This window comes from Eumetopias jubatus, unplaced genomic scaffold, assembly GCF_037043125.1.
Source record: "Eumetopias jubatus isolate StellerSeaLion01/CBP00866 unplaced genomic scaffold, mEumJub1_p1.0 scaffold_15, whole genome shotgun sequence".
Taxonomy (NCBI): domain Eukaryota; kingdom Metazoa; phylum Chordata; class Mammalia; order Carnivora; family Otariidae; genus Eumetopias; species Eumetopias jubatus.
Window position 1 is genome coordinate 41,728,136 of NW_028274821.1, and position 144,179 is coordinate 41,872,314.

The 144,179-nt window shown below is 39.5% G+C and overlaps 2 protein-coding genes, 1 long non-coding RNA gene, 1 other non-coding gene and 1 pseudogene across 9 annotated transcripts; 3 read left to right on the plus strand and 2 right to left on the minus strand.

The window, feature by feature from the left end:
- Positions 1 to 28,468: 28,468 nt before the first annotated feature.
- SNAPC3 (small nuclear RNA activating complex polypeptide 3) lies at positions 28,469 to 75,699 on the plus strand. 3 transcript variants are annotated; one of them, XR_015766872.1, is made up of 10 exons: positions 28,469 to 28,799; positions 29,525 to 29,602; positions 44,699 to 44,783; positions 52,784 to 52,888; positions 54,960 to 55,109; positions 63,229 to 63,311; positions 64,644 to 64,808; positions 68,001 to 68,108; positions 69,283 to 70,904; positions 71,142 to 75,699. XR_015766872.1 is itself a non-coding variant. In XM_028107263.2 (9 exons), exons 1-9 carry the CDS (start codon positions 28,483 to 28,485, stop codon positions 69,428 to 69,430), a joined length of 1,239 nt encoding a protein of 412 aa, XP_027963064.1. In that variant the 5' UTR covers positions 28,469 to 28,482; the 3' UTR covers positions 69,431 to 75,699. The 3 variants fall into 3 exon arrangements, 2 of the variants coding, with proteins under 2 accessions (XP_027963064.1, XP_027963066.1); XM_028107263.2 differs by having other exon boundaries at positions 69,283 to 75,699; XM_028107265.2 differs by lacking the exon at positions 54,960 to 55,109 and having other exon boundaries at positions 69,283 to 75,699.
- LOC114212396 (uncharacterized) lies at positions 43,418 to 71,357 on the minus strand. 3 transcript variants are annotated; one of them, XR_003609959.2, is made up of 3 exons: positions 65,631 to 66,888; positions 58,769 to 59,078; positions 43,418 to 44,232 (listed from the first exon to the last, which is right to left on the minus strand). It is a non-coding gene; the product is annotated as an uncharacterized LOC114212396 (long non-coding RNA). The 3 variants fall into 3 exon arrangements; XR_015766874.1 differs by lacking the exon at positions 43,418 to 44,232 and adding an exon at positions 46,164 to 46,329; XR_015766873.1 differs by lacking the exon at positions 43,418 to 44,232 and adding an exon at positions 67,894 to 71,357 and having other exon boundaries at positions 58,690 to 59,078; positions 65,631 to 65,835.
- PSIP1 (PC4 and SRSF1 interacting protein 1) lies at positions 73,309 to 113,119 on the minus strand. Of its 2 annotated transcripts, XM_028107253.2 has the most exons (16): positions 113,038 to 113,119; positions 112,292 to 112,505; positions 108,895 to 108,971; positions 97,032 to 97,170; positions 94,697 to 94,801; positions 93,731 to 93,793; positions 88,533 to 88,629; positions 87,516 to 87,591; positions 81,853 to 82,081; positions 80,887 to 81,005; positions 78,141 to 78,196; positions 77,467 to 77,537; positions 77,154 to 77,255; positions 76,826 to 77,039; positions 75,691 to 75,802; positions 73,309 to 74,888 (listed from the first exon to the last, which is right to left on the minus strand). In XM_028107253.2, the coding sequence occupies exons 2-16, from the start codon at positions 112,361 to 112,363 to the stop codon at positions 74,828 to 74,830; spliced, it is 1,593 nt and encodes a 530-aa protein (XP_027963054.1). In that variant the 5' UTR covers positions 112,364 to 112,505; positions 113,038 to 113,119; the 3' UTR covers positions 73,309 to 74,827. The 2 variants fall into 2 exon arrangements, with proteins under 2 accessions (XP_027963054.1, XP_027963055.1); XM_028107254.2 differs by lacking the exons at positions 73,309 to 74,888; positions 75,691 to 75,802; positions 76,826 to 77,039; ... (1 more) ...; positions 77,467 to 77,537; positions 78,141 to 78,196 and adding an exon at positions 79,400 to 79,501.
- On the plus strand, positions 112,362 to 113,377 carry LOC148162382 (uncharacterized; annotated as a pseudogene).
- An 18,499-nt stretch (positions 113,378 to 131,876) lies between these two features.
- LOC114212466 (small nucleolar RNA U13) lies at positions 131,877 to 131,980 on the plus strand. The gene has a single exon (XR_003609973.1). It is a non-coding gene; the product is annotated as a small nucleolar RNA U13 (small nucleolar RNA).
- The last annotated feature ends 12,199 nt before the right edge of the window (positions 131,981 to 144,179 follow it).

Below are 144,179 nucleotides of genomic sequence, written 5' to 3' on the forward strand. Positions count from 1 at the left end.
AATAAATAAATATTAAGGAAAAAAAGGCAGTAGGAGTGGACACCTGCCTTAGTCACTTTGGGCTGCTATACCAAAATACCATAAAATGAATTGCTTATCAGCAATAGAAATGTATTTCTCACAGTTCTGGAGGCTGGAAGACTGAGATCATGGTTTCAGCATGGTTGAGTTCTGGTGAGAACCCGCTTTTGGGTTGCAGATGGCTGGCTTCTTGTATCTCACATGGTGAAAAAGAGGAAACAAGGTCTCATGATTCTGTATAAGGACACTAGCCCCATACATGAGCGCTCCACCCTCAGGGCTTCATCTAAGCCTAATTACCTCCCAAAGACCTCTCCACTTAATACCATCACATTGGAGAGCAGAATTTCAATATAAGCATTCATTCCATAGCAGCATCCTTGTTCATAACCTTAAAGGGAAAGCATTCAGTACTATAAAGTTAAAGTTAGTGATAATTGTAAATGTTCTTTATCAGATGAAGGGAATTTCCTTCTTTTTGTAGCTAGCTGAAACTTGTCAAAAACGGATGTTGAATTCTGTGATATGCTTTTTCTGTATGAATTGAGATGCTATAACTTTTTCCCCTTTATTCTGTTAATGCAATAAATTATATTGATTGATTTTTGAATGTTCAACCAACCAACCTTCCATTTCTACATAAGCTTCACATGGTAATGATGTATTTTCCTCTTATGTATGTTTCTTGATTCAATTTCCCCATATTTAGTTGAGGTTTTTGTTCTCTTCATGAGAGATATTGGTCTGTAGGTTTGGCTTCTTATAATGATCTTGTCAGGCTTTGTTCCCAGGGTTTAGTTGGCCTCATAAAACAATTGTTATGGAGACATATCTTATGACTCAACATAAAGTCTATCTTGGTGAACATTCCATGTACATTTGAATGTGTACTTTGTAGTTGTTGGGTTATTGTTCTCTAAATATCAATTAGGTCATTGACTAATAGGCTAATTGACAAGTTGGTTGATAGCACTGTTCAAATCTTCTATGATTTTTTAAAGCTTTTTATTTAGACTCTAGTTAGTTAATATTAGCTTCAGGTGTATAATATAGTGATTCAACACTTACATACAACTCCTGGTGCTCATCACAGCAAGTGCCCTCCTTAATCCCCATCACCTATTTCACCCATCTCCCCCACCTCCCTCCAGTAACCATCAGTTTGTTCTCTATAGTTAAGAATCTGTTTCTTGGTTTGTCTCTTTCTCTCTTTTCTTTTTTTCCATTCCTCATTTTGCTTTGTTTCTTAAATTACACATATGAGTAAAATCATATGGTATTTGTCTTTCTCTGACTGACTTATTTCTATTAGCATAATACTCTCTAGCTCTATTCACGTCATTGCAAATGGCAAGATTTCATTCTTTTTGATGGCTGAGTAATATTCCATTATATATATACATACCACCTCTTTTTTATCCATTCATCAGTCAATGGACACTTGGGGCTGTTTCCATAATATGGCTATTGTAGATAACGCTGCTATAAACATCAGGGTGCATGTATGTCTTTGAGTTAGTGTTTTTGTATTCTTTTGTATATTTTGTATTCTACCTAGTAGTGCAATTGCTGGACCATAGGGAAGTTCTATTTTTAACTTTTTGAAGGAACTCCATACTGTTTTCCAGAGTGGCTGCACCAGTTTGCATTCCCACCAACAGTGCAGAACGGTTCCCCCTTCTCCACATCCTCGCCAATGCCTGTTATTTCTTGCGTTGTTGATTTTAGCCATTCTGACAGGTGTGAGGTGCTATTTCACTGTTATTTCCCTGATGATGGGTAATGTTGAGCATCTTTTCCGTGTCTGTTGTCCATCTGGATGTCTTCTTTGGAAAAATATCTGTTCATGTCTTCTGCCCATTTTTAAATTGGATTATTTAGTATCTGGGTGTTGAGTTTTATACATTCTTTATAGATTTTAAATACTAACCCTTTATCAGATATGTCATTTGCAAATATCTTCTCCCATTTCATAGGTTGCCTTTTAGCTTTGTTGATTGTTTCCTTCACCTTGTGGAAGCTTTTTATTTTGATTAAGTCCCAATAGCTTATTTTTGCTTTTCTTTTCTTTGCCTCAGGAGACATAGCTAGAAAGAAGTTGCTATGGCTGATATCAAAGAGGTTACTGCCTGTGTTGTCTTCTAGCATTTTTATGGTCTTTCATCCATTTTGAATTTATTTTTGTGAATGGTGTAAAAAAATGGTAGAGTTTCATTTTTTTGCATGTTGCTGTCCTGTTTTCCCAACACCATTTATTGAAGAGACATTCTTTTTCCTGTTTGATATTCTTTCTGCTTTGTTGAAGATTAATTGACCATATTATTGAGGGTTCATTTCTGGGTTTTCTATTCTGTTCTATTGGTCTATGTGTATATTTCTGTGCTGGTACTATACTGTTTTGATTACTACAGCTTTGTAATATAACTTGGAGTCCAGAATTGTGATACTGTGATGCCTCCAGCTTTGTTTTTCTTTTTCAAGATTGCTTTGGCTATTCAGGATCTTTTGTGGTTCCATACAAATTTTAGGATTGTTTGTTTAACTCTGAAAAATGCTGGTGGTGTTTTGATAGGGATTGCATTAAATGTGTAGATTACTTTGGGTAGTACAGACATTTTAACAATATTTATTCTTCCAATCCAAGAGCATGGAATGTCTTTCCATTTCTTTGTGTGTGTTATCTTCAATTTCTTTCATCAGTGTTTTAAAGTTTTCAGAGTACAGGTCTTTCACCTCTTTGGTTAAGTTTATTTCTAGCGGGGCGCCTGGGTGGCTCAGTCGTTAAGCGTCTGCTTCGGCTCAGGTCATGGTCCCGGAGTCCTGGGATCGAGCCCCGCATCGGGCTCCCTGCTCGGCGGGAAGCCTGCTTCTCCCTCTCCCACTCCCCCTGCTTGTGTTCCCTCTCTTGCTGTGACTCTCTCTGTCAAATAAATAAATAAAATCTTTAAAAAAAAAAAAGTTTATTTCTAGCTATCTTCTTATTTTTGGTGCAATTGTAAATGGGATTTTTTCTTGATTTCTTTTTATGCTGCTTCATTATTAGTGTACAGAAAGGCAACAGATTTCTGAACGTTGATTTTGTATCCTGTGACATAACTGAATTCGTTTATCAGTTCTAGTAGTTTTTTGGTGGAGTCTTTCAGGTTTTCTATGTAGAGTATCATTTCATCTGCAAGTAATGAAAGTTTGGTTTCTTCCTTGCTGATTTGGATGCCTTTTATTTCATTTTTTTGTCTGATTGCTGTGGCTAGGACTTCCAGTTCTATGTTGAATAAAAGTGGTGACCGTGTACATCCCTGTCTTGTTCCTGACCATAGAGGAAAAGCTCTCAGTTTTTCCTATTTTTTTTAAAGATTTTATTTATTTATTTGACAGAGAGAGACACAGTGAGAGAGGGAACACAAGCAGGGGGAGTGGGAGAGGGAGAAGCAGGCTTCCTGCTGAGCAGGGAGCCCAATGCAGGTCTCGATCCCAGAACCCTGGGATCATGACCTGAGCTAAAGGCAGTCGCTTAACCGACTGAGCCAACCAGGTGCCCCCAACCTTAGAATTGTTTATGGTGGAAGGGAAAGTATAGAACGAGTTACTCCTCCAGACTGTAAGTTATGTAATAACACATAAATGCTGCATATTATTACCAGCAGAAGTTAATGCTATATTTACATTTAGGGGTTTGTTTATTTGTTTGTTTATTAAATATAACATCTTTTAATAGCAAAACTAAAACAAATTCAGGAGGAAGACAAAGAAGAGAAAGCATAGCTTGCTACTAGTTCCAAGTTGTCACCCCAATGATTAGACTCCCATTCAACATGAGCAGCCATATAGGACAGTGACTGAGTAAGAAATGGGTTGTAGAATCAGGCAAATCTGAATTCAACTCCTACCCTCACTACTAGCTCCCTGGGTAACTTTGTGTAAGATAGGAATTTTCTCTAGACTTTAGTTTTGTTGCTGTTGTTGTCATTGTTGTTTTTAAAGATTTATATATTTGAGAGAGCGCACACATGAGCTTGCGGGTGGGAGGGGCAAAGGGAGAGGAAGAGAATCTCAAGCGGACTCCCTGGTGAGTACAGAGGCTGACACAGGGTTTGATCTCATGACCCTGAGATCATGACCCAAGGCAAACTCAAGAGTCCATCAGTCGCTTAACCCACTGAGCCACCACTGAGGTGCCCCTAGACTTTACTTTTAATATCTCTAAAAGAGAGATTAAAAATAGTGTCAACAAGCCCTCTTGTTCAACTATAGACCCCAGCAGTTATTTCTTACCATACTTTCTTGAGACATTGAGGAAGATGTTTTATAATACTGGAATATTCCAACTCCCAGGCCAGAAAAGCCCTGATAGCAACAGAATACCTAGAAGACCACACCCACACCCCTTTCCCTGCCCATCATGTGCTAAACACATACCAACCGCCACCTGTGATCACTTGCTTTCTGCCTGCTCTCTTGCACACACCTCCCTAAACAGCTTCCTATAAGGACCCTAGGTGTTCATCTTGCCAGTGGAGAGGTCAGTTGTTAAGGCTTGAGCCTGCCACCTCCCCTGGCTGTCAGCACCCAATACCAATCTCTCCCTTTCTCTTTCCAAACCTTCATCTCTTGAGTTACTGGCTTCTCTTGCAATGAGTTTATCCGAGGGTATTTGGCAATGGTGTTGGCAAACCCAGCCAGGAGCTATGCTTTTGATTTTTCCAGCCCCCTTGGACTTCCCCTGGACAGAACAGTTGGCCGCAGCAGCACACCAGGAATAACCCATTTATTTCCTGAGTTAGTGGCTATGATAGATCGTTGGGTAACAAAAGTACCTAGTTCCTAGGGTTGTCTAGAAGACTAAATGTACCAAATATAGTGCTTGGGACTTAAAAGCACTTGATAAATGATTGTTTCTGCTCCCGATAAATTAATTTAGTTTATGTGGAACTTAGTTCGATTCCTTATTTTTTACCCCCACCTACCTGACAGAGAGAGACACAGTGAGAGAGGGAACACAAGCAGGGGGAGTGGGAGAGGGAGAAGCAGGCTTCCTGCTGAGCAGGGAGCCCAATGCAGGTCTTGATCCCAGGACCCTGGGATCATGACCTGAGCCAAAGGCAGTCGCTTAACCGACTGAGCCAAACCTACCAAACAAAAGCCCCACTCATACAAGGGTGTGTGTGTGTGTGTGTGTTGGGAAGTTGTAGAGTTGTATAAGATTTTGTTCTATTGGCCTCACTCTGTTGATAGTGATGCTATCTGCTAGGAAAGCCTGGGAATTCACCATTGCCCATACTACTTGTGGTGACCCCCAGCAGATATTTCCCTATCAGAGCCAATATTGTGGCTGGACTGGCCCTGGTGGTTCCTACTGTGATTGCAAGATGCATCTAAGCAAAAATCCATGAGGAAACTTTGAGAAACAAGATGTATTACGAATCTGAGAGGGTACATGGTGTGTCTGAAGGCCACAGTGAGGTCACAGGTAGCAAGACAGGGGAAGGGGGGCAAGCAAAGATCTGGGGCTCTGCCTTTATTAAGGTGGAAGGTGAGGTGCCCATAGTTTTGAGATTCACTCTACTGGCGAATTTAAAACATGAGAGCTGGGGTGCCTGGGTGGCTCAGTTGTTAAGCATCTGCCTTCGGCTCAGGTCATGATCCCGTGGTCCTGGGATCGAGCCCCACATCAGGCTCCCTGCTCCAAGGGAAGCCTGCTTCTCCCTCTCCCACTCCCCCTGCTTGTGTTCCCTCTCTCACTATGTCTCTCTCTGTCAATAAATAAATAAAATCTTTTAAAAGAAATAAAAAATAAAACATAAGAGCAGAAAGTAGGGTGCAGGAAGGGAGACGCTGGGTCCCTTGAGTGGTCAGTTATCTGGGTTACCCACGGCTTTCTTTTTATTTATTTATTTATCTTTATTTTTAAAGATTTTATTTATTTATCTGTTTATTTATTTATTCATTTGACAGAGTTAGAGAGAGACAGCACAAGTAAGCAGAGCGGCAGGAAGACGGAGAGGGAGAAGCATCTCGATCCCAGGACCCCAGGATCATGACCTGAGCTGAAAGCAGATGCTTAACTGTCTGAACCACCCAGGCGCCCCTACCCAGGGTTTTCTCACAGGAAACTTCATGGGTGGGGCCGACAGAGTTTCTTCCCTAGTTGTTTTGCTCATAGCTGTGACAGAGCTAGAAATATGCTTATTCTAGAGCGATGTCTTTGGAATGGATGCCTCAGCAGTCAAAAGCATAAAGTCAGGCACTTACATTATGATCATAAAGCTTAATGTCAGGCACTTAGAATACAGATTTCATGGGGCGCCTGGGTGGCTCAGTTGGTTGAGCGACTGCCTTTGGCTCGGGTCGTGATCCCGGGGTCCTGGGATAGAGCCCCGCATCGGGCTCCCTGCTCGGCGGGAAGCCTGCTTCTCCCTCTCCCACTCCCCCTGCTTGTGTTCCCTCTCTCGCTGTCTCTCTCTCTCTCTCTCTCTGTCAATTAAATAAATAAAATTAAAAATTAAAAAAAAAAAAGAATACAGATTTCGTCAGAGAAAACTAACACTATAAAACTGAATATTAGAGGAACAGAAAAGCGACCACTTTCTGGAAGGTAGGACGTGTGGAGAAGTGAATCCGAGGCGATATTCGAGAGGATAGATGGCGGGGGAGGGGTCTCCGCCGACCGCTTCTGGCAAGTGCTAGAGCCGCGGAGCACAAAATCGGAACTTTTAGAAGTCGGCTCCGCTGAGGGACGTTGCTCCAGTGGCTAAGCGGGGGGTGGAACCCTCGCGGGACAGTGTGGTCTCAGGATCTTCGGGGTCACAGAAAGACCGGGGGTGCCTGAGTGCGCCAGAGATCCCAGGTATCGGAGCAGGGAAGCCGGCTGCAGAGACGGAGCCGAGGCGCGGGCTCTCAGCTCGGGGTTGCCATAAACTGTGATCTGCGGCCCAGTCGGGCCACTGCTCCTGCAGCAGGGACCCAACAAGCGGCAGAGCCGGGGAGACTCCCCTTCCTTCCCGGGAAGGAGCGGCGCGGGAGCGCACCGCAGGGATTTGCTGGGTTTGGAGACTCCACACAGGGTCGGGTGCCAGAGATAGCAATGCTCGGTCACAGGCCGGGTGAGCATGGAGTGCATCCGGAGACCGGGGACACAAGAGTGACTGCTTTTCTCTGCGGGCGCACTGAGGAGCGGGGCCCCGAGTTCTCAGCTCCTCCGGGTGGAGATTGGGAGGACACCATTTTTGCCCTGGTCCTCCAAGGATGTACCGAGAGCTTGCAGGGAACAAAAGTTCCTGAGATCAAACCCGAGCAGCTTGCTTAGCCCGGACCGACAAGGGCGGTGCAATTCCGCCTCGGCAAAGACATTTGGAAACCACAGCAACAGGCCCCTCCCCCAGAAGATCAGCAAGAACAGCCAGCAAGCCAAGACCAAGTTTACCGATCAAGGAGAACGGGAGAACTCCAGCGCTAGGGGAATACTGCACATAGAATTCATGGCTTTTTTTTGCCATGATTCATTAGTTCATCAAAGTTAATTTTTGTTAACTGTTTTTTTTTAAATTTTTCTTTTTCCCTTTTTCAACCAACATCTTATCAATCTCTTTTTTTAAAAAAAAACATTTTTTATTTTTCATTTTTAGAGTCATATTTTATCCCTTCATAGTAGTTACCCTTATTTTTGGCATATATATATATATATATAAGTTGTTCTCTCTTTAAAATTTTGAGATACAGTTTCTTCTAACAGATCAAAATATACCCTAAATCACTAGTGTATGGCTCTGTTCTAGTCTCCTGCCTGATCACATTCTCTCCCTTTTTTCTTTTTTTTTCCTTAAATCTTCTTCTTTCTTTTTTCAAACAACTTCTTATCTTATCAAGTCCTTTATAAAATCTTTTATAATTTTCATCTTTACAGTCATCTTCCATCCTTTCATTGTATCAACCCTTATTTTGTACATATATGTCTTTCTTCCTTTAAAATTGTAGGAGGCACTTTTTTCTAACAGACCAAAATACACCCAAAATCTCGTGTGTGGTACTGATCTATGCACTAGCCTGATCATATTTGATCATATTCTGCTTTTTTTGTATTGTTCTGTTTTTGTTTTTATCTTTTTTTCTTTTTTTTCTCTTTCTTTTTTTTTCTTTCCCTTTCTTTTCCCCTGGTTTCAGGTCTTTTCTGATTTGTATACAGTATATTTGCTGGGGACGTTGTAAACCTGTTAGCATTTTGTTCTCTCATTCATCTATTCTCCTCTGGACAAAATGACAAGATGAAAAAAATCACCTCAGCAAAAAGAACAAGAGGTAGTACCGTCAGCCAGGGACCCACTCAATACGGACATTAGTACGATGTCGGACCTAGAGTTCAGAATCATGACTTTAAAGATACTAGCTGGGCTTGAAAAAAGCGTGGAAGTTATTAGAGAAACCCTTTCTGGAGAAATAAAAGAACTAAAATCTAACCAAGTTGAAATCAAAAAGGTTATTGATGAGGTGCAATCAAAAATGGGGGCACTAACTGCTAGGATAAATGAGGCAGAAGAGAGAATCAGTGATGTAGAAGACCAAATGATGGAAAATAAAGAGGATGAGAAAAAGAGAGAGAAACAACTACAGGATCACGAGGGCAGAATTCGAGAGATAAGTGATATGATAAGACGAAACAACATTAGAATAATTGGGATCCCAGAAGAAGAAGAAAGAGAGAGAGGGGCAGAAGGCATATGGAGCAAATAATAGCAGAGAACTTCCCTAATGTGGGGAAGGAAACAGGCGTCAAAATCCAGGAGGCACAGAGAACCCCTTTCAAAATCAATAATAATAGGTCAACACCCCGACATCTAATAGTAAAACTTACGAGTCTCAGAGACAAAGAGAAAATCCTGAAAGCAGCTCGGGAGAAGAGATATGTAACCTACAATGGTAAAAATATTAGATTGGCAACAGACCTATCCACAGAGACCTGGCAGGCCAGAAAGGACTGGCAAGATATCTTCAGAGCACTAAACGAGAAAAATATGCGGCCAAGAATACTATATCCAGCTAGGCTGTCATTGAAAATAGAAGGAGAGATAAAAAGTTTCCAGAACAAACAAAAACTAAAGGAATTTGCAAACACGAAACCAGCCCTCCAAGAAATATTGAAAGGGGTCCTCTAAGCAAAGGGAGAGCCTAAAAGCAGCAAAGATCAGAAAGGAACACAGACAACATACAGTAACAGTCACCTTACAGGCCATACAATGGCACTAAATTCATACCTTTCGATAGTTACCCTGAATGTAAATGGGCTAAATGCCCCAATCAAAAGACACAGGCTATCAGATTGGATTAAAAAACAAGATCCATCAATATGCTGTCTGCAAGAGACTCATTTTAGACCCAAAGACACCCCCAGATTGAAAGTGAGGGGGTGGAAAACCATTTACCATGCTAATGGACACCAAAAGAAAGCTGGGGTGGCAATCCTTATATCAGACAAACTAGATTTTAAAACAAAGACTGTAATAAGAGATGAGGAAGGACACTATATCCTACTTAAAGGGTCTATCCAACAAGAAGATCTAACAATTGTAAATATCTATGCCCCGAACATGGGAGCAGCCAATTATATAAGGCAATTAATAACAAAAGCAAAGAAACACATTGACAACAATACAATAATTGTGGGGGACTTTAACACCCCCCTCACTGAAATGGACAGATCATCTAAGCAAAAGATCAACAAGGAAATAAAGACTTTAAATGACACACTGGACCAAATGGACTTCACAGACATATTCGGAACATTCCATCCCAAAGCAACGGAATACACATTCTTCTCTAGTGCCCATGGAACATTCTCCAGAATGGATCACATCCTAGGTCACAAATCAGGTCTCAACCGGTACCAAAAGATTGGGATCATTCCCTGCATATTTTCAGACCACAATGCTTTGAAACTAGAACTCAATCACAAGAGGAAAATCGGAAAGAACTCAAATACATGGAGGCTAAAGAGCATCCTACTAAAGAATGAATGGATCAACCAGGAAATTAAAGAAGAATTAAAAAAATTCATGGAAACCAATGAAAATGAAAACACAACTGTTCAAAATCTTTGGGATACAGCAAAGGCAGTCCTGAGAGGAAAGCATATAGCAATACAAGCCTTTCTCAAGAAACAAGAAAGGTCTCAAATACACAACCTAACCCTACACCTAAAGGAGCTGGAGAAAGAACAGCAAATAAAGCCTAAACCCAGCAGGAGAAGAGAAATAATAAAGATCAGAGCAGAAATCAATGAACTAGAAACCAAAAGAACAGTAGAACAGATCAACAAAACTAGGAGCTGGTTCTTTGAAAGAATGAACAAGATTGATAAACCCCTGGCCAGACTGATCAAAAAGAAAAGAGAAATGACCCAAATCAACAAAATCATGAATGAAAGAGGAGAGATCACAACCAACACCAAAGAAATACAAAGAATTACAAGAACATATTATGAGCAACCCTATGCCAGCAAATTAGATAACCTGGAAGAAATGGGGGCATTCCTAGAGATGTATCAACTACCAAAATTGAACCAGGAAGAAATAGAAAACCTGAACAGACCTATAACCACTAAGGAAATTGAAGCAGTCATCAAAAATCTCCCAAGAAACAAAAGCCCAGGGCCAGATGGCTTCCCAGGGGAATTCTATCAGACATTTAAAGAAGAATTAATACCTATTCTCCTGAAACTGTTCCAAAAAATAGAAATGGAAGGAAAACTTCCAAATTCATTTTATGAGGCCACCATTACCTTGATCCCAAAACCAGACAAAGACCCCATCAAAAAGGAGAATTACAGACCAATATCCTTGATGAACATGGATGCAAAAATTCTCACCAAAATACTAGCCAATAGGATCCAACAGTACATTAAAAGGATTATTCACCACGACCAAGTGGGATTTATCCCTGGGCTGCAAGGCTGGTTCAACATCCACAAATCAATCAACGTGATACAATACATTAACAAAAGAAAGAACAAGAATTATATGATCCTCTCAATAGATGCAGAAAAAGCATTTGACAAAGTACAGCATCCTTTCTTGATCAAAACTCTTCAGAGTATAGGGATAGAGGGTACATACCTCAATATCATAAAAGCCATCTATGAAAAACCTACAGCGAATATCATTCTCAATGGGGAAAAGCTGAGAGCTTTTCCCCTAAGGTCAGGAATGCGGCAGGGATGTCCACTCTCACCACTGCTATTCAACATAGTATTAGAAGTCCTAGCCACAGCAACCAGACAACAAAAAGAAATCAAAGGCATCCAAATCGGCAAAGAGGAAGTCAAACTCTCACTCTTTGCAGATGATATGATACTGTATGTGGAAAACCCAAAAGACTCCACCCCAAAACTGCTAGGAACTCATACAGGAATTCAGTCAAGTAGCAGGCTATAAAATCAATGCACAGAAATCAGTGGCATTCCTATACACCAACAACAAGACAGAAGAGAGACAAATCAAGGAGTCGATCCCATTTACAATTGCACCCAAAACCATAAGATACCTAGGAATAAATTTAACCAAAGAGGCAAAGGATGTGTACTCAGAAAACTATAAAGTACTCAGGAAAGAAATTGAAGAAGACACAAAGAAATGGAAAAACGTTCCATGCTCATGGATTGGGAGAACCAACATTGTGAAGATGTCAATGCTACCTAGAGCAATCTACACATTCAATGCAATCCCCATCAAAATACCATCCACTTTTTTCAAAGAAATGAAACAAATAATCCTAAAATTTGTATGGAACCAGAAGAGACCCCAAATAGCCAGAGGAATATTGAAAAAGAAAAGCAAAGCTGGCGGCATCACAATTCCGGACTTCCAGCTCTATTACAAAGCTGTCATCATCAAGACAGTATGGTACTGGCACAAAAACAGACACCTAGATCAATGGAACAGAATCGAGAGCCCAGAAATGGACCCTCAACTCTATGGTCAACTTATCTTTGACAAAGCAGGAAAGAATGTCCAATGGACAAAACACAGTCTCTTCAACAAACGGTGCTGGGAAAATTGGACAGCCACATGCAGAAGAATGAAACTGGACCATTTCCTTACACCACACACAAAAATAGACTCCAAATGGTTGAAAGACCTAAACGTGAGACTGGAGTCCATCCAAATCCTAAAGGAGAACACAGGTAGCAACCTCTTCGACCTCAGCCGCAGCAACTTGTTCCTAGAAACATCGCCAAAGGCACGGGAAGCCAGGGCAAAAATGAACTATTGGGATTTCATCAAGATAAAAAGCTTTTGCACAGCAAAAGAAACAGTCCACAAAACCAAACGACAACCGACAGAATGGGAGAAAATATTTGCAAATGACATATCAGATAAAGGGCTAGTATCCAAAATCTATAAAGAACTTATCAAACTCAACACCCAAAGAACAAATGATCCAATCAAGAAATGGGCAGAAGACATGAACAGACATTTTTCCAAAGAAGACATCCAAATGGCCAACAAGCACATGAAAAAGTGCTCAACATCGCTCAGCATCAGGGAAATCCAAATCAAAACCTCAATGAGATACCACCTCACACCAGTCAGAATGGCTAAAATTAACAAGTCAGGGAACGACAGATGTTGGCGGGGATGCGGAGAAAGGGGAACCCTCCTACACTGTTGGTGGGAATGCAAGCTGGTGCAACCACTCTGGAAAACAGTATGGAGGTTCCTCAAACAGTTGAAATTAGAGCTACCATTCGATCCAGCAATTGCACTACTGGGTATTTACCCCAAAGATACAAATGTAGGGACCCGAAGGGGTATGTGCACCCCAAAGTTTATAGCAGCAATGTCCACAATAGCCAAACTGTGGAAAGAGCCAAGATGTCCATCGACAGATGAATGGATAAAGAAGAGGTGGTATATATACACAATGGAATATTATGCAGCCATCAAAAGGAATGAGATCTTGCCATTTGCAACGACATGGATAGAACTGGAGGGTGTTATGCTTAGTGCAATAAGTCAATCAGAGAAAGACATGTATCATATGACCTCACTGATATGAGGAATTCTTAATCTCGGGAACAAACTGAGTGTTACTGGAGTGGTTGGGGGTGGGAGGGATGGGGTGGCTGGGTGATAGACATTGGGGAGGGTATTGCTACGGTGAGCGCTGTGAATTGTGCAAGACTGTTGAATCACAGATCTGTACTTCTGAAACAAATAACGCAACATATTTTAAGAAAAAAGAAAAAGAAGAAGATAGCAGGAGAGGAAGAATGAAGGGGAGTAAGTCAGAGGGGGAGACGAACCAGGAGAGATGATGGACTCTGAAAAACAAACTGAGGTTTCTAGAGGGGAGGAGGGTAGGGGGATGGGTTAGCCTGGTGATGGGTATTAAAGAGGGCACATTCTGCATGGAGCACTGGGTGTTATGAACAAACAATGAATCATGGAACACTACATCAAAAACAAATGATGTAATATATGGTGATTAACATAACAATAAAAAAATTTTAAAAACCTGAATATTAGATACACTCCACTCTTAAAAAATTCCTTCAATCAATTTCAGAGGCCTTGAGCCCCAGCCTTCGACTCTGTTACTGAGCCCTTACTTCACTCTTTCATCAATCCCTCCACCTCCAAATTTTCTGTTCTTTTTCTAGTTCACAGAAGTTTAAACCACACTTTCTACCCTTAAAAGTCTTTCCCAATACAAAAACCACTTTTCTCCCAACAGGATTTCTTTTCTCTGCTGTTGATGTAGTTAACTTTTTTCATACCCAGTTACATTTGGTTTACATTTTGGAATTCTAAATAAGAATTTCAATTTGAAAAATGATATTCACTACTAAAAATAGGGGAGAAAGATTTAAAGTAACTTTTATGGGCCAATCCTAAAAAGTAAAGAAGGCAACGTGTCTTATTTCTGAGAAACTGTTGCGTGAACCAGACTAACAGCCATGTTAGACAAATTGGCGACGGCTCTGTGACCTGAAACCTTCTGGAGCACAGGTCCCGCCCTCCACATTCTTTCTTTTTGTTTAACTACACCCTTAAGTACACCTTTGGGGCATAGCATCCTTGACTCACTCTGGAGATAGCAGTTCTTACAGGAGATGGGTTTTGGAGATCTACTCATCTTGCAGCCGCCCAAGACCTGCATTTGTATGTAAGTGCCCTTCATAAACCATTTCTTGTCAGCCCTTTTCTTCAGTCTTCCAACTCCTTTGGCCTTTGAAGGTCATTTGCATATACCTCCCTTTCAAGAAACAACTGTGTAGGTAAGTTCAAAGTTTCCTGAGAATGCCAGACCACACCGATTTGGTATTCAGTTCTCCGTTGAATCATACATCATGTGAAAAAAATTAGCAAAGGAATAAAGAAGAAGGTCAAGAATAATACCATAATCTTTAAAGAGGCCAACAAAATGTGGAACCATAGCTACAGAGCTAATTGAAGTTCTGTAAAGCAAAAGTGATTTGTAATGGCCTCAAAGGCTATGAAATCAGAGGCATGACATTTTTAGAACAATGAAAGGGCCTCCATTGTAAGCTAATTTAATCTCCTCACTTTATAGGTGAGCAAACTAAGCCACCACTTAATTAATAACACAGCTGAGCTCAGAGTTGAGGTTTCCTGACTCCAAGTGCATTCTATAGTCCATGACATCATGGCTGCCTTATAGTCTATATCAATACAGGCCTCCGGGCACATGTGATGAGACCTAAGAGAATCTAGAAGTTGCTATGAAGAGGGAAAAATGAGCGTTGGGTCTGAGAACACTTTGTTCAAGTTACTATGTGCTCTGCTATAGTCTGAATGTTTGTGTACCCCCATATATTGGAAACGGCCCCCCAAAGTGATGGTATTAGGAGGGGGAGCCCTGGGAAGGACTAGGTCCTGACAGCAAAGCCCTTATGAATGGGATTAGTGCCCTTATGAAAGAGACCTCAGAGGGAAAGTTTTCTCGCCGTGTGAAGTTAACAGTGAAAAGATGACTATCTAGGAAGTGGACTCTCAATAGATACCTAATCTGGTCCCGTGATCTTGGACTTCCCAGCCTTTGGAGCTGTGAGAAATAAATGCTTATGGTTTAAAAGTCACCCATTCTGTGATATTTTTAAAGAGTTTTATTTATTTATTTGAGAGAGGGAGGGAGAGCACAGAGGGAGAGGGAGAAGCAGGCTCCCCACTGAGCAGAAAGCCCAATGTGGGACTCGATCCCAGGACCCTGAGATCGTGACGTGAGCCGAAGTCAGATGCTTAAGTGACTGAGCCACCCAGGCATCCCTTTGTGGTATTTTGTTATGTCAGCTCAAACAAACTAAGGCAATTTATCTTCCTTGGCCTAAGTTAATTCATCTATAAAAAGAGGACTAATTCTTCCCTCAAGTGGCTATTTTGAGGATATTTTTAAATGTAATAATGCATATGAGATCACTGTCTCTATGTTTGGGACACAGGGGGCACAAATGAACACTAGTATCCTCCCTTTTCTTAGTCACACTAGCATGCAAGTTGGATTCAAGGCCAAATAACATGAACAAAAAATCCCAACAAGACCCCATAGTTGAGAGACAATGAAATACGTAAGCACTTTCGTTATTACACTTTGTTGGGATCAAGATAGGCTGGACCTGTCCTTCATAGTGTCAGTTGGCTGATGAGTGAAGAGAAATGCCTAGGTAACTCTGTTCTGAGAGCTGCATGGAGCAATGGTGCATGCCAGGCCCAGCCTGGTTTCTAGTCTGTACATCCTTCTTACCGGCTTCCCACTCATGTGCCAAGGGCAGGCTCAGTCCTCTAGTTCTAGTTCCCAGAACCAATCTTGACCTGGGGCTAGATGTGCTCAGATGACTCCAACTCCATATTTGGCTACCAGTCTAATTCTGACCTATTGCTCAAGTCTTGATGGCTGGACTTCTGTGTGTGCTCCTATTGGATTCCTGGCCCTACTGACCTGATTTCTATTTGTCCCTGGACTCTTTATCATTTTGCTGTACACACCTGATAGAAAGCCCACTACCTTGTCACCTTGGCTGCTCTTGCAGCCAAAAATTACAATGGCTGCCTAAAACATCATGGTTTCCCAAAAGGCCATGTCTATGTTACCATGCCATCATCTTGTCCTTAAGCTACGTCTAAATGATCCAAGGAAAGGGAGCGGTAACCTAACAGGTTCTTGCCTGCAAACTCTGAGAACTTAGAGACAGAATATGGTAGGAGCTGAGTCACCCTTGGCAATGTTTAGGAGAAAAGCCCACAAGCTCTTCCTGTTTCTGAAGGACCAACCCTGTGACTACCCTTCCTGAGACTTGCCCTTTTAGCTTTGCCTTCTCTTGGGAGCTTGCACAATGAATCTAATTTCTGCTTAAGTGATAGAAGATCAGCTTCTGATGCTTGCTTCCATTTGAGCTTTATCCAGTACACATCTCAGCTGTTTACTATTCATCTGAATGCAGTGTGTTCCGCTGTGAGCCCAGGACTTCTCCTTCAGTCAACTGTCCCAGCCAGGCCAACTCTTAAAGCATAAAAATACACACTAGTATTTCACACTGATATTTGCCCCAGCTTCTCCATAGGATCATAATTTTTGGGAACTTACTTTAGTAATAGCAATTTCTTTGGTCATATTCATTTATTCATCCACTCATCCATCCATCCATCCCTCTGTATGGAGCATCTACTGCACACAAGGCACTGTCCATGGTTCTGGGGTTACAAAAATATTGGGGCACCTGAGTGACTCAGTCGATTGAGCCTCCCACTCTTGATGTCAGCTCAGATCTTGATCTGAGAGTCTTGAGTTCAAGCCCCACCTTGGGCTCCACGCTGGGTGTGGAGCCTACTTACAAAATATAGATATAGATATCTATATTTATCTATAGCATTCTTGTTTTTCAACATCATAGACCAGTGAAGGTAACTGCCATACCAATAAATAATCTCAGGACAAAGGGCTAAGGACTATAATGGAGGTATAAACATGGGCAGTGAAAACACCAAGTTGGGAACGAATGTCTATCTTCATGAAAGGGGTCAGAAAGTCTTCACAGAGTAGCTAATGTTTAAAATGAGTATTAGAGAAAGAACAAATTCACCAAGAGAAGAAGGGTAGTACTGCTTTAAGATAACACTGTAAGAATGACAAATTTGTTAACCATTTAACTTTGCAATCCCGTTTTGGGGATTTACCCTACAGAAATATATGTGCCTGTAACAAATGACTTACATATAAGATTAACAATTGCAGCATTGTTTGTAAGAGTTTGAGATTAAAAGCAATCCACATGTTAATTAATGAGCACTGCTTAAATAAATATGGTATAGCCACTTGGTGGAAGACTATGAAGCTGTAAAAAAGAATGAAGAAGCTCTCTATTTATGAAAGCTCTCTGATATGAGAGATCTTTTTCTTTAAGATTTTTTTATTTATCTGAGGGAGACCACGAGCAGGGAGAGGGGCAGAGGGAGAAGGGGAGGGAGAAGCAAACTCCCCGCTGAACACAGAGCCTGACGCAGGGCTCGATCCCAGGACCCTGAGATCATGACCTGAGCAAAAGGCCGCCACTTAACTGAGTCACCCAGGCACCCCTAATATGAGAGATTTCTAAGATACAGTGTTAAGTTAAAAAAAAAAAAAGAGCAACATTTAGTTTAATACTGTTTTTTGTTTTAAATGGGGTAAAAGAAAAATACACATTCATATTCACATTTATATGAAAAAGCTGTACACATAATATACATCTGATAAAAGTGGTTACTATTGGGTCTGGGGACAGTGGAAGGGGTGAGAATGAGACTTTTCATTGAACACTTTTTTTTTAAGTAAAATATTGTCTATTAAAAATGTGAATAATCTGGGGCACCTGGGTGGCTGATCGTAAGTGTCTGCCTTCGGCTCAGGTCATGATCCCGGGGTCCTGGGATCGAGCCCCGCATCGGGCTCCCCATTCGGCAGGAAGCCTGCTTCTCCCTCCCCCACTCCCCCTGCTTGTGTTCCCTCTCTCGCTGTGTCTCTGTCAAATAAATAAATAAAATTTTTTAAAAAATAAATAAATAAAATAAAAAATCTTTTAAAAAATGTGAATAATTTTTCAAAGAATACACTACAGGGAAACACTGAAGTTGGATATAGGGCTCAGAAGTCTACTTTTTTTTTTTTTTTTTTAACTGCTCCATGAGTCAGAAACTTTCTGGCAAAAGGAAATCAAAAGAGAATGTCTTATTTCATCTCCCTCTTATGTGGGTAGTAATACTCTAACAGCAATTACATAATATGAGAATAGGTACCTTTAAAAACACAAACATGTGTGGCGACTTATGGCTGGTGAGAAAGCAAAACATTGTTGGCAGGGAGGCCTACCATCTAGATTTGGAAGCAGAATTTTGATTCCTTCTTAGGTGGGTGTATTCATTCAGTTTAAACAACATTCCTTCTGCCTTATTCCTGAAAGGATGTTAAGGCTTTCCATTTAAAACACTGGGAGGGCGCCTGGGTGGCTCAGTTGGTTAAGCGACTGCCTTCAGCTCAGGTCATGATCCTGGAGTCCCGGGATCGAGTCCCACATCGGGCTCCCTGCTCAGCAGGGAGTCTGCTTCTCCCTCTGACCCTCTTCCCTCTCGTGCTCTCTATCTCTCAGTCTCTCTCAAATAAATAAATAAAATCTTAAAAAAAAAAAAAAAACACTGGGAAAATAAAACTGTATACGCTAAAGTCATCTCCCAATTAAAAAAAAAAAATCCACTGAAATTTTGGGCTTTAGAAGCCTCCCTTGTGGAGAGGGGAGGGTACAAGGCTAAAAAGTCTTTACCTACTCCAGGCAATGGGCTAGTGAATGTCATCCCGCAGGCTTTTTTTTTTTTTTAAGATTATATTTGTTTATTTTTGAGAGAGAGAGGAAGAAGGAGCACGAGTCGGGGGGGAAGGGGCAGAGGGAGAAGCAGATTCCCTGCTGAGCAGGGAGCCCATACAAGACTCTGAGGCAGACGCTTAACCGACTGAGCCAGGTCCTGCCTTGAACAGGCTTTTTATATATTTTTTCCATCCTTTCAAGCCTCGGGGCACCCCTCTTTAAAAGACGAACAATAGGGACGCCTGGGTGGCTCAGTTGGTTAAGTGCCTGGCTTCGGCTCAGGTCATGACCCCAGGGTCCTGGGATTGAGTCCCACATCAGACTCCTTGCTCAGAGGGGAGCCTGCTTCTCCCTCTGCCTGCCGCTCCCCCTGCTTGTGCGCGCTTTCTCCCCGGCAAATAAATAAATAAAATCTTAAAAAATAAAAAAATAAAGAAAAATAAAAGAAGAACAATAATTCCCTCTTAGGCATTTCATACCACCTGATTATTATAAAGTTCATTCGGACACTCAAATGAAAGAAGATATAATTAAGTAAAATCAGTGTCATTCAAATTAGAGTCTCCCCTAACATTTACCATTACCTGGTAATGAGAGTTTAGTTCTCCCAATTTAATAGTTTCAAAAACCTTTGTTTTCAGTGCCCTAAGGGATGATCAAGATTTGAGGGGATTGGGTCATTCTACCAAAATTCAGGAGAATCTTGGCTGTGGTAGGACAGCTGTCGTTTTGCCTGCCCATTGCTGACTGCATTTCTTTGGGAAATTATTCTTCTCCAGTCCACTTGCCAGCTCTGATTTGGATTTCGGTGGAGCTGTCATTCACAGTATCTAATCATGTGGCCACAGGGTGACATACATCTGGGCCAAACATAGTAGCTCATTCCTCTAGCCTCAGTCATTGGCTCCAAGGAATGGGACACTCTGTGGTGGGCATGTATTCCAAGCTGGATTAATCACCCTCTTGGGTTGTTGCTATGGAGCTAGATGAGAGGGGGCCTCACCTCTCAGATCACAAAAACTGGAAAGATATAAATATGGCAGCCAGCAGCCATATGAACAGTATGTGAATATTATAAAATTTGGAAAGCTACTCAATTTTTTAAAGTCATTTGGGTTGTTGCCATTATGTGTGATTAAGAAATGTTTAGCGCTATGATTTTGCTTTGCAATTAAAAAAAAAAAATCGTGGGGGTTTTGCCTGGGTGGCTCAGTCGGTTAGATGCCTGGCTCTTAGTTCCAGCTCAGGTCGTGGTCTCAGGGTCCTGGGATCCAACCCAGCATCAGGCTCTGCACCCAGCAGGGAGTCTGCTTGGGATTCTCTCTCTCTCTCCCTCTTCCTCTGCCCCTCCCCCTTCAAATGAATGAATAAATCTTAAAAAAAAATCATGGGGATGTATAAAAATATCAAATCACTATGATGTATACCTGAAACTAATAGGATATTGTATGTCAATTATACTTCAGTTAAACACACACAAACACACACACAAAAGAAACAAGCTGATTAAACTTTTGAGGTGGTAAAGTATACAGGACACCTTATAGAGTTTGGATAGAGCAGTACAGATTGGAGTGGGAAAGACTTCACAGGACTAAAGCACTTCAGTTGAATCTTACATGATCTGGATGAACAGAGGAATGGTGACCACATTTTGTGCAGCAAAGGCAGCAAGCAAGAAGATGGACCTAACAAGAGCAAGGAGTGCATGTCAGTAGTAGTGAGGTGGGCCAAAATACCTGAGCTGTATCCCAGAGTCTCAAGACTAAGGGAGGAGAAGGAGCAGCGCTGAGTTGAGGTAAGGGGTACTGGAAAAGGAGCCTCTTCCAGCCTGAGCTAGAGAAGGTGGCAAGGAGCAGGGCGGGGGTGAGGTACCTATCTCAGACTTACATGCACTGGACACTACTACATTCCTTTATTTATTTATTTATTTATTTATTTATAAAACATTTTATTTATTTATTTGAGAGAGAGAATGAGAGAGAGAGAGAGAGCACATGAGCGGGGGGAGGGTCAGAGAGAGGGAGAAGCAGCGTCACAGGGAACCCGATGCGGGGCTCCATCCCAGGACTCCGGGATCATGACCTGAGCTGAAGGCAGGTGCTTAACCGACTGAGCCACCCAGGCGCCCCCATAATTACATTCCTAACTGCCTGCTCTCTACATAAACAAACTCTGTGTGACCTTACACCCCCAGCAGCCCATCACCATGGCCACAACCGGTTAGAACAGAAATAGAGAAAGGACAGGGCTATCTGGATGCTGACCAATGGCCTAGCATGAGCTGGTGTGCAGGGCTTTTCCCCAAAAGGGAAACCTGGGCCAATCCTCTCATCTCACCTTCTCCCTCTGGCTTTTGCTTTCTCTCTCTCAGGAGAGGCAGAGAAAAGTTTCTTATAACTCCAGGGGCTGATGTGAAATTTTATGAAGTAGACTGGAGGCCAGGTGTAGGTTTGCCAGATAAAATAAAGAACAGTTAAATCTGAATTTCAGATTAACCATAACAACAACCATTTTTTAGGTTAAGTATGTCCCAGGCAGTGTATGAGACATATTTATACTAAAAAGCTAAAATAACCCACTGAGCCACCTAGGCGCCCCTTCTTCTTCAAGTATCTATTTCTCCTTTCTTTCTTTCTTTTTCTTTCTTTCTTTCTTTCTTTCTTTCTTTCTTTCTTTCTTTCTTTCTTTCTTTCTTTCTTTCTTCCTTCCTTCCTTCCTTCCTTCCTTCCTTCCTTCCTTCCTTCCTTCCTTCCTTCTTTCTTTCTTTCTTTCTTTCTTTCTTTCTTTCTTTTTCTTCTTTCTGTTTCTTTCTTTCTTTTTCTTTCTTTCTTTCTTTCTTTTTCTTCTTTCTTCTTTCTTTCTTTCTTTCTTTCTTCTTTCTTCTTTCTTTCTTTCTTTCTTTCTTTCTTTCTTTCTTTCTTTTCTTTTCTTTCTTTCTTTCGAAAGAAATTGAGAACAGAGATGGGGGTGGGTGGGGGAAAGGAGCAGAGGCAGAGGGAGGAGCAGACTCCTTGCTGAGCCAGGAGCCCGATGTGGGGCTCCATCCCAGGACCCCAAGATCGTGATCTGAGCCAAAGGCAGACACTTAACAGACTGAGCCACCCAGGCACCCCATGTGGTTTTCTTTTTAATGGGGGCAAAGCAGTGTAGATCTGTCTTTTTCTGCCCTAAGCGGGAAGGCGGTCCAGCTGTCTCTGATGCTGGGAGCACCTGCCCCATGCTGCTGGTGGGTCTTTGGTCCTCTCTCCGCTGGAGCCCCACTAAGCCATTGGAGAGCACTTATAGTTCCTTCCTGGGAATCTTAGCTGCCCCATCTTCCCTGACCAGACATATAGTGTCCTAGGAGTGAGGGATAGGCTTCCATCACCAAGGAGTCAGGCTGTAACTCTATTGGACTTTATTCTTTATCCTCCTTCATACCAGGGAGAGCCTTCCAGACGAGGTCTTCAAAAAGAAAGCATCTGATGTATATGTCTCCTCTCTCTGTCCTTCTTCAAACCCTCTCCAGCTAAGATAGCCTCTCTTTGAAGTCCCAGATTAGGTGCCCCCATGCCCCTCCCACTCCCTCAGAAAACCCCTGCCCTCCCTTTCGGAGGACATTCCTCCCCTCAGGCTTTTGTGCCCACTTGCAAACTTGAGCAAGTGAGAGGTTGCACTTTGCTTACTCACAGCTGATTTCTGGGAGGGTAAGGATCATCCCCAGTGTTTGATGTACTTGACGTCCTTAGAAATGTACCTAAAAAGCCATGCACACCTCTCTAAGGTGAGTAGTTTTTTCTCAGCTACAATGTCTAATCACATACAAGGGAAGGATATTCTTCCTCAAAATCGTACTTCTTTGGCAAGTTGCAAGAGTAATTGTGTTGAGAAGAATAGCTTCTTTTTAAAATTTTGTTTTACTTATTTGACACAGAGAGAGCATGCACACAAGTAAGCGGGGAGGGAGTGGCAGGCAGAGGGAGAGGGAGAAGCAGGCTCCCCGAGGGATCCCAGGACCCTGGGATCATGACCTGAGCTGAAAGAAGACGCTTAACCAACTGAGCCACCCAGGCTCTCTGAGGAAAAAAAAGAAAAAAACAAAACGGTTTATTTTCCGTGGGTCTAGCTCACATGACCAGAGGTGTATATGGCTCTCTTTACTATCCTAGGGGATAGTGCCGGCTCTAAGTAGATTCTTCTTTATTATCTATCTCCTGCCTTATAACCTAGCTAGAAGGTGAAGGTTCTCCGAACAATTTAGCAGTCTACAGAGAGAGGCAGTGAGAACCACCTGATACAGAGGAAAGCAATGGAGAAGTGCACAGTAAAAGCCAAAAAGCCATGAGAGAAAATGTAGTGCTGATTCCTAGTATCAGATCCTATGTTTTGGACTTCCATAAAACCTCTACATGTATTTCTAAAAATAAGTACAGCAACCACCTTCATCTAGAAAAGGGGTCAGCAACTTTCTGTAAAGGACCAGATGGTAAAGATTTCAGGCTCTGCAGGCCATACAGCCTCTGGCAACCACTCAACTCTGCTATAGTAAGGTAAAAGCAGCCACAGGCTATGTGAAAATGAATAAGCATGACCATGTTCCAATAAAACTTTATTTACAAAACCCAATCACAATACCAGTCTCTGGTTTAAAAAAAAAAAAAAAAAAGCAAAGCCAGGGCTCCTTGGAGAAATGGCTCATTCTAGACACTGGGCAGGGAATCCTTGAGTCAGGAGTATCTTGTAGTGCCAGAGGGTAAGGAAGTGCTCAGAAAACAAGAAGACAAGGAACCTGTTGGAAGGGGACCCAGGAGACACAACATGAAAGAGCTTCCCATGGCCAAAGCAAGAACAGTTTGAGCAACAGAGCAAGTCAGTACTTTTGACTATACTTTCAGGGATCATTTCTATAGTTCGTAAAATGTAGGTTTTATTGTTATTCATGTATGGTGAAGGCTAACAGAGCAGGAGACAAGTGGGAATGGAAGACAATGTTGCACACAGTTCCTAAGAGGTGGGGCAAGCCACCCCACAGGGGCCGCACAAGCAAGCACCAGTGCAGACTGGGAGCCAGAGCGAGCAGGGGGGAAATATGGGCAGGAGCCTTTATTGTGGAGTATGGAAGGGGGAAGAGAGGGAAAAAATGTTTTCATCCAAGATGAAGGCAGAATCTTGTGTCAGAGAGTATTTCCATGATCTGATCCCACACATCTAGCCTTCAATCATTTTATACCATTTCCAGGATCTACTCCCCTTACATGAGTGAATGTGTCTTATAGAGGAACTAAGGTAACTTAAGCAGATAGAAGAATATGGTTGCAGAATCTTAGGATGATGCCAGTCTCAAGTCACGGGAATCAGATAATGCCCAAGTTCCCTCCAACAAAAATGGCCGCTTCTGGGCCATCTGCCTTTGGCTTGGGTCATGATCCCGGGGTCCTGGGATGGAGCCCCGCGTTGGGCTCCTTGCTCAGTGGGGAGCCTGCTTCTCCCTCTCCCACTCCCCCTGCTTGGACTTTGTGTGTGTCAGGTGAATAAATGGAACCTTTAAAAATATTTTTTTAAAAATGGCCACTTCTCCCAAATCTCTTCCTCACATCACAGAACATTTTCTGACTATATTTTTTTACCAATGGACTTTCTTACTCTCTTTGTTCACTCACAAGAAATAGTACAGGTATTCTAAAGCAATTAGTTGGGGGCAATTTAGAGAATAAAAAGAAAATCATTATGCAAATATATATTAACAGTCATTCAACCTTGAAAAGCATTGTTGCTTCAATGAAAGGGGATGCTAGATTCATGTTTTCCGCCTCAGTTGTTAACATTCCTTGTAATTAATGTCAGGCCTCTGAATGGTGATCTTATTCCTCACTAAATGGTTATTATTCTACCAACTGCCTTTATGACTAAGAGCCCTCCAGCTATCTTTCCCAGTCACATCATTCCCTCTCTGTCCTTCCACTACTACTTTCTTTGGTGGAGAGAAACCCCCACGTGGTCCCCTGGCTTCAGGAAAGCCATTTTCCACCTGAACACACAATCAGTGGAAGCAGAGAATCCAGGAACAGTAAGTACCAAGCAAAAGATTTTCTCTTCTTTGTATTATCTTTCTTTCTTTCTTTTTTTAAGATTTCATTTATTTGAGAGAGAGAGAGCAAGAACGAGAGCCAGAGAGCACAAGTGGGGTGAAGGGCAGGGGGAAAAGCAGACTCCCTGCCAAGCTGGGAGTCCAATGTGGGGCTTGATCCCGATCCCGGGACTCCGGAATCATGACCTGAGCTGAAAGCAGATGCTTAACCTACTGAGCCACCCAGGCACCCCTCTTCTTTGTATTTTCAAAGAGGAGTCCCCAGCCCTTTTGTGTAAAAGAGCTGGCTAGTGATTTTCCTAAAGCCTCGCAATGTCTAAAGTGTTAAGGGTGAGGACTAAGCTTCTGCCTCTACCCCTTCTCACTAGAAATGCCACATGCTTGGCTGTGGCCTTTCTTTGAATCTGGTGGGAATCCCTGCCCCACAGAGCCTGAAGGAAAGAAAGATCAAGCACTTTGTGATTGTCATTTAAATTTAGAATTGAGGTATTCTCCCCTGCCAATTGTGGCTCAAATGTAAATGTAAACAACTGAAAAATCAATTGGCTTAGTATAAGATCACAAGCAGTGTAGCTTTGGTAATTCATCGAGAGATTTATGCTCAATTGAGGTAATGGGTTGCAAAGGCGTATTTTTTTAGAGACACAATTTTTATGACAGTTGAGTTCTTTGGGGGAGGCTCTGCATTTAGGCAGACAGTGGAGTTCAGGGGGAAAAATGCCTATTCTCAAATGCCTTCAGCTCAAAATACTTTTTGTTCTGCAGTGGCTACTATGGACCCCATCAGCCTTATTCCAACGAGAGGCTGCTTGCTGATAATAAGACTCAACTGAGTGCTATGTTGTGATTGCTGCTGGTGCTCACCACTAACCCTTTCCCCACTAATCTTTGGAATCCACACCCCTCAAGCTGCTATTCCCAGTACCACACCTTACAGTTTCAAGAACCACCTTTCTCTGACATGCGTATTCTGGTCCTGCCCCTACCCACTGCTGCTCAGGAACCACTGTGGTCTCCACTCCTGAAGCCCATGTTGCTAAATCCCCAAATGTAGGTTAGAATTCTTTCACCTGAAGTATGACCTCATTCTCCGGAGAGAGAGCGCCCCCTGTTGAGAGGTTTGGACCAAGTCATTGGGTTGCAAGACTCCAACTCATGGGGCAACTGGGTGGCTCAGTTGGTTAAGCCAGGCTATGATCTCAGGGTGCTGGGATCGAGTTGGCTGTCCGCTCAGAGGGGAGTTTGCTTCCCCCGCACCTGCCGCCCCATGCGCCCCGTACCCCCTTGTCCCCCACCCCCCTCCACGCTCATGCTCACTCTCTCTCAAACTAAAAAAAAAAAAAAAAAAAAAAGAGAATCCAACTCAAACTAGCTTAAAACAAAAACAATCACTGGCTTACATGATGGCAAGTGGGGGGGGGGCGGTGTGGTTAGATGGCCTTAGCCACAATATTCTAATTCACATGACTTCTCTCCTCTCCACTTTCTGACTTTGCTTCTTTAAACTCTTGGCCTTCCTTCTTTTAACTCTTCCTTTGGCTGATACAGGCTATTTGGGGGCACATCCTTAGGTCCTCAGAATAGAAGAGTTTCTTAGTTTATAAATCCCCAGAGGATTCGGCTTGGTTCTAATTGAATCCACTTACTCATCCTTGAACCAATCCCTGTGGGAGGGATTCTTTGATTGGCAGCCCCAGGAGGACCAAAAGGAGTAGGGGTCGTTTCTAAGAAACAGGAATCTTGGCAGACAAAAATAGCAGATGTTTCCCTCAACAATATATTGATAAATACCAGAACTCTTATAAAAAGACACATAACCTAAAAATTGTCAAAGGTGGGGTGCCTGGGTGGCTCAGTCGGTGGAGAGTCTGCCTTCAGCTCCTGGGATCAAGCCCACATCAGGCTCCCGGCTCAGCGGAGAGCCTGCTTCTCCCTCTCCCTCTGCTACTCCCCCTACTTGTATGCTCTCTATCAAATAAATAAAATCTTAAAAAAAATTGGCAAAGGACTTGGATAGACATTTCTCCAAAGATATACAAATGGTCAATAAGTCAAGATGCTCAATATCATTAGGTGTGATATGCAAATCAAAACCACAAGATACTACTTCACACCCACTAAGATGGCTATAATCAGATAATAACAAAGATGTGGAGAAATCTGAATGAATCCTCATACGATTTTTGGTGGGAGTGTAAAATGGGGCAGCCACTGTGTAAAACAGGCAATTCTTCACATGGCTTAACATAGTTAACATATATATATGTATATATATGAAAGAGATGAAAATATGTCTGCACAAAAAAACTTATACATGAACATTCATAGTAGCATTACTTATAGTAGCCAAAAATTAGACAACTTTTTGATGAATGGGTGAACAAAATGTGGTATACCACACAGTGCAGTATTATTCAGCCATAAAAAGAAATGACGTAGATACAGGCAAAATACGGATAAACCCTGAAGACATTATGCTAAGTGAAAGAAGCTAATCACAAAAGACCACATAAACATGCCATTTATACTAAATGCCCAGAATCTGTAAATCTATAGAGACAAAGATTGGTGGTTGGGTAGGGCTGGAGGAGTTGAGTGGATTCAGGCGATAACTTAAATAGAGTTTCTTTTTGGAGTGGTTAAGATATTCTCAAATCGATTATGGTGATGTTGCACAACTCTGTAAATATACTAAAAACCATTGAATGAGCGCTTTATATGGGTTAAGTATATGATGTGTGAATAATATACCAATAAATAGCCAACCAGTGTTCCTTCTATATGTCCTGCTCCCTCCTTTGGGGTCTCTGAGCCTTGGGGAAAGCTCCATCTGAAGCTAGACAGACAGTTCCAATCCTGCTTCTATTTCCTTAAGAGTTAACTCCTTCCTCGATAGTACCATGGGCATGATGATCCCTGCCTGGGAAGGTTATGATTTTTAAAATATACACTAGGGTTAATAATGTACAGTATCTGATACACAGCTGACGCTCAATAAACACTACTGTGAATGTGTACAGCAATGCATATGTATATACACAAGAACATGGGGGCTGTTGGGGAGATACTTTCCTATCCGTGGTCTCAGCCCTCGCTGCCCATGTCTCTCAAGCTCTGGGACACTGAGGCATCGGCGCAGCGCACGAACCCCGGTGCCAAGGAAAAGTCCCGCATCCCGGGCCGAGCAACGGCAATGAACGGGCTCGAAAGGTGTCCAGAGGCCGCCCTACCGAGCAGAGAGCGATGCCACGTAATCGTGGGGGAACCGGAACGCAAAAACACAGGTTAGGTGACCCGGGACTGAGAGCCCAACCAACCACTCGCCGCCTCGCCGCGAGCGGAGAACAATGCGCTCAGGCCGGCGCGCGGAAGCTCGCGGTGCCGCTCCCGGAGGCGTGCCGGGCCCGGGGCCTGCTGGGAAATGCAGTGTCTGAAGCTCTCCCACTCTACCCCACTGCTTTTCGGAGCAAGCCCAGTGCAACTACAAGTCCCATCATGCCCCGCGAGGTCTTGATCGCCCGGCTTTTGCAGGGAAAGGAGTGGGGCGAACATGGCTGAAGGCAGCCGGGGCGGCCCAACGTGCCGCGGGATGGACGGCGCGCAGGACCCGGTCTCCAGCAGTGGGAACTGCAACTTTCCAGAGTACGAGCTTCCCGAGCTAAACACGCGCGCTTTCCATGTGGGCGCTTTCGGGGAGCTGTGGCGTGGCCGGTTGCGCCGGGAAGGGGACTTGTCGCTGAAGGAGCCACAGGCATCCGCGTTGCCTGGGAGCCAAGGGGTCGCCGACTGGGGCCAGGAGGATGCTGCGGTGGCCCGGGATCTGGGCTGCAGCTTGGAGGCAGCAGCAGAGCTGCGGACGGTGTGCGGGTGAGTGCGGGGCCGAGGGGCTCTTGCTGTTTCGAGCTAACCTGGGTGCAGCCTTGCTCCTGCGCTCCCCTGGGATTCATCCTTGGGAGTGCCTGTGGTTTACTCCCAGGGGTAGGAGGACCGGTCTTCCAAAGCTTTCAACCTGCTCGAGCTTTCCTGGAATCCCGGGAGAAGTCCCGTGATCGGAATGCATAATTTCGGCGAGTTGGAGTGAAGGGGACGAGAAAGCTGCATGAAAGATTAATTTTTATATTGGTTAATTTTTTTAAGTGCTTGTTAATGTTGAAAAGCAGTCATGTGTAGCTGCCATTGACAAGACACTTTGACAATGGAGGAGCCTTAGTAATGATGAGGCTGGAAGGAGATTTAAGGAGAGGAGTGTTAAAACCTTTGATTAATTGTGGTTCTTTTCGGAGGACCTCCAAGTATGCTGTTACCGAAAATTTCCCCCAAAGTGCCTTTTATGGGGTGAAAATATTTTTTAAAAAAACTTTTAACGATTCCTTTCTCCGTTTAACAATATGGGCCACCATACATCAATCGGCCATGTATCCTTTTCTCTGTAGGAAAACCGCACTGATGTCATTGTCTTGAATTCGGGCCTCCTGTGAATCCCGCCTGCTGGATTTTATCTGACTTAATTGCTTAATGATGTATTTAGGACACAACCCTGACTTGCTGTGATCAAGATGGGTGATTGCTTTTCCTTTGTGTTTATGTTTTAGCCTTGATAAACTGAAGTGCCTTGAGGAGGGTGAGGATCCAGATGTCGTCCCAGAGAATACCGACCTAGTGACTTTGGGGTATGGAAGACTTTACTTTTATTATGTGGTACTTATTTAAATGTTTTTCCAACATTATATTGGAAAAATACTTATTGTTAACACCCCACCCCCTAAATACAACCATTAACATTCGGCTGAATTTGCTTTAGCTCTGTGTGTTTGAGATACCTGCTGCAAGTCTTTTTCTGTTGCTGAACCATTCAGTAAGTTTCAGACATCGTAATTTAGACCTGAATACATCAGCATATAGCTCCCCTAAGGATCATTCTCCTTCGTAATCAGAGGAGTATGATTGCACCTAGGAAAATTAGCAGTAAATGCATAACCTCTGGGGCGCCTGGGTGGCTTAGTCGTTAAGCGTCTGCCTTCGGCTCAGGTCATGATTCCAGGGTCCTGGGATCAAGTCCCACATCCGGCTTCCTGCTCAGCAGGGAGTCCGCCTCTCCCTCTGCCTGCCGTGTTCTTTCTCTCCTCTCTCTCTGACAAATAAATAAACAAAATCTTTAAAAAACATACCCCTAATGTCCGGTCTGTATTCAGATTTATTTTTTTGTTTATTTTTATTTTTTAATTTTTTAAAGATTTTATTTATTTATCTGACAGAGAGACAGCGAGAGAGGGAACACAAGCAAGGGGGAGTGGGAGAGGGAGAAGCAGGCTTCCCAGTGAGCAGGGAGCCCGATACGGGGCTCGATCCCAGGACCCTGGGATCCTGACCTGAGCCGAAGGCAGACGCTTGAGGACTGAGCCACCCAGGCGCCCCTTGTGTTTATTTTTAAATAAGTGTGTTTACAAAGGTACAATTAATCTGCTTAGATTCCAGTGCAAGCTGAATACTGATAGTGTCTTTCAAACTGTTTTCTTTTGTTTTCAACTTTTAATTTTTGACAGTCAGTCATATTTTTGTGAAATAGGATACCAATGAATTACTAGGAAAATAGGATTAAAAGACAAATGCAATAATAAAAGTCCTTTATTTTAGAACAGAGGTTATTATTGGTTTTTTTTTTGAAGATTAAAAAGACTTTATTAAAGATAATCCCCCCCAAACTTCCAGATTTCCAGGATGCTTTTTATTTTTTCATTTTTTGAAGTATACCAGTGTCTTGATTTTTTTTTTTTTTTTTTTTTTTTGGAGAGCATTCGTGCAGGGGTGGGTGGGGTGCAAAGGGAGAGGGAGAGAGAGAATCCTAAGCAGTCTCCACACTCAGGACGGAGAGCTGGAGCTCGATCTCACGACCCTGAGGTTCTGACCTGAACTGAAATCAAGAGTTGGCTGCTCAACTGACTGAACCACCCAGGTGCCCCTTGAATTTGTTTCTATTGAAGTATAGTTGACATAAAATGCTTCATTAGTTTCAGGTGTATGGCATAGTGATCTGACAGCTCTATATGTTCAGTGCTTACCGCAAGTGTAGCTACCATCTGTCACCACACAAGGCTATTGATAATACCAGTCACGTTACCATTGACTGTATTCCCTATGTTGTCCCATTATCCCCAGGACTGACTTATTCCACAACTGGAAACCTATACCTGTCACTCTCCTTTACCCATTTTGCCTCTCTCCCCACCTTTCCTGGCAGCCATCAGTTTGTTCTCTGTATTTATGGGGCTGTTCTTTGCTTTTTGGTATGCTTGTTTTCCTTTTTTAAATTCCACATATCAGTGAAATTATACAGTATTTGTCTTCCTCTGTCTGATTATTTCCCTTAGCATAATACCTTCTAGGTCCATTCATGTTACTGCAGTGGGCAAGATCTCATTCTTTTTTATGGCTGAGTAATACTCCATTACACACACCACATCTTTATCCATTCGTCTATCCATGGACACCTGAGTTGCTTCCGTATCTTGGCTACTGTAAATAATGCCCTAGTAAACCTAGGGATGCATTTATCTTTTGGAATTAGTGTTTTTGTTTTCTTTGGGTTTTTTGTTTTCCTAGTCGTGGAATTACTGGATCATACGGTATTTATAGTTTTATATTTCTCAAGAACCTTCATACTGTTTTCTACAGTGGCTGCACCAATTTAATTCCTACCAAGCGTGCTCAAGGATTCCTTTTTCTTTATATCTTCGCCAACACTTGTTATTTCTTGTCTTTTTGATTCTAGCCATTCTGACTAATTTGAGATATTTCTTGGTGGTTTTGATTGGCATTTCCCTGATGATTAGTGATGTTGATCTTTTCATGTCTGGCCGTCTGTATGTCTTCTTTGGAGAAATGTCTATTCAGGCCCTCTGGTATAGTCCCAATAGTTTATTTTGTGTGTGGTTTTTTAAAAAAGATGTTATTTTATTTATTTGTCAGAGAGAGAACGTGCACAGGCAGGGAGAGCGGCAGGCAGAGGGAGAAGCAGGCTCCCCACTGAGCCGGGAGCCCGATGTGGGACTCGATCCTAGGACCCTGGGATCATGCCCTGAGCTGAAGGCAGATGCTTAACCAACTGAGCCACCCAGGCGTCCCATCCCTTGCCTGAGGAGATGTCTTGAAAAATATCACTAAGACTGATGTCTAAGAGATTATTGCCTATGTTTCCTTCTAGGCATTTTATGTTTCAGGTCTCACGTTTAGGTGTTTAATCCATTATTGAGTCTATTTTTTGTGTGTGGTGTGAAATAGTGGTTCAGTTTCATTTCTTTGAATGTAGCTGTCCAGTTTTCCCAACACCATTTGTTGAAGAGACTGGCTTTTCCCCATTGTATATTCTTGCCTCCTTCATAGAGTAATTGTGTAAGTGTGGGTTTATTTCTGGGCTTGATCTATGTGTCTGGTTTTGTGCCAGTATGATATTCTTTGATTACTACAGCTTTGTAGTATATCTTGAAATCTGGGATTGTGATACATCCATCTTTGTTCTTTCTCAAGATGGCTGTGACTCTTCCGGGTCTTTTGTGGTTTCATACAAATTTTTATATTATTCTAGTTCTGTGAAAAATGCTGTTAGTATTTTGATAGGGATTTCCTTGAATCTGTAAGTTGTTTTGGATAGTATGGATATTTTACCAATATTCTTCCAATCCATGAGCATGCGGTATCTGTCCATTTGTGTTGTCTTCAGTTTCTTTAACAGTGTTTATAGTTTTCAGAGTACGGGTCTTTCACCTCCTTGGTTGAGTTTATTCCTTAGTATTTTATTCTTCTGGTGCAATTGTAAATGGAATTGCTTTTTAAAAAAATTTTTCTTTATGCTACTTTGTTATTAGTGTATAGAGATGCAATCAATTTCTGTACATTAATTTTGTGTTGTGCAACTTTATTACCTCCAATTACATTTTATTATTAAATTCAATAGTAAAATTACTATTCATATTCATACTACTACTTCATATTGCTGTGACTGTTTCTAAATGTTTACTCTCATTGTCTGTACTGATTGAATAACAAATAGCTCTCAGATCAGTGTTGGTCTGCCAGTCACACTTTGAGAAACACTATGCTGTGATAGTAGTGTAGAGAAGATGTGTAATGGTGACATTTATAATTTCTAGTTTATTTATTTTATTTTTTTTTTAAAGATTTTATTTATTTATTTGAGAGAGAGAGAATGAGAGATAGAGAGCACGAGAGGGAAGAGGGTCAGAGGGAGAAGCAGACTCCCTGCCGAGCAGGGAGCCCGATGCGGGACTCGATCCCGGGACTCCAGGATCATGACCTGAGCTGAAGGCAGTCGCTTAACCAACTGAGCCACCCAGGCGCCCTATAATTTCTAGTTTATAGCCCACTTACTTCACACCACCTCATCTTTTTAAATCCTTGATCCTACCCTTTGTATTGTTCCCTTTGAAAATTTAGGCATTTCAATTCCACCTTGGTTGCTTATTTATTTATTTATTTTTATTAAAAAAAATTTTTTTTTATATCCACCTTGGTTCCTTTTATAATAGCTGCCAAATTTGTTTTCCTTATCCCCACTGCTTATGTTTACATTAGTGATACTTGGAGCACCATGAACACCTCCCATCTCTCCTAGGTCCGGTTTTTTCCTCTTCTGATTTATTCATCTCTGCTACCACCTGAGCATGCTCATTTTTTTTTTTAAAGATTTTATTTATTTATTTGAGAGAGAGAGAATGAGAGAGAGCACGAGAGGGAAGAGGGTCAGAGGGAGAAGCAGACTCCCTGCTGAGCAGGGAGCCCGATGCGGACTCGATCCCGGGACTCCAGGATCATGACCTGAGCCGAAGGCAGTCGCTTAACCAACTGAGCCACCCAGGCGCCCCTCCGGATTTATTTTCAACCACTTTCTCTTTCAGATGGCTCAGGAGGCCCCTCTCCCATCTAAAACACCATTATTTGAGGCCATAAGATTCCTTTCCTCATTACTACAACCTATCTCTTCCCTTAGGAAATATATTCACTTACAATGTCCAGAACTCAAATTGTAATATTTCTAAAGTTTTTGAAGGCTCATTGAGAGTCAAGACCCCTTCATCTTTGTATTGCCCTTAAGCCTATTGCACTGTTTTGTTTCCCTTGGTGCTCTTTAACTACCATTGATTGATGGGTTGGATATTTCTAAAATGCACATCTGGTTGTGTCTCTCTTAAAACCTTTCACTGGCGCTTAGACAAGTCCTGAGTTACTTGGTGGTTCACAGGGGCCTCTATAGAATGGATCTTACAGATCTTTTCAGTTCTATGTCTGCAATGCTTCAGCCACACTACAGTTTTCAGTTTCTGGAATGTGCGCTCACTCCAGGTCTTTGCCTAGAACTCTCACGCCTCCTTATACTTCTGGGTCTTGCTGACTTCCACTCATCCTTCCAGGACTGAAGGACTATGGACTCCCATTTAGGCCCCTTTTATGCTCATGTAGCTCCCTGTACTTCCCTTTTGAAATACTCATCACGCTTATGATATACTTGTTTAATTTTCTGTCTTCCTAGCTAGACTTAAAAGTTCCATGAGCTATGTTTGTCATACACACTGTTGTATCCCCAGTTCCTGGAACTTTGGCACATAATAGGAAGTCAGTAGATATTCGTAGAGTGAGTAGAATTAAGTGAAACTTTCATAAACTTGAGAAAGTAGTTTTTAGCAATTCACTGAAAAAAGATTATTATTTTTTTTAAAGATTTCCTTATTTATTTTTGAGGGGAGGGGCAGGAGGAGAGGGAGAGAGAATCTTAAGCAGACTCCCCACTGAGCGCGTGGAGCCTGTCGTGGGGCTCGGTCCCAGGACCCTGAGATCAAGACCTGAGCCAAAACCAAGAGTTGGACACTTAACCAACTGCGCCACCTAGGTGCCTCGAGATTGATAATTATAAACAAAGCAAACTTTTTTGCTGTAGTTAATAAAATACCAGTTGGCTTATAATGACTTTTTGGGCACTTATAATGATTTTTTTTTAATTTTATTTATTTGAGAGAGAGAGAATGAGAGATAGCACGAGAGGGAAGAGGGTCAGAGGGAGAAGCAGACTCCCTGCCGAGCAGGGAGCCCGATGTGGGACTCGATCCCGGGACTCCAGGATCATGACCTGAGCCGAAGGCAGTCGCTTAACCAGCTGAGCCACCCAGGTGCCCACTTATAATGATTTTAATAAGCCATGTTGAATAGTAATTTTCAGGCCACTTTACACATTGTTTCACCTGGCTGTTTTCTATTACTAGATCAACTGAATCTCCTTGGTTGTCTTCTAGTCCCTTCCATAGGAAATGTGGAAGGAAGTTTATATATGATTTAATGTAAAAGGAGTCAGTACGGCATTATTCTGCTGGGATTATTTAGATGTACTTTGAAACTATTACATTTCAAACATAACTAACATTGATCTTAACAGTACTGCAGGTAAATTAGACTTGTGCCAAGTGCTAAAATCTGTATCTGTGCTTTCTCTAAACCTTCCTTTCTTCTCTCCACCATTAACTTAAAACTAAAAAGAAAATCTAAATACATGACCCCTTTATTATGCCATAAAATGAATACACTTCTAGCACTCCCCCCCCCCCCCACATCTAATAAAGGAGCTGCTGGGCTCATTTCGTGCCTGTAAGGTGAACAAAAAGCACTTGAAAGAGGTTGATTCTCCTCTGATACATGCTGCTGTCTTTGGTCCATACCAAGCTAAATACTTGTCCTCAGCATTTCTGAAATTTTTTAATTGCTTGAAGACTGTAATTCCTAGGAAGAGGAGCAATAATTGCTACTACATGGGTACTACTGAAACTTATCTGTCATCCCAAAAGCTTCAGCAACATTAGTTTGTTTATTTGTTTGTTTTTTTAAGATTTTATTTATTTGAGAGAGAGCGAGAGAGCAGGAGGAAGGTGGGGAGGGAGAAGCAGGCTCCCTGCTCAAGGAGCCGACATGGGGCTCGATTCCAGGACCCTGGGATCATGACCCGAGTTGAAGGCAGACGCTTAACCGACTGAGCCACCCAGGTGCCCCAGCAATATTGGTTTGTTTGTTTTTTTTTTTTCAAAGATTTTTATTCATCCATTTGACAGAGATATAGTGAGAGAGGGAACACAACCAGGGGGAACAGGAGAGGGAGAAGCAGGCCTCCCGCTGAGCAGGGAGCCTGATGCGGGGCTCGATCCCAGGACCCCGGGGTCATGACCTGAGCCGAAGGCAGACGCGCAACGACTGAGCCACCCAGGCGCCCCAGCAACATTAGTTTTAATACAATAGCAATTTTGTTTAGTCTGCCCATTCCTCTCACTTCGCTGGCCAACAAAGCACTGCTCAGTGCACCATTTAAAGGGTATAAAAAAAACTTCAGAGTCCTGCAAGAGAAGGAGAACCACAGAAGTGAAGGACTCAACCCTCCCTACCACCAAAACAAAAACACTCTAGTTTACCTGGGCTTTGTTAGGATGACAGAAAAGAGTACCATTAAACTAGGAATCTTATAAACCCTCTTCCACCACAAATATCACAAAATGAGTAAGTAGAAATAAAATCTATAGGGAATTTATTGCAGAAAATCAGGAAACAACTGTTTATACAAATCAACTGAGGAAATCGCTCTCCTTCTCCCAGTAAATAACTAGGAAACAAGAAAACTAAGCCTGCATTCCAAATAAAATTCAATATACTAAAACAAGCATTTGAGGATAGAAAAACACTTTGGATCTGAAATTTTGAAACTAAGAACAGAAATGATGAGAAAAAGGAAGAAGGAAAAAAGTGACGAACTCAGAAAATGGAAGAAAAAGACAAAAATTTCTCAAGTGAATTATGAGATAACTAAAGCAGAATAGATGCAATGAAAATTTAATAAGAGGCACTGAAAGGACGCCTGGGGGGCTCAGTCGGTTAAGCGTCTGCCTTCAGCTCAGGTCATGATCCCAGGGTCCTGGGATCGAGTCCCGCATGGGGAATCCCTGCTCGGCGAGGAGCCTGCTTCTCCCTCTGCCTGCCGCTCCCCTGCTTGTGCTCTCTCCCTCTCTGATAAATAAATAAAATCTTTTTAAAAAAAAGAAAAAAAGGCAGTGAAAGACATGTATACAGTTAGGAGAATGCAAGTGATGTAAAGAAATGAAGTGAGAAAAAGTGGTGGGATTGGAAAACAAAAGTGTATTTATGCGTCCTTAGAGAAGGAAAACAAAGCAATTGAACAAAATTCATGCTTACTATAATCTAAGAAAATATTCCAGATTGGAAAAAAAATCTGGATCTACAAATTAAAAGGGCTCACTGGGAATCTGGGAAAATTAACCCAAAATCAGTAATTTTGAGACATATCCTAATAAAACTGTTAGATTTCAGAAATAAAGATAGTAAGATCAAGAGATAAAGATCAACGCAGCAAGGCAAAAAGAACACCTAATGTACAAAAGTGAAAGAATTAGAATGGCATTAACTTGCAAAAGTAACATACAAAGAAGGCAACAATGGAGCAGGATTTTTTCACAGAAAGCTCAGTGAAAGCAAGGATTTTATATCCAGTTGAAACGCCTTTCAATAGCGAGGCTATAGAAAAAAATTTTAATATACAAGATCTTGGGTAATTATGTACCCACCAGCTATTTCTGAGCAATATACTAAAGAATGAGCTTCACCCAACCAAGTGATGACTGGGAAATTTTCACCCAAGGACTAGTAGAGTAAGGATGAGGGTGGAAAGCTACTGTACAAATGTATATTGTAACAAATTAGAATGTTGTAGCTGAAAAAATGGGATGAGAAAAGAGGAAGAAGATAATGTGTAGGCAATCAGTAGATCTTAATACTGACAAAAAACTTGAGGGCGCCTGGGTGGCTCAGTTGGTTAAGCGACTGCCTTCGGCTCAGGTCATGATCCTGGAGTCCCAGGATCGAGTCCCGCATCGGGCTCCCTGCTCAGCGGGGAGTCTGCTTCTCCCTCTGATCCTCCCCCCCCTCATGTGCTCTCGCTCTCTCATTCTCTCTCTCAAATAAAGTAAATGAAATCTTTAAAAAAAAAAATACTGACAAAAAACTTGAAAACTTAGTAATATATTAAATAAGAAAATGGGTAATGAAGGGTGTTAAGAATCTATAAGTACAAAGGTAACCACTGGAACAAAAATACACATAACAGACCCTCCTCAATTTCAAGCCCCAAAACATTAAATGTGACAAAGGTCACTTTTTTTTTAAGATTATATTTATTTGACAGGGAGCGAGAGAGCACAAGCAGGGGGAGCGGCAGAGACAGAAGGAGAGGGAGCCCGATGTGGGGCTCAACCCCAGGAACCTGGGATCATGACCTGAGGCAGACGCTTAACCGACTGAGCCACCCAGTTGCCCCTATTTTTTATTTTTTTTAAAAAAGATTTTATTTATTTAATTTAGAGAGACAGCATGAGTAAGAGGGACAGGGAGAGAGAGGGAGAGAATCAGGCAGACTCCATGTTGAGTGTGGGGCCTGTTGCAGAGCTTGATCCCAGGACCCTGAGATCATGACCTGAGCTGAAATGAAGAGTCAGATGCTTACCTCACTGAGCCACCCACATGCCCCCAAAGGTCACATTTTAATGCTAAAAGCCACAAACCCCAACTGAGATAGAATACTTAGAGAGAGACATATATTCACATATATATGTATATATACACACACATACCAAATAATATAGTGATCAACTTTATAAAACAAAACTATAGGAGATGCAAGATGCATAGCTAGGATCTCACTAACAGTAGGACACTTTAATAACAGTGGTAAAAAAAAATAGATAAAAGTTCTAAACAACATAATGGGCTGTGTCTTACGGAGATCTATATACTTAAAATTTATAACCTGATATTAGAGAATACATGGTACACCCACAAAAGTTGATTGTATATTAGATCACAAAGAAAACATCAGTAACACCCATAAAGTAGAAAATACTATGAACAACACTTTGTGATCACAGCATAATAAAACTGGAGTTTACTAAAAAAACAAAAACCAGGCCATTCTAGGGGCACCTGGGTGGCTTGGTCAGTTGAGTGTACGACTCTTGGTTTCTGTTCAGGGTTGTGAGATCAGGCTCCATGTTGGGTCTTACAAACGACTGGGAGTCTGCTTGAGATTCTTTCCCTCTCCTTCTGTCCCTCCCCGCCAACCCAGGCTTGCTTACGAACACCCATTCTCTCTCTTTCTCAAATAAATACATAAATCTTTTTTAAAAAAATCAGACCGTTTTACCTGGAAATTTTAAAACTCATTAAATACAGGGATACCTTGGAGATCTTGTGGGGTAGTTCCAGACCACAGCAATAAAGCAAATATTGCAATAAAGTGAGTCAGATGAATTTTTTCGTTTCTCAGTGCCTATAAAAGTTATGTTTATTTTTTATTTTTACTTTTTTTCAAGATTTTATTTATTTATTTGAGAGAGAGAGAGCACAAGCAGTGGGGAGGGGCAGAGGGAGAGGGAGAAGCATATTCCCCGCTGAGCAGGAAATCCGACATGGGGCTCATTCGATCCCAGGGCTCTGGGATCATGACCTGAGCCAAAGGCAGATGCATAACCTTAACCTACTGAGCCGCCCTGGAGCCCTAAAAGTTATGTTTATACTATAGTCTGTTAAGTGTACAGTAGTTTAATGTTTAGAAAAGTATATACCTCAGGTGAGCACTTTATTGGTAAAAAATGCTAAAATTTGAGCTTTCAGTAGTTGTAATCTCTGATGACAGATATCCATAACAAATATTATAATAAAGAAAAACTTTGAAATATTGGAGAGATAAGAGTAGATAAAGAAGAAAAGTTAGCTCTGTCAATGATATGATAGTATACCTGAAAAATTCCGAAGAAATCAATGCTAAAACAAAGAAACAAGAAAAACCAGAATTTAGTGTAAGAGCAGGATACAGAATTGATATATATTTTAAAAAAATAGCCTTCATATATACAAACTAAACAATTAGAGGATATATTGGTAGGGAAAACTCCCATTGATAATAGTCAAAAAGAAGATGAAATACTTAGGAATAAATTCAACAAGAAATATGTAAAACCTAGGTAAGGAAAATTTTAAAACACTCTGGGAAGACTTGGAAAAAGACTTGAAAATATTGAAAGATGTCCTCTCTTCTTGGATAGGAATCTTAAAAATTATTATGCCATCAGCTCTTTATTTGTTTATTTATTTTAGAGAGGGAGAGCAGGGGGAGAGGGAGAGAAGCAGACTGCCTGCTGTGTGGAGTCTGACACTGGACTTGATCTCACAATTCTGAGATCGTGACCTGAGCCGAAATCTAAAGTCAGGCACTTAAATGACTGAGTCACCCAGGCACCCCCATGTCAATTCTAAGTTAATTTATAAATTAAGAGCAATCACAGTAAAAATGCCAGATGTATTGGTTATTTTAGGAAGTTAGACAAGTTGTGATAAAGTTTATATGGACTGTATCTGGGAAAAACCCCTGGGGGGGGCTGAAGAAGATTGTAAGTTATACTAATTTTACAAGATATTAAAATATACTACAAATTCTTTGTAATTAAAACAGTGGCTACTAGCTCATGAAGAGACAACAGACCAGTGGAGTAGAAGAGAAAGCCCAGTTAGATTCTAATAATTGTGCAAATTTAGTATGATGCTATATAGAATAAATTCCAAAGGGATTAGGGATTGAAATGTAGAGAATAAAACATACACACTTTGTTATAGTGAAAGGCTTTCTAACTATGATTTAAATCCAGAGGTAATAAAACAAAGATTTGATAAAATTGACTACATAAAAATAAAAAATTTTGGATGACAAACACACCATAAACAAAAGATAGCTGCCAAACTTGGAAAAAATATGTACCACAAAAAACCGATAACCCTCATATAGAAGACCTTAAAAGTTGAGGGACAAAGACCAGAAACACAGTGGAAAAATGTGAAAAAGATAAACCAAGAGTTCACACACAAAAAAGATACAAAAATGACTCATAGACATGAGAAAGTATATTCATAATTTGAGAAATGCAAATTAAAATGACACTGAGATCCCTTTTCTCACTTATCAGACTAGCACAAATTTAAAAATATGTATTCTTTTGATGAGGCCGTGAAGGAATGGGCATTTCTGTACATTGCTGATGGAGATGTAGATTGGTACAAGCCTTCTCTAGGGTGATATGGTAATGTCTGACACAAAATACATAGGTACACCTTTTCATCCAATCAGTCCCACTTCCAGCAATCTATGCAAAAGATACACTTCCAACAATATGAAATTTACAGGGTTATTCATTGCAGCATTGTTTGTAATTGCAAAATATTTGAATTGCCCTAAATATACATGCATAGGAGAGTGTTGAACAAACTGTAGGACATCCACACAGTTGAGTGTTGTGCAGCTATACTAAAGGATGAGGAAGGATGAACCAGTAGGGTGATTTCTAGGAGATACTGTTACAGGAAAAAAGCAAAGCCCAAAAGCATATGCTACCTTTCATGTGGAAAGTAGGTTTGCAAGTTATCAGTTTGTTGGCTCTCATCTATAAATTGACCTTTTTTGCCTGCTCTGTAAAAATGGGCCTTGGCCCTTTAAATAAATATTTATCTTTTGTCATCTGGCACAGTGTAAATGCTTTGTCAGTAAAGATGGAGAAGAAACTTTGCAAGAGGGAAGGGTTTTGCTTCCTGGTCCTGTGGGCAGTGTGTCTGGCAGCTGCAGTACCTGGCAGCCTGTAGCACCCATTACCCAGCAGCTTTCCCTGCCTCTCCTCTCCCCGTGATGCTTCTCTTGTACAGCTTTTCTTGTACCCTAGATTTCCCCAGTTCCACTGGTGGAGAACCTTAGCCACTTTCTCTGCCGTTCAGTGGGTCACAGCCATGGCCTTCCAGCAAAGTGCAGATCTCAGTCCTGGGAGGGAAGAGGAAGACTTCTTGGGTACGCTTTCTCCCCCCAAATGTTAGGGTACTCCTTATATCTGCTATTCCTATATTCTAGAGTTCTCTTCTTATGCGCTAATCTCTCATTACTCTAATCCTCTGTTAAAGTTAATCTTTGCATTAAGCTTTCTCTATTCTAATTACTGTTTAGGTCTCAGAATGATAGAAAAATTTAGGAAAATACACAGATATTTGCTTATTTGAACAAAAGAAATGGAAAGGATAAACAAGAACTGTAGAGATTGGTTGCCTACAAGGTGGGTGGGAACAGGATAGGAGGTAAGGAGGGAGTACGAACCAAGTTAGTAGGGATGGAGAGGGAAGGACACTTCTTTGAGTGTGTTTATATATATATATATTTATAACTCTGATTCTTAGAACCATAGTGATGTTTCATCTGTCTTTTACACATCCCAAAAGCAATCAAAACCAACCAGGATGTGGTTGTGGGAACCCAAAATAGAGTTTAAAAACCAACACATGAGGGATGCCTGGGTGGCTCAGTTGGTTAAACGTCAGTCTTCCGCTCAGGTCATGGTCCCGGAGTCCTGGGATCGAGCTCCGCATCGGGCTTCCTGCTCAGCAGGGTGTCTGTTTCTCCCTCTGCCCCTCACCTTGCTTGTGTTCTCTCTCTCTCGCTCTCGCTCTTTCTGTCTCTCAAATAAATAAAATCTAAAATAAATAAAGTTAAAAAAAACACCACTAACACATGAGCCTGTGTCACAACATAACAACACTGGAGAGAATGGGGAAGAAAGAACTAACCTAAGTCCTACAAAAACGTATCTGGATTCAGTGTTACAAGAGTAAAAACAAAGAGTAACTATTCATGTTTTAGTTAGTGTTTCCCACAGGGTATAGATTAGCAATGCTGAAACTATGTGTTTTCTAGATTCAAACAATAGATAATGGCAGTGGGGTTTCTCACTTGTGGAGAAGAAAGTTACAAGGAAAGGTTAAAGGCTAAAATGAGTGATTTTTAGTTTGGGATTAGAAGTATCAGTATAAACTCATGGTTTTAAGTATATAACAGAAAAATACAGAAGTGCGGATATTTGTACATGCGTGGAATAATACACAGAAGTATGTTTTCTGCCTTTCTCTGCCGAGAGGTCTAGAAGAAGCACTGACTGCAGTAACAGTAATGCCTAGCACTTAGCTAATGGCCTCTAAACACCTGTCTTGGGCGCCTGGGTGGCTCAGTCGGTTAAACGTCTGCCTTCAGCTCAGGTCATGATCCCAGGGTCCTGGGATCGAGTCCCACATCAGGCTCCCTGCTCAGCGGGGAACCTGCTTCTCCCCCTGCTCGTGCTTTCTCTCTCTCCCTCAAATAAATAAAAGCTTTTTTTTTCTTAAGATTTTATTTATTTGACAGAGAGACAGCGAGAGAGGGAACACAAGCAGGGGGGAGTGGGAGAGGGAGAAGCAGGCTTCCCGTGGAGCAGGGAGCCCGATACAGGGCTCGATCCCAGGACCCTGGGATCATGACCTGAGCCGAAGGCAGACGCTTAATGACTGAGCCACCCAGGCACCCCTAAATAAATAAAATCTTTAAAAAAAAAATAAACAGCTATCTCATTGAGGCTCTTAGTAGTTGATTTCAGGACTGAGACAAGGAAGTGCAAGGTGAGCCTGGAGCTCTCACGGTGCTAGAAAGTAAAGAAATGCTCAAAAAAAGGTTGAGGGTTTGTTGAAAGACAGGAGCCAACTCAAAGGAGCACCTAACAGCCACAGGTAGAACAGTTTGATCAATAGAATAATGATAGTATTAGATTTTAACCTACAGAATGAAATAAATACGAGTTCATATTAATATAAATGATCAAATAAATGGGAGGAGAGGGATAGGTCTTCCTCATAATACCAGTGAATAAATGTAGAAGGAGGGAAATAGAGAATTGCCCTTAGGCATATTCCACAGTAATAAGTGTTGCACACAAAATCTTTTGAATGCTAAAAACCCCGGGTGAGAAAGTGAGGAGAAACAAGATTTGCATGGTTTCAAAGTATCTTCCCCTAAATACTTAGCAAAGGAAAAGAAAGTTATCTTTCTAGTGTAGGAATTTGGCAGACAGGAACTTAACCAAAGTAAACATCACCAGTAACAAGACATGTTAATATCAACATCATGAACCTCTTGGTATGACACCGTGTGGACATCATTCTTGTCGTATTCATGCCAAAAATGCGCAGCATTACTTCAGTCATGAGGAACCAGCAGGCAGTGCAAATTCAAGGACATTCTACAAAATAACGACGTAGAGCTCTTCAGAAGTGTCAAGGTGATGAAAGACGAGGAAAACTGCCGTACTGCAGACAAATGGAGGGAATGCAGTGTAGTGTCCTACAGAGGATCCTAGAGCAGAAAAAAAAGGCATTACATTTAAAAACTTGTGAAATTCAAAAAAGACTTAGAGTTACTAATACTGTATTAATGTTAATTTTCTGATTTTGATAATTAGGATCATGTAAGGTGTTAATATAGGGAAAACTGGGTGAGAGATGTAAGGGGACTCTACTATTTTTACAGCTTCTTTTAGCTGTGAGTCTAAAATGAGTTCAAAATTCGTTCAAGGGATGCCTGGGTGGCTCAGTCAGTTAAGTGTCCAACTTGGTGTCAGTTCAAGTCATGATCTCAGAGTCATGAGATTGCTCGGTGTGGAGCCTGCTTTGGATTCTCTCTTCTTCTTCCTCTGCCCCTGCCTCTCTCTTTCCCAAAAAAAAAAAAAAAAAAATTAGTTCAAATAAAAGTTAAGTATTAAAGATATCTTCGAAGACCCAGTAAAGGTATTGAAGTTTGACTTTTCTTGTTCCTCTAACAGGGTTAGAAAGAAGCTTCTGGAACAGCGGGAAGAAACCATAACAATAGATCGGGTCTGCAGACAAGAAACATTTGCTTATGAGATGGTAAGAGTCTCATCTTTCTTTTTTTTCCCCTGTGAAACAGTGAAACACTCTGTCATTGGGTGTTAGTGATGACTGTAGGGTGGCTTTATATTGGATATGCTTAGCTGAAAACAAACTTAGAGAAACCTCATTGGGACTGGGAACTGGTAGGAGAAAAAGACCCACAGAACTCAAGTGATAAGAACTTAAGTGATCGGGTGGCTCAGTCATTGTGGCTCAGTCAGTTAAACGTCTGCCTTCAGCTCAGCTCATGATCCGATAGAGTCCCACCATCAGGCTCCCTGCTCCGCGGGAAGCCGCCTTCTCCCTCCCCCACTCCCCCTGCTTGTGTTCCTTCTCCCACTGTGTCTCTCTCTGTCAAATAAATAAATAAAAATCTTAATAAAAGTTTAAGTGATGGCACATTTGCCTCTTTCAGATCTCTGCCTTTATTCTTGAATTTGTTTATTTGAGAGAGAGAGCACAAGCAGGGGGAGCAGCAGAGGGAGAGGGAGAAGTAGACTCCCTGCTGAGCAGGGAACCCCATACGGGGCTCAATCCCAGGACCCTGGGATCATGACCCAAGCTTAACTGACTGAGCCACCCAAGCACCCCTTTATTTCTGCTTTTAGTTTGGTTTTGCTCTCTATATTAGGCTAAATTCATGCCTTTTCATCTCCCTATTGCTGGTACTTTTGTTCTGCTCCTGATTGTAGTTTAATCACATTCTTAATCCACCATCTCTTATGTAAACCCTCAGAAAAATTTAAGATGATAAATAATGAGGAATTAAGTGTTAGACATGATGGGTTCATTCAATACATATTCTTGAGGACCTACTGTGTGTCAGATGCTGTGTTGGTCACTTGGTAATACATAAAGGCATCTGTTTTCTCTCCCACTTATTTTTTATTGTGGTAAAATTTACATAACATAAAATTTACTATTTTAACCATTGTTAAATGTTCAGTTGAAGTAGCATTAAGTACATCACTGTATTATGTACCTATCAGTATTTCCAGAACTTTTTCATCATCTCAAACAGAAATTCTATACTGAGTAAATAACTCCCCATTTTCCTTTCCCTCAGCCCCTGGTAACCTTTATTCTACTTTCTGTCTCTGTGAATTTGCCTGTTCTAGATACCTCATATAAGTGGAATCATGCAATATTTGTCCTTTTGTGTTCAGCTTATTTTACTTAGTATAATGTCTTAGAGGTTTTATCTGTGACTGAATAATATTTCCTTGTATGGATATACCATATTTTGTTTATCTGTTCATCTTCTGATGGCCATTTGGCTTATTTCCATTTTTTGGCTACTGTAAATAATGATGCTATGAACACCAGTAGACAGGTATCTGAGTCCGTTTTCAGTTCTTTTCAGTATATACCTGGGAGTGCAGTTGCTCAGTCATACGGTCATCTAGGTTTACTCTCTTGAGGAACCACCAGACTGTTTTCCACAGCAGCTGGGTCATTTGACAGTCCCTCTAGCAATGCGCGGAGGTTCCAGTTTCTCCACATCCTCTTCAACATTTCTTACTGTCTTTTGAGAATAGCCGTCCTAGTGGGTGTAAAATGGTATCTCATCATGATTTCAATTTGCATTTCCCAGAGGGTAAGTGATGTTGAGCATCTTTTCATGTGCCTTTTGGCCGTTTGAATGTCATCTTTGGAGAAATGTCTATTCGAGTCCTTTATTAGTTTTTTAATTGGGTTGTCCCTTTGTTGAGTCGTAAGAGTTCTTTGTATATTCTGGATACTAGACTCAGCGTATGTGTGATTTTAAAATGTTTTCTCTCGTCTACAGGTCATTTTTTTTTTATTTCTGTATTTGAGAGAGAGGATGAGAGAGAAAGCACATGAGATGGGGGGAGGGTCAGAGGGAGAAGCAGACTCCCTGCCGAGCAGGGAGCCCGATGCGGGACTCGATCCCGGGACTCCAGGATCATGACCTGAGCTGAAGGCAGTCGTTTAACCAACTGAGCCACCCAGGCGCCCTACAGGTCATCTTTTCACCCCCTTGATAGTGTCCTCCGATATACAAAAGTTTAAAATGTGATTAAGTTCACTTTATCTTTTTGTTGTTATCTGTGCTTTTGGTGTCGTACTTAAGAAACTACTGGCAGGGGCGCCTGGGTGGCTCAGTTGGTTGGGAACTGCCTTCGGCTCGGGCCATGGTCCCGGAGTCCCGGGATCGAGTCCCGCATTGGGCTCCCTGCTCGGCGGCGAGTCTGCTTCTCCCTCTGACCCTCCCCCCTCTCATGTGCTCTCTCTCTCTCTCTCTCTCTCATTCTCTCTCTCAAATAAATAAATAAAATCTTTAAAAAAAAAAAAAAACCCATACAGAAGATAATTTATAAAAAAAAAAAAAAGAAACTACTGGCAAATCCATTGTAGGAATGAAGCTTTCCCCCATGTTTTCGTCTAAGAGTTTATAGTTTTAGCTCTTAGTTCAAGTCTTTGATCCATTTTGAGTTAATTTTTATATATATAAGGAAAAGGTATAACTTTATTCATTTGTATGTGGATATCCAGTTTTCCTGGCACCATTTGTTGAAGAATGGTTTTGACACCTTCGTTAGAAGTCAGTTGACCATATAAGATTTATTTCTGAGTTCTCCGTTCTATTCCATGAGTCTCCGTGTCTGTCTTATCTTCAGAAATCCTGTTTTGATTGTTATAGCTTTGTGGTCATTTTTGAAATTGGGAAATGTGAGTCTTCCAACTTTAATCCTTTTCAGGATTGTTTTGACTGTTGATGTCAAAACTCGGAATTCCCTAGGGATTTTAGGAGGGTGGTTTTATTTCTGGGTAAAAAAAAAAAAAAAAAAGAAATCCCATAGTGATTTTGATAGGGATTGACTCTGTATATGATTTGGGGTAGTGTTGTCATTTGAACATCTTCCAATCCATGAACAAGCCTTGTCTTTAAATTTAAGTTGTCAGTTAATTTTGTTCAGTAACATTTTGTAGTTTTTAAGTGTAAAAGTCTTTGATTTCTTTCTTTTTTTTTTAAGATTTTTTTATTCTCTTAAAGTAATTTCTACACCCAACATGGGGCTTGAACTCACAACCCTGAGATCGAGAGTCACATGTTCTACCGACTGAGCCAGGCAGGCACCCCAAGTCTTTTCATTTCTATTAAGTTTATTCCTAAGTATTTTATTCCTTTTGATGATATTTTAAATGGAATTATTCTCTTAATATCTTTTGAGTTGTACACTGCTGGTATATAGAAATATAACCGGTTTTTGTGTGTTGATTTCATAACCTGCAACTTTGGTAAATTTATTAGCTCTAATAGGTTTTTTTGTGTGGATTCTTTAGGATTTTATACATAGAAGATCATGCCTGTCATCTGCAAACAGAAATAACTTTATCTCTTTCTAATTTGGTTGCTCATTCATTCCTTTTCCTTTCTTCCTTTTTAAATCTAATTATTCTGGCTAGAATTTCTAGTACTATGTTGAAGAGAAGTGGCAAAAGTACACATCCTTATAGTTTTTCACCATTGAGTATGATTTTAGCTGTGGATTTTTTTGTATATGTCCATCATCATGTTGAAGAAGTGCCCTTCTGTTCCTAGTTTATTCAGTGCCTTTATTGTGAAAGGGGATTGGATTTCCTCTATTTTTTCTGCATTTCAGTGAAATAATGATGTGGGTTTTTTCCGTCCTCTATTAGTGTGGTGTATTACATTGATTGATTTGCGTGTGTTGAACTACTCTTGCATCCTGAGGATAAACCCCGCTTGGTTGTGGAATATAATCCTTTTCATATGCTGCTGAATTTGGTTTGCTAGTATTTTGGTTTTAAAGATTATTTATTTATTTATTTGAGATAGAGCAAGAGAGAGCGAGAGCATGGGGGGAGGGGCAGAGGGAGAGGGAGAAGCAGGCTGTCTGCTGACCAGGGAGCCCCAATATGGGGCTTGATCCCAGGACTATGAGATCATGACCTGAGCTGAAGGCAGATGCTTAACCAACTGAGCCACCCAGGTGTCCCAGTTTGCTAATATTTTGTTAGGGAGTTTTGCATTTATATTCATAAATGATACTGGCCTGTAGTTTTCTTGTGGTGTCTTTGGCTTTGGTATCAGAGTATGTTGATCTCATAGAATGAGTTAAGAAGTTAGTATTCCCTCTGGGGGTTGCCTGCATGGTTGGGCAATGCCTTGCAGTCAGGTCATGATCCCAGGGTCCTGGGATCGAGCCCTACATCGGGCTCCCTGCTCAGCAGGGAGTCTGCTTCTCCCCTCCCCCCCCACCCCCATAAATAAAATCTTAACGTATTCCCTCAGGGCGCCCGGCTGGCTCAGTCGGTAGAGCATGTGACTCTTGACCTCACTTTGGGCATAGAGCATACTTTAAAAAAAAAAAGTATTCTCTCTTCTTCAGATTTCTTGGAAGATGTTGGGGAGGATTGATGTAATTCTTTGGTATAGTTCACCAGTGAAACAATCTAGTCCTGGGTCTGTCCTCCCTCCCTCCCTCCCTCCCTCCGTCAGTGAGAGAGGGAACACAAGTAGGGGGGAGTGGGAGAGGGAGAAGCAGGCTTCCCACCAAGCAGGGAGCCCGATGTGGGACTCGATCCCATGACCTTAGTAGAAGGCAGATGGTTAACGACTGAGCCACCCAGGTGCCCCTTGGATTCATTTTGATTGTTACCTTCCTTCTGCTTATTTTGGGTTTAGTTTGCTCTTCTTTCTCCATTTCCTTAGTGTATACAGTAAGGTTATTTACTTGAGATTGTTCTTTTTTTAATGCAGATGTATACAGCTGTAAGTTTCCCTCTTTGTACTGCTTTTGCTGCATCCTATGAGTTTCTGTGTTCTGTTTTTGTTTTCATTTGTCTCAAGGTATTTTCTCATTTCCCTTGTGATTTCTTTTTTGACCCATTGGTTATTTAAGAGTGTGTTATTTAATTTCCACTAAATTTTTTAGTTTTGTTCCTATTATGATTTCTAGTTTTATTCAGTTATAAACAGAAAATATACTTTAATTGATTTTAGTACTTGCAAATTCATTAAGACTTGGTGGTCTATCTCAGAGAATTGTTCATGTGCACTTGAGAAGAATGTATTGTTGGATGGAGTGTTCTGTATATGTCAGTGAGATCTCATTGGTTTGTAGGTGTTATTTCCTTATTAATTTTCTGTATGGTTATTCTACTCATTATTGGAAGTGGGGTATTGAAGTTTCCACCTGTTATCATAGAACAATATATTTCTCCCTTCAATTCTGTCAGTTTTGCCTCATATATTTTGGCATTCTGTTGTTAGCTACGTATGTATATAATTACTGTATCTTTTTGGATTGCATATTTTATCAGTATACAGTGTCCTCCTTTGTCTCCTATAACCTTTTTTGACTTAAAGTCTGTTTTATCTGACAATAACATTTGGTTACTATTTGTGTGGAATATCTTTTTCCATTTTTTTACTTCCAGCCTCTTTGTGTCTTCACGTCTAAAGTGAGTCTCTTACAGAGAGTGTATAGATGATGAAATATTTTTAATCCATTCTGCCAATCTTTGCCTTTTTAATGGGAAAGTTTAGCCCATCTGTGTTAAAGTAATTACTTTATTTCTGCCATTTAGGTATCTGTATGCCATACCTATCTTTCGTTCCTTGGTTCCTCTATTATTGTCTTCTTTGGTATTTAGTTGAATTTTTATGCTGTATTTTGTTTTCCTTCTCTCCATATGTATGTGTTTTACTTATTTACATAGTGGTTACCTTGTGGATTACAATTACCATCTTAAAATTATAACAACCTAATCTTTTTTTTTTTAAGATTTTATTTATTGAGAGAGAGAGAATGAGATAGAGCACGAGAGGGGCGAGGGTCAGAGGGAGAAGCAGACTCCCCGCTGAGCAGGGAGCCCGATGCGGGACTCGATCCTGGGACTCCAGGATCATGACCTGAGCTGAAGGCAGTTGCCCAACCAACTGAGCCACCCAGGCGCCCATAACAACCTAATCTTTTTTTTTTTTTTTAAGATTTTATTTATTTATTTGACAGAGAGAGACACAGCGAGAGAGGGAACACAAGCACGGGGAGTGGGAGAGGGAGAAGCAGACTTCCCGCGGAGCAGGGAGCCCGATGCGGGGCTCGATCCCGGGACCCTGGGATCTTGATCTGAGCCGAAGGCAGACGCTTCACGACTGAGCCACCCAGGCGCCCCAGCCTAATCTTAATAATACCAACTTTGTTCCAGTAGAAACTTCGAGGATAGATACTCTGCTTATATACATCTCTGTCCCTCTCCCTTGATGATGTTATTGTCTCATCATATCTTTATGTGTCTGTTAACATAAATTTATAAATACTGTTTTATGCATTTGTTTTTGAGAGAAAAGTTATAAACTAAAAGTATAGTAGCTTTGGGTTTTATATTTGCCTATGTAGTTACCGTTACCAGTGTTATTTCTTACAGATTCAAATTACTGTCTAGTGTCTTCTCATTTCACCCTGAAGAACTCTCTTTAGCATTTCTTGTACAAAGCCTACTGGTAATGAACTCCCCCCCCCTTTTTTTAATCTGAAAATGCCTTAATTGCTTTTTCATTCCTGAAGGATAGTTTTGCCAGGCATAGAATTCTTGGTTAAAGGTGTTTTTTTCTTTCCTGACTTCAGATATGTTGTCCTACCCCCAGCTCACTGAGTGCATTTAAAACAGTTGATTTAACATCTTTGACAAGTAACTTCTGTATCTGGGCTTCCTCGAGGGTGGCTTTTGTCAGATTTTTTTTTTTTCTTGTGACTGTGACATATCTTCTTGTTTCTTTGTGTGCTTTATGTTTTTATTGAGAACAACGAATCTGTACTGGACATTCTGAGTAAATTCTTTTACTTGTTGATTGTTGGAGCTGCGTGTACTCCTTGTTGTGTATGGTTATGGATATTTCTGTTTTATTATCTCTGTGGACAGCCAGTGACCTGTTCAAGATTTCCTTAAATGTCTGCCTCCACAAATTTAAAAAAAAAAGAAAAGGCCCTCTTTCTAAATTTCCCAGTAGCTGCTGCTGTGGGAAGCCACTGCTATCAGGAGACCAAAACCCAGGCAAGTGTCTACACCAGGTCATCAGGACATTACCAGAGCAACCAAAACCACCAGTTTTGGGAGAACAAGGTCCCCATTGCTTGTCATGGCATCACCCATCTGTTCAGGAACACAGGACCCTATTTCCACATCTGTAGTGGGGCTGAGGAATGGGGGGTGGTAGTTGGTTTGCACTCTGTGCTTACTAATGAAAGATCAGCAGCTTATCCTTTCATCAAACACTTTCCTAGTTGATGTAACTGACTGATCAGGTTTCAGAATTCCAAAATAGTTGGTTCCGATCTCTCTTTCCATCTTATTAGTTGCTTTGGTGGAGGGACTGATCCCTAGAGCTGCCTACTATGTCATTTCGCGTATTGTTACTCCCTCTTATTTTTGCACCTGTACTTCTTAACTAGTCTACTCTGGGGGCTTTTATCGTTATTGTGCACACATAATAGAAGTGTGAGGTATTAAAGATGTGAGAATGTTGTAAAAAGCAAGACTGTGTTGGTTTTAGAGCCAAACTGATCTACATCCAGACTTGCTGATTTACCTTGGGTAAATCTGAACCTCTGTGCATCTGTCAAATAGCTTTCGTAATATTGTGAGAGAAGGTGTGTAAAAGTGTTATTAGCAACTGTAAATGCCAGTGTTATACCATTAATTGATATTCCTGTTTTATCATCAGTTGCTAAGCATTTAGTGCCAATCATTGTTAGATACTTTATGTACACATTCTCAGCAATAGTTCTGTAAAATGAGTATTCTCTGTTTTTTGTTTTTGTTTTGTTTTTTTTACAGAAGAAACTAAAGTTTAAGAGAGGTTTTAGCAATTTTCTTAAAGTAAAATTAGGAGTCAAAGCCAGGGCTGCCTGACTCTAGCCCTTGATTACAGCTGTTGTTCCACACTGCCTCTTTGCTGAGTCACACTGTGATTTTAAGGTCTCTTACTTGTTTTTCTCCTTCAGGAGTCACATGCCATAGGAAAAAAGCCTGAAAATCCAGCAGACATGATTGAAGAAGGGGAGCTTATCCTATCTGTGAATATCTTATACCCTGTTATATTTCATAAGGTCAGTAGTAAAACCTTTTGAATTTCACAGGTAATATGGGGGACTTTTGTCAAAGGGTTTAATCATTTGAATAGTTACAACCTTTAGGGTTCAAAATAAATGCAAACGTACACTGTTTTATGTAACAGTTATAATATTGGAATTTATTTGTAATTGCTGCACTGGAAGCAACTAAAAGTATATGTAAAGCCACAGTGATTGTAATTATGTGAATTCTTGCGTTTGTTTCTTAGGTGTGTTTGTTTGTTTGTTTGTTTTTACAGAATAGGTGACTGGTAAAGGAGTAGGGTAACCCTTCTTCACCAAATCAGAATACATGGGAAGCTGTCAAAACTAACTAAAAACAACTCTTCTTTGATGAAAATGCAGAAAGTTAACAGGAACATTCATAAATTTCTTAGAGGTCTCTGATAAAAAGAATTCTACCCTCGCCCCTAGGGTGTGTATTCTTGATTCCCCAAATAGATGTCACAAACTTTGATAAGGTTTAATTGAAATATTACTATACATGAATTGCACTTGTGAATAGTCAATAATGAAGCATCTGGGATAGAGTTAGTACTAATTACCTTGTTTGATTAAGATCTGAAATTACTAGTCAAACCAAACCAATAAAACAGAACTCTGGGTCTATAACATGAGAGTAGTGTATAGATTGCTTGGAGGAAATTTTAAAACACACTGCTGCTGGGGCATCTGGGTGGCTCAGTCAGTGTAGATCGCCCAACTCTTGATCTCAGGGTTATGAATTCAAGCCCTGGGTTGGACGTGGAGCCTACTTAATAATAAATAAAACACAGTGCTGCTAGATGAAGTTATATTCCAAAGGTTCTTGGTGATTTCATTTTAGTAGCATCTTGATTATAAACTTTAGCTTATTTTGTTTTTTTAAAGATTTTATTTATTTGACAGAGAGAGAGAGAGCACAAGCAGGGGGAGCGGCAGGCAGAGTGAGAAGCAGGCTCCCCGCCGAGCAGGGAGCCTGATGTGGGGCTTGATCCCAGGACCCTGGGATCACAACCTGAGCCGAAGGCAGACACCTAATGACTGAGCCACCCAGGCACCCCATAAACTTTAGCTTAAACTAAGAAAGTTCTGTTGCTAAGTGTCTTAGTCCCTTGTGGCCGCTGTAACAAAATACCGCTGATCGAGCACCTTATAACCAGCAGTTTGCCTCAGTTCTGGATGTTGGCAGTCCAAGCTCGGGGTTAGCACAGGCAGGTGAGGCCCTCTTCCAGGTCACAGACCTCTCAGGGGTCCGAAGGAACTAGGCTTTCTGTGCGATCTTTTATAAGAGCACTAACCCCATTCATGAGGCTCAGCCTGCCACCTCATCACCCCCCCTCCCAGAGACCCAACCTCCGAACACTATCACTTGGGCGGTAGGATTCCAGAATCTGAATTTGGGGTGGACAAAGACATTCAGATCATAACACCAAGTGTCTCAGTTGTCTGTGGAATTCTAAGTTATGGAGGTGGCCGAGTGACTATACTAGAGGCCAATGCCATTGAGAGATGTTAATTACTTACATTTCCTGAGAGGAGCAAGTTGACCACAGCCACAGGGCCACAGAGGAAAGCACCAGTGACAGTTGGGAACGAAAAGGAGTGAGGAGAAGCCATAGGCCACAGCCTTTATTGAGGTTTCCATGGGCAGGGCGAATGGTTCGGGCTTGGCTAGTTTGAGTAATTCCAGCGGGTTCGGGGGTCTAGGGACTGTCCCTAGTTGTCCACTACCTGACCTTACATTGATTTAGGACGAGCAAATACTGATTTAGGACGAGCAAATACTGGCTTGGCATGTGAGAATGAGAACAAGGAAGTGGCTTCAGAGACCAGGCTCTGGATCACAGGGGAGATGTAAACAGTTTTGGCCATTAATTTGGCCCTGTTATTAATGGATGCCAAATGGACAAATACAGAATCTAAGAAAACACAGAACACTAAGTTATGGGGATAACTTTAAATTAAGAAAACCAGTAACTTCATCTAGATCTGGTCAGGACAGGATTTACAGTTTACTTGCTTCGTCTCTAAGTGGACACTTATTTATTTACCATTTGAATTTTAGCACAAAGAACACAAACCATACCAGACGATGCTGGTGTTGGGCAGTCAGAAGCTCACAGAACTGAGAGATTCAATTTGCTGTGTCAGTGACCTCCAAATTGGTGGGGAATTCAGCAACACTCCTGATCAAGCTCCTGAGCACATAAGCAAAGTAAGGTGTTGTGTTTTCTTTTTTTTCTTACCCCTCATAAAACAAGAAGAAATAATAATAGTCATAATAATAATAAGCTAAATAAGTAGTGATTACTCTAGCAGACTCATAAATGTTCCAGTAAATCCTTTCTCCTTTTATGCCATTCCATCAAGTTTATCTCTTCCCTTTTTATCATCAAGACATTTTCAGGGGCGCCTGGGTGGCTCAGTCGTTAAGCGTCTGCCTTTGGCTCAGCTCATGATCCCAGGGTCCTGGGATCGAGCCCCGCATCGGGCTCCCTGCTCCGTGGGAAGCCTGTTTCTCCCTCTCCCACTCCCCCTGCTTGTGTTCCCTCTCTCGCTGTGTCTCTCTCTCAAATAAATAAAATAAATTAAAAAACGTAGGCTTCATTTTGGTGGTTCTTATAAATTCTCTTGGTCTTTCCTCAGTTTTCATGGTTTTAAATGTACTCTAATCTTTGTTCGTGTCTCTCTGTTGCCGCGTTCTCTCCTGATTTCCAAATCATTATTTTGACTGCCTCCCGGACATTTCCTTTTAGCCTCAGTGCTACCTGCATTTTATTTGAATTGCTACAGTCGATTCACTCTGCCCCTTTTCAGGGGAATGGTGTGATTCATTCTGAAACTGCCTACATCTCGTGGCTTACCATCAGTGGAAAACCCTTCCTGTTTGTTTAATGGAGAAAATAAAGTTAGCAGAAAAGAACTTTCCATCACCTCTCACCTTCATATAGCCATCTGCCCGTGTACCCTGCCCTCCCACGTGGGACAGTGGCTGGACTAAAGCTGCTGCCACCTGAGGCCAGGCTGCCTGCCCATGGGATCCCCTGTCCTCACCATGCTTGGCCTCACATCACGGTTCCTTCCATTCTGCCAGCTCTCCCTTCATTGCAGACGCGCTGTGGTCACTCCCTTCCTAAAACCTTGTCTCGACCATGCGTCTTCCCCTAGGCACCACTCAGAGTGAATAACAGCAAGTAGGAACAATAATACTCAATAATAGCCCCTAAATTCATTGTTTCTCTTTTTCTGCCGTCAACCTGGTCTTGCACTCAACGTTTGTTGCCAGCACTCCTGGAAAATCACTTTTCTTGATACCACCATAGACTTGGTTCTCACCTTTTCTGACCACTCATCAGCACGTCACACCTTTGAATATTCCTTCTTCCTTGCAACATTTTCTTTACTTAGCTTTTAAGACATTACAGCCACCTGATTTTCTTTCTGTCCGGCTGACTTCTAATTCATTCCTCTGCTGGATGCCGCTCGCTTTCCTGCCTTGTACTGTAAAGCCCTGGGTGTCCGTCCCTCAGAGCTTCCCTCTACGTGTCCTCCCTAGGTGATCCTAGCCAGATTCATAGCTGTCGGTACTGGGGCTTCCAAAATTGTATCTCCAATCTCAGCATCTTCTCTGACCTCCAGACTTCTCTATCCAGCAGTCTCCTTGACAGTTTTTTTATTTAAGTAATGTCTAACCCAATGTGGGACTCTAAAAACAGCCCTGAGACCAGGAGTTCACATGCTCTTCTGACTGAGCCAGCCAGGTGCCCCATCCTTGACAGTTTTTATTTTTTTAATTTTTTTTAAAGAATTTATTTATGTATGTATGTATTTATTTGACACACAGGGAGAGAGGAAGAAGCAACCCCCGCACCGAGCAGGGAGCCCAATGTGGGGCTCGATCCCAGGACCCTGGGATCATGACCTGAGCCGAAGGCAGATGCTTAACCGACTGAGCCACCCAGGCGCCCCGACAGCTTTTATTGGATGTCTAATAGCCATCTCAAACTTAATCTGTTCAAAAGCAGACTCTACATCTCCACCTCATTCTGTGCCTTCCCCAGTGTTCCTATCTCAGTAAATATGCCCGTTCTGAATCTGGTTACTTGGGCTAAAAACCTGGGAGTCCTCCTTGTCTCCTTTCCTCCCACATTGAAGGCATCAGCAAGAGCTCTGGCTCTACTTCGAAAATATATTCAGGCTTTGCCCTGCTCTTGCTTTCTCTGTCTCTAAGAAAAATAAAAAATAAATCTTTAAAAAAAATTAATAGTTTTCAAAAATAAAAAGAAATTGATCCTGTCCTTCTCCAGTTTAAAAATCTCAGTGGATCTCTGTAGGCTGACATATAAGGCCTTTTGTAATGATGACTTCCAAGTTAACTTTCCATACTATCCACCCCTACTTCTGCACCTTATGCTTCAGCCACAGATAATTTATGTTGCTCAAGCCTAACACTTTTTCATGCCTCCGAATGTCTGAACATGGTAGGAAGCCCTTTCCCTCCCTCCATCCATCCGGTTCATACTCATATTTCCAAACCCAGCTTTAAACTCACTTATTACATAAAATTTTTCCTGACTGACCTCTCTTTGCCACTCTGACACCATTTCGTCTAGCTATTACAGTGCCTATAATAATCGGCTGGTGCTATTTGATAACGTCTCTCTGCCCCACAGGGCGGGCTGTGTTCTAGTCCTTTTGGTGACTGGCAAGGAGACCAGCGTCCTATGACTCACACGTCGATTTCACTTAGTTTTCTAGTTATACCAAAATGGTTTTAAGATAATTGGTTTCTTCAGGTTTGGCATCTCGGTGCTCTTGGAAATAAACATTAAAGAGAAACAAATGGAATTTCAAGGCTGTGTGCAGACCAGGAAATAAAAATTTATCTTTTAAAGGAGAAGCAGGAGTCTTCTGCTGTTTCTCTACCCTACCAAAAAAAAAAGTGTAATTATAAAGTTTTTATAAATTCACTTTGATAAGCAAAATCTGAATTCACTCTGATGGCAATCATGTTTTCACTGCTCAAGGCAATTGGAGTCAGATCTGGGAATGAGTCTTAGTGCCAGGAACCCTGGTTTTTGTTTTTGTTTTTTTTAAGATCTTATTTATTTATTTGACAGAGAGCAGGAACACAGGCAGGGGGAGTGGGAGAGGGAGAAGCAGGCTTCCCGCTGAATAGGGAGCCCAATGCGGGGCTCGATCCCAGGACCCTGGGATCATGACCTGAGCTGAAGGCAGATGCTTAACGACTGAGCCATCCAGGTGCCCCCCCCCCCCCGAAAGGGTTTTTAACCAGGCGTGGCTAGTTCGTTGTGTTTGTACATCAGTGCTGATGCGTTCAGCAGCTTTCTAAGCAGGGGGTTGGATGACCCATCGTCCTATTTTAAATACTTAACACACGTGCAGTTGTATTGTTTCTGCCTCTTCCGTCTCTTTATTAAAATAATATCCTCTGGGGGCACCTGGTTAATTAAGCGTCTGCCTTTGGCTCAGGTCATGATCACAGGGTCCTGGGATCGAACCCAGCATTGGGCTCCCTGCTTGGTGGGGGGCCTGCTTCTCCCTCTGCCTGCCGCTCCCCCTGCTTTGTGCTCTCTCTGACAAATAAATAAAATCTTAAAAAAAAAAATAGGGTGCCTGGGTGAAAAAAAAAATAATAGGATGCCTGGGTGGCTCAGTTGGTTAAGTGACTGCCTTCGGCTCAGGTCATGATCCTGGAGTCCCGGGATCGAGTCCCACATCGGGCTCCCTGCTCAGCGGAGAGTCTACTTCTCCCTCTGACCCTCCCCCCTCTCATGTTCTATCTCATTCTCTCTCTCAGATAAATAAATAAAGTCTTAAAGAAAAAATATCCTCTGATTATTGAGCACTTACCATGTGCTAGACAGAAGTACGCTTTGGACAGAATTATCGCTGTTTGAAAGATACGAAGAAGTTGGGTCAGAGCGCTGTCATGCATTGCCCGTGTTTGGTAAGCAGAGTGGAGGCTGCATTCAGACCGTTGTCAGCTTGCCTTCCAAGCCCCACATTCTTGTTTGCTGTGTTGGCATGACGCCAGGCGTGAGGGTCTTTCCCCGCCTTTTTGTTTCCTTGCTGAATAGGCAGTGAGTGAAAACTCGGGCTGTGCTGAGAGTCGCAGCAGCTTCTAAACACATGGCCTCTGGAATCTCTGCTAACATTTAACCTATGGAAAGATTTTTATTTCACTGATTGGCATTTGTATTTTATGGTTTCGTTTTTTTAATTTTTGCTTTGGAGTTTTTTTTTCCCTGTTTGTCTGAGTCGTCTTTCTTGATGAGTCTGGTCCCTTGGAAAATTCTGACCATACATGCAAGAAATAGTATGAGTCCTTATGTACCCATTACCCACCTTCACCAATTCTCAGCATTTTGCCAAATTACTATTATTATTTTTAAAGCTTTTATTTATTAGAGACACAGCGAGAGAGGGAACCACAAGCAGGGGAGTGGGAGAGGGACAAGCAGGCTTCCTGCTGAGCAGGGAGCCTGATGCAGGGCTTGATCCCGGGACCCTGGGATCATGACCTGAGCCAAAGGCAGACATTTAACCAACTGAGCCACCCAGGCGCCCCTTGCCAAATTGTTTTTATCTGTTTACCTCATGCCGTTGTCAAACTTAACAAAATTGAGAATTGGTCTGTAAGTTAATGCTTTTTTGGACAGATATTGGGCATGTATTCCACTGGTAATCATGGGAAAAAAAATCAGTGAGTTGCGGTTCTTGTAGCTGAGGAAAGGAGAATCTTTATTTCAACCAATAAGCAAGAATTTTGAATATTAACTTAGATGACTTTAGTATGTGAGAAGACTGGGAGCATTGAGCCAGTATATTTCAATCTATTTTAAAAGCTTATATCTAAAACATAATATGTTTTGCTAGCATTTGTTTTTTGGACTATAGTTGTTAAAGAATGGAGTGCATTTTTTTTTAAATATGTGTATAAGATCAGGCCAGTATTTTCTACTCAAGTGTTTTGTTTGGTTTTTTTTAATGACCCCTCACATTTTAATATGTGGTCTACTTTTAACATTCAACAGATTAGTTTTTTGTTTTTTTCTTTTTTGTCAGTAATCTCTTAAGGGTCTTGCTTAGAGGAACTTAAAAAAATACTTGGCACATATTGCTGTTACTTTTATAAATAAAGCCCTGGTGTAAGACAAAGAGCTTCTTCAGCATCTCTCCCATTACCATTTTCTCACAGCAGATCCTAGGAATACTTCTGAAAAAAATTTAAGATTTTATTTATTTGAGAGAGAAAGAGCAGAAGCTGTGGGGAGGGGCGGAGGGAGAGGGAGAAGCAGACTCCCTCGCTGAGCAGGGAGCCCAATGCCGGGCTCCATCCCAGGACCTTGGGATCACGACCTGAGCCAAAGGCAGATGTTCAACCAGCTGAGCCACCCAGGTGCCCTATTTCTGAAATTCTAATATAGCTGATTTGAATGTTAGCAAGAGAACAAACTACTGATGCCTAAAATTATATATAAATGACTTTATTCACATGATCCTGTTAGTTCTCGATAGTTACTTTGTTTATAAAGTGGAAATAGTACCAGTAGACTCTGGGGCTACATTAGGTACATAACAAGTAACTTCTTACACTAGGTTTTCCATTTTGGTTGATGATCCTCCCCTCCCCAGAGTTGGTCAGCTAAAATAGCTGACAAAATAGGGAAACTGGTAGTGAGGATCTCTGGTTGCCACTGAAAATCAGAATTACCTGGTTTTGAGGTTGCTCACATCTTCTGTTCTATTTGTAGCCTGACACAAGGAAAAGTTATTATATGTGCTGCCGAAGCGAGCACAACACAAGGAAAAGTTATTAATGGATGACTTCAGATTTAGATGCAAAACAGTTCCCCTTCTAAATAATTATGCCAACCAAAAGCATTAAGTTCCCTAAATCACCTCAAGTTCTGTAGAAGCATTTTTTTTAAAAAAAAGATTTATTTATTTGACACAGAGAGAGACACAGTGAGAGAGGGAACACAAGCAGGGGGAGTGGGAGAGGGAGAAGCAGGCTTCCCGCGGAGCAGGGAGCCCAATGCAGGGCTCGATCCCAGGACCCTGGGATTATGACCTGAGCTGAAGGCATACTCTTAACAACTGAGCCACCCAGGCGCCCTGTAGAAGCATTTTGTAATGAAAAAATGGAACTTTTGTTTTTATTTCCAAAATAAGGCAGTATTCTTTCAGAACCTTTATTTTAGATCCTAGCTTCCCTCTTTGAGGGTCCAGAAGTATATTCAGTGGCAGTTTTTGTGTTAGCAGCTAGATACAGCATTCTAGTACATATTATCCTTTTGTCTCTACAAGTACCTGGGAAGGAGGTAACAGCTTGTACCCCTATGTTATGTGAAGAAACAGGGTCAGGGAAATTGAGGGACGGCCCAACGAGAAACAGCACAGCTAGTCTCATAAGGGTGTCTGATGCCATTGCCCGATAATATGTAAATGAGGGAATGAAGAAAGAAAAATAGAAGCTTCGAAGGAGATAAATTTGGTTATTTTAGAGTAAGATTTTTTTAATACCTGAAACTTACATATCTTTCATAGTTCATAAACTGCTTTGGGGTTTTACAGTCCTGTAAGATAGTGTGACAGATACACAGGTGAGGAATCCAAAGTCTGAGGAGTACTTATATATAGATTAAGAAAAAGAACACAGGTCTTCTCACTCTCCCCCAGGGGTCTGATTGTAAGGATATTTTGAAGAGCAAGTCTAACAGAGTGCTTCTCAGCACTGCTGGCCCATTTGAATCTCCTGGGGAGCTTGGGAAAACATTAGTGCCTGGGCCACATCCTGAGAGATTCTCATTTAATGACTCTGAGGTGAGACTTGGTCTTTTGGTGTTTCTAGGATTCTGTTATTCAGTGAGGATCAAGAGACACCCCTCTGGAAAGTCTGGTAGGCTGAAAGTTAAGAAACCTGACGATGGTTCAGACCAGTTGTGTGACTACTATGGTCCTCTGGGGCAAGACTGCTTGAGTAAGGGGACGCCTGGGTGGCTCACTCGGTTAAGTGCCTGTCTTCGGCTGACATCATGATCCCAGAGTCCTGGGATCGAGTCCCACATCGGGCTCCCTGCTCAGCGGGGAGTCTGCTTCTCCCTCTGCCCTTCACCCTGCTCATGCTCTCTCTCAAATAAATAAAATCTTAAAAAAAAAAAAAAGACTGCAGAGTAAGAATAGATATTCAAATTCTGCCTAAGAATTATTGAAAATTTGAAGGGAGAATTTTTATAAAAGTACACTGAGGGCACCTGGATGGTACAGTTGGTTGAGCATCCTAATCTTGGTTTCGGATAGTGATCTCAGGGCCATGGGATCGAGCCCAGCATTGGTCTCCATGCTCAGTGTGGAGCCTGTTGGAGAGTCTCTCTCCTGATGCCCCTCCTGCTTGTGCTCTCTTTCAAATAATCTTTAAAAAAAAAAAGTACACTGGGTGCGTGGGTGGCTCAGTCGTTGGGCGTCTGCCTTCGGCTCAGGTCATGATCCCAGGGTCCTGGGATCGAGTCCCACGTCGGGCTCCCTGCTCAGCGGGAAGCCTGCTTCTCCCTCTCCCACACTCCCTGCTTGTGTTCCCTCTCTTGCTGTCTCTCTCTCTGTTAAAAAATAAATTAAAAAAATCTTTAAAAAAAAAAAAGTACACTGAGGGGCACCTGGGTGGCTCAGTCTGTTAAGCATCTGCCTTCGGCTCCCGTCATGATCCCAGGGTCCTAGGATCCATCTCCACATCGGGCTCCCTGCTCAGCGGGAAGTCTGCTTCTCCCTCTCCCTGCTCCTGCTCTCTTTCGCTATCTCTCTTTCTCTCTCACATAAATAAATAAATCTTTTTTTAAAAGTATGCTGAAAATATTAAAAAATAACAAAAACATAACTAATCACTTATCGCTGGGGAAATATCAAAGATGTGACTTTTGGTTTTTACTTCTAGTATCCAGAATAACTCACTGCTGTGTATTCATATAATAAAATAATATTGTTTATTTCATTTCTAATTAGGTTCCTTTCACACGTCTCAGAATACACGAATTTAAATCAGACCTAGTAATTAAAACAGCAATAGGATAACATTGAAAATAGCAGCAAGGATCAAATGTTTACACTTTCATCCCTGTAAATAGCATAATACTTGTCACATAGGTTCCCATTAAATAGTAAACAAATTAATGAGCTGAGCATATTTTGTGAGGTTGCATAAAGTTACTATAAAGCATATTAGTGTGGTTTTATGACCTATAGATTTTGAATTGGTAGCAATTTCCTAATTATTAATAGAGGACTCTCTTTCAATGCCATCTATTTCCTTATAGGACCTGTACAAATCAGCCTTCTTTTATTTTGAAGGGACATTTTACAATGATAAAAGATACCCCGAGTGCAGAGATTTGAGCAGGTACAGTTTTCAAAAATCTTCTCAGTTTTTCCTGTTTCTAGTTCTTGAAATGGTGAGATCTCCACAAATCCTATTACTGGTCCATTAAGGGTCTTTGCTAAGGAATTGTTTTGTTAGACTGTTTCGTTTGTTTTGGGGTCAGAAATACCAGTTTTTTAAAATATATTCAGTTATTTCATCTGGTTGGCCTAGGTATTAGTAAGTTAATCAAAATTTTTTTACTTCAGAAAGAAAATTTTCCTATCAAAGATCTACAGACTATTTCAAAATCTTCGTGTTATCTACCGTCTTAGAAATTCCAGCAAATCTTGGGGCACTTGGCTGGCTCAGTCAGTAGCAACTCTTGATCTCGGGGGGTCGTGAGTTTGAGCCCCATGTTGGGTGTGGAGCCTACTTTAAAAAAACAAAAAAAATTCTAGCAGATCTTGTATTGAGCCATAGATACGTCTAAGAAACTTTAAATCCCACTTAAACACTTTATTAGTCTCTTTCATATTTAGGTGATAGCAATAAATTAATCTTACTGTTTTTTCTGCTTTTCCAGTATATACTGTTGTTTGCCCTAGATGAGTATGTTAAATATATGGTTAAGTATGTAACATGAAAAAATCTATAGCTCATAGTCATGTTAATTAGCCCATACTTTGACTATCAGTGTCTTAGCAACTAGAATATATACGTATATTGTTTGGCAATATACATATATTGCCAAATATATGTATTTGAGTGTTTATATACATTCTCTTTAATTTTAGCCATTTGTATCTGTATTCTAATGTAGCAGTTCTCAAACTTGCTGCTTTCATCATTCCTTTATACTATAATTGAGTCTAAAGAACTTTATGTGGGCTTTAGCTATCAGTATTTACCATATTAGAAGTTGAAACTAAGAAATATTTTATATATTAACTAATTTAATCCCATTACATGTTAACATTAGTAATTCTGTTTTCCAGAACAGAATGAGGCGGATGTCATTGTTCTACATTTTCCATTCAGTCTGAAGTGATAAAACACATCGTGTAGCCTTTAGAATACTGGTCATTTATGAGAGATTGGGAGTTGAAAAGGGCAAATGACATTTAATCACAAAGATCATTTTGACTTCCAGAACCACACTTTGAGAACTGTTGCTCTAATGGATAAAGACACATTCAGAGTTCTTAATTTCTACATGTGTCAGCCACTAAGATTTTCTCCTCAAGGTGGCAACTGTCCAGTTATATTGAGTGAGCCAGGCTTTATGAAATACTTGCAGTCACAAACCGTTTTCTGTCATTTTTAGGTTTTTGTGGCATAATGAAATATCCTTGTCTTTCCCCCCCCCTTCAGAACTATCATTGAATGGTCAGAGTCCCATGACAGAGGCTATGGAAAATTTCAGGCTGCTAAAATGGAAGATTTCACCTTCAACGACCTGTATATTAAACTGGGTTTTCCTTACTTATATTGTCACCAGGGAGACTGTGAGCATGTTGTTGTCATTACTGACATAAGGTAAGTGGCAGCACTCAGAACATTGTATTTGTTCTGTTTTCCTTTTCTTTATTTCACAGTATAAAAGCACAGGCAGTTTGGTTTTGTTTTTACACTGCAGCTTGGCTTGGGAGCAGCAAAATCATGTTTGCTCTCCATGGACTGACCAGCTCTTCATCCGTTTATATTCTGTCTTTATTTTGGGGAGTAGCTATAATAGAACTACTTTTATTAGAGGGTTAAAAATCTGTAAGTAAGTGTCTCCATTTGTGTACCAGGCAGGCAGTAGCCATCCACTTTGGATATCACTTTGTATATCCTATCACGCCTTTGCCTAGCAAATTTGCAACTGTGTATCTAGGTTTCTTGTCTCTTTGCCAGAATTTTAAGGAGATCAAAGGGAAGTAGGGGAAGAGAAGGGTAATTCTAGTATTTGACAAATGTGAAGTCTTAATGCTTTCATCAAGTATAAAGTGAGAAGGACTAGTTTAAAATGAGATTTTGTTATAATTTTGTATAGCTTGGGTGTCTCTCATAAGGCTCTTCCTTATTTAGGAAATCTCAATTTGTGCAGGATCAATATATAGGAATAAGCCCTATTCCATCCCTGCTTTAATTCCGAGAGACCATTTTTATGTTTTGTGTGTGTGTGTGTGTGTGTGTGTGTGTGTGTGTGTGTGGAGTAGTGATACACCCAGGCTTTTTATTATACCAGTGTAGGAACTGATGCCTTCAGAAAGTCCCTGCCTCCACTTTTCTTGGATCTTAGTGACCAGTCTCCAAAATTCTGCCTGGCATGCACTTATTCTCAGGAGGTTTCCCGAGGAAGGACTTCATACTTACTGCTTAGGAAACCTTGAAGTAGAAAAACACGAATGCAGGGGCACCTGGGTGGCTCAGTTGGTTAAGCGTCTGCCTTCGGCTCAGGTCATGGTCCTGGGGTCCTGGGATCGAGCCCTGAGTCGGGTTCCTTGCTCAACGGGGAGTCTGCTTCTCCCTCTGCCAACCGCTGTCCCTGCTTGTGCTCTTTTTCTCTGACAAATAAAATCTTAAAAAAAAAAAAGAAAAGAAAAAAACCCATGACTGCAAAGCAGAAGAGATAATGCTGGTAAAGGGAAATTCCATAATGATGGCCATCTAGCAATTTGTCCCGAGACTGGAGCACAGCAGAGAACTCAGGAAGGTGTCTAGAACTGCCAGGTGTCCCGCTGGTGCATAAACACTTGGAGAGTATGCTTCTCATTCTGTCAGGAAGTACAGAACTGAATTAGCGACAGGTACACGGCAACCTAAGCAGATGCGAACCTGAGAGAAGTCGTTAGCTGGCAGCCTCTGGCTCGTAGCTGGAAAACCGTGTGTTACACAGTAAAAGGAACCTGCAGTCGGTTGTGGAGTTGAGGTGTAAGTAGTAATATTAATTTGGCATCATGTAAACATTAAATATTTAACCAAAGTTATTTTGGTTCTGTAGAGGGATGTTGAGGAGGTAAATTTAAAAGAAACAGTTAAGTATGCAAAACAGTGGCCCTTAGGGAAGAAGATTGGCTGAAGCAAAGGGCCAGGGGGTCAGGAGAGCTCATAAACCCCAGTTCTGTAGGACTTAAAATTAGATATTTTTCTTTGATAATTTTATATAAGCTATTCTGCCTGCTCTTTCCCTGAGGGGAACGTGCCTGAAAATTAGCATAATAAGATGGAAGACAAGCCACTTTCCTCTGATTTTAGTTTAACATTTCTTACTGTATGGCAGTGTCAGTCCTTAAACTCCAGGCAACGTGGGAAAACAACGCTTATTAAACATTTGCAGCGTGGGATGTTCCTAAGGAATTTTTAGTTTCAGCTTTTTAAAAAAGATTTTTTAGTTTCACTTTTTAAAACAGTTTATTTTTAAGCAGTCCCTACACCCGGTGTGGGGCTTGAACCCACAACCCCCAAGACTAAGAGTCACATGGTCTACCAACTGAGTCAGGTGGGCGCCCTTTAAAGAATTTTTGAATATAATTTGGACTACAAGTCATTTTTTACAAAAGATTTTATTTATTTGAGAGAGAGAGAGAGAGTGGGCACATGAGCAGAGGGGGGGGCAGAGGCAGAGGGAGAAGCAGGCTTCCCGCTCAGCGGGGCTCGATCCCAGGACCCCAGGATCATGATCTGAGCCGAAGGCAGATGCTGAACCGACTGAGCCACCCAGGCGCCCCTAGACTACAAGTCATTTTTATCTTCTAGGTGGATTTAATCATTCAGTGCCATACTATAGTCTAATAGTTGGTAAGCTGGGGCGCCTGGGTGGCTCAGTCGTTAAGTGTCTGCCTTCAGCTCAGATTGTGATCCCAGGGTCCTGGGATCGAGCCCCGCATCGGGCTCCGTCCTCGGTGGGAAGCCTGCTTCTCCCTCTCCCGCTCCCTCCTGCTTGTGTTCCCTCTCTCGCTGTATCTGTCAAGTAAATAAAATCTTTAAAAAAAACTAGTAATAGTTGGTAAGCTTACAAGTTTTATTAATCATTTTCTGATATGAAGTTGATATATTGCTACCCTTACTAAAGGACAAAAAGAAAGAATCGAATTTTTAAAATGGTCATGGACCTTTAGAACACTCTAGTGTAGTCCCTTCATTTTTTGGATGAAGAATCTAAGGTCCAGCATGGTTAAGGAATTTACTCACACCCAGTCAGCTGATTAGTGGCATAGTAGAGACTGACTTCCATTTACAATTTACGAATTCTGACACCTAAAACTAGAGTCCTCTATCAGTTCACATTATACCAGGAGTACGATTTAGATTTTAATAAAGAGGATGGTAAACAAGAGCCATGTAACACATAACCAAATAGATAAAATAGTTGCTCAAACTGTGTTTCGTAAGAAGGTATTAAGTGTTGAGTAAAGCAAGGGCTCTCTGATGGAATACATTCAAGATCTGCTGCACATAGATCTCCCTCTTAAAGAGTCACAGAACACATTACCGTAAAATGCTTTGGGAAGTTTCATAGGAAAGAAAACATTGTTTAATCCCAAATGATCTTTAGGAGAGTGTTTCTGTAGAACACAGGTCAGACCTTGTTTATACCTAAGTCTTTCATAAGAAAAAAATTGAAAAATATACCTACTGTGTTCTTAATGTTGAGGTACAGATGTATTTCTTTACAGATCACAATTTGCATTTTTTTAACAATTTGCATTTTAATATTTTCGTTTACGTCTCATGTACACAAAGGCTTGCGCATTGTGATGACTGCTTGGATAGGACACTTTATCCCCTTCTTATCAAGAAGCATTGGCTGTGGACCAGAAAATGTTTTGTTTGTAAAATGTACACAGCCAGGTAAGCGATAGGTATTTTTTTCTTCAAGAATTACTGGTTTTCAATAGTGAAATACTTTCGATTTTTGGTATTTCAGTGTTTCCTATTTTGATTTGAACCTGAGAACTTAACTTTGGGGGTATAAATAATAGAAATGGTTTTATCTAGTAGGTAAGTGCTGCAAAGTAGGTTACATTTAAACAGTAAGGAAATGAATTCTGTGTAGTGGAAGTCCAGAACTGGGTCAGACTTTGGATGAGTCAATACTCAGTGTCATCAGGGAGCCGTGTCGTCTTTTCCTCTGCAGTTTACAAAATCAGCTTCATCCACGGCTCCTCCATGTAAAAATAACAGCATTCAATATATGTATAATGAAGTCAAAATATGGTTCCATAAAATTTTTACTTTGTGACACTTCACACTTAGTTAACTGTGGATCAGAGTCAAAAAATTCAGAGGAAAAGAGAATAATTGCTTATCAGATTTGGGGGGGTTCTCCCCGCCCCCCCAATAGGCTTCTCTAAATGGTAAGTAGGAAAACATGATAAATCAGTTATCAAACTGGAAATCAGGGAATGTTAAAATAGACCATGAGATGCAGATTCAAATAGATTGAAAACCAGTCTTTGATCTTCCCGAAACCAGTACATCTCAGGCCAAAAAACAAAAGTATCAGTTGATTGTTGCCCATATTCCAGTTTGTATACACTCTATAACATTTTATCCTGAATTCTAGATAAAACACCTGGAGTTTTCAAATTAGCCAGGACTAATTTACCAGTTAAAAAGATAAGTTACACAAAAGTTCATCAGGTCTGTAGCATCTAATATATATTATGGTTTTTCAAGATGGCCTATTACATTTTAACAGTTACTTGGGAGGATAGGTTAGTCATATCAAAAGTGCAGAATGCTTTCTTGTATGGATTTATATTTTTCTCTACTTACCTTCAAGAAGTCTTTCAGAGAAACAGCACTCTGCAGGGTTCCTGTTAGTTGCCCTTTTGCCTTGCAGAGTATTGGTAGTGATATGTCTGTATCTATATGCAGACAAGATTGTATAAAGGATTACGGTACATTAAGACAGGATAAGGCAATAGTGGGAATGTTATGTTTACACATTACTACAGGTCCTAACACATTAAAGCTTGAGAAAGTTGATTGTAATGATGTACAATTTTTTTTTTGATTACAGATGGGTGACGAACAACGACAGTTTTGCACCAGAGGACCCATGTTTCTTTTGTGATGTTTGCTTTCGGATGCTCCACTATGATTCAGAAGGCAACAAACTAGGAGAATTCCTTGCTTATCCTTATGTTGATCCTGGAACCTTTAACTAATAATAACAAAAAATGTACCTTGTGAAGTTACTGTCCTCTTGGATGGTTACTTTATTTCCAGAACATGCCACTGAGGAACAGGATCCCCCTGAAATAATCAGCTAGTTACCCACGCCCCTGCAAAAGTTCACGTCACAGGTCTTTTTTTTTTTTTTTTTTTAAATCACAGGTTTTCTTATAAAGTAACTTGTGTTTAGAAATCTTTTAGTATTTATTTCAAAATGGGGTTTTTATTTAGTGTGTCCATTTTTAAGTGTGTTTATCATACTAAGTTGTAGGAGTACTTTATATTTTTTTGAATACAAATCCTGTCAGATTCAAGTATTCTGGTTTTTAGCCAGTCTGTGGCTTGCCTAATCATTCTGTGTCCAGAGTACTTTTTGCTAATCTATAATTAGAAAAATTCAGTTAATCATACATCAACTGGTGGAAGTGTTTTGAAAATTCTTTGAAGAATGTGAGCGCTATACCTTGTACCATGAGGCTTCCAAGGTAAAGATCCCTTAAATATCTGTGATAAAAATAAGGGAGAAGAATAAAAGTAGATTTAACAAATACAGTATTAAGAATAGCTATTCTGTAATCTGATCCCATGGTGGGCTCTTTTGTAATATTAGGTTTGGTTTTGGTAGAAACTAGCAAGCATACTAATCATTTTAATGAGACTCACTGCATGAATAATGAATGTAAAAAGATCTTTCAGTATATATAGACTCATACCTTCACAAAAGTAATGTTTAAATTGAAGATTCATTTCTTGATGAGAACTTTTTCAGTTTAATTTTATAATTGAAATAGATTTTGGGGCACCTGGCTGGCTCAGTTGGTAGAGCATGCAACTCTTGATCTCAGGGTTTTAAGTTTGAGCCCCACACTGGGTGTAGAGATTACTTAAAAATCTTAAAAAGGAAAGAAAAATAACAGGACCACTGGGACATGGGAAGTCAAGATCGTGTGGATCGCTAGCTCTGGTTCACTCATTATTGCACAGTAACACCCAGTATTCTATATGCAAAAACAAGAGTTTTTCTGGCCCAACTCTTCCATTCCTCCAGCTCCCTCACCCTGACAACCCTGTTTATTCACGTCTCTCATTCTGGGCAAAAGGACACCTTAGATGAATTCCAAGGTCTAGATCATCACAGAAAATTACAGCTATCTATATTAAAATGTTTTCCCCAAATCCTTTTTGGTGGAAAATTTAGTTTTAAGACTTTTAAGAATGCTGTAAAATAGTTCCTTTTAGATGTGTCATTATTTAAATTCCACTTTCTCTCTCCTAGGTTATTTATTTAAATTCAGCTGAGTTCCACATTCCCTGGATGGCTAAGAACAGACATTTACCATACAAATCAAAAACTGATGAAGCCTTTAAGCCTCTATGTTTAAAAGCTTGGCAGTGAAATGTTTTATGGACTTAGATTACATATCCAATTAAGTTGATTGGTGTGCTGAGGACAAGCACCTGTTTCTGGTATGTGTAGTGATGGTCTCATTCACTGATTCAGTAAATATACCAGCGGATCAGTAAAAAGAAGAGGTGTCTCCCCTCGCTGGCTTATGTTACTGTCTAAATTTTTACTTTCATGTTTCCAATGATGCTAAATTGAACAGATTAAAAATTCTGCTAGAAAACCATGTTTACCCAATTCCTATAAGTTCTACAGGTAAAAATGTATTTCTCTTTTTAAAAGATTTTTTTTTTCTTTAGAGAGCGAGTGAGCGTGCGGGGAGAGGGGCAGAGGGAGAGAATCCTAAGCAGACTGATTCCAACACAGAATGCAATTCCATGACCCCGAGATCATGACCTGAGGCAAAATCAAGAGTTGGACACTCAACTGACGGAGCTACCCAGGCACCCCCTGCTTTCTTTATTTTTAAACTGTATTCCTTGTAGGTCTTGCATTAGTATGCAAGGGTGTTTTTTTTTTTTCTCTCCAAATTAAATTCTACTTAGTTAATATATAGTGTAATATGTTTAGGTTTTACTTTGATTCATTTTCATTTCATATTCTCAAAACAGCAAATTCCAAAACGTGCACTGTACTAACAAAAGCATTAGTTCACGTGTGATCATTTTAGTGGACAAAGAAGAAAGACTGTCAATTAAAACATTACTGCTAGTGAAATTCTATCATTTTTTTTTGTTAGTTTAAAGATTTGATTTGTCAGAGAGAGAGAGCATGCATAAGCAGGGGGAATGGCAGGAACAGGGAGAAGCAGAGGCACCCCGCTGAGCAAGGAGCCCAAAGCAGGGCTCCATCTCAGGACCCCCGGGGATCATGATCTGAGCCAAAGGCAGACGCTTAACTGACTGAGCCACCCAGGCATCCCTTATTTTATCATTTAAGAATCTCATCCTTCTGGTTCTTGAGGGTAATTTTTCCAGCAAAGTTACAAAGGCTCTGATGTCTTTGTGCTATCATTTCCCCTTGTGAAAGCTAGAGGAAGAAAGATTAACCTAGTCACTCCCAGAAGTTTTGCCCATATTTATCACTTATACAGATGTCCCACCAAATTCAGGTCAAAAGACCTTCCAAGTTTAAAACAGGCCTGAAAGAGGTCTTGAATTAAGTATTTTATAGCTGTAAATTTCAATATTAAACATTACCTAAATTATATGTCATTTTATCTAATGAAAAGCAAATATGGTAATGAACTTATAAATCAGCATCCTCTGTAGTTAGAAATGAGATTTCGATAGAATAATGGATGAACATGCACAAAAAGCACTATTCAGAAAAGCAACACCTGTTTCTTTAGATATCTTTTTCAGCCTTTGGTATCCTGGTAAGGATAATTTTACCTTCTCCTAATCAAATTATAATATCTTTATTATTATCTCTACGGTTAGAGAATTCCATAGCACAAATATGAAAACATTTCTACATATATAGCAACTTCATTTCTTAAGGTTTGTAATTATGGGTTTGCTATTTCCAATAGATCACCCTTTCTCTGGCCAATGGGACAAAATAAGGTGTTAGTGAAGCCCTCACAGAGCCTTGTAAGCCTTTGGTCTTATATAGGATTAGTTGGCAGACCTCATCTTGACCTGACCTCTTCGAAGACATCAGGTGAGTGTGTGTGCGGGTACTCTACAAGCAGTGTATCAGCAAAAACTGGGTAAAAAAGATCATCCTATTTGAAACTGCAGGATGTAATAGAAGGTTAAGATCGTCAAGTTGTTCATACAGTTTCCCTCCAGTTCAGATGACACCTCTGAAATCTCCAGAGCAGCTAAGAAGGCTTCCAACAACAATTCATTCTGCAGGGCCATGCATTGCTTACTCTTTTAAATGTTAGCTGGTAGGTTTAAATAGCACAAAATAGGTGGTTTATACATGCCCCCCCCAAAAGAAGAAAATATCTCCTCTTTTGCTAGCTATTTCATTTAAATTATCTTAGTGACTTGTTCAGCAGTGGAGTTTTGATCAAATACACAATTTAAATGGAGCAAATGCTCCTGAAAGTTTAGTATTTATGACTTTTTTAAGAGTTCAGAGAGTGGTAGTTACCTGTGAATTAGCTTATGACCCAACAGAAAATGGAAGGCCAGTTATATTTTCACACTATATTAATCAACTGTTTCGAGCAAGGCCAGCCCAAACAAACCATACATAAATTATCAGAATGCTGCTACATATATATCCTGAAGTTGAATATTCTGTGGTTTCTTAGTAAACTATATTGCTCTGTTGGGTTATAGAATAAAAGAGGAGGGTGAACAAAAAAATAACAATATTTAGTTACCCTGTCTTATCTCCCCAGACAACACAATCTCTATACCAAGCTAACCAAGAAATTACTCCCTTGGAAGCAAATCCAGAATTCCAAAACACTTTTGTAAATAGCAAAGAATTAATTTACTAGTAGAGTTTGATAGAAAAATCCTTTAATCAAAACAAGTTTACAATGTTGACACTTATGGCTTAACTAGAGTAAGTCCAAATTTAAATTGTATTAAGGACCAGATATAATGTAGTATCAATAGTTACCTCAAAACAGTAGGTCCCAGTTCCATTGTAAGACCTCTCAAAAAGCAAAACTCCAATTACTGAAATAATTCAAACTATCCATTTATAGGTGAAAACCATTATCTGAGAGGTCCAAACATACAATGCATGTCACATGCAAACACTGGTATTAAGCCTGTTCTCCGTATTCATATTTTCAAAACATAAGTCTTTTAGCTACTGAAACCACCAACTGACCTAATAATCAAAATATCTTAAAAATGCTGTTAAGTTACCCTTAAATTTTGTTAACCTTGGTTTACCCTGATTTAGTCCATATATATGAATATACAGACTACCAAAGTACTCCTTTACTTTAACTGCCTCGGAGCAACATACATATTTTCTACTTACAGTTCTGTCACATGGAGGATCTCTAAGAACCCCTTCTGATAGAGCCATGTTTCCAAATAGGTTAGTTTTACTTATATAGCATTTACTTCTATTTACCGCATAAGAATCACGGAATTTTTTTTTCCCAATTAAAAAAATACTTTGACTTCCTTAATGAGTGACTTTTTAAAAATTCAGAAACGCGAGACAGTTCTCAAAAATAAACTTTTATCATTTAGTTTTTAGTTTCAGCTACTAGTGCCTGTAAAGGATCTCAGATGGTTGAACCCTAAAGCCAGAGTCATTCCTAAACATACCCCTTCTGCTTTCTGTAGAAAAGTCACGTGACCTCACTGAATTCCCAGCCATAAATCTTGAGTTACTTTCAAAAGTTAACATGAGTTTTGTACCTTGTAGAACTGTCAGTTGGATATCTCTAGTTGTCATACAAAAAGGCATACAGACCACAAATTGTTACAAAGCAGCAGGATGATGTAGCACAATGTAGACTGTGAGATTAAAATTAACTTTTGATAAAAGGAGTGAGTACTTGTATAGAAGTAACATTTTATCTACCATAAAAATGCGTAACTTCTACAAAACCCACAAACAGTGAAAAGACAGTCTGGTAAATCCAAGGTTTGTAAAAACTATGCACAAAACCCACAGTATTTGGGAAAAGAGGAAAGGTTTATACAAGTAGCAGTTTTAAAAATGTAACTTTTTTCTACTATCAATTACACATTAACATACACACGCTAATTGAAATTATGCTACAACCAAATGTCTGGAAAAGCAGTTTAACATTTCCTAAATGGGTTTTCCCTCACATTTACTGAATAATGTAGCTGTTAATACTGCACAAGTACAATTAGCAATAATGTTTAATTACTTTTAAACAAATATAAAGGGATTTTTCTCCCTCAAAACAAGTTTTCAACATCAAAACCTATGCTTATAAAAATTTAAAACTTTCAGCAGTCTAAATATTTCAAATGAAAACCATTACAAACTCTTCAAATGTTCTTTATATTCCAGGTATGTCAACCTAATTATCTAGTGTAGAATCCTTCAGAGATATTTCAGGCTCTCTCTCTTCACTGGATGGCCTAAAGGAAGGAAAGAAAGGTGTGTCAACTGGGATTAGGGGCTTTTCTCCTTCATGAGGGTCAGAAAACACATTAAATCCGTGCATTTTTATTTTTAAAATATGATCAAATTATTTTTAAAAATCTTGACTTTTTGGTCAAAATTTAATTTTCCATGTTGTATCTTCTTCCTAAAGTAATATTCAGATCAAGGAAATTAACTCAGGGAAGCATCATGGCTCAGGCCCTTTCCATCATTTCCAGCTTTAAAATGAATTCCCTTTAAAAACATGAAAAGGTTATATCTGTGATACCAACATATTACAAACCTTAATAAGGAGAGGGGATGACAGAGACACAGATAAGATTTCCCTGAATTTCAGAATTAGAAGGGATGCTTGATTCCAAGTCCTTCAAACGTGCAGCAGAACAAACCAAGACTCGGGTAACTACAGTCCAATAACTAGTTATTTAGAGGCTGTAATACAAAACAGCCTGTGATTCTAGATCTCATTTTTGTATTACCCTGTCACAATGCAAGAAAGTATGAATGTAAATCACTATTAAAGCTGTTATCAGTGAAGAAAGTCCAAAGATGAAGTTATTTTAAACTGGATTCCTACTATCTAGCTCTATTCCCTTTGACTACAGGCAAGTTAAATGTAAATTATGAAGTTTTTTGCTTTTTGCCTTTCTGATTTGTATCTTGCTTCCTGAGTTCAGGAATCGAGTGATCAAAATACAATCCTATACAAATAACCTTGGAACAGCAATGTGATTTAAAAATTAAAAATATACATGACCCATTAAAACATGTCCTCACTTTTTCTTACTGCTGGCCTCGTGGTTGTCTTTGCTTTCCTCACTGCTGTCTCCATTATGTTGTGGTTGATTACCGTCTTGAGCATCGGAGCCTCCATTTAGAGTCTTTGAACCTTTAAAAAGGTTCCAATGGAAAAACTGTTAGAGCTTCTAGTACTTTAAGATGTCCTCTAAAGAGCCAAAATAAAAAATAAAATATGGCCCTAAAGTTTAATACTTAATACACCTTATTTGAAATTACACTGTAATCTTTTGGGTAGCTGAGGCACACTAAATAGCAGGGTTACTATATATGGGTACAAGAAAGGGGGGGCTTTTGAAGATTTTATTTTAGAGAGTGTGTACAAGTGGGGGGGGAGGGGCAGAGGAGAAGAGAGGATCTCAAGTAGACACCGTGCTCCATCTCACAATCTTGAGATCATGACCTGAGCCGAAATCAACAGTTGGACATTCAACCAAGGCACCAAAAGCGGGGGGGGGGGGGGTCACTTAATCTGGTCATTCCCTTTCTTATAAAAATGTGCATCATAGTAAAATTTTATATCTTTACTTGGTATTTTACAACAAAGTGTCAAAAGTACTATTCTTAATTAACACGATTTTGTGTCCTACCTAACCTAAGTAAATGAGGGCATCCCTGTAAATCTTATTTCTAAGAAATCTCTAAGGAGACCTATATCATCATTCCCTAATAAATAAAATATCCAACTCCTAAAGACATTTAATAACATGGAATTGGGGGAGCTGATAATGACACTATGTTCTATTTAAGAATCCATCACAGATACATCCTAACATATTTGTGGTTGAAATAGCGTATCTGGAATTTGCTTCACAGAGAAACCTGATAAGGGTAAAACAGAGCAACAATCATTTACTGATAACTGCAGGAGATGAGTGATGGGAACATGGGAAGTTCCTTTCTTGTCTACTATTGTCAGAAATTATTCCTAATTTAAGTGAAAAGAACAGCAACTGCTAATTTAAGCTTGATTATAAATGATTTAAACAAATGCTCAACCTGAAGCTTCTGTTTTTCTAAGTGCTTTATGAAACCTTAGATAAGGTATTAATGAAATTATACGTCAAAGCCATTTTTTAAAAGCGGTCCCAGCAAACAACTTATTATCACATACCTGTTTGTTCCTTTTCTAGCTTTTTGTTTGGCCCTTTCTTCCCTTGATCTTTGGTTTTATTTGCTTCCTCATGCTGTCTTTGTTCGGCAAGAGATTTATTCAGCACTTGTGTGATCACAGAATCTCCTTCACCAACCAAAAACATATTCTTAAACTTGTTATACAGCATTGTAGACTTTTCCATGATAACCTGACTAACTTTGAAACGCCGTATCTGAGAAAACAAAATAGACACTCACAATTGTTTTCTTCACTGATTTGTAAAATGGTACTTAAGGAACTGTTGATGAGGAAATTTTCACACTCTGCACGACTCCGGATCACTTACTTTTTTCAGTGTTGTAATCATTTCTGTGTGCTTCTGAGCTTGTTGCATTGTGACCTGAAGTGAAGCAAGTTCATCCAAGGCCTCAATACATCTGTTCACATCCTTCATGACAAGACAGTAATTTCATAGCTGTTAATCACCACACCCTATATGATCTAATCCTAAAGATTACTTTTAAAATCTCAAACAAGGCAGTACAAAAGGGCCAGTAATAGTCCCATTTTTCTTAAATTTACACATACTTATAAAACATGAGAAAAAACATGAAGCAATAAAAGGAGTATATTTTTAAATGAGGTATTTAAAGACTTACAAGATTATCAATTTTGAGTGAATTTTTAATTTCAGCATGTATCCTTTGAAGTCGAGAATCCATTGATGTTTCTATAAATTAAAATTTGAAACACAGTAAATAGTTTTTCCAAAACCAGTATTTCTGTATAAATCTAATAGGCAAAGCACAATGACAAGATTTGAATTTTTAAAAATGTTCTTCATAATCTGCCTAGTTCACCAAGAAGTTATTTGCCATTTTCAGTATTTAGGAAAACAACATTCATCATTTGAAGAAAAAAATCACCATCTAGCTACATAGGTTTCTAAAATAAGCAGTCTGTATCCACAGTTAATAAACCCCTCTATTCCAATCCTTAAACAGCTGTTTTACCTTACTTACACATGTGACCAGAAACAGAACTCTTATCTGAAACCATGAGATTTGTCAAAAATGGGAAAATACCTAGCTTTTGGCAATGTTACAAAAATGTGACTGTTAGATAATGAGCTTAAGCTTAAAACTAAGCCTGAGTCCTTAGCAAGTGCACCTAATCAAAATACAATGTATACAGAATTCATTAGGGATTTGAAAAAACACTTTTGTAGGATTTAAGAACATAAAATGACTGATTTTAAAACCTATACATGAAAAATTAAGGGTATAATTTCCTTTCTATTAATTTAAACATCTTAGAAAGTGAAATAACTAACCTCGCTTCTTCTCCACTTTCTTAACTTCTGGCTTCTTTCCTTCATCTTTATTCTGCCTATCAAATGTTAACACAAATATTTCAAAACATTGGAACTTTGTGACTGATTACCAAATGCCCACAATCCCTTAGCTAAAAATTTTTTTAAGATAGAAAATCAATAGCCTAGGTCATAAGGCATTGACTGTAATTCATAGAACTCTGGAATGCCACAGCATTAGTATTAATTCCTAAAAACACATGTAAAAATTAACATGCTAAAATCTAATTTTTCAGTGGCATCACAAATAATTTTAACACTTGTCATGGTGAAATTTTTTTCCAACAGTACATAGTGTTAGTTTAAAGACCCAATTTCAGGGTCAATGGACAAGCAGACCATAGTGGGAAAAAGAATGCCTATAAACACTTCATGAGTTCTACGTCACAATTATTTTTAAAGGTAGCGTGTCAAAAACACTAATTTTTCCCACATCTCCAAAAGGGTAGATAATTGGAGGGATTAAGTTTCTAGGTTAAACAGACTGTTCAATGATACTATTGTATTAAAATGGATTTTTTTGGCCAATATATCAAACTTAAATGACATTCACTGACATTCACTGACATTTACATACCATTTCACAAAAGAAAAGGTACCATTTTACTGCAAATCACAAAAATAACCATTTAAAAATGAGTTCTTAATTTCTAGTACCTTGGCTTTGAGTTCGGGCCCTATTATAAACCAATTGAAATAGACAAGAACAAAACAATATCTAAAAATCAGGTTTTTTTTTTAAAAAACTTTATTTTAAAATTTTGGTTACAGTTTCATTTTTGTTTTCTTAACAAGTCTACTGTTTAATCTCTCAGGATTAAAAAAAAAACAAGATTCTAAAGATTTAAACAACAAAGGAATGTCAAGGGAAGGGCACAACTGCCCCATTCTCTGGGGTATAAGAGCTATTCCAGTTTAACACCTAGCTTCAAAACAAAATGAATTTTTATATTTTCTAAATGAAATAATGTACAACCACCATCTTCTAACTTTCAAACACAAAGCTTCATCTTAAGCTTGGTAAAAAAAACTTTAACAGGAATGATGGCCGACCTTAGTATGTAGTGTGTACCTTACAGGAATTTTTTTTTTTTTTTTTAACAATCATAACACAGTAATAATGCCATTAATGAAGTCCTCAATTTAGAATCTGCAACATTCTTCCATCAAGGGGGGGGAGGGGGAAATTCAGTCCAATGAGTCTGTCTCAAGATCTTCATCTCTTGTTTGCTCCACTTGTATTCTCTTTTCAGTAACTGGATTAATGCTTTGAGCCCAAAATGAGATATATTTTTTATTACTGTAGATTACATGTTGTTTGGCTGGGAATACAATACAATAAACTTTATTTTGCATAATGCATTTCACACAAGCTGCATCTGAAATGCTTTACAGAGCAAAACTGTCCAAGTACAAAGTTTTGTAATAACAGGAGAAGGAAAGAAAACACAAATATTAGAATTTGAGAAAGTTACATTCGGAGGACATTCAAAAAGAAACTGAAACACAAAGATAACTTTGAGATACTGAAGAAGGGTTGGGGCTAGATCTACTAAGCAACGACTAATTTTATATCCTAATTTGGGGAGCACAATAAAGTTAAAAGCAACAAACAGTCCAACAACTTTCAGTGAAAGGATAGGAAAGGATAGGTAACAAAAAATTAATTTACAGAAATGGTCAAAAGTCTAACAGAATAGAGGGAGTAACATTTTTGAGCTTTAGATCAATTTTTAAATTACTCCCCTCAAGCAGATGAAACTGCTTATATAATCATCCTCCAAACAACTAAGAGAGCAGAATAGTCAAATGCTATACTTGTAGAGACTTTTGGCTTACAAATGTATTTTATAAAGAAAAAGTACAAAATTACTTAAAGAATTCACTACTTATCATTAAGTTTGTCTTAGTGACCTACAGCATGTGTTTAAAATCACCTCCATTAACAAAAAAAAACCCAAGTTTAGTGAGAATAATGCAAGATGCTTCACAAAACGCTTTTCAAAGAAAGAATTTGGAAGTGACAGTCTCAAGATAACTAGGCAAACAAATGTAATATAAGCACATGAAGTGTAATCATCACCAGTGCGATTTTCCTTCTAATAAAACTACTTTATATAATAAAACTGAAGGGGAAAGACATTCCCCATGGTCTGTATATAGTGTCTCCAGGTATCACAACTTCAATCAGCTTTGACCTTGACTTATATTATATATTATATACACACTTAATGCAAACCCTGTCAGCCTTCAGATTTACCGGCCTTGGGTCTACAACTGTGCTGCTATTATTTTGGCTGGTCTTTTGGGAGTGGCCTGCTGGTGGTATGTGACAAATAAGGATATTTAATTCTTTCTCCACCAACATAGTATCACCACTCTTCTGTACTGAATACTTAACAAGTGAACAGTAGAGGATGAGGACATTTTCAGCAAAGCCACTAACAGTTAAATCCTATCTGCACTTTCAGTTTAAATTAAAAATAATTCACAGAGTGAGTACCTCAGTGAATTTCATCCTCTTACTCAGCAAAGAATGAAGCCTAAAACATGATTATCATCATGTAAGGAAGATTTTTTTTCTAACACCTGGGAAAAGTCACTTCTCTAAAAGGCTTCATATGGTCCGGAAAACAAGATTCTGTCATTTAAAAATTTCATGCTAGCTTAAAAAGGAAATCAAAATTTAGAATAAAAAAATACTTACTGCTCAGTTTCCATCTGTTCCTCTTGCTTGCGTTTTCTATCTGCTGCTTCTTTCTCATGCTGGCCTTTCAGCATATTCCTTCTATGAGGATTTTGAAAGTTCCTTCCACCTTTTCTCTTCTGTTTTGAGAATTAGGATGAATTTAGTTAACTACCAAGTCAGGGACAAGTGCTTCTAGGATTACAATCTTGGGAGGAAAAAAAGCAACCAATACTTAAAAAATGTCAGAATTATACATGTTGCTATCTGAACTTGCCCTCGATGACTCGGGGAATAAAAGTATGTCAGGCTATTTGCCGCTTTGCTGTGGTTCTCTATACTATGGTTCTGACCTGTTTGTTTACTGACAAGTACCTGGTTACTGACAAGTACATTGCTCAAGCTATCCAATTAAAAATTTTTGGCTTCTAAAGAAAGTATTAAGAAATAAGGAAAAAAAAAAACAAAGATACATGATGACCTGGGTCTGTAGATCTCCAAGGCTATACACTATACTTGTGTTTCTCTATATAAAAAGATGTATAGCTTTAATCAAATTCCTAAACAACTGTGGCACTCAAATAAAATACCACTGATAAAATGTACGTACACTAAACAGGCCTGAAGAGTGCGAAGAATTTCATTGTAGTAAATAATAAAAATGTATAAATGCATCTCTTTTATATCTGTCTTCACTGGTCACAGTCCATTTGGCTTAATTTCTACTTTTCTAGATAGGTGGGTTACTGGAAGTTTATTATATAACATTTGATTTCCACATTATAACTGAAAAGGTGACAGATTTAGAATATCTAATAAAGTTTCAAATATGCTTTTTAAAACAGCTAGTTCAAGCTTACAAAGGTAGAGAAACTCAGTTTTAATCACACTCATACTTTGAGATACTGAAAGCTTGCTAGGTAAAAAATAAGAACTACATAGGCAACTAAAAATAAAACAAATATTTTCCTTGATAAAACACTGTACCTTTTCACTTTCTTGATCATCTCCTTCCTCTTCAGAATCAGAGGTTGATGTGACCCCTGTTTTAGCTAAATTTTTTCTTTTGGATTCAACTTCTTTCTTCCCTTCCTTTTTGTCTGGCTCTTTTCTTGGTTTATCTTCTTCCTTCTGGCTGTCTTCATCCTTTTTAAGCTGCTTTTTAGGTTGTTTTTCTTCTTGCCCCTTTTTCTTACTTTTGTCTTCTTCAGCTACCCTATTTTAGAGAATATAGCAATGGAAAATGATTTTTTAGGTATCATTAGTAGCTGTCTTTTAACCATACTCTCCTAACCAGCTAACAGGAAGCAATAAATTTTTACTTAAAGACAAATTTAACGTATCTTCTAGTAAAATATAATGAAATGTCTTTACCATCCAATCATAAAAGGAAAAAGGAATATCCTTTTCACATAAATTAGAAAATATAAAAATTACAGTGGCACTAGGGTAATAAAAAAGTGATTTTTTCCGTTTTCCAAGCTTTTCGTAATGTTATGTATTTGCTGACAAAATTACCTAGTATGATCTTACGTGCCAAGGTAATTCTTCACCATGGGGTGCGGCAATACAGAAGATGGGTGAGACACCCGGACCTTCTATTCTACATAACTGTAAGAATAACATGTTTCAAAAGTACACAGATGGGGAAAAATACAATTGCAGAAGGGAACTGCTTATGATCAAATATGATCACTTTAGAACTCAAAGAAATACTTTGCAAGGTAAAAGGCTCCTAACTTATGCATACAATGATATGGTAATTAAGCATAATATGTAACAGTGCTTAATTCACTAGCACTAAGCATTCCCATCACCAATGGAATTACAGACCTAAGTCAAAACTACCAAAATTGCTCAGTAAGCCTAATGTTACTATGGGATGATGTTTATGATAACTAGTACAGCAGAAATAAATATAAGTATTTATGGTATGATGACAGGCTCTAGGAGAACCAAATGATGCCAATGCTGACCATATAATTACTTTCATGGTATATACATTCAACTAAAGCTATCCCATAAAAAATAAATACAACTTGAAGCTTGGACAAGCTGTTTAAAAAATTAATCTTTTTACCAATCTAGTAATTTCACTGAGATTTTCGAAGACTACACAATTATATCAATGGATCTGAGAGGTGGAAGAGACTTCAGATCGTTAGTCCAACCCATTCCATTTGACGAAGGAGAAAATGATGGTGTGAAAGGTCAAATAATTAGCCCAGTATCTTGGTTCCAAATCCAGTGACCACCTACCAGACAACTGCTTCCTTGAACCTTTAAGAGATTATTAAATTGGAAGAGAAAAAAATTGATTCTTTAATCTCTTTAGAAATTTACTTGTCACATAACCATCATTGGCTATGGTTATTTTCAAATGTCACATGGGTTTCCTCGTTAATTTCTAATCAATAGAAAAGGCATGCATGTAAAATCATTTTAACTTTCTTCAATATTTTCACAAATGTGAGTATTTTGATAATTTCATGGAGATGAGAATACCAAGTCAAATGTAGAAAGCATTTCCATGGCTCTTAAGAGATACTGACCAATTCCTCGCCCAAAATATCCCCTCAGTGGAAGCAGATATTAAAAATCCAAATACCCTCTGAACTAGCAAATCTGCTTCCAGCAATGTATTCTAACCAGTATATCTGCACATGTACAGAATAGATGACAGTGGTTTTAAAAGGATGTACCCATACCTGAGACAGATGTTAAGAATTGTACATACAGTGGAATACCATGCAGCTTTTTAAAAATTATTAAACATAGATTAAGAAGTGTACCATAAGGTCATAAGAAATGGGATTAGTATTTCAAAGGCTTTTGAACAAGAGCAAAGCAGACTGCCACAGACTTAACTACCACGGCTTGCTACAAACAAGTATCTTCCCAGTGGTCCTTCATGAAAAACAGACTTCTCCATAGTGACAATTTCCCTTTTTAATAGGTGAAGGCACAGTAGGAAACTCTTAGTAAACAGTTAAAAGTATGTTAACATAAGCAACAACTAATGCAAATACAACTCCAAATATCTCAGTGGCTTGTATCAAATATTTCTTACTCTACATGCGGATTATGAGATGGTTTCAGCTTTTCTGGGCTCTATTCCACTATCTTGTCATTTCAGGACTCACTGCAAAAAAGCTATCACTAACACATACATCCTGTTCTCAAGGTGGAGAGCAAAAGTTTCAGAAGGGCTTCTATAGTTTAGCTCTGTACTCCAGAGTTTGTGCTCAGGTATATATGGCTGAGAATAGCCATGGCCGATGCCGAACCTACATATAACATGGATACAGACATTTATGTAAAAACTTTAAACCTGTGACACTGACTTTGAGGCTGAGAAATGGAAGATCCTAATATATTTTTATACAATGGGTAACCGGTCACCTGCGATAATGTGAAAGAAAATTCCGTGGCTCTGGGTGAAACGGCTTCAAGATAGAATGCTAGCATCTTGAGTGGGTTGTTAGCAGGATAAATAGGGCACTTTAAGAAAGAAACAAGTTTAAAAAAAAGCAAAATGACAAAAGGAGAACCTAAAAATTCCATGCATTTCAGTGTTGAAAGTCCCCTCCATCTTGTAAAAAATTTTCAAATTCAGAAAAAGACTGGGGTCAAAGATCCATCAAAGGTATAAACTGCCAGCCTTTCTTTAGTAATTCAAATTGGGCTACCTTGGTCCTTCAGATGAACAGTTTCTAGGGAAGAGGACCAAGGGGTTCTCATGAAAACCTATAAACTAAAGGGAGTGTAAATTAAGTATATAATAAGCATGTCTGGGGGGGGCGGTGGGGGAAAAATTTTAAAAAAGCAAGTCTGAGAAAATCCTATGAAAAGACCACTGGGCATGAAGTTGACTAAAATACACCCACAGGCCATAAAGTATTATTATTACCGAAAGTAACACAGCCTCCATCAAGAGAAATTAATGGAGATCAAAAAAGGAACCTTGGGTCCCCAATACCCTCTATCCTGAAAGCAGACACAATACCACCCAGCTGATGATATTTTCCATTGACCTTTTCAGATACAACTAAGGAGGATACTGAAAAGTAGACAACTGTCACAAGATTAGCTAAAAGCCATGAAGAGAAATGGTTAGAGCAAGACAAACTGGGGCCTAATTAAGGGAACCTTCCTTATACATGAAATAGGGAGATCTCACAATATTTTCCAGAATTCTAGATTTCTTAGGGAACAAAGACATTCCCCTTTCCAAATAGGAGCATTTAGTTCTTCTGGCTCTTCTGGCTCCCTATCCTAGATGTAGGTGTGTGATAAAAAGGGGAGAGGGGCGCAGATAACTGGTGCTTTCAGTTCCTAAGACTCCAGATCAGGGCCTTATAGCAATCATGAAATCCTAGACTTTATGCATGATGTCACGATTAGATTAGGCAGGGAATAAGTAAGAGCTATTTGGTGTTTTTTTTTTGTTTTGTTTTGTTTTGTTTTTCTTAGTTTTTTAAAAATCCTTTTAAAATTTTTTATTTATTTGAGAGAGAAGGAGAGTGAGAGAGCACGCACACGAGAACGCACGGTGTGGGAGGGGAGGCGGGGGAGAAGCAGAGGGAGAGGGAGGAAACAGATTCCCTGCTGAGTAGGGAGCACGATGTGGGACTAGATCCTGGGATGACCTGAGCCAAAGGCAGAGGCTTAAGCAACTGAGCCACCCAGGTGCCCCTATTTGGTATGTCAAAAAAACAAAACAAAACAAAACAAAAAACCCTCACCTGCATGTACCTAATTTCTTAATTTCACTACAGTAGTTAAAACCATGTTGTAATTCTGTGCCACTATATTTGAGAATACTTTAAAAGCTAGCTTGGCAGTAAAATAAAACTCTTAAAAAAAGTTGAAAAGTACCAACGCTTCAGTGTTCTGTAACTAAAATCTCCTATAAAAATGTTTCATTCAAAACACTGTAAATCCCCTCTTAAATGACCTACTTGCTTGAGCCTTCTCTATAAAATCTTTAAACACAATAGCTAAAAAGAGTTTTGTCCTTTCTCTAAATATACATTCTCTCCTTCCTGGTGAAGTTTCTACCCAGAAAAGCCACATAAACAATACCCATCTGTGTTGCAACGATGTGGATGAAACTAGAGAGTATTATGCTAAGCAAAATAAGTCAGAGAAAGACAAGTATCATATGATCTCACTGATATGAGGAATTTGAGATACAAGACAGAGGATCATAGGGGAAGGGAGGGAAAAATGAAACAAACCAGAGAGGGAGACAAACCAATAAGAGACTCTTAATCTCAGGAAACAAACTGAGGGTTGCTGGAGTGGAGGGGGGGTGGGAGGGATGGGGTGGCTGGGTGATGGACCCTGGGGAGGGTATGTGCTATGGTGAGCGCTGTGAATTGTGTAAGACTGATGAATAGCAGGGGCTCCTGGGTGGCTCAGTTGTTAAGTGTCTGCCTTCGGCTCAGGTTGTGATCCTGGGGTCCTGGGATGGAGCCCCGCATTGGGCTCCCTGCTCTGCGGGAAGCCTGCTTCTCCCTCTCCCTCTGCCTGCCACTCTGCCTACTTTTGCGCTCTATCCCTCTGTCAAATTAAAAAAAAAAAAAAAAATCTTTAAAAAAAAAGACTAATGAATCATAGACCTGTACCTCTGAAATAATACACTATGTTAATAAATAAAAAACAACAACAACACAGTATCCATCTGTGGAAAAGAAAGGAGGCAAGAAAAAAAACCACATTATTTTGTTGATTAAGTAGCTATACCAAAATACTTTAAAATTTTAAATTCACATTTCAAAAACAATTTAGGAATTTTTTTTTTAAGTAATCTCTATGTCCAATGTGGTGCTTGAACTCACAGCCCTGAGATCAAGAGTCACATGCTCTACTGAGTCAGCCAGGTGACCCTTAGTATTTTTTTTTTTAAAGATTTATTTGAAAGAGCATGCCTGGGGTGGTGGGGCGGGGAGGAGAGAGGGGGAGAGAGAGAGAGAGTCTTAAGCCGACTCCTTGCTCATAGCAGAGCCAGACGGCAGGCTTGATCTGATCTCACAACCCCAAGATCACGACCTAAGCGGAAACCAAAAGTCAGACGCTTAAGGGACTGCACCACCCAGACGCCCCTCCCCCTTAGTATTTTTTTTTTAAGTTATTTTGAAGGAGCTAGAAAAGATGTGTGGAAATTGCCTCAAAAATACTTTGTCTAAACCTTCCTTAAACATATACCTTGCCCAATTTCTCTATTGCAGATTTTACCCTGTATTATCTAAGTATCTTTATATCCTGATATACCAAGAAGACATCTTAGATTAAGGAAATGATCACATCAGATTTTTTGTAAAGCAGGTACTAGGCCCAACATGGAGCTCAATGGGGGAGCCTGAATTCAGGACCCTGAGATCAAGATCTGAGCTGAAATTAAGAGTCAGACATTTAATTGACTTGAGCCATCCAGGCGCCCCTCATCATATTTTTCTTGATTCCCCATCAATTTTTACTTTCTACACAACAAAAAACTTTTCAATAGTTTTTCCCCATAATTTTTAGAAATACAAAATAGTAACAGCAAATATCCTATAAAACTGACACAAATACAAAGAGATTTATACTTAAAGTCAAATACCTCATTCAGTGTGTAACTAACTATACATTAAAAATAAACTCACATGTCACTCTCTGAAGGACAAGGCTGTTTTACCATTTTGGGTCTGCCTCTTGGTTTTGGAATCTTCACTTCTGTAGCTAACATTCAGAGGGAAAAAATTAGTAACTATCATCTTTCAAGATGCAATTCTCACATATAAAGATTACAAATGATATATACTAAGAATATTAGTGGTTTATTACAGACATTATCTTTACTTTTTAAGTTTTAAAGATAATACCTCCAATGATTCAAGTGAGCAACAACAGAATGTTTAAAAGTGGTAGATCAACTGAGTAATTTTCATTCCCTCCTTAGTATGGCTGAGAGGGCTTAAAAGAATGTTCCTTAAGTGTATATTGTACATTCACATCTTTGAAAATCTGTACAGAATTCACTTAATTTCCTAACACCATTAACTGATCCATTAAAAATTAAATCCCAAGTAATTATGGCAACAAATCTCAGGATTTTTCTTTTCTGGGTATTATTCATCTTCCCCCCTTTTCAAAGAATCCTATTACAAGGTAGAAAAACATTGGCTCTATTTTGGTTAATTGTCTTTGGTTTACTTTGTATTAGAGGCATATCCTTCCAAACTATTTCCAATTTCCCAAATTAGGACAATACTTCCTTTATATAAGCAATGCTGAAGATAGCTGCACACTGCAAAGGTCATAGACAAAGAATGCAATAATTTCCATTGGGAAAACTTATGCTTTCTACAGTGAGAGGTAAAGTAAATCCATCATTCATGGAATTTAACCTCACCACAGCCTCAATGTGCCGCTATTAGGGAAAAATATGAGAGATAAAACAGAAGATAAAAAAAGTGTCCCAAACAATTACTTTAAATCTAAAATACTTTATCACATAAAGCAGAAACCACCATGTTTATCTCCTCTGAAATTTGTTTTATTTATATATATATATATAAAATACATAATCAATTGCCTAACCACCTATTCCAAAGTATCCAAGGCACAACACTGTAATGGGAGTATTATTCACAACTCAGAGATTTAAACAATAATCATACCTGCAGGTCGTCCTCTTTTAGGACTCACTTTTAGATTAACAGATGCTGTTGCTGTTGTCACTACTCCTGCCTCCTCGGTTTCTACTTGTTTTTCTGCCTGAATCACAAAAACTTAATTAACTTATTACTTAAGCAAATAAATAGTAAGCATTCCAAATTTAATTCAACAACAAAGATATGCCACCCTAAAGAGTTTGCATATAAGCATAACTTGTACATGACTGTTATTCTTTCTCAATAGTGAACTCGTTAGAGTGACATCCCCAAACACAGCTTATAACAATTTATAAGAGTGAACAATTTTTTTTTTAATTTATTTGAGAGAGAGTGCGCGCAGGAGAAGGGGCAGAGAGAAAGGGAGGAGAGAATCCTAAGCAGGCTCCCCACTGAGAGTGGAGCCTGATGCAGGTGGGGCTCAATCCCACAACCCTGAGATCATGACCTGAGCTGAAATCAAGAGCGGCCACTTAACTGACTGAGCCACCCAGGCGCCCCTCTAGCAAATAATTCTAAAACAAAAAAAATCACTTCTTAGATATCCTCGGCCTAAAAAAATCATTTGTAAAAATAGAGCTAACATGCTTGATGCAAAATGGTGACCCAAGTATAATTACACTTAACCCACACGTTGCTTATATACTTTCACCAAGTATCTCAAAATGCGAATAACACTTTACACTCTGTACTTATGAGAACCTAAATTAATATTCTAATATTAGTAAAGGCAAGAAATTAAGTTGCGGATATTTCTTACTCTTTTACTTTGTTAATATATACATGTTTTATTTTTGAACTAAGACTGACATCTGCTGTTCTTCTCTAGGAGTTATTCTTATTTTCCATAAAAAGTGATTTACTACCATAAAGTAATAAATTCCAGTGACCCTTTGCAGACTAAAATGACCCCTGAAGAGACAAGAGCCCCAAATGAGAGTCAGTTTAATTGATTAAAGCAGTAGAGTAGAACAAAGGTTAAAACCCCCAATTAGAAGGGAAATGCAAACAACTGATCATAACTGAAATGGGAGGAAAGAAACAGGGAAGAAAGAAGAGGGGAGGACCACTCTAAGCTGCTTCCCTATGACCAATTATTTCAATTCAGCACTAACTAGATCAACAAAAATAAAGGCAATAAAGCATGTAAAAACATGCATAATCCAATCTTATTGATAAAAGACTTAAACATCTTTTTTTAAAAGATTTTATTTATTGAGAGAAAGAGAGCATGAGTGGGGGGAAGGGACAGAGAGAGAAGCAGACTCCGCGCTGAGCAGGGAGCCTGACAGGGGGCTCCATCCCAGGACCGAGATCATGACCTGAGCCCAGGGCAGACACTTAACTGAGCCACCCAGGTGCCCTGAAAACTTAACAAATCTTTTAATCAACAATCTGATTTGCAAACATTTAAGAGATAATGCCCAGTATTGGTAAGGAAATGAAGAATCATATTATTACCAATAATCAGTAAGCTGGCAACACCTTTCTGCAAGATTATCTTTATGAATATCAGCAATTAAAAATATGCAAATTTTTGATTTAGCAATCCCACTTCTAAGAATGTATCCATTTTTAATCTTTAAACATGATTTTTGCTTTTATCGTTGGAAAATAATGCATATTCAAAGCATTATTAAAAGTCAATAAACTCAGCAAAGTTCACCCCTGAATTGTTCGCAAGGAACATTACAAAAATTGCTCTGCTAAACATTAAGTTTGTATTTCTAGAATTTTTAAGAACTTCCATACCACCCCCACTCCTGCACAAATCTTGATTCAATAGCTCCCCTGGTGGAGAGCCAGGAATATGTGTTTTTTCCAAGTTCCCCAGGTACCAAAGGTTGAGGAACCCAAGACTGTATGACAGCTCTTTTCATACTGAGGTGTTTATGAGGGCAAAGTTCTCTAAGATTCAGTTCCAACTGGGGTGCCTGGGTGGCTCAGTCGTTAAACATCTGCCTTCGGCTCAGGTCATGGTCCTTGGGGTCCGAGCCCCGCATCGGGCTCCCTGCTCAGCGGGAAGCCTGCTTCTCCCTCTCCCACTCCCCCTGCTTGTGTTCCCTCTCTTGCTGTGTGTCTCTGTCAAATAAATAGAATCTTAAAAAAAAAAAAAGATACAGTTCAAACTGATGAGCTCTTCAGTGCAAAACAAAACAAAACAAAAAAACCCCCATACATCTCTTCATTTACATTTTCTACTTTTGGAAGTAAATCAAAACATTACATAAGAATTAAAGGTAGAATGGATGTTCTGGAGGAGATGCCAGTAAGAGGTAACAAATTCACCAATAATTAGTATCATAAACAAAAACATAATACTGCATCAAAAAACCAGCCCTCCCCATGGATATGTATTCTTGACTGTTAGAAAAATCAGACAAGTCAAAAGCATTCCTCATGAAAATAAAGTATTTCTTCCAGAGAAAAGACAATTATTAAGTTATTTCGAACATACACATATTTAAATCTTAAATGCAAATAGACTACAAATTTCTTCCATATTTTAGTTGATCTCCCTGAGGCCTCTAAGCCTTTGATACCTCTACTCCCCGTTTATTACCCCACTTTCTAGCACTACTCCCTTCATGATCTTACCTAAAGCACCCCTTCCCCAAACCTCATGGGACTACACTATTCAGATGCATATCCTCAAGTCCTCTCTGCATTCTTGTTTTGCTGCACCCTTCCCACAAACCTCCAGCAGAGAATTACTGTAAAACTCTACCTTCTCTGCTCTATTATTCCCTGCTGCTGAGACCTGAGGGGGGTAAAAAATGATACTACTACATTCATTTTACACGATCTCAGCTGGGAACTCAAAGCCATCCATTAATATCTTTACCCTGTTGTGCGTGCCTTTTCTCCCCTCACCAGCATAAACTTTCAAGCCTTTCTTCCTGCCTTAGATCATATACACAGTCCTCCTTTGAACTGGGTGGTGGAGAAAAGAGAGACTGAGGCCAGCAGGAAGGAACTCCCTTAATTCCCAATTCTCCCTAGAACTTCTAAATAACCTCCTCCATCCTTCTCTTTAGTGTTAAAAAGAATGAAATGTCCACCTCCTTCTTCCTGTTAAGTCTCTTCCTTCAAATGTGCCCCCCCATCCAGCATCTTCTTACTACAATTATCCATATTTTCCACATCTTCAATCTTTCCTAGTTTTGCAAAGGAACAGTTAAAGCCATCATATTTTTTCACTTTTAACCCTCTCCTTTAACCATGCAAATCCCTGTTGCTGCATTCTCTCTCCTTCCCTTCAAAGATTTCAGAACAGTGTAACTTTAACATTAAACATTTTATTCTGCAACCCCCTTCATTAGCCCTTACTGTCTGACTTTAAAGTATCCTGGGGGAGCCCAACTGTCAAATACCTTCCAGGATCTTCTCTGTATCAGGACACTACTGGCCATTTTAAAAAAATTCTCCCAACATCCTCTCTTTTCTCCTGATAGTTCATTCTCAGCCTTAACTTTACAAAGCAACCTCTCATCTCCGTTAAGTTCCCTCAGGATTCTGGTTTCTGCATTCTTCCCAGTAAACTTTCTCCCTTGACTACCTCACCTACTGTCCTATCTTTATATCAGTGACTAGATCTTTAACTTTTACCTTTTCCCCTTTTGATGTTAAAACAATATACCTGCAGTCTAATTCCCCTAGATGTTTTACTTTCTCCTCCGCATGTCTCTGCTCCCAAACCGAACCAACCTTGGAGTCACCCTACATTCTCTCCGTCCCTTCACACCCACTTCCAATCAACCATCAGCTTTATCCCTGAAGTGCTCTTAAATCCTATCTCTCATTCTACACTACTAAAAAACCTGCTAGAAGGTCCCTTCCTTCCAATCTCATGCTAACTCCTTAGATAAGCCTTTCACGACTTAGTTTACCAAGTCACTATCATAATGCCCCATTTTAACTCTTATGTATCTACTGCCTGTCCCACAAAAATGTAAGTTCAACAAAAACAGAGACCTTATCTTCTTTATTCACTGCTCCATGCTCTGCCTGCACCAGTCATGTTAGTACTAAAATTCTGAATGAATTAATCTGTGAACTTGTCTCACCACCCCAATCCAGTCTCCATCATTCACACTGCTTTAAAAAAGGATGCATGTGAAATTTAAAATGATCCAATGGCTTCCCATCACTTCTCTAAATTCAAGGTTAAGTTTAAGGTGTTGTACGGTTTTCCCTCAAACTTTAATACTGAGATGCCATGCTTGAAACAAAATTTTCTCTACACCTAGGTATATACTATTCAAATTGCCTCACATGTTCTTCCCCTCCCTCCTTCATCTGCCGGACAAGACTCCCTATGTTAAAATCTTGTTAAAGTTATCATAGCCCCTTCCATACACATCCCACGGGGAAAAAAAAAAGCCACTATAATTATTTGTTTTCATATCTTACTTCCTCATGAGATACCGAAGCCTTAGTTTTCCTTGAATCTTTGGCATATAATAGTCTGAGACATAAATAGGTCAGAAAAAGGTGATGAACAAAACATATAGGGGAGAAACATTAATTAAAAGCAGAGGGTGTACCTCCTCCTAAAATGTCACATATTCTCATTTAATGCAACAATGATGCCAATGATAACATTAGAAAGGACAATACTGACAGCAATTACTGTGTACCAGGATTTATTATGGATATTTAATGTGGTAACTCATTTAATCCTCTCAACAACCTTATGAGTATATATTATTATCCATTTTACAAAGACAACTTGAGGAAGTGGCATTACAAGGAATGAAAGCTGATGCATTTCCTTTACCAGTCAACGTATCTTAAGGGTGCTGTATCACTAGAAAAGAAACACGGATAGTTTTCCTAAATAAACATAATCTATCCTTTAAAAAAGTTAAGGACTTGGGGGCACCTGGATGGCTCAGTCATTAAGCGCCTGCCTTCAGCTCAGGTCCTGCTCCCAGGGTCCTGGGCTCGAGCCCCGCATTGGGCTCCCTGCTCAGCAGGAAGCCTGCTTCTCCCTCTCCCACTCCCCCTGCTTGTGTTCCCTCTCTCGCTGTGTCTCTGTCAAATACAAAAATAAAATCTTAAAAAAAGAAAAAAAAAAAGTTAAGGACTTGGGAGTAAAGGGCCAACTTTAAATTTAATAAGGTTTCATTATCTCTAGTCTTCTTCAATCTGACCAAAACAAAAATTATTTTGCAATCCCTGTGGTTAAGCAACAACATTACCTTTCTCTTTCTCCCCCTTCTGGCAGCTTTTGGAGTGGTTATGTCAATTGCTTTAGTCACATCCTAAAATTGAAAAAAATATATATACACACACACAAAACTGAATAAATTATGTCAAGACTTAAAACTTCTTTTAAAATAACGGCATAGTTCACTAAAGACACTAGAGAAACTTGTTTTAATTCTCTGAAGTTTGAAATTATCAACATTAGAAGTCTTATCATTATAAAGTGAAAGGAATAGCTAGTATCTTTGTCTACAAAAAAAAAAATTATTTCCTCTGTCAGATGAAATACAAAATTCATGCTTGCTAGTACACAAGGAAGTCTGTCTTTTTAAATTTATAAAACCACTTTTTTTCTATAGTAGAATCCTGAATTTTAGGGTTGTAAATTTTAAGTGGCTGAAACTTTGGAGATCATCTAACAACTATTCCATGAGGCCTGAAAAGGCTCAATGAAATAATCAAATTCAGAGATGGAAGTAAATCTAGATTTTTAAAAATTCAGTTCAATGCCCTTTCCAGTAGCTCCAGCCCACAATACCTTGCTTTAAAAAGATTCCTAACATATTACTATATGTATAACCCACTCTCCTATATGTGGACCTCATACATTGCAGAGCAAAATAACTTCAAATAAAAACATCCATGCATCTTTTTAAAAAATTTTTTGTAAGTAATCTCTATTCCCCATATGGGGCTCAAACTCATGACCCCAACATCAAGAGTCACATGCTCTACCAACTGAGCCAGCCAGGTGCCCCAATATCATGCATCTTAAAAATGCAAAAATTATTTTACAATACAGTATTTCATATTCACACAAGGAAATAAGCCTTAAATATTTTCTCATTCATTACTCAACTACTTTAAAAATTACTTTCTACTTAGCAAAGGACGAACCCATCTTACAGTTTCTTCCTTAAAACAAAATGGGCTTAGAATGCAAGAGAAATTAAACACACCTCATTGCTGGCTTTTTCTTCATGGTCAGTATCTTCCTTTGAAACACTTGTTTCTTTTTCTTCAACTTCAACATCAGATGATGCATTTGATTGTTTAGTTGATGCCTATAAACAACCAGGTCTATTAACCACAATTTACCCCAATTTAAAAATTTTCTACCCATGAAAAAATTCAAAAGCCTATGTGCAAGTTACAAAAGTATCCTCATTTGTGTTCCATGTTTTTTAACATACACAATTTAAAAACAAGTTTTAAATTCTATTTTTTTAAAGTCTTAAAGGGACTGGAGTCCTATAATTAAAGGTATACAGAGTGTAAAGGATAAAACTGTAAGGCAGAAATGAAGTATAATTACAAAGAATACCATTCTGATGTTCTGACCAATAAATATCCAACAAGATATAATGTAACTTGATTTAGAATAGCACTGTTTATTCAACTATTGACATAGTCTAAAGAGAAACTTACTCCAAGACACAGAGCCTTAGCAAAGGACATATATAACAGCTTTATTTAAAGACTTAGATTTATATCTCATACTTAGTTTATTTACTTAAAAGGCACCAAGTGGGAGTCCAGTAATCATCATTTTTCCCCCCATATTCGTGGAAGGTAATTCAATCAGGCAGCGATTCATTCCTCTGGGCTCAGGGTGGGGGTGAGAACCAATCACCATTAAATTTTAAAAGTACCCCCCAGATGATAAGATACACAGATGATCTACTAGGGGCCCAAAAAGATGAGTAATAGAGGTAACACAGTACATATTGGGAGGAGGTAAGCACAGGTCTACAAGATGACAGCACTGCAGTCCAAACTGTGCCCCTAATGATTTCAAGTCTAAACTGTAAACCCATTTCTTCTTTGGTAAAAACCCATAAAATTATTAAGTCACAACAGAAAAATATAAAAATGCCCCCAAAATTACTTAAATTTTTGTAAATCATGATGGCCAATTTTTTTGTTTTGTATGTTTAGGGTTCACTGTTTTCTCCAAATCCTAGGAATGTGCCACTGGGGACGTCTGGGCCAGAACACAAAGTACATCACACCAGCACAATCATTCATACTTTTGTTAAGGACAGAAAAATGCTAGGTTTCATGCACACAACCTACCAAAAATTTCATTGTGAAATGGAAAATACCAAGCATATATGGTAAAAACTACCTGGAGATTAAGTAGGTACATAGGAACACAGGATAGGGTGACCATGCTGGGCTATCTGGAGGATAAAAAAGTCCTTGAAGATACAATCCCAGGACACAGGATCCAAGTGAAGCTACAAACTGTTGGCTTCAGGAAATAATGAATTCAGTCTCTCTGGATTCCCATTATACAACTGAGGCAACAACGATGGGAAACCATCTAACCTTACATTCATGCAACAATATTTAGTGAATACCTATTCTTGCCACACATATAACAGTAACAGGCACACACAACACACAACTTCTTTCTTCATGGAGCTAATAAAAACTGTGGCAGTTAAGTACAGAAGCAAATATGATATGATTAACAAATAAGTTTTGGGTGGTAATGAAGGTATTTAGGATCATCTAATGCAGCCAGCGAGGATCAATATAAGATTTAAATCTTCCAGGGAGAATAGCACCTGAAAAGTTCTCAAAGGTGAGAAAAAGCATGGCACATGCAAAAAAAAAACTTCAAAGTAGAAAGTTGTAGAATTTTTGGTCTACTGCTAACTCCTTTAGTTTTTACTACCTCAGTCTAATTTATTTATTTTTTTAAGCAAGCTCTACACCCAATGTGGGGCTTGAACTCACAACCCCAAGATCAAAAGTCACATGCTCTACTGACTACCAGTCAGGTACCCCTACACCTCAGTCTAATTTAAATGAACAAAACTCTGAACACGTGAAAAACAATAAAAAGGAAGGTTAAGGCTACTCTTCTAGATACCAAAAACATTCATTGTGCTATAACTACTTCTGTCACATATTTAATTTAACCCATGTGAGGTTTGTATTTTAGTACAATTTTATGGATTTAGAAATTAAAATGAATAAGAAAAAAACATACATCCTTCGAGTTAATACCTGAATTTAAGAGAACAGTACATATGATGTAATGATACATCAAACTATCAATCAGGACTTAGATAACTGAGTATTTCTCAGTTTTCTGAGATCTGTTTAACCAGGCAGGGAATATTTTCATCATTTCATCTAGCTACGAAGATCAAGTTTCAACCTCACAAGTAAACACAATTTAATCTGAAATTCACAAGGCTCTTAATATTTACTTTCCTATAGCTAGCATAGTGATTATCCCCCAAGACTGAAGAATACTAAATTTTATGTAATGTAACGCACCTGTTGACTTGAAAATTTCACTTTCGGATTATTATCTATCTCCCATAAACCTTCATTAAAGCCTTTTCGTTTATTTGGTTTGCCGTACTTTTCCTTATTTTCTGAGTAAGGAAATATATCCTTTGGGCCTAAAAAAGCACTAAAAAGGGAGAAGGAGAAAAATGTGAGTGCAAAGCAATTTCGAATATGTGTCATTAAATAGCATTATGCTATGATGCAATTATAAACAATTCTTAACCCAAAATTTATTTAAAAAATCTTAAAGGGTAGACACAAATAACTCATTAGATTTAAGTTCAAATGCTTTTATTAAATTCAATCACAAACTCCTAGAATCCAGTCCTATATCAAAAAAACTCAAGTTGCACAATGTGAATGTACTTAATGCCACTGAATTGTACACTTGAAAATGGTTAAATAAATTTTATGTATATAATTAAAAAATGCCCCAAAATGAAAAGAACTGTGATGCAACTGCATTAATCAATCCATTTAAAATGCACTCCAAATATAATTTTATTTCAAAGTAATCTGGTATAATACACAACTCACAAAACACTATCATTAAGGTATATTACTATATGTATATATACGTAGGTTTTTGGAATAAAGTGTGTTAAGAATTTTACTTTATTCAATGAAGGAATGAGAGGTTATAACTGGTTCGTTTGTTCATTCCTATATTCATTAAAGTCAGTCTTGTATTTGTGGTAGTTATGTCTTAAAGTCACCACAAACACTGGATTAGTGAATAACACACCACTGCCCCAGGGAAAATACAGGGTAGGGTTCCTGTGAGCCTCTGGTCGGTCATATTTTCGTCAACCAATCGATACATAATCTTGTTTTTTTGTGTGTTCTGTTTAAAGACACATTAACATATGTTAGGGACTCATTCACATTGAACTCACAGTCAGCAACTTATATAACACATACAGCACATTTCTCCATACAGCACAAAATTGCCTTCTGGCACTTAGGAACGCTAAATAGCACTTCAGCACCGTATGTAGGGGCTATAACAAAGTGCAAAATGACCAAGAAAAAAAAACACACAAAAATGAAAAAACTATAGCACTACCTAGGACTGCAAAAAGGACAGTTTATAGTATAAGAGCAAAAACAAGAAGGCAGAGTACTGCCCTGGTCAGCCTCAGCTAGGAATTTGTGCATCAAATCACTCAAAATTTTTGCCATTCTGCTTGCACATGAAGGCACAGTGAGTACTGATTTGGGTATATTTTTAGTGAGAAGGCAAATTCACAAATATGGAATCTGTGAATGATGAGACTAAATGGTGTGTGTAATTGGAGATATTTTCCAGAACAGACACTTTATATCTCTTACAACAGTAGGTCCTGCAGATGTTTGTCAATTCTATAAAGGAAGAGGCACTGACTGTACCTATGAGTTTTTTGGTTATGCTGCTTGATATACATGTATTCTCCAAAGGAAAAGGAAAATGAAAAGCAGATTACTACTCATTTCCTCTAAAATGTGCTATGATTTAAGATTATAAATTATTAATTAGGTATATATCACAAATTCCTTATCTGGTGAAATTCTTTAAGAATTAGGACCTAATGACTACAGTTTATACTCCAGTTAGAGTATTTTAGAAGGCTTTAGGATAAAATTTTAATTAAAAAGACTCAGAGCTCTATTTAAATATAACCAGTGCATATAAAAGTCAGCTTTATAATTTAAATTCTGTAATTTAGGAATTCTCACTGTATATATGTACTTTTAACTGCACATTGATTAAAGCACATTTAAATCATCATCTGATTCCTAGTAAAAGGGCTGAATTTCTGAATCATTCATTCCTACCCATTATCTCAAGTTAGAAAAACTAACACATTCAGTTACAACAGTAAAACAATTCTTCCTACATAATGTTTCAAATTCCAAGTAAATAACTTGAGTTAAATATCCATCAAAAACAAATATACTTCTAGTTAGAACAAACCAATTCAACACAAATCCTTGTAAAACCTCACAAAAACAACTCGTAAGGCCAAAGAGGACGAGAAACACAATACCATCAGAGACCTAGAAGCTGGAAAGAAAACTGAAAAAAGGTTGGATACTAAGCAGCAATGTACAAACACAGCACCATCCCTTACAGTTCAAAATGCCCAATGGGCTCAAAATTTGTGGCATCAAGAACTTCCAAAAGTGGAAGGGATCTTAAATACTTAATAAAATTATACAAAAGTATTTTAAAACTTCAAACATGGGCATTTTTAGATATGACTCTAAACCTAAAAGCTATTCAAAAGAGAAGACTCATTCTATCATGATGTTATTTAGTGTAAGAAGGTTTGACAGTTCATTTTACGTGGGTTATTTTTCTTTTAAAACAGATAATCCTTACTTTGCATGACAGCATGAGACTATAAAAATGACCAAGCAAAAGGGCCCTGGATGGCTCAGTTGGTTAGGTGTCTGACTCCCGGTTTCAGCTAAGGTCATGATAAGTCAAGATCTTAGGGTCCTGAGATTGAGCCCTCTTGTCAGGCTCCACACTCAGCAGGGTTTCTGCTTGAAGGTTTTCTCCTTTTGCCCCTCCCCCCATTCACACACATAAATAAATAAATCTAAATAAATAAAAAAGACAGCAAGGCAATCTAAATTAACAAGGGGAAAAATTATGGTCGTTCCATAATTTGAAACTGTCAAAACATTAAACTCTATTATTGACAAAGACATGAAAAAAATAAAATATTTAGCACACTGTAATGTAAAACATTAGAAAAACTGAGATTGAAGTGTTTTTCTCTGCTAAAAAAAAATGTAACTCAGGAAGAATAGTTTGAACAGCGCTTACTTTCTTCTGATCATGTAACTTATGTATGGAGTGAGCATATTTTCTATGCCTTGGCAAACTCATACTAAGTCTGATCAGCTTCCAACATTTTATCCTTTGCACTTTGAATGTTGTGAAATATCTGTAATGCTTTTTGTTGGCATCACTTCCTCTGAGACATCTTCATCCTTTGTATTACAACCACTTTCCTCATTTATGTTGCTAAGCTTGCCTTCACCAAGTTCCTCTGGCTGCATATGCAGTCTCTCCAAATGCAGCATGTCTACATTTGAAGATTAGCTATTTATTCTGTAACTCCACTTCCATTCAGTTCAAATTTCACTTCTAGTGTTATTAATTTGTTTCTTTGCTGCACTTTCACCTTTGTTGGCCAATCCCCTATATTGTTTTTTAAAAGTAACCTGACTGGGTATATCATTGAGATAACAATGCACCACCACCACTACACTCTGTCATCTACGCATGAATAGAAAAACAGATGCACACCGACCAATCACTAAGAGCCTTTGAAAAAAGTGACATGCTATGCATCTGTTATTTATATTCTGACTTGTGGACTGAAGAGCTAGCAGCAAATTTTGTGGTTTATGCAATTACAGTTAATATTCCAGGGTATGTGAAATTTGAACCATGTTATTGGGGGACTGGTGTTATTTAACTAAAACATGGCAACAAAATTCATGCATACTGGGTCTGTACCCTTCTCTCCTCTTCATGCTCTGACTTCAAAATTCTATTTTTAATAGATAGTAATACTGCCACTCTTGCTTTCTTTGTGACTATATTATATCATTACTTGGTCATGTCTTATTTGAGCTTTGTCTCACAAAGTAAGACACAGCTAGATTATTCCTACCTGAAAGATTGTTTCCAATCTGAAAGTCTTAACAGAATTCTATTCATACAATGTAATCATTTATATTTGGTCTTATTCACACCACCTTGTTTTACATATACCTTTTGATTATACTTGGATAACCGTCATTCTTACTTTTGCTGAATAGGTTTTCAAAAAATTCCCCCCCAATCCTTCCCTAGATTCAGATTTCAAGCTCTACTTTCTTTTATTTTTACTATTATGTTCACAGTTTAGCTGACTCTTGAACAAAATGGGTTTGAACTGTGCAGGTCCACTTATGAAGGGGATTTTTTTTGACATTGTAAATGTATTTTCTCTAGCTTACTTTATTATAATAATACAGCATATAATACATGTAACATACAAAATATGTGCTAATTAACTATATTATCCATAAGGCTTCCAGTCAACAGTAGGCTAGTAGTTAAGTTTTTGGCGAGTCAAAGTTATTTGCAGATTTTCAACTGCATGGAGGGTCAAGCGCCTCTAATGCCCACGCTCTTCAAGGGTCAACTGCCTAAGTCCTACTTAAAATTGCATCTTTATCAACATACCAAAATTTAAATAACGATGCTTTTCCAAGTGAAAAAACCTTTATAACTCTAAATAGTTCACATTATGTACAGAAGGTTAAAAAATATTCACACATGAAAAGATGCTCAATATCATTAGTCATCAGTAAAATGCAAATCAAAACCACAAGACACTACCTTCACACCCACTAGGATGGCTATAATAAAAGAGACAGATAATAACACGTCTTGGCAAAGATACTGATAAATTAAAATCCTCATACACTGCTCGCAGGAATGTTAAAATGATGCATGGCTGATCTGACAACAGTCTGGCAATTCCCGAAAGGATTAAACATAAAGTTATCATTTGACCCAGGAATTCCACTCCTACAGAAGTAAAAACACGTCCATGCAAAAACTGGTACACACAAAACTTGTATTCATTAATAGCCAAAAGTAAAAACAATCCAAATGTCTATACATTGGTGAATGGATAAATAAAATATGCTAGATTAATACAATGGGGTATTTGGCAATAAAAAGTAATGAAGAACTATCACATGATACAATACAGATTAACCTTGAAAACATGATAAATGAAAAAAGCCAGTCATTAAAGACATGTTATACAGTTCCATTTATATGAAACACTCAGAACAAGGAAATAGATTAGTGACTGCCATGGTAAGACAGGAGACAGAATTGGGGACAAATGGGAAGTATCTGCTAAAGGGCACAGGGTTTCTTCTTGGCATGATGAAAATGTTTTAAAACTGTGCTAATGGCTGCACTCCTCTCTTGTATATACTATGCATTGAATTGTACACTTTAAATGGATGAATTGCATAAGATATGCATTATATCTCAATAAAGCTGTTGAAAATATTCTTTAGTAAGTACACATCCTACCAAAAACAATCCATAATTTTACCGACTATAGATAGCCACTGTTTCAACCTGCTTTTTAGCTGTATGTATACATATTAATACGTAATTTAGATGTATATGCTACATATTCAGCCATCCTTTTTCAAATTAAAATGAACATCTCTTCATGGCAATAATTACTAACAGCCACATATTATTTCACTGAATGGCTATCTCAAAATTGACTTGCCTATTGCTGGACTACTTTCTGTAACATATTTTCTTTAAAAATAATGCAGCCATAGTAAATATAATAACGCTCAATCTTTGCACCTATCTTCATAATCTATTGTCAGTAGAATTGCTGGCTCAAGGAGTATGAGCAAGACTAAGGAACCCCTTAATGAGACTCAAACCATGGAGGAAGAAAGAAGACTCCTCCCACATTCTCATTGTAAAAAAGAAATGGTAATTATGGAACATGATGGAAGTGCTAGCTATTGCTATAGTGGTAATCGTACTGCAATACAGAAATGTATCAAATCAATATGTACACCCTAAACTTACACATTTTTTAAAGATTGTATTTATTTATTGAGAGAGACAGGGAGTGAGCAGGTGCTAGTGGGGGGGGCGGAGCAGCAGAGGGAGAGGGACAAGCAAACTCTGGGCTGAGCTCCAGAGCCTAACACGGGGCTCTATCTCAGGACCCTGATGATCTGAGCCAACATCAAGAGTCAGACACTCAACCAACTGAGCCACCCAGGCGCCCCAAACTTATACAATAGTATATATGTCTACTACATTAAAAAAAAAAAAAAAAGAAACTACAAGCACACGCCCACGCGCCCACACACACATACACAGAATCCTCCCTGGGGATGCAATCCCAAAGGTTTAATGAAGAGGGTCTTGATTATTGTTTAGACAGCCATCACTAGTCCCCAAGGGCACAACCTGATGTGGCTATGGCTCTGATTCATTCTTCAAAGCAGCCCATTTTAAAATGACATACCAAAAATAAATTTTAAAAAAGTTTTAAAATTAAGATTTAAAAAATAAAATGACCTACAAATCTCAGAGAAAATACATCAAAACCTTAACAGGTTTTGGGGTCATTTCTTAAAAACAGGATAAAAATGGCTTGTTTCCTTTATAAAAAACTTCTTAATTTTAACAATGAAAAGATACACGTTAATTCAGAGTTACCCATCAAATTCCAGAGGTGAGAAGAAACTTAGGTATCACCAAAATCCTCATTTTAAAGATTAGAAAACTGAAGCCCAGAAGGATTAACTCATTCAAGCAAGGTCATCTAGCTATTAAACAGCAGAGCCTCAACTTTGTACAGTACTCGTTAAGAGGGTTTCAGAGTTTCCTTTATTCACTGCAATACAGTCTCTGAAATCCCTACTAAAATACTGATACCATATCCCTGTATCTGTCAACTCTGACTTTAAATACCAATGTCCTCGCCCTTAAGAATCAAGGCTAATGTAAAATGTCCTAAGAAAATAGCAAATCGGGTGCCTGGGTGGCTCAGTCGTTAAGCGTCTGCCTTTGGCTCAGGTCATGATCCCAGGGTCCTGGGATTGAGCCCCACATCGGGGTCCCTGCTCAGCGGGGAGCCTGCCTCTCCCTCTCCCACTCCCCCTGCTTGTGCTCCCTCTCTTGCTGTCAAATAAATAAAATAGCAAATCATTAACAGCTGGCCCTTGAACAAGGTGGGGGTTTGGGGTGCTGACTCCCCATATGGTCAAAAATGCGTAACTTCGTCTCCCCCTAAACTTTACTAATAGCCTACTGTTGACCAGAAACACATATTTTATGTTACATGTATTATATACTATATTCTCACAATAAAGTTAGGAAAAATGAAATCTTATTTAAAAAAATCATAAAGAAGAAAAAATATATTTACAGTACTGTAAAAAGTCCGCATAAGCAGACTTGCGCAGTTCAAACCCATGTTGTTCAAGGGTCACCAGATGTATCCCTCACCAAAGCTCAATTATCACACACCTGGGGTTCTCGCCCTTTAAGGCAAAGCAGAAGTCATGTGTAAAAACTGGGAAAACTTATCAAAAGCTCAACATACAAAGCTCAAAACTTGTTTAACTGTTGCCAAGTAGTACTACTGAACAGCTCTATTTCCGAAAACACTGATTCTAAGTTGCTGCTTCATTTCTCCGTTATTATTAAATCACAAAATATGAAATATACTGTTTCATAACTAGGTTTTATTTTTTTAAGATTTTATCTTTCTGGCAGCGAGCGCACGAGTGAGCACAAGCAGGCAGAGCGGCAGGCAGAAGCAGGCTCCCCATTGAGCAGGGAGCCTGACACTGGGCTCGGTCCCAAGGCCCTGGGACCATGACCTGAGCCAAAGGCAGATGCTTAACCACTGAGCCACCCAGGCGCCCCTATAACTAGGTTTTATAACAGCATGCATTCCTTATTTTTTTTTTTTAAGATTTTATTATTTGTCAGAGAGAGAGAGCAAGCACAAGCAGGGGGAGTGGTAGGCAGAGCAAGCAGAGCAGGCAGGAGGAGGAGCAGGGAGCCTGATGCAGGGCTCGATCCCAGGACCCTGGGATCATGACCTGAGCTGAAGGCAGACGCTCAACTGACTGAGCCACCCAAGCGTCCCAACATGCATTCTTTCTAACAGCAAACAATTCAAGAGACAACTGACTATATATCTACTATGTGCCATGAGCCTGCTGGTATAGAGATGAATAAACAGTATAAGGCTTATGAGAAACTATACTGTATAAAGTTCCACACCAACACATGCAATTATGGCTAGAGTACAGAAGCTGTATAGAAGAACAAGTGAAGACAATAAAATCCCAGTCTACGATTTCATTTCTTTATTCCTTTCTTGTGGACAGGTTATACAAAAAACTGCCACCTCCCCATTCATCTTCACTCCTAAAACTATGTATCAGGCTGGTTTTAAAACAGCCTGTGATGGATACTTTTGAAGTTCCTAGAACTGGGCCTCCAACCTCTTTGTATTAAGACAAAAATCAGTTAAGGAGATAAATTCAACAAAGTAACATCTTCATTTAAATTTCCTAGACTTTAGAGAGAGACCTGTGAGAGTATTTCCTCAGTAAGCAATAGCAATCAGCAAATCTTCAAGCTGCATTTCAAACAATTTAACACTTGTATTAATTTGTCTTTGAAAAATAATATAACATTATCTTTAGTAGCTGATGTTTATTAATACATGTGAAGCACCGTTCTAAGCATTTTTCATGTAGTATGTTGTTTATACCCCAAAATTCTGAGGTAAATTATTCCCATTTTACAAATAAGGACACAAGGCTAAGTAACCTATCCAGGGTCATGTAGCAAATAAATGGCAGTCAGAATTCATAAACGGTCTTCTGATCTAGTTGTCTTAAAACACTATATAAATGTTGGTTAATGGACAACAAATTCATCATCAACAAATGATTTTATCTAGGGCGTACACTTTCAATCACCAAATATTTATTTAACAGCTACTATGCACCAGGCACTTATGTAAATGATGACAAACAAGATAGACAAAGGTCCCTGGTCTCCAAGCTCTTCACTTGGGGGTGAAAGAAAAAAAAAATTTCAGTCATCATAGCGATGAAGAAAATAAGTATGAAAAAGAGGACATGAGCTAAGATCTAAATGACTTTGAAAATCTGAGGGCGTTTCCCAACAAAGAAAAAAATAAGGAAGGACCTAAGACAAGAGAAAGTAGATTTATGTAACAGTGAAAAAAATGTGATGAGGTTGGAGAGGTAAGCATAGGCTAATTCATACAGTTCTTAATAAACAGCATTTATAGATAAATTTTGGGGGTCCTGTTTGTTGGTAATGTTAATTAGGAAGCCACTGAAGATTTCTGGACAGGGAAATGATATGTTCTGACTAGGATATGAAGATCACTTTGACTATATACGAAGAATGCAAACTGAAACCAAGATAGGGTTAGGACACTTTTTTAAAAAAGATTTTATTTATTTAATTTATTTATTAGAGAGTGAGGGCACGAGGAGCAGGGAGGGGCAGAGGAGAGAGAGCAGCAGACTCCTCTCTGGGCAGGGAGCCCGATGGGGGACTCATCCTAGGACTCTGGGATCATGACCTGAGGTGAAGGCAGACGCTTAACTGACTGAGCCACCCAGGCGCCCAGGTTAGGACACCATATGGGCTGAAGTTGTAGTAGAGGAGACAGAGAAGAGTGGAAAGATCATAATGCACTCTAAAAAGAATAAAACTTGCAGGCTGACTGCTAGTGGGGAGGGAGGGAAAAGACTATAATATGTAATCAAAGATAACACCACGACTTGGCTCCAGCAAAGCACTGGGTCCTTGTCAGTCTCGTTTACTAAGAATCTGTCTTGAACGTTAGTTTTAAGATACCTAGCAGATGGTCACAGTTGGTATACATAAGGGCTCACTGTTGTCTAATATTCAAAATTTGACTGCTAGATGAATTTACTGTGAATGTCATAAAATGCTAAGAAAAACCAAAGTTTCTAGGTCAGGGCAAGAATGAAGCAAGCTCCAAAAAGGTTCTGCACTAAATTCACATTTAAAAAATATCTTTAAAAAAATCTTACTCTATAAATCAGTTATGAATAAGTATAGTTTTCCAAATTGCCCTTTCTTCTCCCATGTTCTTCCTTTCCCATATCCCTAACTATAGGCTGTTAGAATAATCTCCCATTTATGCAAAATCCACACTGAAAGGCTCCCAATAAACACCATCCCAATTTGGCAGGGGGGGAAGGGGGTACCAAGGCAAATCATCAGAGACCTAGTTTCTAAAAATTAACCTTAAATACAAAAAAAAGTCAAGTCACCAGACCAATGGAGATACAGCAGCACTGCCTTTTTGAAGATAAATGGTATACTTATGACAACACTAAAGCACAGAACGTCAGATGCTGAAATGAAAATTTAATATTGGCTTAATTTTAAAGTTATATTCTAAATCCTTGAACATATTCCAATTTCTTAAATATTAATTCATTGTCTTCACCAATCATTCAATAATTGTTATTTTGTTATTAACCAAACAATGCTTAATGAAAGTTTGGTTATTTGGTGTTGTTTTAAAATTTACAGATATTTACAACATAAAAATCTTCATTTTCAAATGCTAGGGGAAGGTATAGTCATTCCTCTATACATAATATAAACTATGTGTTCTCGGAAGCTATAAGGCCACATATGAAAGTATGTAAAATCTGTCCCATATCAGAAAAATCACTTTTAAAGAATCCTAAACTTACAAAACTGAAAAAAATCTAAGGAACGTCTACTCACATTACTACAGTGTTTCCAAACTTCACATGCATCAGAATCATCTGGAAGGCTTGTTAAAACAGATTGCTGGGCCCCACACCCCAGTTTCTGATTCAGGAGTTGTGAGGTGGAGTCCAAGACTTTGCATGTCTAAAATTCCCATGTGATGCTGGTGCAGCTTGACCTAGGACCACACTTTGTAAACCGCTACTCCAATAGCGAGTACACAAATTTTTCATCAAAAGATAGCTTTTCCTATTAATTTAATGGGAATTTTTAAAATGATAATTACCCTATTGAGTCAGAAATGCATCATTTCTTACAAAACTTAAGTTTTGACGTGTAGGATATACCTAAACCCGACTCAAAGTAATTATGAAGGCCAATCCAATTCTAGACTCAAAACTGCATTTAACAAAATAATTATGCAACATTGTATAATACCATTAATATGACACGTCCGGAATTGGCAAATCTACAGAGTGGTTGTCCAATTCTTGGGCGGAGGGAATGGAGAATAACTGCTAATGGATATGAAAATAAATGTACTAAAACCCACTGAATTACATACTTTAAACAAGTGAAACTTTATGATGTAAACTTCATCTCAATAAAGCTGTCAAAAGAAATTATGTGAAAGTTCATAGGATAGCTAACATCAAACCAACTGTTGCCTTTGTAGACACTGTTAGGAACACATAATTCTAATTAGCTGTATCAACTTTGTTTCTCCTGGTCCAAGGTAAACAAGCCTACTCTACCAAAATTATTGCAAATTTTAAACTTCAAGTCCAAAATCAGCAAAGTTACATAAATAGTACTTCTAAGACTGTTAAATTATAGGTATGTAGGATGTCATACACCAAATCAGTGAAATAGGCCTTGGAGTAGTCCTATGCACCTAGAAATACCAGTTCAACAATATTTGGTTGCAATTTTTGAAAGATTAATTTGCTCTACCAAATTGGTCCTCTGCCCACATATCCACCAGGGGCAGCAGGGTAGTCCCAAGGGCTCTCAGGACCACATAAATCACACGAGAGAGAACCATCCAGACTTCTTCTCTCTCTTCCCATAATATACCATTTGTGTGGCTAATATCGCCAAAGCCGAAAACAAGGCGCTAGGCTGTCCTTATGAAAAGCATTTATTATACTAAATATCAATACCAAATGCCCTGTTAAGAACTTTCTTTACACACTTATCTATGAGTCATTCTTCTGGTAGCTGAGGGGACCCATATACATCCCCCTTTTATAATTAAGGAAACATCTATTCCAATGAAAGTTAAACCTGCAGCGTCTAATTTTTCTGCCCTAAAAATAAATTTTAAAAAGGAAACTTGAAGTCTTTTTCCAAAATTCAAAGATGATCTTAAAAGTTTCCTATTATTACTCTAATATTTTCTCTTTGAAGTAGTCTCTACTTCTCATTTTATGCTCAATGACCCTATGAAATTAACTCTGATTTGCCTTTAGAGCTAAAAGGACTTACGTCTCATGAGTTCCAAAAAAGAAAATGGGTAGTTTGTTTGTGGGTGGTTTTACAGCTCCATCAGGAACTTCATCTACCTAAAAGAAAGATCAGAAAAATTAAAATCTTTTAAATCACACACACCTCAACACACCAGAATAAAGTGAGAACAAGACATCCAAAAAGGATCTTATAAAAGTAGACCAGTTCTATAGGTCATAATCCCTATCCCAGTTCTGAAACCCAAGAAGTTCTGAAACCCAAGAAGTTCTGAAACCCAAAATATTTCTCAAAATTCAACTGATGACAAAACCTGGACTGACACTGAAGCTATTTTGTTGTTTCTTTTATCCACCAGTGTTTCTACTAATGCTTCTCTGCAAAAATACTCTGTTAGATTACCATGTGCCATTCTAGAAGCCTACCGGGAGCAAAATGTATACCGTATGTATACCTCGAATTTTGATTTTTTAAACATATCTGATCCCGAGCATTTCAGATAAGGGAGCCCGAACCCGTTCAAAAATCCTAACTGATATTTCTGCAGGGAGCCTACACAAATACCAGAGAAATGTAAAAGCAGACATTAATGAAAGTTTCAAGCAGTATTTCTCAAAGTTTGAAACACATGTTCTAGAAAGATCTTGTACCTACATGGCGGAATCAGATGAAGTTCTGTTCCTTTTTCAATCATTCTAATTAAGTAATGAAGGAAGTATCAGGTGCTATCATGTCTAACATATCTGTAATACCTGTCACTTTCTCTTAACAATGAAGGAAAAGCAGACCTCAAAGGTAAAGCCATCAGGCAGTAATTTAACATTTCAATTTTTTCATTACTTCATAATAACATTTCTGTGTCATAACCCGCCTAATTTCAAAGATATTTTAAAAAATCAATTAGCTCTGTTAAGAAGGGAGCAGACCTTTTGAGGACCTACTACGCTCTGTATGCATTACCATGTTGAAAAAAGACGGTGAAAGTGATTTGACTGTTTCTCAGTCTGAAGGTTTCGGACATCAACAGAATCATTATCACCTAACACTCTTAGGGACTTTAATTTCCTCACCTATACCATCATTATACTGGTCATTTCAACCTCATGAGAAGGCCCCAAGAACTGTGAAAATCCTTAGGGCCCTTAAGGGATATTTTCTGTCAACCCAGTTCGTATGCTTCTTTCTGCTGGCAAAGTTTTTTGTTTTTTTTTTTTAAGATTTTATTTATTTATTTGACAGAGAGAGAAAGAGATAGAGAGCACGAGAGGGAAGAGGGTCAGAGGGAGAAGCAGACTCCCCGCTGAGCAGGGAGCCCGATGTGGGACTCGATCCCAGGACTCCAGGATCATGACCTGAGCCGAAGGCAGTCGCTTAACCGACTGAGCCACCCAGACACCCTGCTGGCAAACAGTTTTAAATGTGGAGCACCTACGGAGTTTAATAAGTGTTAGGCAATTTTTAAAAAGTTGACTGTAAAAACAATTATCCTTATAGAGGATTCCAAGAACATACAAAACTTAAAATTAAGGAAGTTTGAAATATAGACAGAAAACATTAAAATCAAAATACGGACAACTGTCATCTTCACAGATGATAATAAATACCCTAATCTCTCAAGCAAAGACATAACTTGTTAAAATTAGAGAAGAGAGAAAAAGGAATATAATTCTCGGACAGAGAATATCAAACCAAATTCAGCTGCTTCTAAAGAAAAAAAGGAGAAAAGAGACAAAAAGTTCCCATTCCGAGTGACCTTGTTGAATATAGAACTTATTAAAGAAGGAAAATACTCTGGCCCTCCTAAGGCTACTTACTCTGCTTGCAGTATCATCTCTTAATCACCTAACACAATAAAGCATGTTAAGAGGACAACTTGTAAGAAAAGTAGGTAACTTTTTAAACGTTTTCATTTGGATTTTAACTGTAGTGTAGCACCAAAATGTGAATACAGATATACCCCATAACCTCAAATTTTATAACAACTCAAAATAAATAAGGATGTTAAAAACCATGAAAAAAAGTATCCTGGAGGGGCCTTAAACCTGCCCAGTTTCCCTCTCCTCTATTCAAACAAGAAATCATGTTGTATAAGTACATGATTACATACTAAGGGCTGTGGGAGACATGAAGAAATTCAGTTTGTCTATTGCCCTCAAGAAGCTTACAATCTAAAAAAAACAAAAAAACAAAAAACCCTTATAATCTATTTGTAAATCAAAGCATGAACCTAAGAGTTAAAATGTTATCACAAAGGAAATAGAATGTCAAATATATAGATAAGAATTAAGAGTAAGGATTGTTCAAGATAAGACTTCAGTGAAAAGGTAGACTTGATATACTGGGGGTAAATTCTTTCCAGGTTTAGGAAGGAAACCTGTAAGCAAGAACTGGACGGGAAAAATCAAGAGAACAGTAAACATTTTATACTTGCACAGCACTCAGCAAACACGCTACATGAGTCTCTGTAACCAATGGCTATGTTTTCTCCCAGCTGACATAATTAAAAATACAGGTTTTAATTGTCTTTAAGAAATACACTCCTTAAAGAAGAGTAAATTGGTGGAAATTACAACTCTAGAATTTATATTTAAAAAAGATCTTGAGCATTCTAATCTAATGGATCTCAACAGTTTTTTGGTTCTATCGTGATCTTAGAACCTGAGTCCTACCATAAGCTAACAAAAAGACCTCTTTTTCTGAAAATGGCGTTTAGGTATTAGTCTCAATTGTTAAATGTCACAAAAATCCTGGGCTTTAATTACCTCTCTGTACCACTAGATGTGAACCTAGGAATCTGGGTCTACTGATCTTTTGCCTATGGGAAACAAAGAGGTAAAACAACTTCTTCAAGGTCATAAGGCAAACTTCACGAACACAAACGTGAAAATAAATTTACAAAAAACTTATTGTAAAATTTTCAAAAATATCCAGTCCTGAATCTCTGTATTAAACAAGCAAATCCACAAGGCCTCATCAACTACAAAACATAAAAAATCCCTATGAAACCAATTAAATCACATCTCTGACATCCAAGAGTCTGCATAAACTCCGATACTCTGCCTTTTACTTAAAATTGTTAAAAAGTCAATGTTTCATTAAACGGTAAACATAAAATCCCACCTTATTTTCACCTACAATGGAACATTATTAACTGGCATCACATTTAAATATTTCCTATTAAGAAAACCTGCCCAAGTCTGTCAAAAACAAACCCATAGGGAATCGCTTAAGTAGAAACACCTGGATTTTTACAATTCCACGGGAGCTTCCTGGGCAGAAGGCTAAAACGAAAGGTTATAAATGAGACCAAACGAAAGCAAGGGGGGAAAAGGACCCGAGAACAAAATTAAGAGAAAGGGTAAGAAGTAGGCCCCTGAGGAAGGTAGCACCGCTAAATGCGAAGGCTAAAATCACTTACTCGAGCTGGCCAATGAGGATAACCTTTCATCTTGGCGAAGATGAGGTCTCCAGGTTTGAAATCGCGAGTCATGTTTCGGGGGCGAGGCCGGGGGTCCGAAGCCCAGGGAGGAGGCGCGGCGGTGCGGACGGCGAGGGGATGCCAGAGGCCGGACGGGAGCCGAGGCTCCCGGGGCGGCGGGAGGGGGAAGATGCCTCCGGGCGTCCCGACGCGCCTGCGAGGGAGAGCACCGAGGGCGGTTAATGCTCAGAAACCCGAAGGGAGGGGCCCCACGGGGAGGCCCGGGGGAGGGGGAGGGGAGGGCCGGGGAGGGGTGGGGGTGGGAGAGTGAGGGGAGAGCCGCCTCCCGCTCCTCCCCCGCGAGTGCGCGGCCTCCGCAGCCCAGGAGCTACCCTTCCAGGCTTCGGCAGCTTCACCGCTCGACGACCGAAAAGACGCCACCACCTGAGGCTGAGATGCTTCTCAGCCCCCAATTCCCCTTTCTCCCGCCCCATCTTTCCTCTGGCTTTTTTCTCCGGGCTTGAGCCCCAAGAGGGAGGGGGTCTGGGGAGAGGGAAAAAAGGTGGCATAGGAAAAGGGGAATGTCCCCCTCCCATCCACACCCAACATCTCCCCCAACCTGCTTCCCGACGGTCGCAGCCCCGGGCCGCCCCTCGGCTCCCGGGCGGGCCGCGGCCACTTCCACGCTAGAGCCAGGAGCGAGGCCACTGGGGGGGGGGCGGGGCGAGTCCCCGCCACCCGCTCACCTGCCGGGGCCGCGGGCGCTGAGGCTGCGGTGGCGGGCCGGCCGCCTCTGCCCGCGTCCACGCAAGCCACCTGCGCCACCAGCTGCCGCAGAGGCGTCTCAACGGCTCCGAATGGCAACCGCCGCCGCCGCTGCCGCCGCCGTCGCTGCGCTGCTCCCGCGCGGCTCCCGCTCGGCGCCCGCTAGCACTGGGGCGGGACCAACTGCTGGCCGAGGGAGGGGGGGCAACGCAGCACCGGCCTGAGGTGTGTGGCTCGGAAGCGGAACTTCAGAAGCCGCTAGATCTCCAAGTTGGCTTTTGCCCAGGGGTTACAGCCAAGTGCAGAGAGATACTGGGGTAAAGGAACAAAGGAGTGGGCGAAAAAAGCTCGGCCTGCGGCGGCTCCCCCCTGCGGTTTGCAGAGTGGTCGGGCCCGGCCCGCCCCTGCTGGCTACTCTGCGTGTGTGTATTTGTATGTGTACTGTATGTAAAAGGCGGGGAGGGAGGAAACGATTGTTGTGGACGGGGTTTGGGGGCGGGTATCCGGGCCTCCAGCCCTTGGCTGTGTGTTGGGGAGAACCTGGCAGCCTAAGCTGCATGTTCTTGCATCGTTTCCCAGGGTGGGGAGGCTTTAATGCTGCACTTGCGCGGTTTGCACCATCCATCCAAAAAAGAACTGTACAAAAACCCATAGATGAAATCGGAGCATGAGGCTGTTGCAGGGTGTGCAGCTTGTAGGCCTCTTACACCTCGCTGAATGGGCCTTTTCCTTGAAATTGTAATACGAGAAAGCCCTATTTCTTTTCTTTTAAATTTGAAGCACCAAGGACTATTAAAACTGCAGTCCTAACGAATGCAAAATGTGAAGGGAAAAAAAAACAATAACAGGAAAGCATAAGTCTTTCAGATAGGATGTGGGTTTGGGCCCGGACTAAATTTTAGCTGCATCTAAATTGTATTTCTTTGGTGGAATTGTAGCTGGGTGGTGGTCAAGTGTAAAAGTGTTGATAAACCTCACATGTTTTGTCTCTTAAAATACTCTTCAAGGGATTTCTAAAATTATTTTATTTTTTGATCCTTCAGCTAATACGATTTTTAAGACGTTGGTAGTAACATGCCCAGCTTTCTAATATGAATTGGTACTGTAATATTTTTATTGTGCCTGAACTATGTTACTAGAATTGTCTAATTTTACTTAACCATTAACATTCACCCAGGTTCCCAATACATGTAGTAAATAAAAAGGCATTTCGAAAATTAATAAAAATTAATCTTAAATTTTGTTTCATGCTTCACTGAATCCCCCCAAAAAGTACCTACTGTGTGTCAAGCATTTTTAAGTGCTGGGGATACAACCATGAACAAAAAGCATAAATACTTCCTGTCTAGAAACAGAATGAAAATATGAAAAAGCTTAAAAATATATATATAAAGAATGGTATGTAGCACATCCTCCTTTAAATGAAGAACTCACAACTGGGAATAAATCAGGGAAAGCTTTATTAAAGTAGGTAAAAATTGAGAAGAATACTTTGAAAGAGATACTTCCTTAAAAGGAATGAAGACATCCCCAATGCAAATTGTCCTGCAGGGAATTTCAAGAGACTAAATCATACCTCAGCAACAGGCTGAGGGTTCCAAGTGTTGCAAAAAGAGAAATTGGCAATGAAGAGGGAAAGGTTAGAGAGAGGTCTTGAAGCCTCTCATCCTGAATGAATTTGATATAATGTATGCTAGGGAGCTACTAAAGGTTGCTGAGCAAGAAAGTAAAGATGATTCTTTAAAAAGTTATTCTTGCTTGCTACAAAGTAGGTGACAATAGAAAGAGGTTGGAGGTTCCTGTTGTACTCCCAAAGTGACCCATTTCTAGATGAGACTGGTGACTGAAAAAGGCAAGAAAGTGAACAACTAAGTATACAAAAGAATGATTACCAGGCGTTAGCCATAGATAGTGCACAGGAAAAGTGGAGAAAGATGTACTGAAGAAAATTCCAAGACACTGAGTAGGAGAGACCAAAGCATCATCCAGCTACCATTTCTTACACACCTCCTTTGTTCTAAGCCTTTAAAGGCTTTGCAATTCCAAGTATGGTCCAGGGCCCAGCAGCATGAGCTGTATCTCCCCAGACTTGCTAAATCATAATCTGCATTTTAACAAGACCCCCAGGTGATTCTTATGCAGATTCAACTTAGAGAGACTTTTGCTATGGAGGATGCGACAGGAACATTAAACCAAGTAGGGAAAACACACATGATAGATAAATTATAATTAATATTAAAAGATAACATTGTATTAGTGCTAAATGACAGAACAAATAAAAAAGGAGTGGTTTCTGTGAGTGGGGGTTGGGCCTCAGAAAAGATGAAAATAGAGGGAAAATGGAAAAGCATTGTTGTTTCCGTGTTAATGTCAAAAATAAAAAGTACAAACTTAGCTCTTGGTGTCTTTAAGTTTGGCAATTTCATTTTGTGTTAGTCTATAGACAAACCCTTGAAAACAGTAAGTCAGGGCAAAACAGGTGGTAGTTTAAGCCTCCAGAGAACAAAAGCCCAGGATCCCTGGGAGCAGCAGTTCGGAATGGGAGGAAAAGGGGGAGTGGTGAGGGAGGAGGGAGGGTTGCACTCAGCAGAGCCTCTTGGAGAGCTTTTCTGAACTATGGAGAGCCTGTTCCCCTCTCCAGCCGGGCTTCATGCACCCCGCCCCCGTACTCCGTCTTCCTAGGGAGGTGAAGCCAGGAAAAGTACAGCAAGATAGAGATTAAAGGGCAGTGAGAAAGTTGTAAGGAGAAAGAATACAATTTCCAAAACAACTGAAGCAAGAGGGTGGGGTAGCGGGGAGGTGAGGTGGGGAAGGAGATCTAAATGAATTCAGGAAGGAACTTGATTCACAGTCTTTCATTTTATCAGGGTGCTCCTATCCCCATTTTACAGATGAGAAAACAAGCTCACAAAAGTTCAGCAACCTGCCCCAAATCACACATCTAGTCAAGCAGCCAAGACAATGTGCCAGCCAGTCAATTCTCAATTCTCTTGTGCCTTGGTGTGGTCCCATACCACCTCTAGGTGGAGCGGGCCAGCAGTGCCTGAGACTAAGGAGCTCATAATTAGAAAAAGATGCTGGAAAGAAAAGCAGCCAGAACTCCCTCTTCCACCTTCTGTCTTTCGACTTGAAAGTATTTCCAGCTTCACATTTCCTAACGACCTTCCTCTACCCCACCCCGTTCCCCAGCTGGTCCCTACCATCAGCCCATTCTATTTAACTCCCAGTTTTAAGAGATTCAACCCCAAAATCACCCCCGGAAAGGTTTCCGACCTCATCTTACTGTGGCATAATTTCTCATTTACAGTCCTTCAGACTAATATTTAAGCTGCTTAGAAATAGGCACCGTGGGCGCCTGTGTGGCTCAGATGGTTGAGCGTCTGCCTTCAGCTCAGGTCATGATCTCCAGGTCCTGGGATGGAGCCCCATGGCTGGCTCAGCTGGGAGTCAGCTTCTCCCTCTCCCTCTCCCTCTCCCCCTGCTAGTGTGCTCTCTCTCTCTCTCTCAAATGAATAAATAAAACTAAAAAAAAAAAAAAAGAAAGAAATAGGCACAATCTTAGTCATCAGGGCCCAGCATTTAGCAGGCACTAAATAAAAATTTTTTTCTCAATAAATACTTGTTGAATAAGAGGAAGGGGCAAGTGGAAAACTCCCTAGTCCCTTAGTCTGAGAAAACAGATAAAAAGACACTTTAAAAGACATTTGTTTTTGTTTTGACTTTGTGAATTCTTCGTGTACTTAAAGGTTAACCCTCTAAAAGCACTGACATGCTTTATTGACTAAAATACATTCAACAGTTTTAATGGAAATCTTTCTAAATGAGATTTGGTATATATCCCCGAAATTAAGTAATGATAATCCCTTCCTTCACATCTTTTACATAGAATATACATAATTCCCTACCTCAATATGCAGTATTTATAACATACCTTAAGCTCATGAGTATGAACCCCAATTCCTGAACTTTTCTTACGTGTGATCCTTCAAGCCTCGTGATGGGGAAGTTAGCAAAAATAAGAGGAAGATAAAGGGCATTAATCCAAGAGCTTGTGCAGTCAGAGATGTCATAAATCTGGTCTAGGCTTACCTTCCCCTGGCTTCCCTTAGCTTCAATAAGCATTTGGAATTTGGGCCCTTTGGATGGGAGAAACCAACATGTGCTGGTTTGTAAGACAGAGACTAGAGACACCACTGAGCTGGTTTAACAATGGGTAGACGAGAATCGTTCTCAGACACATGGGCTAAGAGAAGCCTTAATGAGTCTGAAGTGCTAGGCCACATCCAGTCTTAGCTAAGGCTTCTCTCATCCCACGTGTCCGTGAACCATGCTCCTCTTTATTTTTCTGCCTGTGTCTTGGGCCTTTTTTCCTTTTTCATCCTCTTCTTTCTCATTCATTCTTCCTCATTTTCCTGCACACTCTCACCTGATTTGGGTAACTGAGAAGTATAGCTTTGAAAGTGGAATGATCACTTGTTCTGGTCAACAGGCCTACTAATGAGATATCTTCTATTATCTTTGTGCCTTTGGTTCTTCTAGGAGTGGAGAAATGAGTGGTGATTGCCAAAAGTTAGGAACTGTAAGAGGCAGAGGATGGGATGACTCCAAAGTGGTAACACTAGGGAGATATTCCTGGTGATGGAAGAGTTCTGTATCTTGACTGTGGTAGTGGCTGCAGAAATCTATGCATGTGACAAAAATAGCATCGAACTAGACATTGTACCAATGTCAATTTCCTGGTTTTGTCATTGTACTATAGTTGGTTAAGATGTAACCATTAGAGGAAATGGGTGAAGGGTTATACAGGACCTTTCTATAGTATTTTTGCAATTTCCTGTGAATCTATAATTATTTCAAAATAAAAGTAAAAAAAAACAGGTATATAAAAAGTTCAAGAGAAGTTTTTTGTTTAAGGCACGGAAATTCTGCTTGTGTTTATGGGTATTAGGAAGTTAGGAATAGGACCAGGAGAAGGAGAGAAATACAATATTTGTAGTGTCTTCTCACCTGTGTGTGTGTGTGTGTGTGTGTGTATGTGTGTGTGTGTGTGTGTGTGTGACCCATGTCTCTACAATGCTTTCTTTTTCCCTTCTGCATGACCATGAATATGTCCCTACTGCTACCACCACTTTAGAGTCATCCCAACCCCTTGCCCCTTGCAATTCCTAACTGTTGGCAATCACTAATCATTTCTCTATCCCTATAATTTTGTTATTTCGTTTCATTATATATCTAGAATCATGCAATATATGACCTTTGCAGATGGGCTTTTTCCGTTCATCTTAATGCTTTTAAAATCCATTTAAGTTTTTTTTTTTTTTGGAAACATTTTACTCATTTATTTGAGAGAGAGAGTGATCATGAGCAGAGGGAGGGGCAGAGGGAGAGGGAGAAGCACACTCCCCACTGAGCAGGGAGCCCAAAGCGGGGCTCAATCCCAGGACCCTGAAATCATGACTGAGCCAAAGTCAGACGCTGAAGCAATTGAGCCACCCAGGCGCCCCCATTTAAATTTTTCTATATATCAAAAATTCATTACTTTTTATATCTGAGGAGATTCCATGGATGGATTTACATAGTTTGTTTGACCATTTACCTATGAAAGGACATTTTGGTTGTTTCCAGATTTTTGCTATTACAATTGAAACTGCTGTAAACACTCCTGTACATGTTTTGTGTAGATAAAAGTTTATATTCCTCTAGGATACATGCCCAGGAGTACAATTACTGATCATATTGCAGTTGCATACTTAGGATTTTAAGAAATCGTCAAACTGGGCGCCTGGGTGGCTCAGTTGGTTAAGCGGCTGCCTTCGGCTCAGGTCATGATCCTGGAGTTCCGGGATCGAGTCCCGCATCGGACTCCCTGCTTCTCCCTCTGACCCTCTTCCCTCTCGTGCTTTCTATCTCTCACTCTCTCTCTCAAATAAATAAAAAAATCTTAAAAAAAAAATCGCCAAACTGTTTTCCAGAATGGCTGTGCATTTTACATTCCCACCAACAATGTATGAGACATCTAGTTTTTCCACACCTTCACCACCATTTGGAATTGTCACTAGTTTTTCTTTTTACTGCTTTAACAGGCGTGGTCTTAAATTTTCATTTCCCTAATGATTCATGATAGTAAACATCTTTTCATGTGCTTATTTACCATCTATATATCCTCTTTGGTGAAATGTCTCTTCATGTTCTTTGCCAGTTTTCTAATAGGATTAGTTTTTTACCGTTGAGTTTTGAGCAATTCTTTCTATATTTTAGGTAAGAATTCTTTGTCAGAGGTGATTTGCAAATATTTTCTCCCAATCTATACCTTGTCCTTTCATCTTCTTTACAGGATCTTTCACAGATTAAAAGTTGTTAATATTGATGAAATCCAATTTAGCAACTTTTTTCTTTTATACATTATGTTTTTGTTGTCATGTCTAAGAACTCTTCACCAAGCCCTGTGTCATGAAGATTTTTCTCCTATGTTTTCTTCTTAAAGTTTTATAGTTTAATATCTCATATTTAAATTTATGATCCGTTTTGAGTTAATTTTTGGGTAAGATATGATGTTTAGATGGAGGTTCATATTGTTTGTCTATGGATATCCAAATCCTCCAGCACCTTTATTGAAAAACTATCTTTGTTTCATTGAATTGCTTTTTTACCTTAGTCAAAAATCATTTTAACATACTTGTCTGAGCTTACTTGTCTGTTTTGTCCAATTGATCATTATGTCTTTCTGTTGAGTCTTGGTCCCAGCGTCCTGGGATCAAGCCCCACACTGGGGCTCCCTGCTCTGCGGGAAGCCTGCTTCTCCCTCTCCCACTCCCCCTGCTTGTGTTCCCTCTCTCGCTGTGTCTCTCTGTCAAAAAATAAATAAAATCTTAAAAAAAAAATCTTCCTGAGATTTTAATAAGGATTTTTTTTTTTTTTGAGAGAGAAAGAGAGAGCGGGTGGGGGAGGGACAGAGAGAAAATGTTTTTTAACTTTGTTATTTTATTATTTATTTTAAAGATTTTTATTCATTTATTTGACAGAGAAAGAGAGGGAGAGAGCACAAGCAGGGGGAGCAGCAGACAGAGGGAGAGGGAGAATCAGATGTGGCGCTCGGTCCCAGGACTCTGGGATCATGACCTGAGTCAAAGGCAAACACTCAACCAACTGAGCCACCCAGGCACCCCGGAGAAAGAAATCTTAAGCAGGCTCCATGCCCAGTGCAGAGCCCATGTGGAGCCTGATCTCACAACCCTGAGATCGTGACCTGAGCCAAAATCGAGAGCTGGATGCTTAACCAACTTAGCCACCCAGGCACCCCAGATAGGAATTATGTTAAACCTATATATCGTTTTGGGGAGAATTGATATCTTTACTAGGTTGAGCCTTCTAATCCATGAACACAATTTGTCTGTTCACTAATTTAAGTAATCTTTAATTTTTTTCATTAGCATTTTGTAGTTTTTAGCCTACAATCCCCATATGTGATTTGTTAGATTTACAACTAAGTATTTAATTTTTTGTATAGAATTGATTTTTGTATGTTTATGTTGTATTTTGAAACGTGGCTGAACTAATTTATTAATTTTAGGAGGGTATTTTGTTTTTGTCTCTCAGTTTTTTTGGTAATTTCTTGGGATTTTCTACATAATCATGTTATTTGCAAATGGGGACAGAAATAGTTTATATAATTTTAGTTCTTTTAAAATTTTTAAAAGATTTTATTTTTTATTTATTTGAGAGAGAGAAAGAGAGAGAGAGGGCTTGAGTGGGGACAGAGGCAGAGGGAGAGGGAGAAGGAGACTCGTCACTGAAAAGGGAGCCAGATGCAGGACCCCGAGATTATAACCAGAGCCAAAGGCAGACACTTAACCTACTGAGCCACCCAGGTGCCCCATAGTTCTTTTAAATTTTCTGAGGATTGTTTTATGGCCCAGGATATGGCCTATTCGTATGTTTGTAATGACTATGTATTCTGCTATTTCTTTTTTCAAGATTTTCTTGTTTTTAAATAATCTCTATATCCTATGTGGGGCTCGAACTTACAACCCCAAGACCAAGAGTCACATGCTCCACCAGCTGAGCCAGCCAGACGCCTCTATTCTGCTTTGTTGAGTAGTATTCAATAAATGTCAATTTATATCCTATCCTGTTGGTTGATGTCATTGAGTTCTTGTATATTCTTCATTATTTTCTGTTTATTTGTCCTATCAATTGTTGACAGAAAGATACTGAAGTCTCCAACTATAGTTGTAGATTTATTAATTTCTCCTTTCAGTTATATCAGTTTCTACTATATGTATTTTATAGCTCTGTTGTTTGATATATATATGCTTTGAGAATTGCTATGTTTTTGCTGTATTTTCTTTATCAACTTTTTTTTTAAGATTTTAGTTATTTATTTGACACAGAGAGACACAGCGAGAGAGGGAACACAAGCAGGGGGAGTGGAAGAGGGAGAAGCAGGCTTCCCGCGGAGCAGGGAACCTGATGTGGGGCTCAATCCCAGGACCCTGGGATCATGACCTGAGCCAAAGGCAGACACCCAACTACTGAACCACCCAGACGTCCCCAGAGACTTCTTATGTTTGCTTTATTTACAGTGACCAGTAGACCTATTTTTCTCTTTCCCTTTATCACCAAGTTCATGGGTAGAAAATCGTTTATTAAAAATAGTTTGCCTCTACTTCATCACTCACAACTTAACCTTCATCTCCAGTGGAATTGAACTCCAAGAGAGCAGGGGCTTGGTTTTATTCATGACGGTGTCCTAAGGATACAGTGCCTGCCACAAAGCAGGCCGTTAGTAAATATTTCCTGTCACTACATTATCCTAGTAACTTTTTCTTCTTTATTTTCTCAATGCACCACTCCAGTATAGAAATTTCATTAGCTCATGCGTGAATTAAGATATTGGTTTATGTTTCATGCTTTTCTCCCTGTGCCTTTCTTTATACCATCATCTTCCTCAGAAATGCCCTTCAATCATTCTCTGCTTATTAATTTTTTTTCTTCTCTTTAAAGTCCAGATCTAGTTACTCTTCTTAGGTCTCTTCCTGGCCTCATCATCCTATTCTGAAATCCTATATACACTACTTTCTGTAGTACTCATTTTTAAAATTAACGAAGAAAATGCCTTCAGCTCTAATCAACAGAAAATTCTGCTGTAGTGGCTTATGCAAAAGAAATTAAGAGATAGATGCTGGCATTGCAGCTTGATTACTTTGGGGCCAGTGTCTCTTCAATTTACTTGACCTTTTCCTCATGCTGGCTTGTCTGCTTGTAAGCAGATGACTGCTCTTCTGGGAACCACATCTGAACTTTAGGTAGGGAAAAAAAGGGGCATAGAATGGAAGGATAGGGTATGCAAGTCCATCTCTTTTTATTTAGAAAGCAAAAGTTCTGGGGTACCTGGGTGGCTCGGATGGTTAAGTTAAGCATTTGCCTTCAGCTCGGGTCATGGTCCCAGGGTCCTAGGATCAAGCCCAAGGCAGGCTCCCTGCTCAGGGGGGAGCCTGCTTCTCCCTCTCCCTCAGCTCCTCCCTGCCCCACTTGTACTCTCTCTCAAATAAATAAATAAAATCTTTAAAAAAGAAAAAGAAAAAGGAAACAGAAAGTTCTTCCAAAAGTCACATTGAGCAGGCTTCTCATTTTATCTCATGGGACAATATTCTGTTACATAGCCACTCCTAGCTGGAAAGTGCAAGTGAGGAAAGGGTTGTCAATAGGAATTCAGTTAGCCAAACAATGATATCTGCCATATGTATCCATATATATCTATATAATACATTTAGGTAAATATCTCTCCCTAATTAGTTTGAAGATATTTGAGATCAGAGATCCAGTCAGAGTTAGTCATTTCATACTTCACACTAGATGAATGTAAGGTCCCCCTAATTTCATGCATTTCTACTACAAACAACAAAGAAAACTCTTAAATGGGGACTTTAAACTTAACACAATTATTTGAGAATTATTTAGTCAGCTCAGTTTCTTCTGAAATTAATAATTTTTTAGTCAGGGAGGCAGGACCACTATGAGTTATGAGAGGAGAGTTTCTTTTTTCTTTTTCTTTTTTACAGGAAGTAGATCTTTCACAATCGTGGCAGGAACAGGAGAAGTGAAGGTCCAAGAAACACATTAGAAGATGAGAGGGGTAGGAACTAAGGAGTCAATCTAAGCAACCAAACATGTCCAGCTGTGAAAATAGGACTGACTAGGGAAGGTTTATGGGGAGATCTCTGGGAAGTTGTGCCTCCATTCAGCTAGCACCCCTGTGGATCAGCTGCCGAGCATCTGCTGTAGGGCCTGGGGCCACTGTTGGTCAACAGCGTCAAAAGTTGGGAAGAGCCAGGTATGGATTGGAGGACAATGAAGACAAGCTGAAACCTGCTGGTCCTCTACATCTGTCTCTACCAGCATCTAACCACAAGGACCTGCAGAGTAATGGCTGCCGCTTCACTTCCACCTTCCAAATCTCTCTGAAATTCTTCTGACCAACTCTAATTTGGAATCTTTCAGGGAAGAGGATTTTGGGAAATGTGATCCAGCTTATTCAAGCTGGCACAGAACAGACCATCACACTAAGTAAACTATACAAATGGAAGTTGAATCTCATCACATAGGGATTCAAAACGATTGAAATGCCTGGAGGGGTAGGACTCTGTCTTAGGCTATTTCTTTTGTCCGTTTTGTCCTAGCCAATTCTTAAATCATGTGTTGTCCTCAGTGATCTTACTGTGCAAGCTAGTTTTTCCACTGCCCTGGGACCTATCTCCTAGGAGGAAAAAGGAGTCCCTTCTTTGATTTAGGCTATATCATGCTGCCCAGGCAGTCTTGTCTTTTGACTTTGTTTTGGTTCTTATATTTCTGTTGGCTTCCTCTCCTGTTCCTCTGTTCTGGCTACAATCCTTATGTGTTCTCTAGTATATCTAGCTGCTTCTCTCCTGCCTAAGCATGTTTCTTCTAGGTAGTAATTTATCTTTGGGTGATGTAGTTCTCCCATTTTTGTTTTAACTAACCAATATATATTCAACTGCAGATATTTATTGAACATCTCAGATACTATCTAACCCTCCATAGGAGTTCAAGGAACAAAAATATCTATATAACAAGAGAAGGAGTAAAATATACCAACATAAAGCAACAAATAAATAGCTTTCAGAGTTCAGAGAAGGGAATTGAATTCTGCCCGCCTATAGGCCCTTTATTTACCTTTTCCAATCAAGGAACTTCTTATAAAATTTCTAAATCCTCATAATATTGCAGTATTTCTATTATAAGTTAGCTGCAAATAGCAGAATCAAATTAAATACACAGAATTTAAGCAATATCAAATTAAACAGTATTGAAAAAAGCTATGTACAAATGTTTGTAAAGGAAGATGTAATAATAATTTAAACCACATAAAAATTGAAGAAACACTGATTGTGAAAATATAAATACAGAACGAGGAAAACTAGGCTGTAATTTTATTCCATTGACTATTTGGAAATGATTTTTCTTTTCTGCACTGTTTCGGTGACATGAACTTCTGACGTTCAGAATTATTTAGTGTTGCATACATTCACTCAAGCTTAGTTTTCACATCATAAAATTTGTCACTTGATGGCATGAGCAAGCAATACGCTGGTAGTGGTTTTAGGACATTTTATCCACATGCAACATCATCACCAGTGAATGCCAGAAAGGGTTTTTGAAGACAATGCAGATGTAGAAAATTTTGTCTTTTTAATGAAGTTATACATTTCTTCTTTGTATAAAAATTAAATACCATAAACTAGACTGTACTTATAATTTCACATTAGTGTTTATGAATAGGTAAGGGAAATATGACCCCGCTCATTATGAAGTTCAAGTGTGGATTTACACATAATAAGGTACAACTGTCCAAATAGCTTCAGGACTGAGGAAATGGTTATAAATGTTCTGCAGAAGCAAAGTTGACAAACTGTCATGTGTTTTCTTTGCTAACATTTTAGGTAAGGGAAACGTTAAGACGTAGAATTTGTTCTGGAGTATGCAAAACTCAACTTCTCATTCAGTCTAATCTCATCAATCCAGCTTAGATTTGATCCAGCCTCTAAAATTCAATTTAGTGTCTTTTTTTTAAAAGATTTATTTATTTATTTATTTGAGAGAGAGAATGAGATAGAGAGAGAGAACATGAGAGGGGGGAGGGTCAGAGGGAGAAGCAGACTCCCTGCTGAACAGGGAGCCCGATGCGGGACTCAACCCCGGGACTCCAGGATCATGACCTGAGCCGAAGGCAGTCGCTCAGCCAACTGAGCCACCCAGGTGCCCCAATTTAGTGTCTTTTACCCATTGGTACTTCATGCCTCCTGGTTAAGGTAGAACAAAAAGGAGGAAAAAGATACTGTGAATTTTATCTTTAGATCCTGTTCTAGTTTACTCTTGATATGGAACCGTAAATCTTTCAAAGGATTTTTTTTTTTTCTATTTCAAGATACTTTACGAAAACTAGGGTAGCTGCATTAAAAAGAACACTTTTTTATTGTGGTAAAATATAACATAAAATTTACAATTTTAACCATTTTTAAGTGTGCAGTTTAGTGACATTTCAGTACTTTTACATTTACATTGTGTTGCAACCATCACCACCATTTCCAGAACACTTTTCCTGATCCTAATATAAACACTTCTTGTCCTAATTTACTTGTAGGAGAGTAGGGTCATTGGGATAGAGAGACACATCACAACTCTATGTGTTAGTCATGTCCTTGATGGAAAGAGAGAGTGAGCCGTAGCATTGTGACCTTGGTTAGTGGTCTACCTCCGGAAGTCTTGAAGAGATATGTATAGAGAACAGCTCAGATAATGCACAGTGTTCTTTGCTAAGGAATCATGTCTTTGATCTCTAAGGTGTAACTCTTGGATTTATTGTGCTGGGTTGAATCTCAAGGGATCTTATATTATGTTTTTAAATCCCTATAGCCTCAAACCTCACTACAAACAGCCTAAACTTGGCCATTCCTAAGGGCCATGAAAACTTTTCTCTACAGTTGAGAATAGGCTCAGAAAGATAAAGCCAGGAAAAAGAGTGATAAGGAAAAACAAGCATTTCTCTTGAAGGCATAGAGCCACAGTTCTGGACATCTACACTCACCCTATCTTCTTTGTCTTGGGCCCCACTCTGTATTCTCCTTGGTCTTCTAGACAGTGTAGAGGATAGGAGGATAAGACTCAAGGCCTTCCTCCTACACCAGCTACATAAAAGGATAGGATTAAACAACCCAAAGAAATAGGACATTTGAAGAGAAGAAAATTGAAAAACCAAAATAAAAACTGAAAATTCCAGAGGGAATAAAGCAATCAAAAAAGTCCTCTCAGGGGCACCTGGGTGGCTCAATCAGTTAAGCATCTGCCTTCGGCTCAGGTCATGATCTCAGGGTCCTGGAATTGAGCCCCACGTCTGGCTCCCTGCTCAGCGGGGGACCTGTTCCTCCCTCTCCCTCTGCCTGCAGCTCCCCCTGCTTGTGCTCTCTCTCTGTCAAATAAATAAATAAAATCTTAAAAAGAAATCTTCCCAAAAGATTTCAAAATGATGATGATAATAATAATTTTAAAAATTACTGAGTGCTTGCTATGTGCTCACAAAATTCCTGTGAGGAATGTACAATTTTTTTCCCATTTTTGATAAGGAAACTGAGGCAAAGAGAGGATAATGGGTTTTATTTAATTCATTCATTCCACTAATACTTAATTTGTTTGGTGAGAGGTGTTCGGGATATAGCACTAAACATATTTGATATTGGCCATTCTGCCCTAATGAAATTTACAATCAAATGGAGGAGATAAATAAACAAAAATAAAAACAGACAAATGAATAAATTTCAGATCGAATCAGGTGGTATGAAGAGAACATATGAAAGGGAAGTTGAGTTTGGGACTAATTTAGGCAAGGTAATCAGGGATGACCTTTCTATAGAGATAAGGTCTAAACAGTTCCTTAAAGGAGGAGAAAGAGCGACTCAATTCCAAGGGTGAAGGAAGCATTCCAGGCAAGATAAATAGCATGTGCAAAGAGCTTAGTGTATTCTTGAAACTGAAATAAAACCTGTTTGGCCGGAGTGTGCATAGATGGGTGGGAACAAGGCATTCGCTGATGTTGAAAGACTCCAGATCATGCAGGGCCTGTAGGCCACAATTAAAGGTTTCAACTTTACTCTCTCTTTTTTACGTATACCCATATGTTAACTGTCATTAGCTCCTGGTAGTGGGGTTAGAATTTTTTTTTTAATATTTTTTTAACCTTTTTTTTTTGAAGTTTTAAGAACAAGCATACATTATTTATGGAAAAACAAATACAGATCCTTTTTCCTTTTAAAAGTGGATATGGTATGATTCCATTTATGTGAAATGTCAATAAATGGTAAATCTACAGAAATGAGGAGCAGATCAGATTGTGATTTTGGTTGCCCAACTCTATAAATTTACAAACAAACAGAGAAACCAATTTAATTGTACCTCCAATGGGCCAATTTGATGGCATGTAAAATAAATCTCAATAAGTCTGCTTTGAAAAATGGAAGTAAGTACAAACTTGGGATGATTTCTAAAACCAGAGACAAAATAAGATAAGATAAAATAAAAATAAAATAAAACCAGAGACAAAATAAACTACCTGAAGAAGGTGAAGGAAAGGTTTGGCTGTTCTGGAGCCTGTAAAGAACCTTATAACTTTGCCCAAATCTGCACCCTTTTGCAGAACTACCTGTGTCTGCTCCTTCTAAGAGCTCTTGCAGCTTGCTTCTGATATTTGCTCTTTTTTTTTTTAAGATTTTATTTATTTATTTGACACAGAGAGAGAGACAGCACAAGCTGGAGGGACAGAGGGAGAGGGAGAGGGAGAAGCAGACTCCCCGCTGAGCAAGGAGCCCGATGTGGGGCTAGATCCCAGGACCCTGGGATCATGACCTGAGCCAAAGGCAGATGCTTAACCGATTTAGCACCCAGGTGACCCTGCCACTTGCTCTTAATTTTTATAGGAGTTATGATGAGAAATGGGGTGGGGTGTGGGCAGAATATAAGAATAACACACACGACTTTGGAAGGTTTTTTTTTTTTCCCCCTCGGAGTTTGGGAGCTTTTTCTAGTTATTTATTGCTGTGTAACACACTACTTCCAAAACGTAGGGCCTTCAAAGAGCAACTATGTTACTATTTCTCCTAATTCTGTGAGTCAAAAAATTTGAACAGGCCACAGAGGGAATACTTCATAATTGCTCCATGTGGTGCCTGCAGGGGCTGAGCCATCCAAGATGGCTTCTTCACTTACTTGTCTGGTGCCTTAGTTAGAGTAACTCAAATAGCTGGAGGCTGGCTGGAACAGCTCAATATGGGTCATACGTCTGTGGCTTTGGTTCTCACAATTGGCTGGGTTCCTCCTCAGGTCTTCCCTATTTAGTCCTGTGCCTCCGCTCCTCCATGTAGTTTCTGCAACTGGTTTCTCCCCTGGGGTAGCAGGACTTCTTAGAGGCAGAGAGTTTCTCCAGAGTGCAAGAGCAAATGGTGCCAGGTCTTCCTAAAGATTTAGGACCAGAGCTGGTGCAGTATCACTTCACTGATTTTATTGGTTAGAACAAGTCCTAGAGCCACTCCAGTTTTAAGGGATGAGGTATCCACAGGGTTGGGCAACCAAGAGGCACGCATGTTTCATTACAGGCCACCAGGTTACTGTCTCTTACACTCAATTTTCCTTCAGCCCCTCGGTTACTCAGTAAGCTCTTGCATTAAATATAATAAATATCTTTCTGCTTGAAATATCTAGCTTAAGATTCTGTTGACTACAGGGGTGCCTGGGTGGCTCAGTCGGTTAAGTGTCTGACTCTTTAATTTTGGCTCAGGTCATGATCTCATGGGCTGTGGGATCGAGCCCGAGGTCAAGCTCTGCACTAGGTGGGAAGTAGCGGCAGATTCTCTCCCTCTGTCCCTGCCCCCCACCCACATGCACATGCATTCTATCTCTCTCTCAAACAAATAAATTAATTAATCTTTAAAAAAAATAAAAGGTGGGGTGCCTCGGTGGCTCAGTTGGTTGGGCGACTGCCTTCGGCTCAGGTCATGATCCTGGAGTCCCGGGATCGAGTCCCACATCGGGCTCCCTGCTCGGCAGGGAGTCTGCTTCTCCCTCGGACCCTCCCCCCTCTCATGCTCTCTCTCTCTATCTAATTCTCTCTCTCAAATAAATAAATAAAATCTTTAAACATAAATAAATAAATAAAAGGAACAGCATAAGGAATATACTTCTGTAATAGCATTGTATGTGACAGAGGGTAGCTACACTTGTGCTGAGCGGAGCATAATGTAGAAACTTGTTGAAGCATTATGTTGTATACCTGAAACTAATGTAATATTGTGTGTCAACTAAAAAAGAAATAATACCACAAATTAAACAAAAGAAATGCAACATCTTTCACAAGACAGGGAAGCTTTCTTATTAATTACTTGATAAAATTAATTTTACTTATTTATTTAAAAATTTTTTTAATTCAAAATTTTTATTTATTTATTTATTTTAAGATTTTACTTATTAATTTGGGAGTGAGAGAGAGAACGGTACAAGTGGAGGTAGTGACAGAGGGAGAGGGAGAAGCAGGCTCCTCCCTGACCAGAGAGTCTGATGTGGGGCTCCATCCGGGGTCCCTGGGATCAAGACCTGAGCTGTAGGCGGACACTTAAACGACTGAGCCATCCAGGTGCCCCGAAAGGTTTTTTTTTTAAATTATTTTTAAGTAATCTCTACACTCAACATAGGGCTTGAACTTATAACCCCGAGATCAGAGTTGCACGCTCTACCTACTGTGCCAGCCTGGCACCCGTTGATAAAATTAATTTTATTTCTTTATTTAATTAAGTTAATTTTTTTAAGATTTTGTTTTTAGGTAATCTCTACACACAACGTGGGGCTCAAACCCTCAATCCTGAGATCAAGAGTTTCATGCACTACCAACTGAGGCAGCCAGGCACCCCTGACAAAATTAATTGTAAACATTTACAAGAATAATAAGCAACATTATTAAAAGTCCTTCCCCTTGAGGTTGTTTTCCAATGCACATAGTGATGTGGACTGATGGCCAATAAAAGACTTGTACGTACAAGGAAAAAAAACAAAAACAAAAACAAAATGAGTCATGAGACAGACCAATAGGCAGATTTTCAAAAGAATAGTAACCCATCTTGGACCTCATACCAACTCTAAGAACATTAAAAATATTCAGATGTGGGGGGATTCAAGGACAGTTTTGAAGAGATTTCTTTCGAGAAAATTTATGATATATTTTGTGTCCCAGATCACCAAGCAACAGAGGTAAAAAGTTCCTCCCAACTCTCCAGTCAAGGGTTTAAGAAGACCTCTTGGGGAACTTGATATACATCTCCAGTGGTGGGGGGAACATGGAGGGTAGGGCAGACTGGAGCCTTGTTGACTTCTGACCAAGAAGACGGATGCAGGAGTGCTGGGTGGCTCAGTCAGTTAAGTATCTGCCTTTGGCTCAGGTCATGATCCTGGGGTCCTGGGATCGAGCCCTGCATCAGGCTCCCTGCTTGATGGGTTACTTGCTTCTCTTCCTTCTCTCTCTGCTGCTACCCCCTGCTTGTGTGCATGCTCTCTCTCTCAAATAAATAAATAAAATATTAAAAAAAGAATAAAGAAGACTCATGCAAAGGGTAATGAGCTTCCAAGAAAGAGATGATGTGGAGTACCATTGGAAAATGAGAAGATGGAGAGCAGGAGACAGAAATTCTTTTGCCCATGTCATAGGAGTAGTAGGTGGAGAATACCAGCAAGGAGCCTCAGAAGAATCCACAAAAGTCTTCAACACAGAAGAAGACAGCTTTAAACATTTACTGAACCTTTGGACCCAGCAATTCCAATCCTACCTCCCATAATTAGTTTGACAGAAATGTATACGTATATACATCAAAGACATGTACAAGATGTTCATAGCAGAATTTTTCATATTAGCCCAAACTGAAAGCTTTCTAAATGTCTATCAACAGTGGAATGGATAAATGTGATATATTCATACAATAGAGTATTATCCAGCAATACATTAAAGAATGGCTTGCTGAATCATTTAATCACAAGGATAAATCTCACACATTGAGTGAAAGAAACCAGATACAAAATAGTATATTCCGTATAATTCCATTTGTGGAAAGGTAAAAAAAAATAGGCAAAACTAACCTATATTGATAGAGGTAAGCATAGTGATTAAGAGGTGGTGTAAGGGAGAGTTCTGGGGTCTGGTAATATTGAGTTTTTTGATCTGGGAGCTAGATACATGGATGTTCTCATTTTGTAAAATTCCACTGAGGTGTATTATGTGTAATATTTTAATTAAAAAAATTACAAACACAAATTTCCTAGACCCAAAGCATATGAGATCATTTTATGATAGAAGTTAAGTATAAATTGTCTGCCCCCTTTTCACCTCCTTCCCCTAAGTAGTAAATGAGAAAAGAAGAAATTCACTATGTTTTCTGTAAAAGCAAGCATCCCACCTGAAACCAGGCCCTACCTAAAGGTGTGTGAGTGGGGAAATCTTAACCTTTGCATGCAGATTAAAGTGTTAATATAGATTGATTCATATATTGGATAAGACATTCTAATTACTGAATTGAAAATAGACTGGCCTCTTATGATGATGTCTGGACTTCCAATTATCTAAGAGAGATCAGAGAAGTCAAACTTGAGTTTTATTCAGGAGGATGGAATAGACCTTGCCCACTGAATACATTTTAAAGGGACCATGAGAAACAACATATAGGTGCATTTTTATTATATCTCACCATTTTGCTTGTTTAATATACTGCTACAAATCCTTTTGTAGTTCATAAGCATGATGATTCAGGGTTCACGCTGTTGTGTGACTTTTGCCTCCCTCAAACCTTGTTGTGACATTGGCACTTTACCTGTCTGACATGAAAAAAAAAAACAAAAACCACTTATATTGCTCACTACCAATGCAAAAATAGGCTTTTGGTTTTAAAAAATAGGAAATTAGTAAGAGAAAGATAATTTCTTAAGGTAAAAATAATTTCTAATACATAATCAGTCAAAATTATATTTAAAGGAAGTAAATCTAAGAATTATTTCACATTAGGGGCCCCTGAGTGGCTCAGTCGGTTAAGCGTCTGCCTTCAGCTCAGGTCATGATCTCAGAGCCCTGGGATCAAACCCCGCATCGGACTCCCCGCTCAAGGGGGAGTCCGCTTCTCCCTTTGCCTCTCCTCCTGCTTGTATTCTCCCCCCTCAAATAAATAAAATCTTAAAAAAAGAGAATTATTTCACATTAATGTCACAAATAATATAAATGTTGTTGCCCCTTTTATTCAGAAATTTTCTGAGAATTTGGGGCGCCTGGGTGGCTCAGTCGTTAAGCGCTTGCCTTCGGCTCAGGTCATGATCCCAGGGTCCTTTGATCGAGCCCCCGTATCGGGCTCCCTGCTCTGTGGGAAGCCTGCTTCTCCCTCCCCCACTCCCCCTGCTTGTGTTCCCTCTCTCGCTGTGTCTCTCTCTGTCAAATAAATAAATAAAATCTTTTAAAAAAATAAAAAAAAAAGAAATTTTCTGAGAATTCTATCCAATGTAGCAAACTAGGTAACACAAGTGAGTTATAACTGCCAAGACTGAAGAGAAAAAACTGTCTGGGATGCCTGGCTGGCTTAGCTGGTAGAGCAGATGACTCTTGATTTTAGGGTTGTGAGTTCAAGCCCCACACTGGGTACGGAGCTGAGTTTTAAAAAATTGCCATTGGGCGCCTGGGTGGCTCAGATGGTTGAGCGTCTGCCTTCGGCTCAGGTCATGATCCCGGGGTCCTGGGATCGAGTGCCGCATCGAGCTCCCTGCTCCTTGGGAGCCTGCTTCTCCCTCTGCCTCTCTCTCTCTCTCTCTCATGAATAAATAAATAAAATCTTTAAAAAAATAAAAAAATAAAAAAATAAAAAATTGCCATTATTCAGAGGCAATATAATTATTACCAAAATATTCCAAGAGAATGAACTAAATGGATATTAGCATTAATTTTGAACTACCTTAAGGTAACTATAAGAGGAATATATTAAAAGTTAATCGTTTTTCTCTATATATTATATTTATATATTCATATGATGATATTTATATATCATATAAATCATATATCATATAAATATAATCATGAATATATTAATCACTTGAATATAAAATATAATATATAAATACAATATATTTATAAAATAGGCAAAACTAACCTGTTTGATAGAGGTCAGGATAGTGATTGAATTTAGAGTGAAAGTCATGATTGAGAGGTGGTAGAGTTAGAGGATGTAACGGGGGGGAAATCCCATTTATAACAGTGAAAAACCAAGCCAAACAAAAATAAACCTTTAAAACCCAAGTAATAAACTTGATAAGAGTTTAGAAGATTCACAGGACAAGAACTATTAAGGTTTATTGAAGTACATAAAAGAGAGTCTAGGATAAATGGAGAGATACGACATCTTCCTGGATGGGAAGACTCAATATCATAAAAATGTCAATTATCCCCTAAGTAATCTATACATTTCATGTACCTCTTTGATAAATGAATTCTAAAGTTCCCCCTGAATGGTTTCCCATCTCATTTAGAGAAAAGGTCCTATACAACCTATTTCCCTCCTGTTGCCTTTTATTCACATATCCCACCTCTCTGCTGTTTACTCTCTTCTTCTTCTTCTTTTTTTTTTTTTTTATTTATTTGAGAGGGAGAGAGCACTTGAGCATGAGTGGAGGTGAAAGGGCAGCAGGAGAGGGAGACGCAGACTCCCCACTGAGCAGGGAGCCCAACTTGGGGCTCGATCCCAGGACTGTGAGATCATGACCTGAGCCGAAAGCAGACGCTCAGCTGACTGAGCCACCCCGGGATCCCTGTTCACTCTCTGCTTTAGCCATACTGGCTTCCTTGTCCTTTCTTCAACATGCCAGGCAAGCTCCTGCTTTACACTCTTTGCAATTGCTATTCCTTCTTTCTGGAATGCTCTTTCCCTAAACAGCTGTATGCTTGCTCTCTCACCACCTACAGGTCTTTGATCAAATGTCATCCATCAGGCAGGCCTTCCTTGATTACCTAATCTAAAATTGGAATAACAGCATCTACATGTACTTCCCTTCTCACTTCCTTGGCTTTTTTTTTTTTCATAGCACTTAAGCCTATCTGGCATGCAGTATATTTTTTTACTTACTTGTTTATTGCCGGTATCAAGGGTTGGCTTCCTCTAACACACACATACACACACACACACACACACACATACACACACACACACAACCTGTTAATCAAAAAAACTAAATTTACTTTTGTTTAAGGGAAAGCATCATGAAAGAGTCTAAGGAGTGCCTCAAAATGAGGAAAATAGGGAAAGGTGAAAAAGACACTTAGGGCCTGGGCTAGATGATTTTAAGGCAGGTCTTGCAAGGGAATGAGCAGAATTTATGATATAATAGTTTTGGATTAGTGGGCTCAGTGGAACAAGAATCTTAAAATGAGGTTTTTTTTTTAAAGATTTTATTTATTTACTTGAGAGGAGACAGCAGGGCCCCCCCCCCCCCCCCCGACAGGGCATGGAGGGGAGGCGGAAGGGGAGAGGGAGAAGCAGACTCCCCGCTGAGCAGGGAGCCAGACACAGCTCCATCCCCTGACCCTGAGATCATGACCTAAGCCAAAGGCAGATGATTAACGAACTGAGCCACCCAGGTTCCCCTTAAAGTGAGTCTTGATGGGCTAGCAGTTTTGATAAGTAAGCTTTTTAGTCAATTCGCATTATATTCTCCAACCAGCAGCAAATATTTTGCTTTGTTATTATTTTAACACAGGGACTTGAGAATTTATGTTAGATTAAATTCCCAGTTTCCCCTTTTATCATTCTGCAGACTAATTGGCAAGACCATTTATCATTTGGGGACATCATCAATCCAGATCTACACCATGTTTGAGGATGTGGTTGAGTGTGTTTCCTGAGGGTAGTCATTCCAACCTCCATGAGTGTCAACTTTTCTTGTTCTTCTTGGTAGAAGATCATCAGGATGCACAATGACTGCACAGCAGCATTTAAGATTCTGGAGTTCTCCATTTGTACATTGCAGTACAAACCGATGCCAATCTGATTTGGGTAAACATATCCAAACTAAATTAAGAAAACAGATTCCATTGCAACTATAAAGAGCGCACAGAACTAGATATTGGGTATTATATAAATTATTTCATTTCATGATACTTTGTTTTTTGGATCTTTTTAGTGATATAAAAGACCCCAAAGAAATCTGCAAAAATGTAAGTACAATATTATTTCCCTCACACAGTACATGGTCTCCTTTAAGAAGAGAATATTATGTCTAATGACTCTGTTCTGAGCTATCATCTACCTAATCTCATGAAAGTCTTAGGGGAGAAGTTCCATGGCCTTAGACAGATTATTTAGTTTTACTACTTTCTGAACCATAGCATGTAGGATTACTCCTATTTTTTAGGTGTTTTGGAAAGCATAAAATGAAAAGTTTTGGGTATAGAAGAAGGCAGTCCAAAAAAAATTCGCTTCAGTTTTCAGTTTTGAACTCAAATCACAGACCAGTTTTGCTCCTTGTTGAATTAAATTATTTAAATAATAGGGGAATCTGTGAGCTAAAGTAAATCCCGGGTGATACAGGGCCTATCCTGAAAGCAGGCAGCAATTAACAAAGATAACATCTCTGTCCAATCTGCTGGTGGCCATCAGTCCACCAGTTGCCTTTTTGTAAGATCTGTAAGAGTGAAACAGTCTTTAAATGTCCTCCATCTCTTTTGGAATCCTCCTCAAGCTCTATTTCTATTGGTTGCAAAGGCTAGCTCCTACAAAAGTTTCCTACAGCGAGTTTGTCAACATGCAAATTTTGAGAGCACAGTTCTTCACAAGCTGCCTTCACTTCAGATACCAGCCACAGGATTGGTGGTCTCCAGGGTGACTCTCACTTCTCACCAGTTGGCTACAAGTTGAGGGGGTCCCATGACTACCTTCGGGTTTGATAATTTCCTAATTATCTGTGGGAGACTCACAGAACATACTAATAGTCCTCACTAATACTTATGATTGCATAATTTTGTTTTGGCAAACGGCTATAAAAGAGAAGAGATGCATAGGGTGAAACGTGGGAGAATTTCAAGTATGAAGCTTCCATCATTCTCAGGGATATGTTACCCTCTCAGCATTAAAGTGTGAAAATACTCAGAGTATTGCTAACCAGGGAACTTCATCTGAACTTCAGGGTCCAAAGTTTCTCTTGAAGTTGTATTACATAGGCATGGCTGATTGAATCCTTACCTGTGTGGTTGAGCTCAGTCTCCAGGCTTCCTTTCTTTCCCAGAGGTCAAGATGTTACCACCTGACTCAACCCCTCAATCCTGTAATCACATGGTTGGTCTTTCTGGCATGGCCATCCCCCCATCTGAGTCACCTCAGCTATCAGGTGTGGTCTGAGGGGTCCACCATAACAAAGATGCTCTATCACTCAGGAAATTAAAAGGTTTAGAGATTATCTCCTAGGAACTAAGGCCAAAGGCTAGCCAAATGGTTTATTACACAGTCCTCAAGTGTTGTGTCTTTGGAGGGGAATATGATAAGGGATTTCTGGCTGTTTAACCTGTTGTGCTATTCTCAAAAAAAGTCACTTAGTGATTGAATTCAATTACCCGGGACATTAACTGATTTATTAAAAGGAACTAAGATAAATGAAAATGAGTGGCACCCAAAGGAAAGCAAATATAAATTCAAGAGTTGGCTTGATTTTGTGTTTTAGCCAAATCATAAGGAAAATATAGTTAAGCATTAGACTTTTACCAAGCAGTGACTAGGACTACAAGAAGCATTACTGAGCATAGGGATCCCATAGATATCATAGTTAACAATCCAAAACCTTAAGGCAACCAGGAGGAAATAAAATGGCTTGGCAAATGAAGAACAAAAGCATGACGACTGAAGGATGGCACTCTGTACATCCAGTCATCAGATTTAATTTCATGAGCCTTGGCTGGAAGCTATCTATTTCATGCAGTCATTTTATTGATCTGAAAGTCTTAGGTTGCAGCTCTATCTTCCTGATGTTGTAGATTCCGGTTAGTAAGTTTTCCAGTAATTTAACAGTGACTTAAATTTCTTTACTTGAGAGAAGTGGTTCTAAGAATCAACTCTAGATTTAGCGTTTGTTGTTTACAGTAACAGATAAGGTCCTTTTCATCAAGACTCAAAGGCCATATTTCTCTGAAGTCTCCTCCTCAAGATGAAATAATGTGGGAATAGAGGGAGTAGATTTCTTTCTTGAAGTGTAACAGAAAATTAATATAGAAGGTTGTAGTCAATGATTATCCTTTGAATAGAAACATATTATGAAGAGGAAGGAGACTCCAAGGTTTTTTGGTTTGTACCACAAAGGTATTATGATGGTCCCTGAATGACAAAGGCATCAGAAGTTAAGAGCCTAGAAATAAAATCTATTTGGAGATAGTTATTGTACTGGTCTTTGCACATGAACAAAAGTATGTTTCTAAGATATGTCAGTCAGGTACCAGTCAGGAGACAGAAACCACACCAGTTTTTTCAAACAGGGAAAATTAATATAAAGAATTATTAACGAGTAGGAGGTAGAGGTAAAAGAAGACTCTAAGGGATGCAGAATAGCAGGTACAAAAATGCAGCTACTACCTCTAGGCTGAGGAAAAAGGAGCAACACAGGAGCTAATGACTAGGAAAAGAGCCTCCTCCCAGTACCACTCCCCGAAGGCTGAGATTCAGACCTCTTCAAAGAGTATGTGACTACTCCATATATAGCCACACAACCTGCCTGGGGTGAAGAAACTTGCCAGATGAGTGTGTAGAAGTGGTCCACCATTGCTGGAGAGGATGGGCAGCCAGGGTCAGTCTGTAGAAGTATCTGGCTTTTGCCAGAGGATATAGGTGGGTTGGACCTTGACAAAGTTGCCTCAAGAAGAGAGAGCACAGACTGAAGGTACAGCTGGAGCTCCTCTATTGGTTTCCTGTGTTAAAGAATAATAATAGGGGGCGCCTGGTGAGTCAGATGGTTAAGCGTCTGCCTTCGGCTCAGGTCATGATCCCAGGGTCCTGGGATCAAGTTCCACACGGAGCCCCATGCTGGGCTCCCTGCTCAGCGGGGAGTCTGCTTCTCCCTTTCCCTCTGCTCCTACCCCCACGCATGCTCTCTCTCTCTCTGTCTCTCAAAAAAATAAATAAAATCTTAAAAAAAAAAAAGAATAGAAGTCTAGAGCCTTAAAAAAAAGTGCCTTCCAGCAGCTGTGGCCATGCAATGTCACTCCATTGCCCTCTGCTGATCAATCATAATGTCTCATCTGCTGGCAAAGAAGTGATTGTATGGTCCAGGACTAGTATCATAAATCAGGGCAAAAAAGTGCAGATTTAGAGCATAGCAATAATATTAAACGGATAAATGATACAGAAAATATTCAGTCTTTGAAAAATACCAATAATTTTATTTTTACCCTAATTTCAATAAAGAGTTCTCATAACAATTCTTTTTTTTTAAAGATTTTATTTATTTTGTCTGTCAGAGAATGAGCGAGAGAGCTCACAAGCAGGGGGAATGGGAGGCAGAGGGAGAGGGAGAAGCAGGCTCCCTGCTGAGCAAGGAGCCTGACATGGGGCTCCATTCCAGGACCCTGGGATCATGACCTGAGTCAAAGGCAGATGCCCAACCGACTGAGCCACCCAGGTGCCCCAATAATGTTTTAAGTTAAATAAAATTTGGAGAGTGTCAAACAAGCCTAATTTTTTCTACTATTTTTCTTTTCTTTTTCTTTTCTTTTTTAAGGATTTTATTTATTTATTTGTCAGAGAGAGAGAGAGAGAGCACAAGCAGGAGGGTGGCAGGCAGAGGAAAAGGGAGAAGCAGGCTCCCTGCTCAGCAGGGAGCCTGATGTGGGACTCAATCCCAGGCCCCTGGGATCATGACCCGAGCAGAAGGCAGACGCTTAACCAAGTGAGCCACCCAGGTGTCCCTCTACTATCTTTCTTGCATAAGTTGAGGGACTGAGTCTTTGGCTGAACTGGTTGCTATTCCAGTAAACTCAAAGAAAGTTGTGATTCATAAGAAAGCTTAACAATCTGATTATTCTGAATTTGGGACAAAATCAAGAAAAGTTGTCAGAGGAGGTAAGAAACAAACCTAAGTCATTTTATTAAAAGACAAGGAATAGTTGTAGGTAATAACTAGGAAACACACAACAATAGGTAATAATGTTAGTAGGAACTTAACTTTTCTTTTTAACTTCTTGCCAAAATGATTCAGAAGTATGCCAAAATCTAGAGAATTAATTGAATATTTTAGGAATGAAAAATAACTCGGGGCACCTGGGTGGCTCAGTTGTTAAGCGTCTGCCTTCGGCTCAGGTCATGATCCCAGGGTCCTGGGATCGAGCCCTGCATCAGGTTCCCTGCTCTGCGGGAAGCCTGCCTCTCCCTCTCCCACTCCCTCTGCTTGTGTTCCCTCTCTCGTTGTGTCTCTCTCTGTCAAATAAATAAATAAAATCTTAAAAAAAAAAAAAAGAAAAAGAACTCTTGCTTGTCCAAGCCAGAATGATTAGGTTGTTTTACAGAAAAAAATGCAGATTCTAATTTTACTTTTTGTTTTCCAACCATAATTTTTTTAAAAGATTTTATTTATTTATTTATTTTAGCGCACACACACGGGAGAGAGAGATGGAAAGAGAAAAAGAGAGAGAGAGAACAAGTATGTGAGTAAGGGGAGAAGGAAAGGGGGAGGGAGAGGGAGAAAATGTCAAGCAGACTCTGCGCTGATCACGGAGCTCAACTTGGGGCTGGACACAGGGCTTGATCTCACGACCCTGAGATCATGACCTGAGCTGAAACCAAGAATCAGATGCTTAACCGACTGAGCCACCCAGGTGCCCCTCCAACCCTATGATTACAGTAAAGAATACATAAGCCCTTAAATTTGTCTTTTATTAGCTTTTTAATCTTAATTAAACCTTTATATATTTTTCTAAATGTGCATTTAGGCATACACATATATATAATATGCATAATATATGAATATGCCAATAGATGACTAAATTAAGGCATTGAAGTAGCTTTAAAATATATTTAACACTATCACTATTAAATAAAACAATATATATATTATGTTGTTGAGTGTAACACCTTTCTTCTTTTTTTAATGTTTTTTTATTAAGTAAACTCTACCTCCAAAATGGGGCTTGAACTCATGACCTTGAGATCAAGAGTCCCATGCTTTGCTGATGGAGCCAGCCAAGTGCCTCAAGTTTAACATCTTTATATACTGCAACAATACCCTTAAGAAGCAAACAGGCATACCATATTTATGGTTTTGATTGCATATTCCTATTTTTATTTAATAATTCTCATTATTACAAACATAACCAGAGTAGTCAATTTTGAACTTTTCAAGCAGAAAAGAAATTAGAAAGGAGGAAACCAAAACCTATCTTGCTTATTTTTTCCATGGAGCATTTATTATACTACTTTAATATATTTTGAGATGGGAGAATAATACATATACACACAAGTATGTGTGTATATGAAAATAAAAAAATTTTAAAACATTTGCATGTCGTGCTAATCTATAGTCATTATGTATATAAAAACAAGGAGCAAGAGTAATTTAGAATTATGTTTAGTGTTCATGTTCGTTTGTTTACATAAAAATTATTTGGAATACCACAGTATATTTGTTAATTATATTATTTAAATATGAATCTAAGGTCTTCAAGTTGACCAAAAATCTGTAAATTACAATTTATGTTAACCCATTGCATCCTTAACACATGTAGTATTATAAGAATCCGTGAGATAAAATCCTTTAAAAATATCCATTATTAGTGGGCCTTTATTACATTTAATGCAGATGAATTTGAAGACATTGTGGCTGAAAAGCGGCCTATCCCAGATGGCTGTGGAGTCAAATATATCTCTAATCGTGGCCCCTTGGACAAATGGAGGGCTTTGCACTCACGAGAACCTCGGCACTGCTCCCTCCCTATTTCATGCCCACCAATAAATTCTACTTCCTGTCAAAAAAAAATCCATTATTGCAATTTCATTGGCTAAACACAATTTTATATTTGTAATCTTAAGCCATCTGTGGAAATAATAACTTGCTGGACTCATAGAATTAACCTAGAAACTTAAAACACTTAAATCATAAGAGACTACGCCCAAATCATGTGTTTAAAAACTATATAGGGCTGGGCGCCTGGGTGGCTCAGTTGGTTAAGCGACTGCCTTTGGCTCAGGTCATGATCCTGGAGTCAGGATCGAGCCCTGCATAGGGCTCCCTGCTCAGTAGGGAGTCTGCTTCTCCCTCTGACCCTATCCCTTCTCATGCGCTCTCTCTCTCTCAAATAAATAAAATCTTTAAAAAAAAAGAAACTACATAGGGCTAATGTTTTTATTTTGTGACAAAGTCAGGAAGAAGACATAAAGGTGTTTCAAGCTAAAGTTTTATCACTGTGATATGTCTAAAGAATTGTCTATTTTCAGTAATATTACACAGACTTTTAATAATTAGAAATAAATCTCTGTATATATAAAACTTTATTTATTTATTTATTTATTTATTTTTTAAGTAGGCTCCACACCCAGCATGCAAAATATATGCACACAAGACCCCCAACGCAGGGCTTGAACTCACGACCCTGAGATCAAGACCTGAGTAGAGATCAAGAGTTGGATGCTTAACCAACTGAGCCACCCAGGTGCCCCTAAAACATTTTTTTAAAAGATTTTATTTATTTATTTGAGAAAGTCAGAGATAGTGACAGAGAGCATGAGTGAGGAGGAGAGGGAGAAGCAGGCTCCCCGCTGAGCAGGGAGCCCGATGTGGGGCTCGATTCCAGGACCCTGGGATCATGACCTGAGCTGGAGGCGGTCACTTAACCAAATGAGCCACCCAGGCGCCCCTCCAAAACATTTTTTTTAAAAAGAGTTTTGAGGGGCGCCTGGGTGGCTCAGTCGTTGGGCGTCTGCCTTCGGCTCAGGTTGTGATCCCAGGGTCCTGGGATCGAACCCCACATCGGGCTCCCTGCTCAGCGGGGAGCCTGCTTCTCCCTCTCTTGCTACCCCTGCTTGTGTTCCCTCTCTCACTGTGTCTCTCTCTGTCAAATAAATAAATAAAATCTTTAAAAAAATAAAAAAATAAGAAGAGTTTTGAACTCTATGCCAAAAGCTCTAAGTGTCTAGGTTTTCTTTTTTTTTTTTTAAGATTTTATTTATTTATTTGAGAGAGAGAGCACACGAGAGGCGGGAGGGTCAGAGAGAGAAGCGGACTCCCTGCCGAGAAGGGAGCCCGATGTGGGACTCGATCCCAGGACTCCAGGATCATGACCTGAGCCGAAGGCAGTTGCTTAACCAACTGAGCCACCCAGGCGCCCTCTAGGTTTTCTTTTTTAGGAATCAAGGCTATTGCCTAAAGTCACCTCTATCATGACTTACAATGAAGAAATTAAGGAAGAATCTTTTATAGAAAGACTTTTAAAGGTGAGTTTTGCTAGCTAGGAACTTGTTGGGATGGTTGGATTTGGGCACAAGGTGGAGGAACGTCTTGAGACAATTCTTAGTAAGAGTGCTCTTAGTCAAAATAAATAAACTGGTTGGTTCATAGCATTATCTTCCAGGAATAGGTATTTTCTGGAGCAAATAGGTGAATTATTTTTGCTTGGTGTCAGTCTTATTTAATATAGGGGCAAGAAAGCGTGCTTGGTCCTATGAGGGTGTGACATGCAGACAGGGATTACGTTGGTTTCACTTCTCACCTGTGTCCCCTCACTAAAACATAAGCTCCTTGAAAGCAGAGATTTTTGGGTATATTGCTTGCTTTTATATCCCCAGAACCTACAATATCCAGCAAAGGTTCAGTACATATTTGTTAACAAATCTTAGTTAATAAATGCAGAGAATAGCCGAGAGAAATTTGAAAAGTGAAGAGAAGATCTAGCAGTTAAAGTACAACAAAGGTACAATAATTAAAACAGTGTAATGTGGGAACATAGATCCATTGAACAGAATAGAAAATCCAGAAATCGATGTATGTGTATTTATATGTATATAGGTGTGGAAGTATAGATAGATATCTTCCAAACTTTCACTCCCCTTTAGGAGACATCTTCTCAAGTATACTTTTTAAAAAGTAAGGAATTTGTCCCACTGCTGCTTCTGAGCTGATCACTGTTTCTCTGTCGGCGAGCCCCCTCAATACTTCTGTGTTCCCTTGGGCGGCTCACAAGCTGGAACTCATTAACTAGTTAGCACGTTCCTCCTTCATCGATACTGACATCTCCACAAGGGCTTCTATAGAGAGCTAGCAGAGGGTAATAAGGGGCAGGCCCAGCTTCCCTTCATGAACTGGTTCTTTCTTCCAACAACAACTCCAGCTACAGAGTTGTTCATTTCTCCAACGGAGTCATAACATTTAAAACTATACATTACGGGTGTCTGGCGGGCTCAGTTGGTAGAGCATGCAGCTCTTGATCTTGGGGTCTTGAGCTCAAGCCCCACATTGAGCACAGAGTTTACTTTAAAAAAACAAACCTATACATTAAATGTGAGGTTTCATAAGGTTGGAGACAAAGATGCTCAATAAAGTTTTACACTCCTTCGGGGGCCAATGTAGACTCACTGTTTCCCTAACTTCTCTCTGCAGTCCTCTGGTCCACCCTCCCTTCTGCAGCAGTGCCTCCTTTTTCCTTTTGGGAAATCCTGACTTCTAACCATGGAGGCTAGTCTCACTGTGGGAGACATTTTCCTTAGAAGTATGGTTCTCTAGATTTGAGTTATTTCATCTGGGACAGTAGCTCAGAGCTTCAACAGAGAAATCTGAGGTGAGCTTTGGGAGATGAAATCCTGTCCAGAAGAGTCCCATGCAGGCTGTTAACAAATCTGGACCTCTTTCAGATCTTCCATCCAGAGATAAATGCACGTAATCGCTTTACTTTTTTGGAAGTCTATTGGGTGGGTAATTATTGGATTAGGAATATGTACATTCGTATCACTTAAGGATAAATAGCAGAGAATGTCTATATTTACAAGTAGAAGAGGAACATTTTCCTATTACATATAATTTGCAAGAA

Excerpts from the sequence above, each read along its gene's own strand:
- SNAPC3 (XM_028107263.2), top strand. The coding sequence starts at position 28,483 with ATGGCTGAAGGCAGCCGGGGCGGCCCAACGTGCCGCGGGATGGACGGC. Across the intron at positions 55,110-63,228 it reads CTCCTGAGCACATAAGCAAA|GACCTGTACAAATCAGCCTT; the intron begins GTAAGGTGTTGT and ends ATTTCCTTATAG. Across the intron at positions 63,312-64,643 it reads GAGTGCAGAGATTTGAGCAG|AACTATCATTGAATGGTCAG; the intron begins GTACAGTTTTCA and ends CCCCCCCTTCAG.
- PSIP1 (XM_028107253.2), bottom strand. The coding sequence starts at position 112,363 with ATGACTCGCGATTTCAAACCTGGAGACCTCATCTTCGCCAAGATGAAA. Across the intron at positions 97,171-108,894 it reads TTTTTTGGAACTCATGAGAC|TGCTTTTTTAGGCCCAAAGG; the intron begins GTAAGTCCTTTT and ends CTCCCTTTTTAG. Across the intron at positions 75,803-76,825 it reads GCTAGAAAAGGAACAAACAG|GTTCAAAGACTCTAAATGGA; the intron begins GTATGTGATAAT and ends ACCTTTTTAAAG.